Genomic DNA, 131,741 nt, shown 5'->3' on the forward strand with positions numbered 1-131,741 from the left:
CACTGTCGCGGCCTCTCCCGTTGCGGAGCACAGGCTCCAGACGCGCAGGCTCAGTAATTGTGGTTCACGGGCCTAGTTGATCCGCAGCATGTGGGATCTTCCCAGACCAGGGCTTGAACCCGTGTCCCCTGCATTGGCAGGCAGATTCTCAACCACTGCGCCACCAGGGAAGCCCTACAAACCTTATTAATGCTGTGTGTTACCATCACATGATGAATGAGGAGTTATTACTAATGTGTATGGGTTTTCTTTTCGGGGTGATGAAAAAGTTCTGGTTCTAGACAGTAGTGAAGGTTGCACATCATTGTGAATGTACTTAACGCTGCTGAATTGTACACTTCACGTGGTTAAAATGGTAAATTTTATGTTATGTGTTTTTTGCCACAGTAAAAATTTTTTTAATAAAGAGTAACAAGTTATAGACTCTTAGCACTGCAGAGGACTTAACACATCATCAAGTCCAAACCTTTCACTGTTAATGTGACTGAGCCAAGTTCCAGGGAAGAGTAAGTAGCTACCTGAATCACAGAGCTAGTTAGTTTCAAGGCCAAGACTAGAACTTGGGGTCTGTGATTCCCAGGCCAACTTTCTTCTTGTTTCATCAATCATGACTATATTTGAATCATGTTTTCTCTGATTGCCAGGAGAATACATGATGACTGAGGAAAGAAGGGGGACAGTTCCTGAATAACACATAGGATGAAATAAAGGCTCATATAGGAACAAATCATGGAGACTGAAGGTCTTTCTGGGTACTAAACAATTCTGGTGGGATGAATTGATTTCAGTACTTTCAATTATTTATTATTACCTTTATTGATGACTTTGGTTGCAAGAGCCAAAAACCCTTCTCAATCAAGCTCAAGCAAAAATCAAATCAAACAAAACAAAACCCCCAAACCAGACCAACAAACATTTGCTATTTTTTTTTTTTTTTTGTGGTTGGGGGATTATTTTCTAGGAAAGCTGATAATTGAAAGAGCTGCAAGAACTAGGGTCTCAAGATAAAAACAAAACTCAATGGAGGGACTTCCCTGGTGGCGCAGAGGTTAAGAATCCGCCTGCCAATGCAGGGGACACGGGTTCGAGCCCTGGTCCAGGAAGATCCCACATGCCACAGAGCAACTAAGCCCGTGCGCCACAACTACTGAGCCTGTGCTCTAGAGCCTGTGAGCCACAACTACTGAAGCCCGCGCGCCTAGAGCCCGTGCTCCGCAACGAGAGAAGCCACCGCAGTGAGAAGACCGCGCACCGCAACGAAGAGCAGCCCCCGCTTCTGCAACTAGAGAAAGCCTGCACGCAGCAACGGACACCCAATGCAGCCAAAAAAAAAAAAAAAAGACAGTTACATAAGAATTGAATGTGGTGAAATGTACAGAGTTGTAGGTCTAAAATACATGTAATCATATGTCTGTCTAAAATGTTCAGAGTTCTCGTTCTCAAGGTATGGAAGTTAGGTCTTGTATTCCAAGCTATCAATGACTTCTGGCCCAGTTATTTAGCCTATATGTGTCTGCCTCCTTCTGTGGTTTTTTGTGTGAACTAAAACCACATATTCATTCATGATTCATTAAACAAAGAGCAATTGAGACAACAAAAACCAGGCCCTAGGCATAGTGTGTGTAACCAGAGTTGAAGAGCAGGTGTTTTGTTTGTTTGTTTTATTTTTTGGTCGCACCACGCAGCTTGCAGTATCTTAGTTCCCCCACCAGGGATTGTACCAGGGCCAATGGCAGTGAAAGCGCAGAGTCCTACTCACTGGACCGCCAGGGAACTCCCCTGAGCAGGTGGTATTTCTTTTAAGGGACATGTAGACTAGTACGGAAAGCAAATCATTATTAGTAGTAATTTAGACTGTACAGAAGTAAGTGTCCTGGGAAAGGTACAGAAGAATGGAAGGGAAGTTGTGAAAACTCAGATTAAAACTATTGTCTAGGGATTGAGTTTGAGGGCCATGAATGCCAGAATATAATATTAGGTAGGAAACAGAGATTCACCACACGGAGGTGACAATTATCTCCTATTACACGTAAGGATACATGGCCACTTGCAACCTGACCTGGCTGTCCGCAAATGGCGTTTGTGAAATACCGAGGAAAAATATGTTTATTCGCGCATTAAAAAAGAGCTAAATGAAACTTCCAAACTTTGAATTTAAAAATTAGCATAATGAATTAAATACAAATTTTAAAGGTGCAAGTTTAACTTCGTTGCTTTTTTGTTGTTGTTCTCAGTGGCAGACTTGCCATTACATTTATTTATTTACTTACGGCCGTGCCACGCGGCATGCGGGATCTTAGTTCCCCGAGCAGGAATGGAACCCGAGCCTCTGCAGTGGAAGTGCCGAGTTCTAACCATTGGACCACCAAAGAATTACTTAACTTCTTTGCTTTTAAACGCAATCATTTTTGAATTTAATTTTAATTATTTTTAAATTAAATGAACAAACTGGGCAGCCCTCCTGGCCGTTCAGACCTTGCCCGCAAGCTTCGACTCACTTTCACTCGGTGCCAGTCCACGTGGACCGGGAACCCGCTCTCCTTCCGCAAGAGTTTCTGTAGGGACTCAGTCTTTAGGTGCACCGCCTTTGCCCCACCGTTCACAGTACTTCTAGGCATTTTGATTGGCTGTACTGCTCCCTCGTGCTCTGGTCTGGTTGCTCTGATTGGCCGACGGCGTGCCGTCGGGAGGATGCCAGTTTCCTGGGATACGGCGCCGGCGGGCGGAGGCCTAGGGTGGGTGGTGGCGTTCTCTGAGTGGGAACCTGGCTGCGGTGCGCACCACGGCTCCTGGACTTAGTCCTGGGGCGCCATGGCCAGCGTCCACGAGAGCCTTTACTTCAACCCCATGATGACCAATGGGGTGGTGCACGCCAACGTGTTCGGTATCAAGGACTGGGTGACGCCGTATAAAATCGCGGTGCTGGTGCTGCTGAACGAGATGGGCCGCACTGGCGAGGGCGCCGTTAGCCTCATGGAGCGGCGGAGGCTCAACCAGCTGCTCCTGCCGCTGCTGCAGGTGAGGGGCTTCTGCTCATTCAGCAAACCCTTACTAAGCACCTGCTCTGTGCCGGACAGCTCCTTGGCTGGGGGCAAGGGGGTTCATCGGACACACTCTCTGCCGTGTAGGATCGCGAAAAATATAGTTAATACCACCAGCTAACACTTAGTGAGTACTTAACGATGGACCAGGCACTTTACATGCATTTTTTTGGGGGCAGTTTATATCTGGCTCCAGCATTTATTAGCTGAGTGACTGGGAGAAGAGTTATTTTCTCAGCTCTTCCGTCTTCTGTAGAATGAGGCTACATGTAGGCCTGATCGTTGGAGACACAGCTACAGGCTCTGTACCCTAGAGGACCGTAATAAGTGGTAACAATGACATAAAAGTAACAGCCAACATTGATTGAATACTTACTGTGTACTAAGCACTTTACATGTTTTATTTCATTTTGCAGACTGAGGTTGTAGCTCCACCACTTACCCGCTGTGCGACTTGGGCAAGTTCCATGACTTATTTGGGTCTTTGCTTTCTCTCTGTAAAATGAAAGCAATAATAGAAACTGTCATGTGGTGGCCGTATTAAGTTAGAAGATCCATGGGAATACTTTACAGTGTATGGCACATAGTAAATGCTCAGTCAATTTTAGCTATTTTCATTTTAATCTCATAGGGATAGGGCATGCACTTTCCCTTATATCAGTTGTGGTTTTTCCATTTATTTGTGTGATTATATGAGTGATGTCTCTCTCCCCTACTAGACTGTAACCTACATGAGGGCATTACTTTGTCCTACTTTTGTTCACCCTTGTATCCCCAAAGCCTAGTACTGTATAGTTTACAAAGGGCTTTTTTTAATCCATCACCTTTTTTGGGGCAGGGGGAGAAGGGGTACTGAGGACACAGGTTAAGTGGCTTGCCCAGTTAGTTAAGTAGAAGTAGTGGGGTGCCCATAACTTGCAGCTCCCAGTCCCATCTACATTACTATTATAAGTGCATTTCCCCATTATTCAAATAAAAGTCATAATACTAAAAAATTTGATAGAGAAAAGAAACAAAACAATAATTCTGGTGTCTTAACTTGTGTGTTTTTCTGCCTTTGTCCTTGCTGTTTTTTGTGTCTTGGATTCTCCTTCTGTTTTTTTTGCCTGGCTAACTATTGTGTAGTTTATTTTGTTTTGTTTTGTTTTGGCGGCAGGGGGCGGGAGGGCGGGGAGCTGCGCTGCACAGCTTACGGGATCTCAGCTCCCTGACCAGGGATGATTGAAGCCGGGCCACAGCAGTGAACACCCGGAATCCTAACCACTAGGCCACCAGGGAACTCCCTCTACTGTGTAGTTTTAATCAATGTGTATATAGAATTCGTCTAGCAAAATTCCAGCCTTTACTTATTTGCTTATTGTTTGGCTTTAAAAATTAGCTAATTTTTAACTACTCAACTAATACACGAAGATTCATTGTAAAAACTTTAAATGATGCTAAAATTGATGGAGTGAAAGGTTATGGTTTAATGCAGGCCCTCTAATCCTGTTCCCTCTTAGAGATTATCACGGTTAATGTTCCTTCATTCAACTATTTATTTGTTTATAAAATTTACTTATTTATTAATTTATTTATTTTTGGCTGCATTGGGTCTTCATTGCTGCCTGTGGGCTTTCTCTAGTTGTGGCGAGCGGGGGCTACTCTTTGTTGCAGTGCGTGGGCTTCTCATTGTGGTGGCTTCTCTTGTTGCGGAGCGCGGGCTCTAGGAGCACGGGCTTCAGTAGTTGTGGCATGTGGGCTTAGTAGTTGTGGCGCATGGGCTTAGTTGCTCTGTGGCATGTGGTATCTTCCCGGACCAGGGCTCGAACCCGTGTCTCCCTCATTAGCAGGCGGATTCTTAACCACCGCGCCACCAGGGAAGCCCCATTCAACTATTTATTGAGTAACAGTTCAGAATGGATCTTTCTAGACCTTTTGCTGTGTGTATCTGTATATAGATAGGTAGATGCATATGGTTATAAGTATATATACATATATCCTTTTAATTTAATTTCCCTTTTTTTTTTTTTACATGAATGCTACTTCTATTCTACAGCTTATTCCTTTCACTTAACAAGTCTTGGAGATCTTTTCTTGTCAGCATATTTGAGTAGATCTACTTCATTCTTTTCAACGACTGCATTGTTTTCCAAAGTAAGAAAAGAAACATAATTTAACTCATGCTTTTAATTAATATTAAAATTTGTAAATTAAAAATGAACTCTTTATTCATGGACCTATAGGTTCTTTTTAGTTTTTCTTCATTTCAAACAATGCACATGGAACATATTTGCCCCAGAAGTGGGATTGCTGGGTTATCCACATCTAAAATTGACCTACTGAACTTACTGTTCCCCAGATAGTCAGTGTTTAGTTTTAAGCCTCAGCTAGGTTGTAACCATCTTGTTAGCTGAGGTTGCATACTTTCTGTCTCTAATGGTACCTTTTATGGACTTGGGCACATAGTATGACTGCCGACCTTACAGTGTTTTGGGGAGGATCAAATGAGATTATGTTTATGGAAAATAGGACCCCTGTGTTTGTATAATGTTCTCCAGGTTACGAAACAATTTGAATTATTTTACTTAATCTTTGCCACAACAAGGGAGGTTATTATTATCTCCATCTCACTGATGAAGTAAACTAGGGCTCAGGGAGGCTACAGCTTTGCCATGATTGCAACACTGAGAAGGAAGGAACCTCAGACTACAGATTCTACGCTTTTTTTTGCATTTAAGTCATTCCTCCAACTAAAAGAGAATGCTATGCAAATGTGAAGTATTACTTTAGCGTTTTATGCAGATAGGTTTTTTTCTCTTCCTGATTTGAGATTTCATATTTGGAATGATCGTAAAGCAGAGAGGTTGATAAATGAATTCATGTTTGTAGATGTTTATCAATCTCCAGCTCTTTAAAATTTTTCTGTAACCTTTCTATCTCTCCTTTACCCAGGGCCCAGATATTACGCTGTCTAAACTTTACAAGTTAATTGAAGAATCTTGTCCTCAGCTGGCAAATTCAGTACAGATCAGGTAAGCTTCATTTTCTTCTGTATATATGAAAAGATGTCAAAGTAGATAAAAATTAGAAGAGGGCACATGGTGATTAATTCCTTAAAAAAAAAAACTTTATTATTCTAGGTTGTTTTCTTAAGTACATGTATTTAGTTTTTTTTGAAAAATGGATAGCATTAAACATACTGCTTCAAAATTTATTATTCTGTACAGATCTACGTTGCTCCTTTTAGTTGTTGCAGAGAATTTCATTTTTACTGGATGATATGTAACTTTGAGAAATTTTATAATCAAGAAAACATCAGCAATGATACTTTCCAGAATATGGGAGTGACGTTTTGGATTATCAAATTTGTTTTGTGTGCCACCATTTTATATGAATCTCTGAATTGTTTTTAAAATAGATTTATTTTAGGTGATTGTGGAATATGAAATGTGGGAAGATGTTCAAAGGGCCTTCCTAAAATACACACCTCATTTTTCTTGTTCAGAATCAAACTGATGGCTGAAGGCGAATTGAAGGATATGGAACAATTTTTTGATGACCTTTCAGATTCTTTTTCTGGAACTGAACCAGAGGTTCACAAAACGAGTGTAGTAGGTATGAAGTTCTTCTAAGGAGAGCAGAGAATATTTTCACTGAAGTGAGCTGCTCTCTAAATCACATCTGTCGTTACTCTGCTGTATCTGAGCACACACAGTGGGGATGCTGGACATGTTATAGTTTGTATTCATTGCCTTGCCATTTTGACCTGTGTTTAAATAATTGTCTTGTGGAAAAGCATCTTCTGTTTTGTCTACTGTCGTCAGAGTGTTAGCCTGGTCGTGGAGCCTTTTAGGCTTCCTCAGCTCTTTCTCACAGGCCTCTGCTCACTTGTCCACATTGTACGACTGAGTCAGGGTCACCAACTAAACTTCATGAAGAGAGGTAAGTAAGAGTAGATTACTGATATAGTTTATAAGGCAAGGGTATATATGAAGTTTCTTGACACTTTTCTGTTAGCGGTATAGCCGTGCTCCATCCATCTGGCATTTTTTTCCTGGTAGTCTTTATGTTATTTACCATCAGTTATTTATTGATCTTCCATGTGCCAGGCTCTGGACTTTAAGAGAGACTGGAAACTTCCTCTTATGGAGATTGCTTTCTTGTGGTTGTGGGCAGAGGAGCAGGCAGACAGTAGAAAGTAAACAAATAGGATCACTTCAGATGTTTTAACAGTCACGGAAGGATATGTTGGCTGGATAAAGAGTGGAGTGCGGGTGGGAGGACTGAGCCTTTAATATAAAGAGAAAATCAGCTTCGTAAAAGGTGGTGAAAGAAGATTCTATGTGGAGGGGAACAGCAACTGCAAGTGTCTTTTTTTGTGTGTGATTATTTTGGAGGAAGAACCGCAACAAATAGTCATCAACTTTTTGTAGCCTGGATTTCAAGTTAATGCCTTCACCGCCTCTCTGTCTTGTTTCATAGGTTTATTCCTGCGTCACATGATCTTGGCCTACAGTAAGCTTTCTTTCAGTCAAGTGTTTAAGCTGTACACTGCCCTTCAGCAGTACTTCCAGAACGGTGAGAAAAAGACGGTGGAGGATGCTGATATGGAACTGGCCAGCAGAGAGGAGAGCGAAAGAAAAATGGAAAAAGAGGAACTTGATGTATCTATAAGGTAACTTGGGTTTTTCTGGCGGGAATCCCTTTCCTGTGAAATAGCATCATTACGGGAGCAGTAAATCCTCATTCATCCAGAGTTCATGTGCTGGCTGTCATCTTTTTGTCCCTCCAGATCCAGGAAGTTCACCCTTACGGGCTGCATCAGTAAGCTCCTTGCCCTCTAACTTCTGATTGAGAGGCACTGGTGGGAAATCCAGAGGGTCAAGGAGAGTGAGGTCAAGGTGTTGATTCACTGGCTCCCTTCCTTCGGGGTCACAGTGGGCTGGCTGTAGGGTCACAGCCTCTGTCAGGTGGCCTGCTCTGCATACCTCAGGGGCCTAGTAACTGGGAAGTTTTCCCAGGCCCGGTGCAGAAGGTGCCCCTCTATTACCAGCCCTGGGGACTCTGTTACCCGCTATGGCTTATCCATCCCCTGCCCCTATTTTTGTAACTGGCCCTTTATTAAACTCTTCTCAAATTACCCCGTTTGAATATGCCATTTGTTTTCTGCTGGGGCCCTGAGCGGTAGTGTTCATTATATCAGAGTGAATTAACAATTGATTAATTCAGTGAAAATGTATTGAATGCCTCCTAAAGTTTAAGCCTGGGGATGTAGTGCCGCTGCTCACCTAGTTGTTTAAGCTCAAAGCCTAGGCGTGTCCCTGCGTCCTGCCCCTCCTTCACCCCTGCAGCCAGTCCTTCCGCAGATGCAGCCGATCCTTCCTTCTCAGTGTGTTTGGAATTAGTTCACTTCTCTCCATCGCCACTGCTTCCCCTGTGGTCTAAGCACCGAATCTCTTTCCTGGATGACTGCTCTAGCCTCCTGACTGCTTTCCTTGCCTCCACTCTTGTCTCCTTACTATCAGTTTTTCCTGCAGCATCCAAGGGAACCATTATCATGTAAATCACACCACGTGTTCTTATGCCCCAAACCCTCCTTGACTATACATGGAATTTAGACAGAAATCTGAGCTACTGTGGCCTCATTACCTGCATGATCTGGCCCCTGTCATCTTCCCTACCTCTTTCTCCTTACTTTCCCTTCACTGTCAGAGTCTGACTGCTCTGGCTCGCTTTCAGTTTCCTCAGCACCAAGCCCAGGTCTGCCTCAGGGTGCCTGGCAGGCCGTCCCTGGCTTCTCACCTGGCTCGCTCCCTTTCACCGTTCAGACCTCAGCTCCCGTGTCCTCACACGGGCCTTCCCTGACCACATGTCTGAAGTAACCTTCATCCTAAATACTTCCAGCTTCTTTATTTCCTCCATAGCTCTCCTCACTAAGTAACTTTTTGCATTTATTTACTTAGACTCATTTGTATTTGTCTTTGCACCCCTTCAAGAGCTAAGACCCTTCTCTGTCGTATTTCACCTCATTTTCCTCAGTGCTTGGCTTGTAATGTCTGTGAATATGTGTTGGATGAATGAATGCAGAGAATCAGAACACATCATTCATCGCCCACACTGGTAACTGGCCCCATAAAACACTTTGTATTGACTTCCTTCCCTGTCTCACGTCCCCTCTCCCCAGCTGTTACCTGGGATCACCTCCCAAATAGACTACTTATATTTGGAGGGAAAAACACATAAAGAGTGTGTGTGTGTGTGTGTGTGTGTGTGTGTGTGTGTGTGTGTGTGTGTTTTGTATTTCCTGATCTCAGGGAGCCCACAGTCTGGTGAGGAAGACTGGCACCCAAACAGATCACTACAAGTAACAATGTGTTCAGAACTCTGAGAGAAGTAAGCCCCACCTGCCCTATGTAGGCTGGCTAACCCCCTTGGGGGCTGGGGGTGGTCTGTGTATGTAGTCAGAGAATATTTCCCTGCAGTTCCTATGAGTGGCCTTTGTACACTTATGTGATTTGTTCAGCATACTCTGGGAGCAAGAAGATTGTAGTACCAGTAAGTACTTCCAAATACTCAAGAGTTGCTCACAGAGGCTTCTCATCTAGTGGAAAGGCAGTACCTTGTAGGGTTGAGTCTGGCCCTGGAGTCAGACCCCTGGATTTGAATTCTGGCTCCTCCACTTATTCCCTTAAGACCTTGGGCAAGTCACCCTCTCTGTACCTCAGTTTTCTCATCTGCAAAATGGGGCTCATGTCACCTCCTCAGAAGGTTATTTTGAGAATTAAATGATAAATCTATATGAAGTGTTTAGAACTGTGCCTTTAAACATTTGACAAATATTCACTATTCTTCTTCTTCTCTAATTTCTATTTTGTTTAATTCCCCTGAGGAAGGCTTCCAGGAAACAATGTAATCTTTGTCCTAGATACTTTATATGCTTAAAGTAGCAGAATGTCAATTCTTCAGAAATGTTAAAATTCAAACTTTTCTTATTTAGGTTTGACTTTCTCCTAAATTAATCTGATTTAATTAGGTCTAACTGCATCGTTTTGTTTTTATTCTAATCTAAGAATTCATTTGTGTGTAATAATAGTGTGTATACTGTTAAGGTGTATGGTTTCAGAAAATAGTGTGCATTTAGTAAACTGAATTTCATCACTGAAATAGAAGAAATGTATTATTTAAATATTATTCTACTTAAGTATTATAATTCTTTGTCCAAAAAGAAATGATTTTTACTTGTTATAGGATTTTTAAAATTTCATAATGTATATTTACATATATTTCTTGATTCTTTTAAAAAGGAAAATTTCATTTTTTTCTTTCTGTGTTCTTTTCTAGTGTTTTATTGCATTATGAGAGGCTTCTCACTTTAGCCCTTTCATTTTCTTCCTTCCTTTCTTCCTTTCTTTCTTCCCTCCCTCCCTCCCCTCCTTTCTTAGTTATTAGAATGTTTTTAGATCTTGCTTTCTTCAGGGAAATTATTTTTCTTGCCCTAGAAATTTGTATTAAAATTAGAAAGGCCAGAGTAACACTGACTAGCTTGCAACTCTCCCATCCTACAATGAAATTACTACTGTTTGAAAAAGGGGGACCCACCTATTAATTTAGAAGGGAGGGAATAAATATTCAGTGAACGAATGTTTATCAGGTGTTTTTAAAAAATCCAATTACAGAAGAAAGTACAGACTGACATTTAGCTTCAGCTTTTCATTTGCTCGTTGTTGCTACAGGGCAGCATTTGTTTCCTGCAATAAGAGAGGGGGGCTTACAGGGTTACACCTTGTGAGTTTGCAGCGGAGGCTACTAGTCTGCAAGCTGCTGGAACTACATCTTCTCTGTGCTTCTAAAAAGACCTAAGAAAAGTAGAAGTTCTCTGGCATTTCTTCACTTGCCAGTGATTTAATATAAATCTCCCAAATTCATTAATTTATTCAGCAAATACTTATTCAGTGCTTCTGGTGTGCCAAGCACTATGCTAGCTGCTGTGTTGTCAGCGCAGAGGAGAAAGTCCCTGTCCTCATGGAGTTATGTGGGGAGGATCAGGTAATCGAGAGGTAACTAAATTAATAAATAATGTAACTTCAGAGAGCGTCAGTGCAGGAAAGGAATGACTGGGACACAGGGATACAGAATAACTGTGGGGTGCTGTCAGGGAAGGGCCCTTTAAGACTGGGAGCTAGGTGACGAAGGAGCCAGCCCCGAGAAGAGTTGCCAGAGCACATGCAGACTCACAGCTCCCAAGACAGGACAAGCTGACATATTGGAGGGACAGACGGAGGACAGTGTGGCCTGAGCACACAAGTCGGGAGGAGGGGTTGGATCACCGCGCCGGTCACGCACCTCAGAAGGGATCAGGTCCTCATGGCCTCCTGGGTGTTTAGTAACTGTTCCCAATCTCAGTCCTTCCCCTCCCCTGCTTTTGTCTTGTCATCACCCTGCTCAGAAGTCTCCAGAGATTCACAAAGTCTCCCAGCCTGCTATTTGAGGCCTTCCACAGTTGACCTTTCTGACCTTAATTTCTGTTCCTCAACTTGGATCCTTTACGCCAGCCAGCCACGTGTGCTTGTATCCCTCTAACAGGCCAGGCATTTTCCCATTCTGCATCTTTTGGTTTCCTTTCCTGGAATGCCTTCTTCCTTCCTCGTCATTTCTTCACTCCTTGCCAACTTTCAGGGTCCCCACCACTTCAGCTGGAGTGATTTCTCCCTTTTCTAAGTGCAGAGATCATATTAATTCTTGGTATTTATTGTTTATTGCCATCTTTTCATGTGGGCTGGTCTTAACCTTGACCAAGACTGTAAGCCCATTAAGACATTTTCTTGGGGGACCTAGACTTGTGTTTTATGCATCGCAAGTGCATAAACACCCCAGTCTGTTGATTGTTTAATCCTATGTTATATTTTTAAAATTTCAGTTATAGTGGGTGATTTGAGCCCTTTAGAGGAGTTTCCAGAGTCCTTTTGAGAATCTGATGAATGCCATGTACTATCCCCACATTAAAAATGCATATTTTACATACAGTTTTACAAGGTTCATGGGCTCCTAAAGCCCATCCGTGGACCCAGGTTAAATGCCTTTGATGTATAGCACTTGTAAGTCTAAAATTCTGTCTCAACTGGTAATGGGATTCATAAACAAGGTATACTTGAGTCCTTTTCCTAAAGGAGTAACCCCCTTCCTAAATTGAATACATTTGTGGCTTTTTTTTTTTTTTAATTTATTTATTTGGCTGCGCTGGGTCTTAGTTGTGGCCCTCGGGATCTTCGTTGCCACGTACAGGACCTTTAGTTGTGGCATGCCAGGCTTTTAGTTGCGGCATGCGGGGTTTAGTTCCCTGACCAGGGATCGAACCTGGGCTCCCTGAATTGGGAGCATGGAGTCTTAGCCACTCGACTACCAGGGGAAGTCCCCCTTTGTGGCTTTTTTTTTTTTTTAATTTTATTTTTATTTATTTATTTATGGCTGTGTTGGGTCTTCGTTTCTGTGCGAGGGCTTCCTCCAATTGTGGCAAGCGGGGGCCACTCTTCATCGCGGTGCGCGGGCCTCTCACTATCGCGGCCTCTCTTGTTGCGGAGCACAGGCTCCAGAAGCGCAGGCTCAGTAATTGTGGCTCACGGGCCCAGTTGCTCCGCGGCATGTGGGATCTTCCCAGACCAGGGCTCGAACCCGTGTCCCCTGCATTGGCAGGCAGATTCTCAACCACTGCGCCACCAGGGAAGCCCTGTGGCTTTTTAAGAGTTACTTTCTCTGGCATGTGTTTGAGGCCCTGAGGAGGCAAAGAAGGAGTCAGTAAAAGGATGGTTTGGGCCATGGTATTTTTACTTGCTCTTCCCAAGCTTGTTCACGTCGGCCACTGTTGCCACCATGGAAGCCAGAGCCAATCTTGTTCTTCATTTATAGCAAATGTGTTTGCCTTCATTTGTAGCAATTTCGCTTTATGTGATTCTGGTTTTCTCTTTCTGTTTTATTAACCTTATTGTTCTTGTGTCCTGTGTTACAAGCTACCTCAAATCTTTTTGGGGGGAAGGGTTTAAGTAAATAAAGCATTTGGTAACAGTGAGCATCATGGACCTTAGAGGAGGGTGGGACTGGGAGTGGTGTGTCCCATTTCATTCAGATCCTTGTCTGTCTCTAGCCTTTTTGTGTATAGTCATATTTATTTCAAGCCTTGGGCTTACTTTCTTTGAAGGATATGTTAAGAGAAAAGGGCTTCTTATTGCCCAGACACTTAGCTGTTTTCCATTTGAGAACTTGGCCTGTGAATTTTCTTTCCATTTCCCTCTAGGTCACTGTTATTTCGCTGATCTTTGTTATGCTGGTCAGGGCTGGTCCTTGGCAGCTCCGATACCTGTAGAATCTGATATGCTTGCTGCCTTGTATCAAAAATGTAACCAAGAGAATATTAGAGCAGCTCTTGCCAAAGTGTTTTCTGTGGAACACTAGTGCTTCTTGAGAGATGTGAGGAAAGGATTCTTCATTCAAATGAGTTTGGTAAATGGTACATTAAACAAAAGTGAATAAAGTGTCTCTCTGTTGGATTTCTCTAATGTGTATCATGAATCTCCCAAGGAAGAGAGGGTGTACAGCTTTCTCCAAGTGATTTAACCTCAGCAGCATTTTTTTTTTCTTTTGGAATACCTGTTTACATATTGTTTGCATGAAACAGTTTGAGAACTGCTGTATTAGACACAGAGTGCTTATAAAAATATTATTGATGAGTAAATATTGATTTTTCTACTTATTGTAATCCTGTATAGAGAAGCCATTTATTCAGTCATGTGGCAAAAGGGTATTATTCATACTTTGCTGTCAAAAATAAGACTGTGCATGTATAGATTTCTCAAGTCTAGATTTATATAAGTATATTTCTTGTTTGTTGGTTCTGTGTGCTCTAAACTTCTAGGCAAATGGTTATTTCTTAGATAAGGCCTCTTTTTCTTGTTCTTGAATACAGCACCATCTTATATGTGTAGCGAGGAGTTAGAGACTTTTTATTCATTCATTTCCCAAACTCTGAGTGCCCACTGTGTGCCTGGGCACGGACTGGGTGTTCATATACAAATATAGGTATGAACAGCCAGTGTGGCAGTGCTAGATGCAGTGATCCCTATCTCTGGGAGACAGTGGGAGCTCAAATGAGAGAGGTCAGGATAGATTCTTGGAGGATATGACACTTGAGGTATTCTTGAATGACGGATGGTACAACAGTGCAACAGTGGATGGAAAATGGGCCCTACAGGTTGAGGAAGCAGGGGGGCATCTTGGCATGATAGGAGACTGTAAGGAGTTCATCAGGGCTGGGGTGTGGGTGAGAAAGAGAAGGCAGAGGAGAGAGGTAAGAGCACTCAGGAAGCATTGCACCTGCCCTGCTAAGCAGTGCAGACTTTATTCTGGAAGGTGATGAGATACCACAGGAGGGCTTTAAATCAGGGACGATAGACTTGCATTTCAGAAAGATCATGCTGGAGGCTATATACAGTTGAGATCTACATCTGTCCATAATTATATCATGTGAACTTCGGCAGGTCATTCAACATCACTTTTTAAGCATGTCTTTTCTATTCCTGAGAAGAGAGAATTAATTTTAAAAGTTTTTTAACTTTTCTGATGAAGAATCTATTTGACTTTGTAAAGCATTATCATTTTCACTATTGTGTAATTCTTTATTAGTTTTGATTTGTTTTTTTTCCAGAGAAGAGGAGGTATCTTGCAGTGGGCCTCTGTCCCAAAAACAAGCAGAATTTTTTCTTTCTCAACAGGTATGTTCTGTAATTGGTCATGAATTTTTTTTTTTTAATCCTGTGACATTATACGTCATGGCATATATTTGTTATGTGAGTAGGTTTATTAGTGAAACAGCATTATTCTTATTCTTGGTCAGTTTTTCTTTACTAACAATGCAGTTGTAGCTATGTGTCCCTTCCTATTTTCTGTGTGATTTTATTTCTCTGTTAGGGTCATAATGCATGTTCATTTAGTAATGGTGTGTGACTAACACAGCCCAAAAATGTGATTTAGAAGACTTACTTCCCTTTTCCCCAACACTTTATCATGGACATTTTCAAACAGAAATACAAATTGAAAAGCATTATATAGTGAATACCCATATACCCATCATCGAGATCCTACAATTAATATTTTGCTCTGTTTATCATATATCTACCCATATAGCCACCATTTCATCTTATTTTTTGATACATTTCAAGTTGCAAGCATCGGTACACTTTTACCCCAGACATTTCTTACTGGTGTTTTTGAGCCATACTTTTTCCTTTTTTTTGGTCATATAAGCTGAATGTTTTTCTCCCATGTTATTTTTCAGCATAGAATTTTGATTTTTGCTCTACTTTTCTAGTTTTCCCTATTTTTGTTATTAATTTTCTTTCTGCAGAAAGATGTAATGTTTAGATCTAGATGCAGGTGATAAAATCACCCCTGCAGATGAATTTTAAACAGATTAGAAAAACTCATCTAGACAATTGGTTAACTGTAGAGGAAAAAATAGACCTGGATCTTCACCTCATCTTTGCACCTCAGTACTTTACACGTGGATTAAAGGCTTAACTATAAACATTTAAGGTTATAATTAGACCAGGAGGAACTACATATTAACTTTTTTTTTTTGAATTTTATTTTATTTATTTTTTTATACAGCAGGTTCTTATTAGTCATCCATTTTATATACATCAGCGTATACATGTCAATCCCAATCGCCCAGTTCATCCCACCACCACCACCCCCCCACGGCTTTCCCCCCTTGGTGTCCATACGTTTGTCCTCTACATCTGTGTCTCAATTTTTGCCCTGCAAACTGGTTCATCTGTACCATTTTTCTAGGTTCCACATATATGCGTTAATATGCGATATTTGTTCTTCTCTTTCTGACTTACTTCACTCTGTATGACAGTCTCTAGATTCATCCATGTCTCTACAAATGACCCAATTTCGTTCCTTTTTATGGCTGAGTAATATTCCATTGTATATATGTAACACATCTTCTTTATCCACTCGTCTGTCCATGAGCATTTAGGTTGCTTCCATGACCTGGCTTTTGTAAATAGTGCTGCAATGAACATTGGGGTGCATGTGTCTTTTTGAATTATGGTTTTCTCTGGGTATATGCCCAGTAGTGGGATTGCTGGGTCATATGGTAATTCTACTTTTAGTTTTTTAAGGAACCTCCATACTGTTCTCCATAGTGGCTGTTATCAATTTACATTCCCACCAACAGTACAAGAGGGTTCCCTTTTCTCCACACCCTCTCCAGCATTTGTTGTTTGTAGATTTTCTGATGATGCCCATTCTAACTGGTGTGAGGTGATACCTCATTGTAGTTTTGATTTGCATTTCTCTAATAATTAGTGATGTTGAGCAGCTTTTCATGTGCTTCTTGGCCGTCTGTATGTCCTCTTTGGAGAAATGTCTATTTAGGTCTTCTGCCCATTTTTGGATTGGGTTGTTTGTTTTTTTAATGTTGAGCTGCATGAGCTGTTTATATATTTTGGAGATTAATCCTTTGTCCGTTGATTCGTTTGCAAATATGTTCTCCCATTCTGAGGGTTGTCTTTTTGTCTTGTTTGTAGTTTCCTTTGCTTTGCAAAAGCTTTGAAGTTTCATTAGGTCCCATTTGTTTATTTTTGTTTTTATTTCCAGTACTCTAGGAGGTGGATCAAAAAAGATCTTGCTGTGATTTATGTCAAAGAGTGTTCTTCCTATGTTTTCCTCTAAGAGTTTTATAGTGTCCGGTCTTACATTTAGGTCTCTAATCCATTTTGAGTTTATTTTTGTGTATGGTGTTAGGGAGTGTTCTAATTTCATTCTTTTACATGTAGCTGTCCAGTTTTCCCAGCACCACTTATTGAAGAGACTGTCTTTTCTGCATTGTGTATCTTTGCCTCCTTTGTCTTAAATTAGTTGACCATAGGTGTGTGGGTTTATCTCGGGGCTTTCTATCCTGTTCCATTGATCTATATTTCTGTTTTTGTGCCAGTACCATATTGTCTTGGTTACTGTAGCTTTGTAGTATAGTCTGAAGTCAGGGAGTCTGATTCCTCCAGCTCCATTTTTTTCCCTCAAGACTGCTTTGGCTATTCGGGGTCTTTTGTGTCTCCATACAAATTTTAAGATTTTTTGTTCTAGTTCTGTAAAAAATGCCATTGGTAATTTGATAGGGATTGCATTGAATCTGTAGATTGCTTTGGGTAGTATAGTCATTTTCACAATATTGATTCTTCCAATCCAAGAACATGGTATATCTCTCCATCTGTTGGTATCATCTTTCATTTCTTTCATCAGTGTCTTATAGTTTTCTGCATACAGGTCTTTTGTCTCCTAGGTAGGTTTATTCCTAGGTATTTTATTCTTTTTGTTGAAATGGTAGATGGGAGTGTCTCCTTAATTTCTCTTTCAGATTTTTCATCATTAGTGTATAGGAATGCAAGAGATTTCTGTGCATTCATTTTGTATCCTGCAACTTTACCAAATTCATTGATTAGCTCTAGTAGTTTTCTGGTGGCATCTTTAGGTTTCTCTATGTATAGTATCATGTCATCTGCAAACTGTGACAGTTTTACTTCTTCTTTTCCAATTTGTATTCCTTTTATTTCTTTTTCTTCTCTGATTGCCATGGCTAGGACTTCCAAAACTATGTTGAATAATAGTGGTGAGAGTGGACATCCTTGTCTTGTTCCTGATCTTAGAGGAAATGCTTTCAGTTTTCCACCATTGAGAATGATGTTTGCTGTGGGTTTGTCGTATATGGCCTTTATTATGTTGAAGTAGGTTCTCTCTATGCCCACTTTCTGGAGAGTTTTTATCATAAATGGGTGTTGAATTTTGTCAAAAGATTTTTCTGCATCTATTGAGATGATCATATGGTTTTTATTCTTCAATTTGTTAATATGGTGTATCACATGGATTGATTTGCATATATTGAAGAATCCTTGCATCCCTGGGATAAATTCCACTTGCTCATGGTGTATGATCCTTTTAATGTGTTGTTGGATTCTGTTTGCTAGTATTTTGTTGAGGATTTTTGCATCTATATTCATCAGTGATATTGGTCTGTAATTTTCTTTTTTTGTAGTACCTTTGTCTGGTTTTGTTATCAGGGTGATGGTGGCCTCACAGAATGTGTTTGGGAATGTTCCTTCCTCCACAATATTTTGGAAGAGTTTGAGAAGGATGGGTGTTAGCTCTTCTCTAAATGTTTGGTAGAATTCACCTGTGAAGCCATCTGGTCCTGGACTTTTGTTTGTTGGAAGATTTTTAATCACAGTTTCAATTTCATTACTTGTGATTGGTCTGTTCATATTTCTATTTCTTCCTGGTTCAGTCTTGGAAGGTTATCCCTTTCTAAGAATTTGTCCATTTCTTCCAGGTTGTCCATTTTATTGGCATAGAGTTGCTTGTAGTATTCTCTTAGTGTGCTTTGTATTTCTGCAGTGTCTGTTGTAACTTCTCCTTTTTCATTTCTAATTTTATTGATTTGAGTCCTCTCCCTCTTTTTCTTGATGAGTCTGGCTAATGGTTTATCAATTTTGTTTATCTTCTCAAAGAACCAGCTTTTAGTTTTATTGATCTTTGCTATTGTTTTCTTTGTTTCTATTTCATTTATTTCTGCTCTGATCTTTATGATTTCTTTCCTTCTGCTAACTTTGGGTTTTGTTTCTTCTTTCTCTACTTCCTTTAGGTGTAAGGTTAGATTGTTTATTTGAGATTTTTCTTGTATCTTGAGGTAGGCTTGTATAGCTATAAACTTCCCTCTTAGAACTGCTTTTGCTGCATCCCATAGGTTTTGGATGGTCGTGTTTTCATTATCATTTGTCTCTAGATGTTTTTTGATTTCTTCAGTGATCTCTTGGTTATTTAGTAACGTATTGTTTAGCCTCCATGTGTTTGTGTTTTTTACGTTTTTTCCCCTGTAATTGATTTCTAATCTCATAGCGTTGTGGTCAGAAAAGATGCTTGATATGATTTCAGTTTTCTTAAATTTACTGAGGCTTGATTTGTGACCCAAGATGTGATCTATCCTGGAGAATGTTCCGTGCTCACTTGAGAAGAAAGTGTAATCTGCTGTTTTTGGATGGAATGTCCTATAAATATCAACTAAATCTATCTGGTCTATTGTGTCATTTAAAGCTTGTGTTTCCTTATTCATTTTCTGTTTGGATGATCTGTCCATTGGTGTAAGTGAGGTGTTAAAGTCCCCCACTATTATTGTGTTACTGTCGATTTCCTCTTTTATAGCTGTTAGCAGTTGCCTTATGTATTGAGGTGCTCCTGTGTTGGGTGCATATATATTTATAATTGTTACATCTTCTTCTTAGATTGATCCCTTGATCATTATGTAGTGTCCTTCCTTGTCTCTTGTAACATTCTTTATTTTAAAGTCTATTTTATCTGATATGAGTATTGCTACTCCAGCTTTCTTTTGATTTCCATTTGCATGGAATATCTGTTTCCATCCCCTCACTTTCAGTCTGTATGTGTCCCTAGGTCTGAAGTGGATCTCTTTTAGACAGCATATATATGGGTCTTGTTTTTGTATCCATTCAGCAAGCCTGTGTCTTTTGGTTGGAGCATTTAATCCATTCACGTTTAAGGTAGTTATCGATATGTATGTTCCTATGACCATTTTCTTAATTGTTTTGGGTTTGTTTTTGTAGGTCCTTTTCTTCTCTTGTGTTTCCCACTTAGAGAAGTTCCTTTAGCATTTGTTGTAGAGCTGGTTTGGTGGTGCTGAATTCTCTTAGCTTTTGCTTATCTGTAAAGTTTTTGATTTCTCCATCGAATCTGAATGAGATCCTTGCTGGGTAATCTTGGTTGTAGGTTCTTCCCTTTCATCACTTTAAGTATGTCATGCCACTCCCTTCTGGCTTGTAGAGTTTCTGCTGAGAAATCAGCTGTTAACCTTATGGGAGTTCCCTTGTATGTTATTTGTCGTTTTTCCCTTGCTGCTTTCAATAATTTTTCTTTGTCTTTAATTTTTGCCAGTTTGATTACTATGTGTCTCGGCATGTTTCTCTTTGGGTTTATCCTGTATGGGAGTCTCTGCGCTTCCTGGACTTGGGTGGCTATTTCGTTTCCCATGTTAGGGATGTTTTCGACTATAATCTCTTCAGATATTTTCTCAGGTCCTTTCTCTCTCTCTTCTCCTTCTGGGACTCCTATAATGCGAATGTTGTTGTGTTTAATGTTGTCCCAGAGGTCTCTTAGGCTGTCTTCATTTCTTTTTTCTTTATTCTGTTTCGCAGCAGTGAATTCCACCATTCTGTCTTCCAGGTCATTTATCCGTTCTTCTGCCTCAGTTATTCTGCTACTGATTCCTTCTAGTGTATTTTTCATTTCAGTTATTGTGTTGTTCATCTCTGTTTGTTTGTTCTTTAATTCTTCTAGATCTTTGTTAAACATTTCTTGCGTCTTCTCAGTCTTTGCCTCCATTCTTTTTCCGAGGTCCTGGATCATCTTCACTATCATTATTTTGAATTCTTTTACTGGAAGGTTGCCTATGTCCACTTCATTTAGTTGTTTTTCTGGGGTTTTATCTTGTTCCTTCATCTGGTACATAGCCCTCTGCCTTTTCATCCTCTCCATCCCTCTGTGAATGTTACATATTAACTTTTAACTGATCTCTGGGTGGGGAAAGACTTTCTAAACATAAAAGCTGTGGAAGAAAACACGTAGGAGATCATTTGATTTTTCAGCATAAGAATGAAAAACATCTACATGTCAGTACATGTTCTAACAAAATTAAAACTCAAACAACAAAATGGGAAAAAGGATTTGCAATACCTATGACAAAGGGTTAATACTTTTGCTTAAAAAATTGTAGTTTCAAAGACCATTTGATGATGAGACAAATTTATAATATATTATTACATGAAAAAAGCAGGTAATAAAATGATATATTCTAACTTTGTTAAAAAAGTATCCATATATATATATGTATAAACACATACATATGTACACACACACACACACACACACACAGAAAAAAGACTGGAATGAGATACACTGACATAAAAATAGTGTTATTTCTGGGTGGAAGGATTACAGATGATTTTTGTTTTCTTCTGTATGCTTTTCCATATTTTTGGAATCTTCTATAATATAATGAATTCAAATATAATTAGAAATTATTATTACTCATAAAGAAAAATTTGTCTAGCTAAAATTGAAGAGTCCATAATGCAGTTAAGTACTAATCATTAATTTAGGAGTCATTTTCTACATTTTTATATAATCATTGCTGGTACCATCCATATGAAACAGATAACCAAGAGTAGGGCAAGTGTGTATCTCCCTTTGCCAGGCTGGAGATACATACTTCCTGCCTTGAAGGCACTTACAGTCTGGGGGTGGGTCAGCTGGTACTTTTCATATAATTTGATAAGTACTGCAGGAAGGGTTAGTGCAGGGAGCTTGTGGGAACATGTAGGTACTTATAGGACCTTATCTAGTTTAGAAGGTGATAGAAGCAGATGGCTGAAATCTAAATTGGGCCCTGAAGGCTGAGCAGGAGTTTGCATGGAAGACTATGTGGATGGGTGGTTGGGAAGCTTAGAATTCCAGGAAGAGGAAACAGTGTTCTGCATGGTCAAGAGGAGAGTGTAGGTGCGGAAAAAAAAGTAATCAGATGATGCTATTTAGTATACATGTCCATATGTTTATTGGCCATTTCTTTCTACTGAGTTGTCATTTTAAAATTTCAGGCTTCTTTGTTAAAGAATGATGAGACTAAAGCCCTCACTCCAGCTTCTTTGCAGAAAGAGTTGAACAACTTGTTGAAATTTAATCCTGATTTTGCTGAAGCGGTGAGTCTTTTCCAGAATTTGTTGCTAAGTTGGAAAGCAGGGACAAGACAACTCTTCCATTGAGTAGTTGTGCAAATGAGGATTGGCCGAATGACCCGGGTTCTTGGAAAGAAATCATGTTGTTGGCACGGAAACGACTCAGCCTAGGTTGCAAAGCTTTCCCTCCCACCTCCACCCCTACTGGCCCGGGGGGGATTTCTTTCTCTAGTTGTGGCGAGCGGGGGCTACTCTTCGTTGTGGTGCGTGGGCTTCTCATTGTGGTGGCTTCTCTTGTTGCAGAGCACGGGCTCTAGACGCATGGGCTTCATTAGTTGTGGCACGCAGGCTCAGCAGTTGTGGCTCATGGGCTCTAGAGCGCAGGCTCAGTAGTTGTGGCGCACAGGGTTAGTTGCTCTGCGACATGTGGGATCTTCCCGGACCAGGGCTCGAACCCGTGTCCCCTGCATTGGCAGGTGGATTCTTAACCACTGTGCCACCAGGGAAGCCCTGAATTCAAGTTTTAAGATCTTTAGTTTTGTACTCACACTATTCCTTAATACCTGCGCTAGGTGATTCCCCCTCCATCCTCACATATCACCCATGGATCCTAATATAACCAGTGGCATAGTGGATGAATATTTAGGATAAAACTCTGTCACAAATTCTAATGGAATTCCCTTTTTTCGTTTGCGTACACCTTCTGGGGGGAAAGGGTACCCAAACCAGCTAATGTATCTTAAGCCTATTTAATCCTGCCTGTGGGGAAAAGATTAAGCTAAACTATGACCATCTTGTTAAAATGGTAGGGGATACACAGGTGTTTGCAGCCAGTGGACCTCTCTGAATTAATATTACACAAGAGGAAGCAGAGCATTTAAAATATGTTAATTGTTTCTTGTTTTAGCACTACCTCAGCTACTTAAACAACCTCCGGGTCCAAGATGTTTTCAGTTCAACACACAGCCTCCTTCATTATTTTGACCGCCTGATTCTTACTGGAGCCGAAAGCAAAAGTAACGGGGAAGAGGGCTATGGCCGGAGCTTGAGATACGCTGCTCTGAACCTGGCCGCCCTGCACTGCCGCTTTGGTCACTAGTAAGTTTATAGACTTTTGTTCATGCGGAAATTGAAGAAATTATCTCTCAGATGTTAATTGAGATGTATTTTCTTTTTAATATGCTGTATTTAAAAAAAAAAAAGGAAAAGGAGAAAAGAAAGAGCCTGTTCAACCTGGACTTGTCAATAACTTCTAAAGAAGGAAGCTTTTTGCAGTGAACAGAAGTTACCAAAAACCTTCTGCCTAAAGAGTCTGCCCCCTGGTGTCACTATTTAGCATTACCATCCAAGTGCACGGCCTCTTTCTTTCTTTACTTCTAAGAATAACGGCCACTGAATTAAAAGGAAATTAGGTCATTAGGCCAGAGATTCCCAACAGGATTTTTCAGAGGTAATAATGGGGATGTAAAAGTTATTTTCGGTATTTCAAAAAGCCAAAAGGAAGTTGTGTCTTTACTGCATAAAAGACTGCGTGGCTTACCGAACGTCACGTTTGTGCTTTTGGTTAGAATTCAGGCAGCTCGGTGCGTGACACTGACTTATGCCATTGCTAAGATATGCCTGTGATTTTAATAAATAAAAATAGGAAATTGATCAGTTATTATTTAGTAAAGAGTTAAGGGGATAAAAACCTTCAAAATATGGAGGCTATTTTGGAAATAATGAAATAATGTGAATAATGGTGAAAAGGTAGGAAATTACTAATTGAAAGAGTCTCTCTGCCTCCTGTGTGGCTTTTTCCCATTTAAGAAAAATATGGTTTCTACCACAGGCATCTTTGAATAGAGACTAGAGTGTATTAATGGAAGTATAGTGTCCCAAGTTCAAGAATTGAGACTTCTACCCCTTGCTCTATGGCCCAGGCAACAACCAGGAAATTCCATTAACTTCTGGTTGTCACATTTTAAAAGGGGCATAGACAAGCTGGAGCTTGTGGGGGGGACAGTCTCACTGGAGGCATTCAAAGCCATGTCATTTAAATAGTGTGGGAAGGATGTGAGAATGTTTAGCCTGGAAAAGAAATGATTTAGCCAAGCATGTGTTTGACATCTTCCTGTAGTGAAGGTCATGTGAAAAGGGCTTAGACTGATCAAGGGTGTGACTACTAGAGAAGATTGGGAGCTGGTAAGTGCAAGTTAAAGGGCAAAACATTTTTTGCTCCTTATAAGGAGGAGGTTTCCTTGTATGGAACCTTCTGAGGAAGGTGTCAGCAGAGTGCTCATGTGTGCAGCAGGGGTGACATTAAGGGAATCCAAGTGTCAGATTGATACTTGAACCAAAAAATGTTTAAGGCTACTCTGAACTTCATGATTTTGTGAGATTCCATATTATCTTTTAAGAGTCAACTTCTTTTTTTCTGCCCAGCTTTAATAACCTCTTTGATCAGGGCCGTTCATGTTTTATGTACTCATAATAAATAGCAGCACCATTTGTAATATTTGCCAGTAACCTATCTCTGTGTTACACACACAGCTTGCCCTAGGGTTTGGAAATTTGTATGCAGTCTGCTAGATACAAGTAATTAATGTGTTGATGAATTTCTCTATATTTACAGTATTATCAGTGGATAGACAGCTAACTGTATGGAATTAATTACTAATTAATTTCTGATTTACTCAACTCCAGGCTTCTTTATTTTTAGTCCTGGAGCTATGGGCTTGTATAAATCTTTCTCACTTAGCTAATAGGATTGTGGAGATTTCTTGAAAATCTTTATAGTTGCTTATTGAGCATCTACTATGTACTAGGCACTGTTCTAGGTGCTGGGGATCAGGAGTGGAAAAAAAAAGGAAAAAAAATACCCCTGTTCTCATGGAGCTTACAGTGGGGGAAATAAATAATAAACAGCACTGAACATAATTATAATGTATCAGGTAGTGATAGGTCAGGATAAAGGATTAGAGAATGATGATGGGGGGTACTGTTGATTTCATAAGTAACACTCCTCTTCCAGATATACACACAAATCACTTATTCGTCAATTTGTAAATTTCTGTTTCAATAGTAAGGTAGCAACTCGGCCCTCCCTTACCTCTGTTAACTTAATATTTGAATAGAGATTTAAAGGAATTGAGGGAGTGAGTAATCTGTGCATTATCTGGAGAAAGTGTCCTTATTAGCTAGAACAACAAGTGCAAAGGCCCTGAGGCAGGATTTACTTGGCATGTTTGAGGAGGAGCAAGTAGTGTGGTTAGAGTGCTGTAGTAAGGGGGGAATAGAGGAGAACTAGGTTGTAGAGGTGGCAGGGGTCAGAGAGTTTAGGGTCCTGTAGGCCCAAGTAAGGACTTTGACTTTTACACTGAATGACATAGGAAGCTGTTGTTTAGAGGCTACAGATCTTTCTGCTCTGGCATTTTGCGAACCGTAGACAGCCAGTGCATTTCAGACATTACAACCAGTTTGCCTCTTGCTCTTTTACTGAAAATTTTTATCAGAGGCTTTTCTGATTAGCAGCAATGGAAAACCATAGGTTCTTTAAGGATTTGCCAGAAACTTTGAAGTTTCTGTGTTGGTAATCTACCTTTTCTTCCTACCTGAGAAAAATAGTCTTTCTTTAGTCCTGTTTTAGCATACTATCTATACAGTTCTCCCAAAAGCCTTTTTTCTAAATGTAACATTATTTATTTGGTCATCAGATGTTCAACAAAATTAAATCAACTGATATTTATTGAGGGCCTGTGTGTAAAGATATGCTTCCTGCCTTCAAATAGCTTATATTCTGGTGCCTCTCAGCATTAAAAGGGATTTAAAAGAAATGTAAAATGGGTAAAAATGTATCTGGTTTCTTTATTCAAACAGGTAGTTATTGAGGAAGAATTCAGCTCTTAATTGATTGTGTGAGGCTATTGCTCGTGTTGATAGAAAATTTGACGTAAATTTTTCCCTATGTAAGTGCTACCCATAGAATTTCTGATTCTTTTTTGAGATCCTCAGTGATCCAGCATTTATAGAACTTCTGTGCCCTCTGCAGGTTGAAGGAATAAAACTAACACAGATTACATAAATAGAGGGTGGTGCACAGTAGTATTTAATTAAGCACCGCAAGCTGGTAGCGTTTCTATGGGCTTTTTCAGAAGCGAAGGCCCAGTGGGGCCAAGAACAGTTGACTGAGTTTCCACAGAAGTTGCAAGGTTGGGGGACACATCCCGGAGGGAGGGGAACCACATGAGCAGAAAGAAGACATCTCAGAAGGGAAAATCCTCAAAATACTTTTAAAAACTAGGATTGAAAAAATTATAAAAGTATCAAATCCTATAGTTAAAAAAATTTTTCAAATGATGCAGAAGCGAAGGCATGAAAAGTAAAATCTTACATCCTCTCCTTGTCCCTCCCCTCAGCAGTAGACAACTAAAAAAATAATCTTAGGAGCTGGGATGAAGAAAAGCCGTTCCTTCATGTCCCTTTTAGTAGAAGTCCACCTTAGAAGGGACATGTTCTGTATCTCCACTGTTACTGTTTCTTGCCGCTGGGGGAGGGGAGTGCCTCCGAGGGAATAAGCCCATGGTTTCAACTTCCAACCCAGAGGCCTGCACGCTGGTGAATTACCGTACAGATGACTTCCTGTTACTGTTGCCTGTACATGTTTGTGGTTGTTAATGAGTTATTAATGTTCAGTCTGTCATTAGTCAACAGGCAGAGCTTGCCCTGCAGGAGGCGATTAGGATTGCCCAGGAGTCCAACGATCACGTGTGTCTCCAGCATTGCTTGGTGAGGCCACCTTCCTGTCTTGGAAGTTCTGCCCCTGGGTTGAGTTGGCCTTCAAAAGGTCCCATTTGAATTGGGTTGTTTTGCAGTTGGGAGGTCCTCAGCAGTGATGGGAAACTAGTTAGATGGTCAGGGAAATGCAGGAAAGGCAACCCATGTTTATTTATCTTTCTTAATTCTTGATGTCCATTTTACTTTGGAGACATTTCTTGTCTACAAGTTTTAATGCAGCTTGCCATGCAAAACTGCCGCACCAAGCATTGGCATTAACAAAGGTGTTTGCAGTACTGGTAACTGGATAAGACCTTGTCCTGTCAAAGCATCATCACCAAGCACAAGCAGAACACAGACTTCGGCAACCACCTGAGAATTTCACTTTCTCAGTTACAGGCCATACGGGGGCTTCATGCTTTTTTTCTGGAACATTTGCCACTCACTGCTCACAGAGGTGAAGAAGATAAATGGCTTGATTATTTCAGTCTGATGGTTTTAATGTGTTTGATGGGTTTCATTTAGGTTTATAATTTGTGAAAGTGTATTTTAGAGGATTTATCTTGTCTGTTGTTCATTTGTTCTTACAACCATGCTGATGCTTTCAGTAGAACATTAGCCATTATTATTGTTATGATACATTTTGATGACTTCTCTTGCCAGAGCTGGCTTTACGTGCTGGGACAGAAGAGATCTGATAGCTATGTTCTTCTAGAACATTCTGTGAAGAAAGCTGTACATTTTGGGTTACCGGTAAGGCTCATCTTTCTGTGCGATTGTTTAAACAAATGGTATGGTTTTATTCTTGGTAGTTTCATATGACCTTAATTATTAAACCACTAAATTCTCTTGATAGGTTTCTCTCTGCTCCCTTTATCCTAATAACATCTGTGAAAGTTCCATTTATCAACTTGATGACATCTTTGTTTAGTTTATTGATCAACACTAACTTACACATATTTATTTAGAAAATTTTTAGGGAAGGCTTATTTTTAAACCAGGGATTGGCAAACTCTACAGCCCATGGGCCAGATCTGGCTCACTGCCTGCTTATGTATGGCCCTCAAGCTAAGAATGGGTTTTACATTTTTAAATAGTTGGGGGAAAAAAAACAAAGAAGAATATGCGACATAGACCAAATGTGGCCTGCAAAACCTAAATTATTTACTGTCTGGCCCTTTACAGAACAAGTTTGCTGATCCTTGTTTGAAATAATAAACAAAGCCAGGAACCAGTAAACCTGACCAGCAGATTTGTCCTTTCTCATTTTGAGTAATAGGGAAGGACCTGAATTATATTCCTCAATGACAAATACTGAGGGTCATTGAAAGGGCATAGTCTCTACACATGAAATAGTAATGACTGTTAGAATCTAGATTACTATTGCTCAAAGAACCTTATTCTGTCTAAAAAAAATTAAAAAATAAATGATAGACTTCTTAAGCACAATGTTTGTTACGGATTTAAGTGGACTTTTTTTAGTTGAGCTTTCATCCTTGAAAATTATACCAGAAGTTAATGAAAAGATAATTATGCTCATAATAGGCATCCTTTCTTAATCTCTTAGCACATAATGTGCCCAGCACTGTTTGATATATACTATTTAATTTTAATCCTTAAAATAATTCTTTATGATGGGTGTGATGCCCATTTTACAGATGGGCTTGTCTAAGAAGCTAAGTGGCCCCAGGTCACACAGTAAGTGGCAGAGGCAGTGCTTAAGTCCAGATCCATTTAATTTCAAAGCCCTGGCTCTTCCCATTGTACTATTACCCTCTCTTCCATCCCCAGTTTTTCAGGAACATATCTCATATGGGTCAGGGTCAGGCTTACAGGTACTTTCTTTTTAAATAGTGCTGTCATTGTGCATGTGCTGAAATGTGAAATATGCCAAATTTCTGAAGAGCAAAACAAAATTTTGTCACGTAATCTCTATCATGAGTCGTGCGTATGTCTGTCCCCTTAGTACCTCGCCTCTCTGGGAATACAGTCCCTAGTTCAGCAGAGAGCTTTTGCTGGGAAGACAGCAAACAAACTTATGGATGCCCTAAAGGACTCCGACCTCCTGCACTGGAAACACAGCCTGTCAGAGCTCATTGACATCAGCATCGCACAGAAAACAGCCATCTGGAGACTCTACGGCCGCAGGTGGGTCTTCAAGGCTATGAGGGCACGAATCCTTTTATAGACGAGCAGAAGCCAGCAAACTGGTTCTGTGAAAGCCAAATGGATAGAGGTTGTTTGTACAGGGGATGAAAGAAAATGCTTTAGAATTTTAAAACATTTTCTACTTTGCACAGACTTTGCCAAGATTTTTCCTATGTGCATTTTTATTTACTCCTCCCAACTGCTCTGGGAGGTAACTGGGGGGTGATCTCCATTCCAGGATGCACAGGACAAGGTTCACACATCTGATCTGCCCCAGATCACAAACGAATTAACAAGTGACAGAGCCCAGACTCAAGCCCAGGTCCTCTGACTCCAAGCACCATGCCCCTGCACTCTGAGATGGGAACCTCTCTTCCTGTTCGCAGGAGACATGGGCCGCAGTCACTCAAGCCAAGCACCCCCTTAACCCCAAAGCTGTTATGTAAAGAAAGTTGCTTCCCTGTTACCCAGGATGTATTCTCTGGACTGTCTCCAGCTTCGTGTGTAATTCCCATTTAGCCTCCTGTAGCTTGGAAGTAAACTTCTGAACCAGATTTTTAATCCTGGAGCTACCTCACCTAGACAATCTGCTGTTTCTAGGAATTCAGTAATGAAAGGAAGTGCCTATTTTATCAGTCTTGTTCTTGTACTTGAAATAATTTTTGGCACGATGTGGTCTGAAACAGCTGCAGACACTAGCCACTGCTTCCACTGTCAGAGCAGCCGGTGCCAGGATGGCATCAGGTCTGAATTTACCCGTGAAAACTAATTAACATACTGTGACCACAGGGAAAATTAGAGGCAGTGGGGGGGTCTGGAGCTTGGAGCTCCCAACTGTGCCGTAACCACTACATGTTTTCTTTGGGGCTGCACATCCAGGATGCTTTTCTGCTCTCCTCGTCCCGAGGACAGGAGAACTGGCTTTGGGAGGCAGCTGCTCCCCCGAAGCCAGAGCCTGCGGAAGGGCTTAACCTCCTCCTGTTTCCACCCACGGTAACTGTAGGGTGTGGCTGAGGGCAGCCTGTGTCTCTTGACTGACGGGGCTTCTCCTGTGTCTCCTCCCCAGCACCATGGCCCTGCAGCAAGCCCAGCTGTTGCTGAGCATGAACAGCCTAGAGTCGGTGAACGCAGGCGTGCAGCAGAACAACACGGAGTCATTTGCTGTGGCGCTGTGCCACCTCGCTGAGCTGCACGCAGAGCAGGTGAGCAGGTGGGCAGGTGGCCGGACCCTGCGCTTCTGGAGCGATGTAGGCCCCGCCATTTCTGTCCTCTAGTGCTTGAGAAAAGCACTGGACGGGTCTGGTTGGATGCAAGTGGTTGGAAGGGTGAAATCCCACCAGTAGAAATGGACTGGGTGTGGAGTCTGCAAGGTTTGTTGAACTTGATCTCTTTCGGCACCAGGGAAGAGAATAAGAGGTCAGCTGTTTCTATGTAACAAATGGAATAAAAAGGAGTCTTTGAAATTTAGAGTAGTAGAGCTGTGTATGTTTTTGGGAAAGGGAAGAACATAATAAGAGTACAGCTAAAATGACAATAGCTAAGGTTTGCTGTACATTTGTCCTGTGCCGGGCCCTGTGCTTAGCGATTTACATGTATCATCTTCCTGATTCCTTACAGTAGCCTCATAAGGTCAGCTTTATCATCACCCCTATTTCACAGAAAAGAAACTGAGCTCCAGGGAGCTAAGTCCCATACCCACAGCCAGTAAATGTCAGTGCCAGATCTTCAACCCAAGTCTGATTGACTCCAAAGAAAGACAGTTGGAATAGGGCATAACCTTTACTTACAGCCCAAGTAATTTCACACGATTCTCTTTATAGGGGATTGATTAAAGGGTCTCTCATGATGCTCTAGGCTTTCTTTCCCCTTTGCTCAAAAGTATCTTCTTCCATGGGAAAAGGTCAGGGAAAGCTCTTATCTAAAGCCCTCTAACTAACTAACTGCTGCCTAGCTATAAGCACATTTCCTTGATCATATTATTTTCTCCACCTCTGCGGTGTGATCGTTAGGTTGCATCATAACACTCAATATTCCTTAATCTGCATCCTAGAGATCTCTGAGTGGTTTCCACCCCTTTCAGAAGTCTATAAATACTTCTCTCTACTAGACATACTTTAGCATTTTACAATCCTCTAAGTGGTTGTGTAAACAAAGGGCATGGATGGGCTCTGGCTGATGGCGTCTGCCTGCACCTCCATCAGCTGCTATCTTCCTGTATCTGGGAAGCAGCGCCCGAGCACTCTGACATTAAAACAGCAGACCAGCTGCTCTTGCTGTTTGCTTTCCTCCAGGAATGTTGCACATTAATCACTTTCTTGGTCTTCTGTCCCCCCTCGTAATGGTTCTGGGACCTCTTTAACGTTGATTCTTTTCCTCTGCTGGTGCCTTGGTTAAGTGGAGCATTTGTAATAAATGAGTCAGTGAACATTCAGTTAGGTATTTGGTATGAGCCTCACATTGACTTTTTTTCCCCAACAACTTTATTGAGATATAATTCACATGCCATACAATCCACCCATTTAAAGTGTCCCCTTGTGGCTTTTTCAAGTAGGATTCTCCCCACTGACCCCAAGCTTAAACAGTGGAATAACTTCCCTTTGGTTCTCTTTGAGTGAGGTAGGGTAGAAATTATTTCTTCATTTCCTGGAATGGAGAACCGCTTTACAAAAATCTGGTCTTGGCTCAATTCTTTAGCCTTAGCTTTCTCCAAGGTCAGTTGTTAATAGTTCTGTGATTTTTTCTGTGGGTAATACCATGCTCTTTGGATCTGTATTAATCTTTCCATCTCTGGGCTTATGTGAAAGACCTGCTGACTCCATTGTTGCCTGGCTCCAATGGATGTGCTAGGAGACCTCTGACTGTACAGCTAGAAGACAGTCAGTGGCCACTTTATTTCAGTTCAGTCTCTTTCCCCACCTCTTCTCAACCTGCCTTAGAAAGACTTTTCTAGTGTCAGAACATTGACCATGTAGATAAACCCACTGAGCTGATGACTGTCACATTTTCAATTACACAGGTTAGACTTACACCTATGAAATTAAGCTTGGCCAACTGCGGAGAAGGCAGTTTTATCATGAGTTTCTATTTGCTCTTTTATTTCCTTTGTGTTGTGCTTCCAGTTGTGTCCTGAAACTGATCTCTAGATACACTGGATGCTGCACTTTGCTATGGTAGTGACTGGGGCTTGGGTGAACCTATAAAGAAGTTATGGGGTCTGAACTGCTGTTTGCGAGCTTCCTCCTGCAGCCCAGAGGAAGTGCTAAGAGATCTGGCCCCCTTTACTCTTTCTGCGTAACTCTGGTTCATCGTGTCACATTCCTCTCCCAGCCTCAGGAAATGGCAGGTCACAATAGGAATGTTTTGGGGGAGTAATGCTGTGTGCACTGTTCTCTCTACTTGGCCTGAAGGTTTGACAGCCATCTAGATCCACATGCCCAACTCCGTATGGTAGTCATGAAAATAATTGGCAAGATTGGCCAGTTAAAATCACAAGAATAAAAAGATTAATGAACTTTTATTATAATTCAGTATACTTTCTACTTAATTCACTTCAAATAGAAGTTCACCTGTGGTCTAACTGAGCTTCTATATAGACTGAAGATGTACTACCTGATCAAAGGATAGGGACAAATTGAAAAGCTTTTGGGGGCTTAATAATATAGACATTCTAGCAATATAAGAGTGTAAAAAAGACATGAACATGTATTCACAGAAAAAACATAAATGATTATAAAACATGGAAAAATTTCAATCTAGTCATTAAAGAAATTCAAATTAACACAGTGAAATAACCAGTTTCATCAAACAAAAAGGCAAAGAAGCTTAAATATCAGGGGAGGAGAAAGGTGTAGAATGCTGGTATAAGAGTACTTGGTACATTTCTGTATGGTAATTTAGTAATATACCTATCAAAAAGCTTAAAAGTGCCTACCATTTAGCCCAGCAATTTTACTTCTAACGTGTTATCCTAAGGAAATAATTAGACAAGTATGCAAAGATGTATCCACCAAGATAAACATTCTAGCATTTTTAAAATGGAAAAAATTGGAAACAATCAAAATATCCCAAACAAGGAGATTATTTTGATTGGACTATAATTTATTTACCTAATAAAATACTGTGATGTATAGATTTGTATTTGTTGACACTGGAAAGATTCATTCATTCAAAAAATATTTATTGAGTACCTACCATGTGGTAAATAGGCAATTTACAAAAATGGTATGTATACCTATTTTTGGAATACTTATACGTTTTATATTCATGTGAATATGAGAAGTTCAGAAGGATATGCGCCGAGAAATTACTGTGATTATCTTTGGTGGGATTAAAAGTAATTTGCCTTTTTCTCGTTGTTCACATGTATTTCGTAAGTACTTTTCCTAGAGTGAACATGTATTACAGGTGTAGTTAAAAAAATTTTTTTTAAATGTACAAGTGAAATACATTAGAGCCTAAAAAAAATGGCCCCTTGATACTTGACAGTCTCTGCCTAGGGGCTGCTGCACCAAGAACAGGTGAGTCATACCGATGTCCTGTGAGTGGGATAGCAGGCGTGGTGTCAGCACAGGTGTGCTAAACAAATCGTGGCTTTCTATTTTAGGGCTGTTTCGCTGCAGCTTCAGAAGTGTTAAAGCACTTGAAGGAGCGATTCCCACCTAACAGTCAGCATGCCCAGGTAACCTGCCTTTTGTGTGTCATCGATTTATTTATTTATTTATTTATTTATTTATTTTAAATTTTTATTTATTTATTTATTTATTTATGGCTGTGTTGGGTCTTCGTTTCTGTGTGAGGGCTTTCTCCAGTTGCGGCGAGCGGGGGCCACTCTTCATCGCGGTGCGCGGGCCTCTCACTGTCGCGGCCTCTCTCGTTGCGGAGCACAGGCTCCAGACGCGCAGGCTCAGTAGTTGTGGCTCACGGGCCCAGCTGCTCCGCGGCATGTGGGATCCTCCCAGACCAGGGCTCGAACCCGTGTCCCCTGCATTGGCAGGCGGATTCTCAACCACTGTGCCACCAGGGAAGCCCCGATTTATTTGTGAAAATACCATTTTTACTGTATTATTTTCAAAATAGGGTATTTTCGAGTCTCCCCTCAGCCTCTTCGTGTCTTGGTTCCTTGAGGTCAACACAGGAGACTCTGTAAAATGCGTTCCAGAAGGCTGAGGAATAAACTCTGAGAAAAGATTAAAAGTAGGGTGCTTTTTTCACTCCTGTCTTCGTGGTTTTAAATTAGTATTCCTTATATCTCTAACTGTATGGGAATAGGCAAAGAAGTCGTCAGTGTCCTTTGATAGATCAAGAATTAGGTCTCCGTTTTGTTACTCTGTTTTCTCCTACTTGGCAGCTCTAACCTTTTCCTCCCAGAATTGAATAACCTTTTGGGAAGATGTTGTATGCAGAGGGAATGAACTTTATAAAGCAGTCCTAGGCACTCTGTTCCTTGTTGCACCAATTTCCATCTCTGATGGGGCCAAGAAAACTATTACGAGGGGCCTCTTTCTCTTCCTCCCCTTACCAAGTTTAATATTAACTAAATTAGGGAATTTGAAATCATAAGAGACCATGGCCTGGGAATCTCCTACTATTGGTCCCTGAGCCAAGGTTGGGGGGGGACTTCCGTTCACATGGGTTGCTGGCCCCACCTCATTAGATATGGTGTGAATGCCCATCTGCTTATGAGCTGTGCTGGGATCTCACTGCTGCTGGCTGTGATCTGAACTCAGAGTACCCAGATGGAAAGGTGGTAAGCAAACAAAATAGAAGCTAGCACCCAAGGATGCTGTGGGGAAAAAGAATTAAGCGTGGTTCTGTGGTAGTGCTAATGTGATGGAGCGGTTTCGGTTACAGTTCTAGGCCTTTTTTAAGAAGGTTCACAGTAAAAAAAAAAAAAAGACACAATTTAACTCACATTCTAGAAAAAACATGTATGGCTGATAAAGAGATGAAAAGATGCTCAGCCTGACTATTGATCAAGGGAAATACAAATGAAAAAATAATGAGGTATTTCATACCCATCAGACTGGCCAAAAGTAAAATATCTGACACCACCAGTTGTTGGTAAGCGTGTGGAGCAATGAGTCATGTCATACACCGCCGGTGGGGAGTGTGAACTGGTGTGACCCATTTGAAGAACAAATGGGCACTGTGTAAAGGAGAAGGTGCATATGTCCTACAGCCCAGCTCTTCCACGGCTTGCTGTGTACCCAAAATAACTGTTGCACAGGGGGTGATGTAGGGGAGTGTTTGCTGCAGCATTGTTCAGAAGAGTGAGAAATTGGAAGTACCTAAATACCCATCAACACGAGAATAGATAAGTTGTTGCATATTCATACAATTGAAAACTATTCATCAGTGAAAAGGAATGAACTAGAACTACTTGTATTAACATGTGTAAGCCTCCCCAAAATAATGTTGAGCTTAAAAGCAAGTTGTCAAAGGATGCATACAGTATGATACTATTTATTTATACAAAGTTTAAAAACATGTAAGATCATACTATATATTGTTTTTTTTTCATACTATATATTGTTTAAGGATAAGTAAATATTTTGTAAAAGTATAAAAACATGATTGGGGGAACTTCCCTGGTGGTCCAGTGGTTAAGACTTCTTGCTTTCAGTGCAAGGGGTGTGGGTTCAATCCCTGGTCGGGGAACTAAGATCCCATATGCTGTGCAGTAAATAAATGAATGAATGAATGAATAATCAATCATCATAGATCACTCTTTAAAAAAAATTCTTTAAAAAAAAATGATTGGGAATGATAAACAACAAATCAAATGCTTCCTTTGAAAACAGAAAGAGGAGAATGGAATTTGCAAAGTACCTCAATAATGTGCAATAGTATCCAAAGCAAGTAAAGCAAAATGTTGTGATTTGACAAAGTTGATGGTTGCTATACATGTTTTGTTATTTTATTCTTAGTGCTTTTTCACAGACTTGAAATATTTTAAAAAAATTTTTTAAATCTAAAAACAAAGTGTGTGAATTGTAAGGATATTTGTTAAGCAAGCAAAAGTACTTTTATATTTCTGTTGAATAATGAGGTGAACATCTGCCATTCTGTTCTTTTCTTTTTTTTTTTTTTTTTTTTTGGCTGCATTGGGTCTTTGTTGCTGCGCGTGGGCTTTCTCTAGTTGCGGGGAGTGGGGACTACTCTTCGTTGTGGTGCGCAGGCTTCTGCTTGTGGTGGGTGGCTTCTCTTGTTGCGGAGCACGGGCTCTAGGTGCGCGGGCTTCAGTAGTTGTGGCTCGCGGGCTCTAGAGCACAGGCTCAGTAGTTGTGGTGCATGGGCTTAGTTGCTCTGTGGCATGTGAGATCTTCCCGAACCAGGGCTCGACCCCATGTCCCCTGCATTGGCAGGCGGATTCGTAACCACTGAGCCACCAGGGAAGCCCCTGCCATTCTGTTCTTGTGTTCTTGTGTTTTTCTTTCTGTTCTAATTGCGGTTTTTTTCTTACTAGTTATGGATGCTGTGTGATCAAAAAATACAGTTTGACAGAGCAATGAATGATGGCAAATATCATTTGGCTGATTCAATTGTTACAGGAATCACAGCTCTTAATAGCATAGAGGGTGTGTACAGGTAAGAAATTTTGAAAACTCCAACCCCAGAATGAAGTAGTTCTCAAATGGCTTTATTCTTATTTGTTTTGTGTGTGACTTAATTGATTAGCTTACGAAAAAAACCTTTTTTTTCTATTTATTACCTATTTATTACAGACCATTAGAAAATACAAATAAACAAAATGGAGAAAGTAAGTATCACCCAGAGATAATCACTAACATGCTATCTATAATTCCAGACTTTTTTCTTGTGTGCATGTATGTGTGTGTGTGTACACACATGTGCTCACACACACACATACACACAATTTTTTTTTCTCTTTTAAGAAAAATTATATCAGACACAGTTATTCCCCTTGGGAGGTTACAATTACAGTCTAATTGAGGAAATAGAGATTCTAAACCTGAAAGTGACTCTACTTACAACCCTTGCAAAACATCAACATAACCATTTGTGTTTATTTTGTTTCTGTGTCAGAAAAGCAATTGTACTACAAGCTCAGAACCAAATGTCAGAGGCACACAAGCTTTTACAAAAATTGTTGATTCATTGTCAGAAAATCAGGAATACAGAAATGGTGATCAGGTAAGGGAGGGCTTTTGTGCATCTCACCTAGGTGGTACTTTGTGCTGGTTATTCTCATCCCATGTCTTCCTCTTTGTGGGCAGTGTCCTGCTGTCTGTGGCAGAGCTATACTGGCGATCTTCCTCCCCTACCATCGCGCTGCCTGTGCTCCTGCAGGCTCTGGCTCTCTCTAAGGAGTACCGGTTGCAGCATTTGGCCTCTGAAACAGTGCTGAACTTGGCTTTTGCCCAGGTAAGCTGATCTCTGTTTTTATAGCACATATTTGTGCTCAAGAACTGGTGAGTCTGTTACTACTCTTTGGTTTTGAAAAGGGTAATAATGAGCTTTTGCTTCTTAATATTGAAATCTGGGAAGGTAGTCTTATTGTGCAAGCCTTCCATGGAAGTCTGGAGTTGTGAACTTGGTGACAAGCTGACACCTCCCAGTGGTGCTGGCTTTACCGAGCTGTGTATTTACTAGGGAGGATGTGCCTCTTCGTTGAGGACACTTGCATCATATTAATGACTTAGCTGGCCCAGAGCTGGGCTTGATTTAACAAGAGAATGAATAAGGAAATGAGGAAGTCATGTGTTCATTGAAAGGTTTTGGAAGTTAAATTGTATTTTATGTTTGTCTTCTGTCTCCCCCTGTAGAATGTAAAGACCATGAGAGAAGGGACTGTTTTTTCCCTGCTATATCCTGTGGTACCTAATAGGATCCACATATAGTAGGTTTTTAATAAATATTTATTGAATGAATGAATTTTGAACTTACTGGAGGAATTTACTAACTAAAGCAGAGGTTCCCCAAGCCATGCATCAGCATTATTGGCGAGATTTTAAAAATATCTGCATATCTGGCCTTGCCTCAAACCTACAGAGTCAGAATCTCTAGGGGAGGAGCCTAGGAGTCTATTTTCCTTACCAGCTTCCCCAGTGATTTTTTTTTCTTAATTAAGATAAAATTCACGTAACATAAAATTTACCATTTAAAAGTATACAGTTCAGTGGTTTTTAGAATATTTACATTATTTTGCAAACATCACCACTGTCTAATTCCAGAATATTTTCATCACACCAAATAGAAACCCCAGACCCATTTTTTTTAAAGCAGTCACTCCTCATTTCCTCTTCCCTCCAGCCCCTGGCAACCACTAATCTATTTTCTGTCTCTATGGGTTTGCCTATTCTGGATATTTCATATAAATGGGATCATACAGTATGCAGCCTTTGTGTCTGGCTTCTTCACTTAGCATAATGTTTTCAGGATTCATTCATGTTGTGGCATGTGTCAGTCAGTTCTAGATTCCTTCTAATGGAATACTGTTCCATCGGATGGATACACTACATTTTGTTTATCCGTTCATAAGTTGATGGACATTTGGGTTGTTTTCACCTTTTGACTATTACAAATAGCTCTTAACATTGATGTACAAGTTTTTTTCTGGATATATGTTTTCATTTCTCTTGGGTATACTTAACAGTGGGATTGCTGGGTCATATAATTCTTTGTTTAACTTTTTGTGGAACCACCAAACTGTTTTCCACTGTGGCTATACCATCTCATATTCTCACCAGCAATGTATGAAAGTTCTACTTTCTCTGTATCTTTGCCAGCACTTGTTATTTTCCATTTTATTAGTGTGAAGTTATATCTCATTGTGGTTTTGATTTGCATTTCCCTAATAAGTAATAATATTGAGCATCTTTTCATGTGAGTACTGGCCATTTGTGTCTGTTCCTGGAGAAATGTCCAAGTCCTTTACCCGTTTTTAAATTGGGTTGTCTTTTTAGTGTTCAGTTGTAAGAGTTTTTATATATTCTGGTTGCTAGATGCTTATCAGATATATGATTTGCAAATATTTTGTCCCATTCTCTGGGTTGTCTTTTCACTTTCTTGATAGTGTCCTTTGATGCATGAAAGTTTTTTATTTTGATGAAGTCAAGTTTACCTTTTTTTAATCTTATTGTTTGTGCTTTTGGTATCCTACTTAAGAAACCAATGCCTAATCCAAGATCATGAAGATTTACACTTATGTTTCCTTCTAAGTTTTAGCCCTTACATTTAGGTCTTTGATCCATTTTGAGTTAATTTTTGTATATGGTGTGAGGTAGGAGTCCAACTTTACTCTTTCCCATATGGATATTCAGTTGTCCTAGCATCATTTATTGAAAAGACTATTCTTTTCCCATTGAATGGTCTTGGCTCCCTTGTTGAAAATCAGTTGATCATGGATGTATAGGTTTATTTCTGGACTCTCAATTCTATTCCATTGATCTATATATCTGTCCTTATGCTAGTACCACACTATTTTGATTACTGTAGCTTTGTAGTAAGTTTGAAATCAGGAAGTAAGAGTCCTCCAACTTTGTTCTTCTTTTTCAAGCTTGTTTTACCTATCAGTGTTCTCTTGCAATTCCATATGAATTTTAGAATCAGCTTGTCCTTTTCAGCAGACATGGTATTTGGAATTTTGATAGGGATTACGTTGAATCTGTAGACCAATTTGGAGAATATTGCCATCTTAACATTATTATTATTAACATTATTCCAATCCATTAACACAGGATGTCTTTTATTTAGGTCTTCTTTAATTTCTTTCAACCATGTGTTCTAGATTTCAGTGTACAGTTCCTGCAGTTTTTTAGTTAAATTTATTCCTAAGTAGTTTATTATTTTTGATGCTATTGTAAATAGAATCTTAAAAATTGATTTCATTTTTTGGATTGTTCATCGCTAATGTATATTGATCTATGTCCTGCAACTTTGCTGAACTTATTACCTGTTAGAGGTTTTTGAGGATTCTTTAGAGTTTTCTATATATAAGTTCATGTCATCTGCAAATAGAGTTTTACTTCTTCCATTCCAATTTGAATGCCCTTTATTTCTGTTTCTTGCCTAACTACCCTGTGCAGAATTTCCAGTACAGTGTTGAATAGAAGTGACAAGAGTTAACATCCTTGTTTTTGCTCCTTTTCTTAGGGGGAAGTTTTTTAGTCTTTCATCGTTAAATATGGTGTTAGCTGTGGGTTTTTCATAGATGCATCATTATTACTTCGAGGAAGTTCCCTTCTACTCATAGTTTGTTGAGAGTTTTTAGTATGACAGGATGTTGAATTTTTGTCAAAGGCTTTTTCTTTATCAATTGAGATGATCATATGGGTTTTTTCCTTCATTCTGTTAATATGGTATATTACATTGATTGATTTTTGTATGTTGAAGTACTGTTGCATTCCTGGGATAAATCCTACTTGGTTATAGTCTACAATCCTTTTAATATGCTGCTGGGTTTGGTTTGCCAGTATTTGTTGGGAATTTTTGCATCTATATTCATAAAGGATATTGGTCTATAGTTTTCTTGTGATATTCTTTGCTTTGGTATTAGGATAATAATGTGGTCTCACAGAGTGAGTTAGGAAATTTTATTAACTATTCTCTTCTATTTTTGGAAGGATCTGAGAGGAATTGGTGCTAATTCTTGTTTAAATGTTTGGTAGAATTCACCACTGAAGCCATTTGGTCCTGGGCTTTTCTGTATTGGAAGTGGTTTTGGTTACTGATTCATTCTCTTTACTTGGTCTATTCAAATTTTCTGTTTCTTCTTGAATCAGTCTTGATAATTTGTGTCTTCCTAGAAATTTGTTCACTCATCTAATTTGTTGGCATACAGTTGTTTACAGTATTCTCAGGTAATCCTCTTTATTTCTGTAAGGTTGATAGTTAAGTCCCCACCTTGACTCCTGACTTTTGTCATTTGAGTCTTTCTTTTTTTTCTCTTGGTCAGTCTAACAGTTTGTTAATTTTCTTGATCTTTTCAAAGAACTGCCTTTTAGTTTCAATGACTTGTTTGTCTATTCTCTATTTTGCTTATCTTTATTCTAACCTTTATTATTTCCTTACCTCTGTTAGCTTTGGGTTTAGTTTGCTCTTCTTTTTCTAGTTTCTTAAAGTGGAAGTTTAGTTTATTGATTTGAGAGTCTTTTATTTTTTAATGTTTGCTTTTACAGCTATAAATTTTCTCCTGAGCACTGTATCCTATAGGTTTTCACTGCATCCCCTAAATTTTGGTATGTTGTATTTTTGTTCATCTCAAAGTATTTTCTAATTTCCCTTGTGATTTCTTCTTTGACGCTTTGATTATTTATGAGTGTGTTGTTTAATTTCCACATATTTGTGAATTTTTCAGATTCCCTTCTATTACTGATTTCTAATTTCACTTCACGTGGTCAGAGAAGATATTTTGTATGATTTCAACCTTTTAAAATATGAGTGTTATTTTGTGGCATAACATATGGTCTATCCTGGGAGATGTTCCATGTACATTTGAGAAGAATATGTATTCTGCTGTTGTTGGGCTAGTTGGTTTATAGTCTTGCTCAAGTCTTCTATTTCCTTGCTGATCTTCTGTTTAGTTTTCTATCCATTATTGAAAATAGAGTATTGAACTCTGAAACTATTATTGTTGAACTATTTCTCCCTTCAGTTCTGTCAGTTTTTGCTTCATATATTTTGGGGTTCTGTTGTTTGGTGTATATATGTTTATATTTGTTGTATCTTCTTGATGAATTGGCCCTTTATCAGTATATAATGTCCTTTTTTGTCTCTTGTTACAGTTTTTGACTTAAAGTCTATTTTGTCTGATATTAGTATAATCAGTCCAGCTCTCTTTTGGTTACTGTTTGCATGGAATATCTTTTTTACTATCCTTTTACTTTCAGCCTATTTATGTCTTTTAATCTAAAGTGAGCCTCTTATAGATAACATATAGTTGTATCATGTTTGTAAAAATCTGTTCTGCCAATCTCTTCCTTTTAATTGAAGAGTTTAAGCCATTTACATTTAATTTAATTATGGATTTGAAAGGATTTACTTCTATTTTGCTATATTTTTCTATATGTCTTACATCTTTTCTTGTTCCTCCATTACTGTTTATTTTCTGTTAAATGGATGTTTCTAGTGTACCCTTGTTTATTTTACTATATATTTTTGAATTTTTTAAAAGTGGTTCCTTTTCTCCTAGTGATTCTTATACAGCTAGTTCAACCTTTTTGAATCATCAATGTAAAAGATTTTTGTAAAGACAGAAACCTTTCTATAATGTAAATAACTACTCCCTCCTTTATCTATTGTAGTCTGAAATCGATTGTCATACATTATGTTTTCTAAGAGTGTGGTGCACATTAAAGATAGTACATGTCAGGGAGAAAGTAAGCCAGACATTGCCATTCAGAAGAGAAGAGCCAGAAATGAAGCCCTTCCTGTAGTGGGCAGTGGGTGTGGGTGTGTATAGCGCCATGATGTTTCTTTTTCAGCTCATCCTTGGAATCCCAGAACAGGCCTTAAGTCTTCTCCACATGGCCATTGAGCCCATCTTGGCTGACGGGGCTGTCCTGGACAAAGGCCGTGCCATGTTCTTGGTGGCCAAGTGCCAAGTGGCTTCAGCAGCTTCCTATGAGCCACTGAAGAAAGCAGAAGGTAGGAAACCATACAAAGATTGTTAGGTAATACTATTACAGAAAACTTGTAAAATTTAGGACCCAGAAGAAGAGAAGACATTAAATTTGGGACAGTATTTAAGTTTTGAGTGTTCACAAATATATGTTATAATTTCCTGCAGCATTTAAAGTGCTTTCACTTGCATACTTGCATGAAGGTTGAGGGCAAGTGAATTGTTATTTTAACCCTACAGAACTAGGTGTGAGGCTGGAAATCAATACTAAAGACTTAGTGGTGTTTTTTTGTTTGTTTGCTTGTTTCTTCTCAAAGAGTAGAATGTAAAATTTTCTGGTACATGTTAAATCAATAAAAATAGATAGTAAGCTTTGAAAACTATATGTGAAGCATTGAGTTAAATATGTGTGGTATTTTCCCCATTTTCCATCAGTTCTTGAGGCCGCCATTGAGAACCTCAATGAAGCCAAGAACTATTTTGCAAAGGTCGACTGCAAAGAGCAGATCAGAGACGTCGTTTACTTCCAGGCCAGACTGTACCACACCCTGGGGAAGACCCAGGAGAGGAACCGGTGTGCGATGCTCTTCCGGCAGCTGCATCAGGACCTGCCCTTTCATGGGGTGCCCTTGATAAATCTTCTCTAGTGAGAACATCCCCACTGGACCACTGTGCAGAGTAGATGATTTTGGACTTGTTCATACTCCCTCCCTCCATATAAATGATGTATTTGATATCTGTCTTATCAATAAACTGCGTTCTGATTAGTCTTATTTTGTGGCTAAAATATACATATTTGTTTTTTGTTTTCCCTTTTCTTTCTTTTGACAGCAAAGGATACCGACTTTTTGTTAATAAGTGGCTGGTTTATTAATAACTTAGTGTAAGTGTTAAAGATTATGTTCTCTCTGGGCAAAGTTGCCAATATCTTATTAGCAGTTGCGCACACTCTCCACCAGTGTGTAAATTCATTTTGCACCTATGCTCAGACAAGAGCTCTTTCAGGTATTGGTAGATCTCTCGAGGGGGTTGGTGCAGGTTTTTCAGAGGCTTGGATTTTCCTTCGGAAGCTCCCCTGTTTTGTTCTGCTGGACTGGTGCTTGGGGTGGGTCTGTGTGTACTTGCAGGCACATGTCAGTCCCTGACTGGAGATTAAGACGGGAAAGATCTTTTTATGGTTTTTGGACCAATGACAAGAAGCACGTTTCAGTCACTTTCTGGGTGTTGGCTTTCTCATATCTTCTGCATGGGTATATTTTTTCTATACTTAATAAATCAGGGATGATGATAAGGAATTCATCATGAATAAGGTGATTATAAGTTGAGAAAGGGTCTGAAGCTCAGAGGTGTGTGGATGCTATCACTCAAATATACACTTATTTACATATCTCAACCCTGCAATTAAGCAGAAGCCAGTTATTGCTCTGTTTGTGTATTTATCTTACCCTTCAGTGTTCACAGAAAAACCCCCGTGTTTCAAATCCAAAACAGCAACAAGGAACCAACCAAATTTTGCAGCTTCTATCAGTGGCTCTTTCTTTGTTAAATTTAAACCTTCGGATGGGAAATAATTTATCCCCAGAGCTCTTCGAAACAGTGTGAAACAACTCCCACTCATTAGGGTGTGTTAGCTGGCCAAAGACAGCTGCTCTGAAAATAAGAGACTCAGTGTGGAGATAGAGACACTAGTTAATATGTTGATGTTTAAAAATCTTTCCTTAAATTTATTTGAAAGGTTATATATGTAGATGGTAAAAATTAAATATTGTTAAAGGCTGTATAGTAAGATGTAATTCTTCCTCCCAGGAAGTAACCATTATTAATCAGTTTCTTTCCATTCTTCCCATATATTCTCTAATATGATGTCATTTTTGGTCAATGTACTTAAGCTCCTTCCAATCTAAGAAGTGATCTTACTCTGCCTCAGTGTAAGAAAGTTCAAGAGATGGGGTGACATAAAAACTAGACATCATCACACCTGACCAGGACCAGCTACATAATTTGTGGGGTCCAGTGCAAAGTAAAAATACAAGGCATATATATATATATATATATATATATATATATATATATATATATATAAATTTTTAAAAATTAAATTAAATTTATTTATTTTTGGCTGTGTCAGGTCTTTGTTGCTGCATGTGGGCTTCCTCTAGCTGTGGGCGAGCGGAGTAGCGGGGGCTACTCTTCGTTGGGGTGCACGGGCTTCTCATTGCTGTGGCTTCTTTTGTGGCAGAGCACAGGCTCTAGGCGCGCGGGCTTCAGTAGTTGTGGCACGCAGGCTCAGTAGCTGTGGCTCGTGGACTGTAGAGCGCAGGCTCAGTATTTGTGGCGCACGGGCTTAGTTGCTCCGTGGCATGTGGGATCTTCCCGGACCAGGGATCGAACCTGTGTCCCCTGCATTGGCAGGCAGATTCTTAACCACTGCGCCACCAGGGAAGTCCCGAGGCCTATATTAAGTGGAGCGTTAAACCAGGTACGGGGCCCTTCTAAACACACAGCCCTGTTTGACTGCACAGTTGGCATGCCCGTGAAGTCTCCTGCCCGACCCTGCTCTCAGCTTGCTGCACATTCGCCCTGCCAGGCCTGCATCCAAAGCTAGTATAAAGAGTCTGAGGCTCCCTGCCATCTGTGACTTAGATTTGTTGGCTGGAGCCTGGCTTCTTCAGGAAGGAATAGTGGGTTAAATGGAAAGTTGGAAACATCAGAGTGACCCAAAAACTCATAACCGTCTGGATTACAGCTAATTACCTTTTTTCCTGGTGGAGCATTTGGTGGGAGAAGGAAGAATCAGACCAGTGTAATTATGAGTGGTTTAATGTAGGGGTATAAGAATCAATGATTTGGGCTTCCCTGCTGGTGCAGTGGTTGAGAATCTGCCTGCTAATGCAGGGGACACGGGTTCGAGCCCTGGTCTGGGAAGATCCCACATGCCGTGGAGCAACTAGGCCCGTGAGCCACAACTACTGAGCCTGCGTGTCTGGAGCCTGTGCTCCGCAACAAGATAGGCCATGATAGTGAGAGGCCCGCACACCGCGATGAAGAGTGGACCCCGCTTGCCGCAACTAGAGAAAGCCCTTGCACAGAAACGAAGACCCAACACAGCCAAAAATAAATAAATAAATTAATTAAAATATTTAAAAAAAAAGAAGAAAAAGAATCAATGATTTGGTTAAATGGAGAAGGGGTTTGGTGAGGAGAGAACTAAAAGTAAATAACCAATGGGCATTTGGGTCTATACCAGAGACCTGAGGATAGATCCTCAAAGGGGAAGAGAGGAGTGGGAAACTCTCCCCAGCAGGTTTGGTGTTGAGTGTTTCCAGTCCTGGGGCAGGTGGGAACAAACAGCTTAACACTTACAGAGTGTTAAATTATTTTCATTAAATATTAACACATTTAATCTTCATAACAGTCCTAAGAGGTAGGCAATAGCAATAATCCCATTTAACAGACAGAAACTGAGGCATAAGGAGGTTAAGTCACTCACAACCCAAGCTCACACTGTTAGTAGGTTGCAGGGCTGGAAATCCAACCTTGCTGGTGCATTACCCTAGAGCTGTCTGCTCACAGAGTTTTCAAAAGTACTTTACTGTTTGGGGGAACATTCTTTTCGTTTGTTGAATATATAATTGATAAAATCAGTTGTCATTTATCTAGTGCCCAGGATAGGCCAGACACTGTGCCAGGTACTTTCACACATATCAATACCATTTCTAATGCTTGTAAGCCAAATACCATTTTACAGTTGAGGAAACTTAGGCCCAGAGACGTGGCCTGACCCAGCCCCCTCAGCAGGATTCAGTGCAGGTGTGACAGTTTCCTCAACCTACACTCTTTCTTCATCACCAGGCTGCCTTTGTGTTCACCTATGTATCTTGAACCCTTCTAGTTGTTTAGAGTGTTTTAAATTTTGTCATTTTGGGGTGGTCACACTGATTTTTTTCTTCCTCATAATACAGCAAAGGCAAATGAAGAATTTCATCTGTGCTCCTGCTGACTTCTTTTATGGTGCTGTTTATGTTTGGGACTAACAAACATATTAATCTCACTGCCTGTTGAGGAGAAACAAGAAACTTCTCAGGGTCTTCTTTCTTTCTTTCTCCTTCCTTCCTTCCTTCCTTCCTTCCTTCCTTTCCTTCCCTCCCTCCCTCCCCCCTTTCTTTTTCTTTCTTTCCTCCCTCTCACCCTCCCTCCTTCCCTCCTTTCTTCCTTTCTTTCTTTTTTCTTTCTTTTTCTTTCTTTCTTTCTTTTTTCCTTTCTCTCTTTCTCTTTTTTTATCTCAGCATTTTTCTACTGTCCTGTTGAGTGGGAAAGAATTCAACAAATAAGTTACATTGGTGTGATTAATCCTGCTGTCTCTATCCGGGTGTTCAAGATTTGGGAGGTGGAACATTCCAGTGGACAACGTTAGTAGAACACAGAACAGTTCAGAAAGGAAAAGACAAAGTCTTGGCAGGAGTTTATGATGCCGTGCTAGTGGGCGAGATAATTTGAAAGTCTTGCTTTTCATCCCCCCCTTGTGCTATCCAAGTTTTCTTAAAAATAAGACTCAGATGCTTTGTTTACTTATTTTCTTGGCAATCTGTGTTGTCAAGAGAACAAGAGCTGTTTGCCTAGAATAGGTTTTTCTGGTGTTCTTGGAGGAGAAAAACTCAAAAAGCAAAGCCAATTCTTATTTTCATATCTCTAAGAAGAAAATGGTTCCCTTGAGTGGGACTACTCCTATCTTAAGAGGGGCTGAATGTCAGTGAAAGGCAATTGTGGTTTCTCTGCTTTGTTCCAATTCATTTTAATAAGAAAGGCACATAATTGATGGGATTTTTAGCTCTGTGCTAAGTATATTAATAGTTAGCACCTTTGAGTGCTTAAGTGCCAGCACTGAAGTATTATCTTTTTTTTTTGAGGTAAAATTATGTAACATTATATGTGTCAGGTGTACAGCATTATGATTTGACGTCTGTGTGCATCCCATGGTAATCATCACCAAAAGTCTAGTCACCGTTCATCACCATACACTTGGTCCCCTTTACTCATTTCCTCACCGGCAGTCCCCTTCCCCTCTGGTAACCACCAGTGTGTTCTCTGTGTCTATGAGTTTTGTTTTGTTTTTCTGTTTTTTAGATATATATGAGTGAAATCATATAGTTTCTGTCTTTCACCCTCTGATTTATTTCACTTAACATAATACCTTCATAATACCTTCCAACCACATTGTTGCAAATGCAAGACTTCATTCTTTTTATGGCCAACTAGTATTCCATTGTGTATAAATACATCTTCTTTATCCATTTATCCATCAATGGACCTACACACAATATTGTATTTAACCTCAAGCTGAGCCTGTGAGCTAGGTTTTTTATCCCCATTTGACAGCTGATGAACCCAAAGTCACTCATCCAAGGCTTACAGACCTGGTAACTAGCGAAGCTGGGATTTCAGTTAGGTCTGACTCCAAAGTCACTGCTTTCTACCGCAGTGTTGAAGGTAAACAAATGTTTCAGTGTGGTATCTATCTGTATTCCAGGAATGAATAACTCTATTGGCAAGTCAGAATACAGGAGTGAAAAGTAAAGACTAAAGAAGACACGGTGGCTGAGCATCAAATAAGTGGAAGAGTCCTTGCTGTAGGAGCTCAGAGCGGGGAGAGGTCAAGGAGGGCCTAGTCACAGCATTTCAGGAAATTCTTCCAGACAGAAGTGGGTCTTGGGCTTGAGTTTGGATTTGAATGGACACTTTCTTACCTTTCTCACATAACTGGCTTCTTACTTTACATAGCTGTATGTATCAATATATCTAAGTGTTTGCCTGTGTTAGCTACAGTGTTCTAATAAAACAGGCAATTTAGTAACAATGTAAACATATAGAATTGCACATTTTAATAAGCAACAGGAAAAGATCAGTATCTATTTTGGTTTCTTTAAAGCAGGGGTTGCCAGACTTTTGCCCAGGGGCTGAGTCTGGCATGCCACCTATTTTTATATGGCCCACTAGCTAACAATGGTTTATACATTTTTAAATGGTTGAAGAAAAATCAAAATAATAATATTTTGTGACATGTGAGAATTACATGAAATTCAACTTTCAGTGTCTGTAAATAAAGTTTTATTGGAACACAGCCATGCCCATTCACTTATTTTTGTCTATGGCTGCTAGAATGGCAGAGTTGAGTAGTTGCAACAGAGACTGTATGGCTTGCAAAGCCTAAAATTTTTACTATCTGGCCCTTTACAGAAAAAGTTAGCCGACCCCTGTCACAGAGTCAGACCTGTTCAAAATGCTCCCCATCAGCCCCAATAAATATATTTTTTGGAGAAAATAGAAAAACATAGAAAAAGACAGAACTATGCATCTGCCAGTCAGAATTGACTGTTGTTAATTAACCTTGTGTCATTTGCTTCAAATCCATTTACCAGTAAAAGGCATAAAACTTAACATTCCTTATGCTCCCCATCTCTATTCTTCCTTCTCTTTGTGGCAGGCTGTCATTTGCACTCATCCTCTTTGACTTTTAAAACCCTTGTATGTAAGCTTTGGTCTGTGAACAGTATAGACTGTATTCTGCAACTTGCTCTTTTACTCAGCATTTTGTTTGGGGCTCTCCCCATGTCTGTACAAACAGATATGATGCATTCACTTAAACTATTGCATCATATCCCATCAAATGGCTATAACACGTTTCATTGATCCATTCCCCTGATGAACATTTAAGACAGTTGTTCCCAGGTTTTTACTATTACCAACACATGCTTGCATGTTGAAAAACATCAGAAGGGGCGGTCATGTTAGCGGAACACTCTGAATTGCTTGTGAGCGCCCCTGCAGCATGAAAGGGACTTTGAACCTTTAATTAATTTGGCCCTTGACTCAGGACTGAGCTTTGCAACCATCCAAGGACTGCGGCGTTAGGCAGCCCTTGTGAGGTCTTCTTTCGCCCCTCCTCGGAGTGCTGTTACCCAGCTGGGACACTAAACACACTCTAAGGGCTCCAGCAAAGTAGGGCGGCAAAGGGGTAGAATGTTTGGGAAGAACATGATGTATGTCACAAAAAGCATCTAAGTAGTCTTCAGGAAAGCCAGAACTTCATTGGGTTTCCTGTAGTTTGGTACATCCGGGTGGAGGGGGGTGGGAAAGGAACACAGTTCCCAGCCTTTAGGGCGAGCCCCGAACAGAGGTCTATGGGGAGGCAGGTGCGGAAGGGGGTTTCCGCGAATGGGTGGTGACCCAAAATCCAGGCCGCATCCATCGCCGGGCGCCTGGTGCAAGGGCAGCAGCCGGGACACGGGAGCCGAGCCTCGAGGCGGGGCCCCGGGTGACTCGCAGGCTTGGGAGGGGCAGCAGCCGGGAGACGGGAGCCGGGCCTCGAGGCGGGGCTACGGGTGACTCGCAGGCTTGGGGAACTTCCCGCAGCTCAGACGCCGCCCTGCAGTCCCTGCATTTGACTAAACAAAGCGAGCGCAGCCGGCGCGTCCGGCCTGCCCGAGGGTGCCCCGGCCGCTGCGGGGAGAACCGGGGCAGGTGACGCCGCGGGCGGGGGCAAAGTTGCAGCGCAGCCTCCCGCGCTCCTGCGGCCCGGCAAGGTCTCTGTCCTCCTCGCGGGTCCGCGACCTCTTCCGACCCCCCTCCCGTTCCGGCCTCACTTCCCTCCCCTCCGCCTTCTCCTCCCCTTTCTTCTCCCTTCTCTCCGCCGCGCCGCTACTTTCGTCTCCGCCGCTCCCGCCTCCCTGCCCTCCCCAGCGCGAGGCCGAGCCCTCGGGGGCGCGCGGCGGGCGCGGGCGGCTCCGTGCCGGGGTTCCCAGCGGCCGCAGCCAATCTTTGCGCAGCCCGCGTCAGCGTCGCGCCCGAGCCCGGACCCCGCGGCTCCCCCCGCCCCCGCCCCCGCCCCCCGCGCGCCCGCCGGGGCCGCGGAGAGGAGCGCGCGGCCGCGCCGAGCCCAGCGGAGCCGAGCCGGGGGCGCAGAGCGCGGGAGGCGGCGGCGGCGGCGGCGTGGAGCCCAGGTGAGCTGGCGGGAGCTGGGCCGCGGGCGGGGGAAGCAGCCGCTGCAGCCCCGGCGCCCTCGCCCTCTCAGGGTGCGGAACCACGGCCAGGATTGCAGACAAAGCCCTGAGGCCGGCTCCAGGTTCCCAACACCTAGGGGACCCCACGTGCGCCGCCCCACGCCCTGCCACGTGGGGACGCGGCCCCCGGCGCCCCTTCCCCCGCGTCCTCGGGGCACCGGGGGCCTGGGGGTGGCCCCCTCGGCTGGGCCGCGCCCGGCCCGGGGTGGCAGGGGCGATCCCGGAGTTTGGAACCATTGTCACCGGGGGCCGGGGCAGTCAAGGATCTTGGAGGCGGCCTAGGCCCACCCCCTCGCGTTTGACAGGTGGGGAAAGCTAGGGCGCGCAGGCGAGGAGAGGGCCAACGGACTTTGCGCACCCCTGTCCCCGCTCCCCTCTTGTCTTGGGGGCACACCTGGGCCGTGGGGGGTTGGACACCTGGCGGCAGGACCCTAGACCAGCAGCTGTGGGACCGGGGTCCCTTAGCCTCGCCTCAGTCGGCCCTCTGCCCCCGCCCCCTTCTCTCAGCCGGAACCTCACAGGCTTGGTCCTTTTGACCTAAATTCACCTCGGGGCCGCTGCCTACTGTGAACGCGGAGAGCTGCCTTCACCGGCACCCTCCGCCTGACTCTTGGGCTCGCGGGGACGCTGGGCCCGGCCCCGCTCAGCGTTGGGTCTTGGTGCCTGGGGTGCCACCCGTTCCAGCCTTGAGCTTTTCCTGGCTTCCCCACCCCCTGCACTGACCAGTTTGGGAAGCGGGGTGTTTTCACAGCTCTGCCAGCGGCCCTGCTGCTCTCACTTGGCGCTGAAGAGGTTGCACCGAAGCCCCTCCTATCTCCCCGCGAAGGTTGGGGCAGAGGGATGGTGCCTGGTGGGCGGGGATCTCAGTGCCGTCAGTAAGAGGGGCACGCTGGCCTGGGGTGGGTCGTGCAGTGCCCACCTCCTTAGAGGCAGCTTTTACCTTCCTCAGTCTGGAAGTCCCACAGTCCTAGAGATAGAAACTTCTTGTGCCTTAGAGCTTTGCTGTCATTTACCACTCCCCCTCCCCTGGCTCTGCCCCCAGGAGAGAGAGTAAGACAGCTCTGTCCGGAAAGACTCCCTCGCTCCTAGGGGGAGGCAGGGGCAGCAACAAGAGTAGGCCTTTAGAGGAGATAGCCCCCCCCCCCCACAAACCACCTCACAAAAACATACACTTTAAGAATAAACAGTGTGCATGCTATGCAAAATGCAGCTTCATGGTGGGTCCTGTAACTTCTTTCCAGATTGCTGATCCGAAACTCTTCCTGTATAGAAAGCAGCCATTTGTAGGGAAAGCACACAATGTGTTTTTGTAATAAAAAGTAATAGCCATCATTTGATGGGCCCCTAACGGATAATAATAATAATGTTCATAACATTTATTGAGTTCTTACTGTGTGTTAGATATTGTGCTGTGTGTTGCAGGCATTATCCCATTTACTGCCTACCAAAATCCTGTGACACAGAGATTTTTATCTCCATCGGAGAAATGAGGAAATTGAGGCTAAAAACAATCCGGCCGTATTGCTAGGAGTTAGCCCATTTTATAGAAAGACTCAGAGAGGTTAAGTTACTTGTCCAGGGTCACACAGCCAACCCAGGCATGTCAGGTCTTAAAGCCTTTGCACTTTACCACCTGTTGTAGAGCAGAGGCCTTTGCAAGGCTGCCCTCAGGTTCTTGGGGAGCCCACAAATGTTTGCTAAAACAACCTAAGGAGCCATGGTGGTGCTGCTGATCGACTTGGGCTTGTGTTTGTTTCCAGGTTGTTAGTGGGCCGGTAGACAAATATATTCACTAATAACTATGCAGTAGTTCTCATCAGGGGTGGTTCCACCTTCCTGGTGAGCGTTTGGAGAAGTGTGGGGCGAATTTTGGTTGTCAAAATGATGCTGAGCACTCCTGACTTCTGGTAGGCAGGAGCTGGTGATGCCAGATATCCTGCAGGCAGGCCAGATTCACAGCAGGTGTGAAGAATTGCCCTGCCCTAAATGCCAGGAGTGCTCCTGTTGAGAAATACCAGGAGGAATAAGTGCTGTGGGAGTGAGGAAGCAAAGGGCAGTGGGGGTTCTGGAGAAATCCCTTCTGGCAGGTGTGAATCCTGGAGACTTCCTGAAGGAGGTATCGTTTGTACTGAATTTTGAAGGATGGGCTGAAAAGTGGAGATTGGCTGGGAGTAGGAGGGGAAAGAACTAGGACGGGATGACCTAGCAGAGGGAACTTTCTGGAGTGACCCGGAATGCCCTCCTTGAGAACTGCATCCAAGATGGGCTGGTGGGTGGGGAAGCACCTCTCTCAGGAGGAAGGGATGGGCTGGTGAGCCAGGCCAAGCCTGTTTTCAAGGCTTTTGGGCTCAGATTTTAACGTGGGCCGCAGAATCACCCTTACCCCATCATGAACCCATTTTATGGAAGGACTTGGAGAAACTAAATAGCTCATTCAGGATCACTTGTGACCTCCACAGCATGCCTTCTTCTGGTGGTTGTGGGAAGCATATGGTTCCCATTTCCTTTCCTGATCCCGGGGATTTTGGGCAAATGCTATTTCAGATTTTCCTTCTGGTCAGAGGGCCTTGTTTTGCTGTTTTTCGCAGATGTTTTGCTTTCCCAGTAGCTTCTCCTCTTTGGACTGGGTTAGAGAGCCCAGATGTGGGGTTCACTGGCTCCATGGTGCTGCAGTGGCCTTCAGCCTCACTTCTGTGCCTTCTTTCCTGGAAGACTGAGGAAATTGCATTTCCCTTTTGGAACTGACTTTTCTTCTTTCAGGCTGTGCTTGTTACAACTTTACTGACCTGTTAGTAATATGTGACCTTTTGTGTCTGGCTTTCATTGAGCATAATATTTTCAAGGTTCACCCATGTTGTAGAATATATCAGTGCTTCCTTTCTATGACTGAATAATATTCCCATGTATGGATACACCACATTTTGCTTATCCATTCATCTTTTGATGGACATTTGGGTTGTTTCTGCCATAAGAGCTTCTTAAGGCCACTTTGACCATTCCTTTGTCTCCACAGCCCCCAACTAATAAACCTCTGGGCACAAAACACTGTGTTGTCACTGAATTTGCAGGGAGAGGGTGATGGAAGGAAGGTTCTCCAAAATCAATTGGAGATGAGCTTCCTGGAACAAGGTTTTCGAGACTCCCTTAACGCCACTCCCACCTGCTCCTCCACGAGAATCCTAGCTTCCGTCTTAGCCCATCGCCTCTCAGGTCACCTCACAGGTATTACAAGTGTGATTTTCAGGGAGAGCCTGGATTTCATTCAGTTTCATTCTTTTTGGTCATGATTTGTTTAATGTAGGTCCCATGTGATTTTATTGGTATATGTTTTGTGAGACCTTTTTCCAGGTAAGTAAATCCATAAAGTAGAGAAGACCTCACCAGACAGTTGGTGCTTGAACCCTGTGGCCAGGCGTGGAGTCAACTCAGTCTCCTGATAGCCTTGCCAGGAACGCCCACCAAGGACGTGGAAATGGAGCAGCGTGAAAACTGAGCTAGGGGGAAGTTCAGAAAATTCCAGCCCCTCAACCCCTCCCATTTGACGGCTGGGAAAAGTGGAGGGCAGAGAGGAAGGGAGAACATGGTCTTTTTAGAGAGAGCGTCGCCTATGAGCCATGTTGTGTGCTGGGCACTTTTATAGAAGACTCTACAGCTGCCCTTTAAGTAGGTTGCTGCAGCTTCATTTTACAGCTGAGAAAATCAAGACCCAAGTCCCCTGAGATCTGTATAGTTTCCTGACATATCTTCTAATCCTGAGCTCTCATGTCTCCCTCGGCCTCCTTATGATGCCAAACGATGCCCATTTTCTCATGGAGTGGAATCCACATTCTCCAGGAGGTTATGGTGTGGAAATAATTTCCAAATGCTTGTGCTCTCAGGAAAATACGATTTTGAATGATTATTTTTTTTCTTTCTTCCCTGATTGGATCCCTTCCCTGATAAAACCAAAAAGAGGGGCATATTTAAAAGGAGGTGAGCGCTGTTAGACTTCATAGGGAAGACCTCTGGCTCTGGCATTCCCTGCTGGGGCATGCTGGTGACCAAAATGGTGAAGGAATTATTTTAGCTGCCAGTGTTTTCAGTTTCAGTCATGTGCGTAGTGTTGCTGCTGAATTTTCCCCCTCAATTATGAACCATTTTAAGGATAGAGAAAAAACCCAAAGTTTTGTTTTGTCTTGTTTTTGACTGGCTCATGGTTTTGGACGGCTGGAAGGAGAACCAGGAGGTGATGGAAACGGGACAGAGCAGGCCGCTGGCTCTGGAACCCTGATGATCTTTCACTGAACCCACACTTTTGGGAGGGGCTGGTGACAAGCCCTGCCCTGGGAACCGAGGAACACTGGAACTTGGTCCTTGTCCCTAAGGAGCTCCCAGGTGAGGGGTCTGGAACTGTTGGGGATCACTTTGGAAAAGATGAACAATTCTAGCATTTTTCCCTTTTGAAAAGGAGAGAAAGAAAATTGGAAGAGTTGTTGTGCCCTTACCCTCACCCCATCCTGAAAGCTGCTGAGCAACTATTTTTATGTTGTCCCTTTTTATCCCGTTGGCTTCTGTAAATAGTTGAGAGACGGTGGTTGCAGAGATAAAAATGCTAATTCCAACCTGGAGAGGAGCGACTGATGGTCCCCCAAGGAAATGGGGGGAGAGGCCAAGGTCTCGCCCCTCTGCTTGGGCATGAGGTAGGAAGTGAGTGGGAGTGGGTGGGGAAGGGACATTGTGGGAGGTGGCTGAGATAAGCCTCTGCTGGAGAAGTTTAAATGGGGAACCAGTGGTTTGGGTGGTGGGCAGGGTGTGGAGGAAAGGACACCTCCCTTATGGGTTTTTAAAGCTACTTTGGGATTTTGCCGTTAAGGCCTCTGGCAGAAAGAGATTTTATTTAGATTCTTCCCAGACAGTTCTCCTGCCCTCTGGGTACAGGTGTCGGGGACAGGGTTGGACCCCGAGAGCCAGCTCCCAGCCCCTCTTTGGCCCTGCCCAGGATTGCTTTGTGCTGGAGGCTGGGGAGGGAGGAGCTAGATTTAGCATCACCTCCAAACAGCAGGGAAGAAGGAGGAGAAGGGCTGTGAGTGGGCGAGGCCCGGATGCCTGTGGATTCCCAGTCGGCCCCCTCCCTCTCTGATTTGTCAAGCTACAGAATGTTGGAGTCAAAGTCTTTTTCTTTTCATTAAAAATTGAAATTTCAGTTGTTTCCCAGCCTCTTCCTTAGGTTCAGTGAAAGACTGGGAGGGATTCAGTAGGAGGAGAGGAAGGAAGTATGATGGTCCCCACCTCCCTTTTCTAAATACTCCCAACATCCACACCCACACTCACCCATTCACACTTACTGGCTCTTCAAGGCAGGGGCCTCCTTGGAGCCAGGTGCACACCTGGCTTTAGGTACCGGGTGTGTGATGGGGGCCGCTTCTCCATGATACTTCATTATTGACCCAAGAGTAGCTGCCTAGGAACTCTTAAGGCAGTGGAGCTTCTTGCTCCGCCAGCATCCAGGGCCGAAGGGGACACTGCAGGGGTCAGGGGTCATGCCCTGGCCTAGCCTAGAACCTGCTGGGCTGCCTGGGAGAGGTCATCTCACCTCCCTGGGTCTCAGGCACTCCTTCTGGAGCCCTAGTGCGTTGATTATGAAAGCTGTGAGAGTTCATGCAAAATTCTTGTGACACAAATAAGCAAGGATGCGAAATTATATGCACACTTTTCTTTTAATTTTGTAGAAAGTGATGCATATGGATAAGAATTAGAAGGGAAGATGAAAAGAGTTAAGTTGGCAGGTTGTGATTAGAAACAAAAATTTTATTTTAATATAAATTAAAACCAATTGAGGGGCTTGAACTTGATAGCCGTTGAAGTGCTTTCTTGGCAACAGCTTCTGTTTAGGGAGCATTTGCTGTGTGCAGGGGCCTGTGTGGTAGGTGAGGTAGGTATTGTTATCCTCAAGGTCACCAGCTAAGGAGAAGGGCTGTGCCCCTGATCACGATGTGCCCCCCTTTCTAGGAACCTTTGATTTCACACCTGTGCCCTCCCAAATTGCTGTGTGATTTGGGGCAAGTCACTCAGATTCTCTGTGCCTCAGTTTCCTCATTGGTGAGATCATGATAATAGTAACTAACTCATAAGTTTATTGTGGTTAAATGAGATGATACATGCAAGGTGCTTAGAATAGCACCTGGCACTTGGCCAGCAATAAAGAAGACTAGTCATCACTGTTACTGTATCTACAACTACTATGGCTGCCACTGTAGTGATGTGATTCTTGTGTTAAAAGTACTAGTCATTTTCTTTCCTTCATTTCATCCTATTCTTAAGCCCTTTCCTTCCCTGTTTTTGATTTTTTTTTTCCTTTAAAATTAAAAAAAAAGAAAGAAATTAAAAAGGAGTTTGGAAGTTCTTGTTTCTGCCAGACCATCAAGGTGAAGGCTGTCAGGGGAGTTGCAGCTGCCTGCCAGTTTGGCCTGGCTGGGAGCCTTAAGGTGTAGGGAACTTATCACCTGGCAGGGAGCTTAGTGGAAAAGCTTTTCTGTCAATCAGCTCTGTGTCATCTGTCCGTTAGGACCTTTGATTGTAAATGACAGAAAACCAACTGCAAACTAACTTAAGCAAAAATGGGAATTTATTGGCTCATGTAGTTTAAAAACTCCTGGGGTAGGTGGGCTTCAGGCATGGCTGGATCCAGGTGCCCATGCAATGTCTCCAGTTTTAGTTCTTTTCTATTTGTTGGCTCTCTTCTCTCTCTGTCAACTTCATTCTAAGGCAGGGTTCTCCCAAGCCCCTGGTAACTCTAGAAGTACATCTTCATTGCTCTGTGTTCCACAGAAAGAGACATTCTTAATACTTCCACAAAATCCTAGAATAAAACTTAGTAGACTGACTTGGGTCACACACCTACTCTTTTTTTTTTTAAATAAATTTATTTATTTTATTTTTGGCTGCGTTGGGTCTTCGTTGCTGCATGCGGGCTTTTATCTGGTTGTGTCGAGGGAGGGTTACTCTTTGTTGCCATGCGCAAGCTTCTCATTGCGGTGGCTTCTCTTGTTGCAGAGCACTGGCTCTAGGCATGTGGGCTTCAGTAGTTATGGTACACGGGCTCAGTAGTTGTGGCTCGCGGGCTCTAGAGTGTAGACTCAGTAGTTGTGGTGCACAGGCTTAGTTGCTCCGCGGCATGTAGGATCTTCCCAGGCCAGGGCTCGAACCCGTGTTCCCCGCACTGGCAGGCATATTCTTAACCACTGCGCCACCAGGGAAGCCCCACACATCTACTCTTGAAACAATCACTTGACCAGAGCAATCAATGCCCAGTTAACCAGACTTGAGTCGTAGTGGAACCCCTGAAGCTGATGGCACGGACAGCTCCATGGAGTCACCTTTCACACAGAAGGATGGGTTCCAGACATAAATCAGGCTGCTGTTATCAGACTGAAGGAACACAGAGTCTAGGCCAGCTAAAGAAAGCGTCTGACCTTCTGAGTGGCCTTGGGATGAATGAAATAAACAATGACCTCTAGCCAATATTTATTGAGTGCTGGCAGTGTTCTAGAAAGTTCTAGGTCCTGGAGTCCAGCAGTAAACAAAAAGGCAAAGGCACGGCTCTCACAAATTAAGTCAAATCGATGTCTCTGTGCCCATGCACGTCTTTCCTGAATGCTGTAAAACACTGAGCCTTCACACTCTCCCCTCTCACACAGGTTGGAGCCAGAGGAATGGGCTAGATATTCCCCTTTGTTAGAGATTTTGGCTCAGCCTGGACTTCATTCCGGATACAACATGTGGACATTGCAAGGCTGTACCTGTAATTTTTAGCACCTTTCTGAAAAACTCAGACCAATTTTAGCTCTACTTGGAACCACTGCATAACTTTGGACAAATTAGTAAACCTTCCTGAGCCTTCATTTTCCTGTTGGTGAAATGAAATTGTTGGGACAGGTGACCACTGATCTCATAGCACTAATATCCAGTGCATCTCAAAGTAGGGCCTGTAAGGGTGAGATAGGTCATGAGAGGTAGAAAAGGGAAGGACATGTAATAGGGCACTCAGCCTGTCCTTGGCGTTGGGGAGATGAGGGGAAGCAGTGAGGACTGTGGCACGCCGGCGAGCATATCTCCTGTCCAAAGCTTCAGGGAGTTGTTGCCAGGAGCGAATACAGGTCCAGTGCTATCAGTGTCCAGTTCTTCAAGAGACTCTGGAAATTTTGATTTTTATCTGAACTCTCCTGGCTCTAAAATGTTGGCATCTCATTCAAATAGTTTTAAATACAGTGTAGGCCAAACAAAATACATCGGTGGCCAGATGTCATGCGATAGGGACTTTTTGCTCCAGGGACTGTGGTGGGATGGGGTCTGTGCACACTAAAGCCAGCACTATCAGAGTTCCCTGGCTGTCCAGTGGTTAGGACTTGGCGCTTTCACTGCCGAGGGCCTGGGTTCAGTCCCTGGTTGGGGAACTAAGATCCTGCAAGCCTTGCGGTGTGGCATAGACAGACAGATAGATAGATAGATAAAATAAAGCCAGCACTATCCCTCGTGCCCTCTGCCAAGGAAGGGCCCTTGTCTCTGGGGAGACAGTCAGTTTCAGTGCCTCTAAACTAAAGAATATGCGAGGAAAGACAGTTGTAAGAGTCTGTGTCACTGAATCTGATACGACTGCTTGTTTGGGCCAAGGCCCCGAATCTGGAATATTCTAGCTGGTGTCAAGCCTCAGCGCTGCATCGGCTGTACAACTGAGCCTCCCAGGTCTCCCACTTAAGTATTGGGAAACACCCTCTGAATCCGTGGCCCCTGGGGCAGCAGGCTTCTGCAGTTGGGAGGGGAGCTGTGTTAGTTTGCTGGGATTGCCTTGACAAAGTACCGCTAACTGGGCAGCCTAAACCACAGAAATGTATTATCTCACAGTTCTGGAGGCCAGAAGTCTGAGACCAAGGTGTTGATAGGGTTGGTTCCTTCCAAGGGTCATGAAGGAGAATCTGGTCCATGTCTGTCTCCTGGCGTCTGATGGCTGCTGGCGATCTGGCGTTCCTTGGCTTGTAGGTGCAGGACCCCAACCTCTGCCTTCACGTTCTCATGGTGTTCTCCCTGTGTGCGGGTCTGTCCAGATTTCCCCCTTTTTATAAGGACACCAGTCATATTACATTAGGACTCCAGCATATCTTTTTGGGGGGTCACAATTCCACAACCCATGACAGGTGCCGAGTGGGGTCCCTATGGCTTTGCCTGGGACACCCCTCCTGCTCTCATCAGCTTCCTATAAAGCTCTTGTGCTCTGGCCCCTCCAGCATGCCCATCCACCCTCACCCGCTTCCCAACCTCATTCAATCCCAGGAGTCTTCTTTCTGTTCTGTCCGCTCTCCCACCTCTTTCCTGCTGCGAGGCCTTCTCAGAATGTGTTTCCTCCTCCTGGGGCAAGTTCCCGCCCCCTTAGCACCTACTCACCCTGTAGATCTCAGCCTAAATATAATTTCCCCAAGTGAGGCTTTCCTTGGCCTCCCATTCAGATCTCCCCTGGGTCCCTGTGTTGTTCTTTTTTATCTCATCCTGGTTTTCTCCTCCAGTTTGTGCTTTTAGAGTCACTTGTGCACCTACTTTTCAGAAATCACATCTGTTTTGTTTATCTGGCACGTAGTAGGTCCCCAGTAATTACTTGTGGAAGGAACAAATGGGTGAGTGAGTTTGCTTTAGGACCTCCCCGGGCCTCAGTTTCCCCAGGTGAGAGAAGATGCGGCTGGCCAAGCCTGTTATCCCAGGGAGGACATTGTCCCTGGCCTTGGCAGGATCCTCACAGCTATTTTGGGCCTCTTTGTTGTCCCGTGTTGCCTGGGACCTCAGGGGACCACGCGAAGGGTGTATCATGGGTCAGGGCATGTCACGGGCCCGCTCACTGGCTACTTGCTGTGCTGCAGCTCCCGTGGTGGTGGCTCGGCATTTGGTAAGCAGGCGCAGGTTGGAAAATGCCCCCAGGATATGGGAATGTGTTTCCTGGAGGCCACTCGCACTTGGCTTCCTGGCAGAGGAATGAGCGCTCCCTTCATCCTGGCCTGGAGCCGGGTTCATCTGCTCCAGGAAGGATCTGGTCCTCCATGGAGCTGCCTGTGAGAGGGGAGGGAGGGGAGCTCGGGGCTGCCAGCCAAGGGCGGTGGGGAGGCTTCAGGGCCTGGGGAAGGACCCATGGATAGGGGCAGGAGGCTCGGGGAGGGGGCTTTTGAAATTTTGTCAAAACTGAATGCTTAGCTGTCCCTCCCTCGCAGAGGGCCTGTGAGGATTAAATGACCCAGGCAGAGCTGTTTCAATGTTTGGTGAAGAAATGCTCAGTTGGATGTTAGCTGTTATAATGCAAACCATTGTCTTTTTGGATGATTTTTCTTCTCCTGGGAGTGTTGGTAGCTTTCAACAGATCCTTAAAAGGCGTGTGACCTCGTAGGATCTGTGACCTCAGAAACGGTCAGATTCTGGCTTGGACTCTGTGGGGTCAGTGGTGCTGAATGGCCAAGTCCTTGCCTGCCAGGCCTGCTGCAGACCAGTGAGGGGCCTCCAGGTGACCTCGAGGCACTGAGGTCTGTGTCCCTTGGGGCTCTTTCCTGAGACCTGAACATGCCTATCCCTCCAGCACAGGGGCCCGCACCTCTGCCCCAGCGCCAGACAGTGCATTTTTTCTCTCCTTTCTCCTCCAGGCCTCAAGGGCCAAGGCACGGGGCCAGACGCCAGCTCGTCAAGGAGACTGATTAAATGCAGCTTTGCCGGGGGTGGATGGCTTGGTGTCCTTGGCCTGGAGTGGTGATCGATAAGCAATTGTTTTTCTGTTGGCAAGAAGAAAAATTTTCCATTAACTGTCTCAGGTGCTGCCAGACTAGTTTTCTTTTCAGGAACTCTGCAGCCATGTCAGAGGTGGCTCTGGGAGGGAGGACGGGCCAGTGGAGGGGAGGCAGGCCCACGCTGCCAGGGCTACAGAACACACACAGGAGGAGGAACATTCTGGAGCATAGCCTGGCAGGTAGTAGGCATTCAGGAAGTATTTGTTGAAAGAAGAGCACTTAACCATGCACCAGACATGAATACTGGTTCTTAGTTCAGTTAGTCCTCATGACTCTCGGGTGAGTGCCCATTTTATAGAAGAGAAAACTGAGGCTGCGGCCCCAGGCAGTCGAATTTCAGGGACCCTGCTTTTCCCCTCCTGGGAAATAAGGATTATAAAAAGGATATGTAAAGGAACAGCAGCTGAGACCGTGGAGAACATTGAACTTGGGTTGTACTCTTTCACAGATGAGGAAGACAAGACAGGGACACATTTAATGATTTCTTTCTCAGATACAGTCAGAGTGGGATAAAGGATTAGGAGATAGAGCCAACTGCTCCCTCCCTGTGCCTCGTGCCCCAGAGGTAGCACTCGGGCCTGATCATCCAAACTCCTACTGTGGTTACAGTTGCTTTCTTTTAAAAATTCATTTCTGAATAGTTACTCTGCACACTTACTTTTACAAAAATAAAAGCAAATACAGTGAAAGTTAAGTCCCTCCCACCCTGCCCCCCCGCTTCTGCAAACCAGTTGTCTTCTCTTGAGGCCACTCTTATCATTTTCTTGTGTATCTTTCCAGAAATATGCTCTGCATATGATTATGTACGCGTGTATGGCCCTTTTCCCCCTATGCCAACAGCAGCATTCGAATGCCTTGGTTTTTTCCATGTAACAGTGTGTCTTGGAGCTAATTCACATTAGGATATACAGAGTCACCTCTTTTAAAATGAATGCATGATTTTCTCCTGGGCTGCATGTACCTCATTTTATTTACTCAGTCCCCCGTGGATAGTCATTTCAAACCACACTACCAAAATAATTTTGTACGTATATCATTTTTTAATGTGTGAGATTGTAAGGTAAATACTCCCAGGTGCAGAATTGCTAAGTCAAAGGTATGTGCATTTGGAATTTTGTTAGATATTGGTGAATTTCCCTTCATAAAGGTGATACTAATTCATACTGCCCATAGCCTCATCAAAATAGTGCTGTTATTATATTTTTTGTCTTTGCCAATCCGATAGTTGGAAAAAAGATATTTCATTGTAGCTTTATTATTATTTTCTTAATTTTGGTAAAATATATATAACATAAAATTTACCATTTTAACCACTTTTAGATGTACAATTCAATGGCACTATTTACATTCAGAATGTTGTGCAGCCATCACCACTATCCATTTCCAGAATTTTTTCATTACCCCAAATAGAAACTCTATACCCCTTAAGCAATGACTCCCTGCTCCCCTCTCCCCTGGTCTCTGGTAACCTCTATTCTAAACTTTCTGTCTCTATGAATTTGCCTATTCTGTAAGTGAAGTCATACAGTATTTGTCCTTTAATATTTGGCATGTTTCACTTAGCATGTTTTCAAGGCTCATCCATGTTGTAGCATGTGTCAGAACTTTATTCCTTTTTATAGCTGAATAGTGTTCTATTGTATAAATAGACCACATTCTGTTTATCTATTCTTCCATTGATGGAAACTTGGGACGTTTCTACCTTTTGGCTATTGTGAATAATGCTGCTGTGAACATGGGTGTATAAGTATCTGTTTGAATCCCTGCTTTCAATTCTTTTGGGGATATATATATATATATATATATACCCAGAAGAGGAATTGCGGAGTCAAATGATAAGTCTACATTTAACTTTTTGAGGATCCACCAAACCATTTCGTTGTAGTTTGAATTTGCACTTCTCTTACCATAACTGAGGCTGAGCATCTTGTCACATGATTGGGTACTTTGTTATTCCTTTACACTGTACTCTGTGTTCATAAATTGTGCCATGTCCGGACTGGCATGCTGTTGATAGTTCCTTAGTGCCTTTCCCATTGATCTTTCCCTGCTCCACAAGGAACCCCATCTGCCCACGTCATGGTCCAGATTGCATACATAGAAGCTATTCCATAAATACTTATTGCAGGACTGTCCCAAGAGGGCGGGTAGCATTTCTCTGCCCCTCAACCAAGCCCTCCAGGAAGCACTGGCTTTCTGCTCCCATCTTTACTTTCCTCTGTATCCCCCCACTGCCACCCAGTGTCTTAAAGAGATATCATTTTATTCATTCATAAAATCTCTCTAGTCAGCCCTCACTGTTTTCCTGGCACCTTTGTGACATGGGTGATCAGCACAGAGCTGCCACTGTCTGTATCTGTGGATATACTCCCTGGATTCCAGTGGTACCTGTGACATTTGTCCAGCAGAATTTGTCAAACATACGAACCAAAGGTTAATATTCTGTCCCAGAGACAGAAGGAATTGACAGTCTAAGGGAGTGTGTCAATCTTTTTTTTTTTAAATTCACATAACATAAAATTAACTATTTAAAAATGTACAACTCAGTGGCATTTAGTCCATTCACAGTGTTGTACAACCACCATCTCTATCTAGTTCCAGAATATTTTCATCACTCCAAAAGGAGACCCCATACCCATTGGCAGTCACTCCCCTTTTCCCCCAACACCTCCCCAGCCCTAGGCAACTAGTAATCTACTTTCTGTGTGTATGCATTTGCCTATTTAAAAAATTTCATACAGGGAAATTCCCTGGCTGTCCAGTGGTTAGGACTCTGCAGTTCCACTGCAGGGGGCACGGGTTTGATCCCTGGTTGGGGAACTGAGATCCTGCAAGCCACGTGGCATGGCCAAAAAAGAAAAAATTTCATATAAATAGGATTATACACATGTGACCTTTTGTATCTGGCATCTTTCACTTAGCATCATGTTTTTGAGGTTCATGCAGTTTGTAGCCTGTGTCGGTTCTTCATTCCTTTCTAGTCATATTCCGTTGTGTGGACAGACCACATTTTGCTTATCCATTCATCTGTCCATGGACACGTAGGTTGTTTCTTCCCTTTTGGCTGTTGTGAGTAGTGCTGTTTGGATATATACCTAGGAACGGAATTTCTCAGTCATATGGTAATTCTCTGTTTAATTTGTTGAGGAACCACCAAGCTATTTGATGTTAACCTTTTTTTATCTCATATTTGCCTTACATCTTGCAAGTACTAGCTGGGGGCTGAACTAGGGAAACATTAGATAATAGGTATGTCGAGCCTAGCTCCTCAGACGACACAAACTTCCCTGGCTCACACACTCTCTGCTGGTGTGACCCCTGACCCCCACTCCTCAGCTGAGAATCATCGGCCAGGCCACGACAGGGGACTGGACTCCTGTGCTCATGGTCTTTGCATTAGGAGACCTGGACAAACCCCTCTCCCTCTCTTGAGCCTCAGTTTCCCCATTTACAAAATGAGGGTATAATGGCAAACCAACAACCTAGGGTGCTTGTGAAATTATCCTGAGGTGTGGAAGATATTTTATAATCTGTAAAGGGCTGTCTGAATCATTGCTATTGTGAAGTGATGCAGCCTAGAGGTCACCATGTGGAAGTGTTTCATTTGGCCTGCCCAGCATTTTAAAATATTTAAAATAGTTGCTAATTTAAAAAAAAAAAATCAAGAGATCTCACCTAACATCCTGGCTTTAGGGCTTCTCTTGAAAAAAAAAAAAAAAAAAAAAAAAAGAGGGGTTGGGGAGATAACCAGACAATTCTAGGCCCCCATCCCTGTTTAACAACAATTGGCTTGAGCTGGAGGTAGCTGCCACCTTTGTAGGAGGCATGGGGGCTCTATTTTGGGGTTTTCTCATACTTGGTTTCTACAGGAATTGAATTTGGGATTCTTGTTTTGTGTGAGGAGGGGCTTTTAGGATGAGGAAATGTGAAACAACAAGGTCCTACTGTATAGCACAGGGAACTATATTCAATATCCTGTGATAAATCATAATGGAAAAGAATATAAAAAAAATGTATACATATGTATAACTGAATCACTTTGCTATACAGCAGAAACTAACACAGCGTTGTAAATCAACTATACATCAATTAAGAAAAAAGGATACAGTGAGGAAATGTGGAGTAAGCTCTTCTGTATAGACGCAAAAGATTTCAGATCACACTGTGTTTTGCAAGATATTTTTTTCAAGGACGGCGACTCAAAGCAGGAATGAGGCACCGGTCTGGCCCAGCAGGAGACACCCGGGTCCCTGCTCCTGCCGCACAGGATGGGGGCAGCTGACCCTTCCTCTCCCTGCAGGTGGCGCCGCTGCCGGATGGGAGTGCCCGGGCACGTGCGTGTCGCATGAGGTCGGCACACGCACCATGTCATCATGCGTCTCTAGCCAGCCCAGTAGCGACCGGGCCGCCCCCCAGGATGAGCTGGGGGGCGGGGGCGGAAGCAGCAACAGCAGCGAAGGCCAGAAGCCCTGTGAAGCCCTGCGGGGCCTCTCGTCCCTGAGCATCCATCTGGGCATGGAGTCCTTCATCGTGGTCACTGAGTGCGAGCCGGCCTGCGCTGTGGACGGCGGCCTGGCCCGGGACCGGCCCTTGGCCCCTGGCGGAGAGGTCCGCCTCGATGTCTCCGGGTCCCAGGCCCGGCCCCACCTCTCCAGTCGCAAGCTCTCTCTGCAAGAGCGGTCCCTGCTGGGTGCGAATGGGCGCTGCGTCTACCCGGCCCTGCCCCACTCGCCCGTGGGCTCTCCGCAGTCCTCGCCGCGGCTGCCGCGGAGGCCCACGGTGGAGTCGCACCGCGTCTCCATCACCGGGATGCAGGTATGTGAGCGGCGGCCCCTGGTGCCCTGCCCCGCGCCCGGAATGCCTCCGCGTTGGGTTGGGCTCCCCCAGAAGGATTCCAGCGCAACCAGTTGATTGGGGAGGTGACCCCAGGAAACCCAGGGAGACGTCAATAAAGGGTGCATGTTGGAGCCAGTTACCACTGTGGGCAACTGGGCCTCCACCTCTGGGCAGCCCTGGGAGACAGTGTAGCACGGGAGCCCCAGAGTTATTCCATCTGAGGGCCAGGGAGCTGGGCCTGTTACACCAACTGCTGGCAGTCCCTGAGTGTGGGCAGAGCATCTCTGGGACAGACAGAGCCTCTCACAAAGAGATGCACGTGCTGGCAGTTGGAAGTTGTGCTGGGGGCTCTGAAATGGGGATGGTGGGTCAGTGAGAGGCCCTGACCTTTTATACATCCATAAAACCACCCTGACAAACAGCACGGCCCCAGTTGCTGAGTGTTTGCCTTCCCAGGCACTGCCCTCAGCACTGTACCTGCACTTCTCACTTGATCTTTACCATAAACTTCTGGGAGGTGGGTTGGAACTCAGATCCCCAGCAGGGTTCACAGGGCCTGATCCGCCCCTGCCCCACCTCCTGCCCCATCTCCTACCTTTGTGCTGCCAACTCACAGAGCTCTGACCTTACCCACTTCTTTGTCTTCCTCATTCCCTCCGTTAGGCCTTTACCCTTGCTGTTCCCTCTGCTTGGAACCACACCGCCCCCTGCCATCTTTGCAAGGGCATCTCCATCTGGCTTCCAAGTCTCAACTCAAATATCACCTCCTCTGAAGGGCCTCTCATTCCACCCCCTCTAAACAGCCTTCCGTCCCTCTCTGTCCTTGTTGCCCTGTTGACTTTCCTTCTCAGCACTTGTCACCATCTGATTATCTGTGTGTTTGTTAAGTTGTTTATTGCCTGTTCCCCCCCACCGCCCCCGCCTCAGCTAGGATGTTAGGAACAGTCCTGTCCACCACAGGGCCCCCAGCACTGAGCACGCTGCCTGGCGCGTAGTCGCTCAAAAATATTTGTTGAAGGAAGGAATACATTTTGTTGGGGGACGTCTGGAAATCAGGAATGGCTTTCTAATTGGGCTGATATTTAACTACACACTGAGAGTTCACTGCAGGGGGTGAGCATGGCATGAGCAAGGGCCCCGAGGTAGAAGGCATGAGCCCATTTAAAAAAAATTGTTATTGTTGTTTCATCTCCTAGTTTATTAACTAGCCACAGGCCACCTAGGTGACAGAGGTAGTCTCATTCCTCTAATATTTTAGTTTTAAAAGTATGATTACCATAACCCAGCTAAGTACCAGCTATGTATGCCAACATATTCCTTTCCATAGAATTCAGGATAGGTCAGGGATTCAGTTAACTGGAGTGTGGGGCCCAAAATGGGGGGCACTGTGGAAGCAGGGCTGGAGAGTGAGCTCGAGTTTGTATCAGTTAGAAATGAGTCAGCTTAGAGAAACAGATATCTCCCAACAACAGTGGCTTTAACACAATAGGTTTTTTTTAACCATGTAAAAAAAATCTAGAGCTAGGCATTGGGGATTGGTGTGGTAGTTGTGTTGTTGCTTTTGCCCTTAAAACCTCATGATCTCAAGATGGCTGCTGTGGCTCTAGCCTTCACAGCTCCATTCCAGGCAGGAAGAAGGAGCAGGGAAGAAAGGCAAAAGATGTCTGCCTCCTAAGTCAGTCCTCTTTCCTGGAAGCTCTACCCAGCAACTTCTGCTTATCTCCCACTAGCCAGAACACATGGCCACTTTAGCTGTAAGAGAAGCTGGGAAATGCAGTTTTCTAGCCTGGAATGTTGCCACGCAGAGTTCCACTTATAAGGAAGAAAGGAGAGACTGGTGTTTGGTGGGCAACTAGACAACTCTGCCAAGGTCAGAGCTTTAGAGGGGTTGAAGGTCAGGCTGTGAAGTCAGGACTTGACTCTGGAAGCAGCAGCGAGCTGGGGCTGATGTGGTCAGAGTGTATTCTTGGAAGATGAACTCAGCAGCGTGTGGGGGCTAGATTATGAGACAATGAGACCCCTTAGGACAGCTCTGCAGGGCCCTACCTCTGCCTGTCATATCCCTTCAGGACTCAGGGGAATGAAAACAATACTGGAGAGAAGCACAAAACAAACTAAAAAGTCCACCAGTGAGGTGAGAGATCTGTGGGCCCGTTACACAGCAAGTCAAAGATGCAGGTCTGATGTGGAACTAACTCCAGTCAAAGGAAGTTGAGAACTGATTTAGTGTGACACCGTCTATGCCTCCCCAACCCATCCCAAAACAGTACTCTGTATTTTCTACAGATGCATGTATGTGTGCATTTACATAGAAAAAGGCCTAGAAATTTATACACCAAACTGATATCAAGGTTCAGGGAGAGGGATAGAATTGGGGCATGGGAGGGGTTTCAAGGGAAATGTTGGGCTTCTCTGTAACACTTGAAGTTTTGCTTTCTATCGTGTTTCTTTTCCCAGTTTTACTTCTTGTATCACTTAACATGTTCAGCCTAAATATACTGAGGTATAATTGAAGTGAAATAAACTGCACATATTTCAGATGTGCAGTATGATCAGTTGTGATGTATGTAAACATCCATAAAACCATCACCCCCATCAAGATTGCAGACATTTCCAGCACACCCAACAACACATCCCTCCCCCACCTCCCCTTTCCCAGGTAGTGGCTGACCTGCCTTTTTTCATCATAGATCAGCTTACAAGTTCTGGAATTTTATATGAGTGGAATCATTTAGTATGTACTCTTTTTTAGCTTAGCTTCTTTCATAGCATAATGATTTTGTGATTTATCCATATTTTTGTACATACTAGTAGTTCATTCCTTTTTATTGCTAAATAGTATTCCATTGTACAGATATACCATAGTTTGTTTATCCATTTACCTATTGATGGACATTTGGATTGTTTCCAGGTTTTTTTTTTAAATTTTATTTATTTATTTATGGCTGTGTTGGGTCTTTGTTTCTGTGCGAGGGCTTTCTCTAGTTGCGGCAAGTGGGGGCCGCTCTTCATCGTGGTGCGTGGGTCTCTCACTATCGCGGCCTCTCTTGCTGCGGAGCACAGGCTCCAGACGTGCAGGCTCAGTAATTGTGGCTCACGGGCCCAGTTGCTCCACGGCATGTGGGATCCCCCCAGACCAGGGCTCGAACCCGTGTCCCCTGCATTGGCAGGCAGACTCTCAACCACTGCGCCACCAGGGAGGCCCTCCAGTTTTTGACTATTACTAATAAAGCTGTTGTGAACATTTGTATACAAGTCTTTGCATGGACACGAGTTTTCATTTCTTTTGCGTAAACACCTAGGTGTAGAATGGCTGGGTCATATGGGAAGTGCTTGTTAAGAAACTGCCAAACTGTTTTCCAAAGAGGCTGCACCATTTTACATTCCCACCAGTAGCGTATGAGAGTTTCATTTGCCCTACATTCTGACAATGCTTGGTTTGGTCTGTCTTTTTGATTTTAGCCAATTTAGTGGGTGTGGCTTTAATTTGCATTTCCCTGATGAGTAATGATGTTGAGCATCTTTTCATGTGCTTATTGATCATTTGTGTACCTTCTTTGGAGAAATAGCTTATCAAATCTTTAGCCCATTTTTAATTGAGTTGTCTTTTTATTAATGAGTTGTAGAGTTCTTATTTATTTATTTATTTATTTATTTAAGTTTTTTTTTTTTTTTTGGTTTCGTTGGGTCTTTATTGCTGCGCTTGGGCTTTTCTCTAGTTGCGGCGAAGGGGGGATACTCTTCGTTGGCGGTGCGCAGGCTTCTCATTGCGGTGGCTTCTCTTGTTGCGAAGCACGGGCTCTAGGTGCGCAGGCTTAGCAGTTGTGTCTTGTGGGCTCTAGAGCGCAGGCTCAGTAGTTGTGGTGCACGGGCTTAGTTGCTCCGTGGCATGTGGGATCTTCCCTGACCAGGGCTCGAACCCGTGTCCCCTGCATTGGCAGGCGGATTCTTAACCACCACGCCACCAGCGAAGCCCAGGAGTTCTTTATATGTTCTGGATACCAGTCTTTTGTCCACTGTAAGTGTTGCAAATAGTTTCTCTCAGTCTGTGGCTTACCTTTTTTTTCTTAGTAGTGTTTCAAAGAGCAAAAGTTTTAATTTTGATTGAAATCCAATCATTTGTTTCCTTTTATATTTTGCACTTTTTTTTATACAAAAAAGAACTTTTGAGAAACTGTTAAGAAACTTTTGTTTACGCTAAGGACATTCAGATTTTCTCCTCTTGTATCACTTTACATTTTTTACAGGATAACACAGTCATGGATTATTGTTTAGTTTTAAATTAACTTTTAAAAAATAAATAAACTTTTTAAAAGTGGGAAGAACCTTTAAAATGGGTATTAAAAGAGTACATACCATATCATTACGCTCTTACAATGTGCAAAAGCTGTGCCGGTAGAGACTTCCCTGGCAATCCAGTGGTTAATACTCCAAGCTTCCACTGCAGGGGGCATGGGTTCAATCCCTGGTCTGGGAACTAAACTCCTACATGCTGCATGGCACAGCCAAAGGAAAAAAAAAAAACCAACAACAGCTGTGCTGGTAGAAGTCAGGATAGTGGTCACCCTGGACAGGGGCCAGTATATGGGAGATGCTTCTGGGGCGCTGGGAATGTTCCCTTTCTTGATTTGGGGCCTGGTTAAGGTTTGTTTGTTTTGGTTTGTTAAGTTTGTGAAAAATGTATCTAGCTGCAAACTTCAGTTTCTGAAAAATGTATCTAGCTGCAAACTTACAATTCATATTCTATGTGTTTCTACTTCTTTTCCAGGATTGTGTACAGCTGAATCAGTACACACTGAAGGATGAAATTGGAAAGGTAAATATCCCAGGAGCCAGGCTGGTTTTCCATACCTACCAAGGATGTCTTGGATACTGTGGAGGGAACCCCACTAGATTTGGGAGTGGGAGAGGAGTCCTTGGAGATGAGGCTGGGAGGCGGAGGGTTTTGTCATTTATGGTCCATCTGTTTTGTTTTATTTTGTTTTGTTTTTACATCGTACTGTGTTTCTACAAAAGCTCACAAAGCTTGCAGGGAAATTCCATATCACCAACATTGGTGTTGGCTTTTTTTCTCCTTAAGGTACTCTCACATCTGTTTTTGCTTTTATATCAGCCAATGGGCAGTATCATTGCAAGGGTCAAAAACTCAAATGCCAATAGAGAACAAGTGAATAATATAAATGAGGAAAACATGCTAGGTATAAGACAGTAGGGAGTGGTGAGGACTGTGGCAAACTGTTAACATATGGAAATGATTATGGCTCCATATCCATATCAGAATCTGGATTTTTATATCTGACCTGTTTTATAATGTTGGCCACCAATTCAAACTTTCTAAAAGCTGCAGATCCAGCAACATACAGGATGGATTTTGCCAATGGGCTGCCAGTTTGCAAGCTCTGTATTAGGGTCCTCATTTTGCATATCATAACTTCTGAATAGTATGTCACAGGCATCTCCCTTTATCCAGGGCTCCTATGGCGTGGTCAAACTGGCCTACAATGAAAATGACAATACCTACTACGTGAGTATCCACATCCCCCTCCCTCCCCATCCTTGTCCAAAGAAAAAGACTCCTTTCCAGCACTTGCCTTCCTGGAAGGTTTTCTTAGCTGTTGTCTCATTTTATTCTTAGGTCATGTTTATTCTGTGCATTAGGAAGGAAGTGGGGAAATGGGGAGGTGAAGTGATTGGCTCAGGAAGATTGAGTGAATAAATTAAGCAAACGTCTCATATCCTTACTCCGGGCTACCCTTTCTACATCCTCCATAGCACTAAGAACTGGGTGGTAGTGAGACATACTGCCCTGTGGCTGAGACTTTGAAATCAGTCCAATATGGGTTCAAATCCTTGCTCTCCCATGTGCCAGTTATGTGTCCTTGGACAAGTGACATAAATGCTGAACCTCAGTTTCCCCACGTGTAAAATGTCCCTTGCCCATCACTCCAGCTCACTTGTGTCTTGATTCAGTGGTAACAAATCCCAAGGTTTGTGGCCTCCCAGCTGGGAGAGCTGACCTGGAACCTTGGAAGTACCCTCTGGCCTGGAGGGACCCCAGGACTCCAGCTTCCACACAACCCATGGAGTTGACCCATTCCAGTGACAAGGTGCTCACTACATTGTCCTGCGGCTGCTGGGGCACTGACAGCTTGGGCAGGCCTAGGAGTGGAAGGAACTCTCCTTCCACCCTCCTCCCCGTTTTAACCAGGACATGGGGTCTTTCCTCCCACAGGCAATGAAGGTGCTGTCCAAAAAGAAACTGATCCGACAGGCGGGCTTTCCACGTGAGTTTGTTGGGCCAGGGCCTTTGTTCTTAGGTGCAGGGGCTGGGGCAATACAGAGAAGACCCACTGAATGGTGTCCCCTGCAGAGGTGTCCTGGGTGGATTCCCCTAAGACAGCGTTGGGCCTCCTGCTGACGTTTTAAATTCATTTTCTTTTAAAAATATTTATTGAAGTAATATAGGTATCAAGTAAAAAAAATCCCTCAGAGGAAAACAGTTTGACTGTTCCTCAAAAAGTTAAACATGCTGTCACCGTATGACCCAGCAATTCTGCTCCTAGGCATATATACCCAAGAGAATTGAACACACATGTTCACACATGCTCGTTCATGAAGGCTCATAGTAGCACTCTTCATAATAGCCAAAATGTAGAAACAACCCCAAATGTCTGTCAATGGATGAATGAATAAACAAAAGGTGGTCTGTCTAGTCAATGGAATATTATTCAGCCATAAAAAGAAATGAAATTCTGATACATGCTGCAACGCAGATGACCTTGAAAACATGATGGTAAATGAAAGAAGCCAGACAAAAAAGGCCACATATTGTATGATTCCACTTATATGAAATGTCCGGAATAGGTAAATCCACAGAGACAGCAGATTAGTGATTTCCAGGGGCTAGGGTTAAAAGGGAGTGGGGACTGACTGCTAATAGGTATGGGTTTTTTTGTGGGGGGGTTGAAAATGTTCAAGACTTAATGGTGAGGGACTTCCCTGGTGGCACAGTGGTTAAGAATCCGCCTGCCAATGCAGGGGACACGGGTTCGATCCCTGCTCCGGGAAGATCCCACATGCCACAGAGCAACTAAGCCCGTGCGCCACAACTACTGAGCCTGTGCTCTAGAGCCCATGAGCCACAACTACTGAAGCCCGTGCACCTAGAGCCTGTGTGCCTCAACTACTGAGCCCACACGCCTCAGCTACTGAAGCCTGTGCACTGTAGGGCCCGCGTGCCGCAACTACTGAGCCTGCGTGCTGCAACTACTGAAGCCCGTGCGCCTAGAGCCCGTGCTCCACAAGAGAAGCCACTGCAGTGAGAAGCCCGCGTGCTGCAACGAAGGGTAGCCCCTGCTCGCCACAACTAGAGAGAAAGCCTGCGTGCAGCAAGACCCAATGCAGCCAAAAATTAAAAAAATTAAAAAAAAAAAAAAAGACCTAGTGGTGATGGTTTCACAACCTTGTGAATGTACTAAAAACCATTAAATTATATATTTTAAAATGATGAATTGAAAAAATTGAAATACCAGAAGGTATTTCAATTATATCTACAAAAATGCAAAAGAACAGAAGGGTGTATAATGGAGATCAACAGTTTCTTGCTGTACTCCTCCCTCTCCCTGTAGGCAGCCCCCACTTTTAGCTCTTTGAGCAGCTGGTAGTTACTGCACGTGATCAGGTGTAGGTGAACATATGCTGCTCCAGCATGAGCTCCCTGCCAGCAGTGCTGAGCAGAACGTTGGCTTGAGCTGAAAAGAGAAAGTAGAGAAGAAGAAACATAAATCCCAAAACCCTGTCCTATCACCAGGACCCTGGTTTATCCTTCTTATCTGAACTCTGAGCCAGATGATATCCTTGTGCCATTATTTCTTGATGTATTAGTTTTTGACATTTACTTCTGACTTGCTCTGAGGATGACTTAAACCACTCCCTTCCTCCCTTTCCCTAACCAGGCAATGAGGTGATACCACAATGTTCAGCTCCTTTGTTGTTACTACCCTTGTCACTTTCTCCCTTGTTACAGCAGATGCAGCAAGTATCTTTCCTTTGACCTTGCCTTGCCTCTGTTCACATCCCACTCTGACACCTGCACCTCTGCTTTTACTTTTCCAAGGCTGACACATCCACATTCTGTTCTGTTAGTCACACTTAGATCCTTACTTACATATAACATGCAGTGCAAGTGTTTTGACTGTGGACCTTTCCATCACTGTGACCTTTTGACTATCAGTCACTGCAGGGCCAAGCAAGTCCTTTGTTTTTTCTCTCATCAGCTCTTACTTCTTTTCCTATCCTGGACTTTATTTTATATCTCTGCTACTTCCATGAGTTATGGAGGTGAAGGATAATGTTTTTGTCCATCTTATGGAGTGGGAAAACCGAGCCCCAGAGAGGGGAATATTGAGATTGCTGAACTAGACCTCAGACTTCTTTTCCTTGTACCTCAGTGAACTCTTGATTCTCACTGTGGCCTGGGGAATGGGACAGGAAGGAGAGAATTAACAGAAGGCTGGGCAAGGGGAATGGGTCTCCAGCGTCACTAGTTTCCAGCAGCAGAGGAGTCAGATGAAGAGAAGGCTGTTTAAAGCCCCTGGTGGGGCTTTTAGAGCCCCAGTGATTAAGAATCTGCCTGCCAGTGCAGGGGACACAGGTTCGATCTCTGCTCCGGGAAGATCCCACAACTACTGAGCCAGTGCCCTACATCTACTGAAGCCCACATGCACTAGGGCCTGCGTGCCGCAACTACTGGGTCCACGTGCTGCAACTGCTGAAGCCTGTGCGCCTAGAGCCCATGCTCTGCAACAAGAGAAGCCACTGCAGTGAGAAGCCTGTGCACCACAAAGAAGAGTAGCTCCCGCTCGCTGCAACTAGAGAAAGCCCGCGTGCAGCATCGAAGAACCAACGCAGCCAAAATAAATAAATAAGTAAATAAAGCCCCCTGTGGCATCAGCCATTCCAGCCCTTCTGAGAGCCCCCCACTTCATTTGTCCTGCCTACAGTCCCCCTCTGCAGAGGAAAGTCCTTTGCCCTGACTCTGGGATGGTTCATGTCTCCTCCAGGTCGCCCCCCTCCTCGAGGGACCCGGCCAGCCCCCAGGGGCTGCATCCAGCCCAGGGGCCCCATTGAGCAGGTGTACCAGGAAATTGCCATCCTCAAGAAGCTGGACCACCCCAACGTGGTGAAGCTGGTGGAGGTGAGGTGGGGAGACACGGAGGAGAGAGGGAGGAATGGTGATGGTCCAGCCCTGTCTCTGTTATTATCAAAATGCCATACCACTGGTTTCCAGGGAGAGCCACATCACATCAAACAGCCTGTTGCAGGGCTGAGTGGTAGTTATTTCTCCAGGCTCCTTCACCCTGTTATTTTGTGTAATCCTCACCCGTCGCTTAGACTATTACTTCCATTTTATAGACGAAGGAATTGAGGCTCAGAGGGATACTGAGGCTTGCCCTTCACCTGTTTCTCTCTTTTTGGAGCTGGTTCTCCTTGTGCTATACATATGTGTAGTTGTAGCACAAAAGCAGCCATTTGCAGGTAAACAAATGGACCTGGCTGTGTTTCGATAAAACTTTACTTACAGAAACGGGAGGGCCAGATTTGGCCTGTACGCTGTAATTTGCCAACCCCTGCTCTAGATCAGCAGTTCTCACACTTTTTGGTCTCAAGACCCTTTTACGCTCTTAAAAATAATTGAAGAATGCAGAAAACTTTTGCTTACGGGGGTTATGTTTATTAATATTTATCACATTAGAATTTAAAACTGAGAAGCTAAACAATTTTTTAATTCATTTAAAAACAACAATAATCCTACACATTAACGTAAGTGATTTTTTCAAAGAAAAATAACAGAACTCTAGGTAGGCCAGTGCCTGGGTCTGACTTTTCCTCGAAGGGCAGGGCTTAGGGTTCCAGGTTGGCTGTCCCAGGCCTCTGCCTAGGATGCATCCCTTTCTCAGGGCTCTTGTCCTGTGGCTCTTGGATGACTAGGCAAGGTGAGTGTGGTATGGGAAGAGGTGGGAGGACCAATCTAGCCAAGGAGTCTGTCTTTGTTTCTTCCCAAAAGAAGAGAGATGGTGGCTGCAGGCTATCTCCACCTGTCACACCGAGTTTCACAATTTTAACTCTCTGATGCTTGAGTTGGCCATCTTAGAGGAAGCCCGAGGGCACTTGGTTAGCGCATGTGTCTAGGTCCTGGCAGGATCTCCCTTCTCCCTTGTGCCCTGTGGTGTGTGGGCTCCCCACCCAACAAGACTCTTTGCCAGCTTGCCTGTTCATTCATTCATCAGACATTTCCTGAGCACCTACTAGGTGCCTAGTCCTGTTACAGGGCACCAAGGAGGCAACCAAGGTGCATACAATATGGTGCCTGCCCTTTGGAGAGAGGAAGATAGAAATAGTGATAAAATGAAAGCAGGAAGGCTGTAAAAGAGAGAAAGAAAGTGCTGTGGCAGTTCCAGGCAGGGAGACATCATTTCCTGCCAGGGCAGAGGGAATGGGGACAGGATTTGAATTTTCACCCTGATGACCAGTCCATCGTCTCCTAGGAGACAGGTGGGATTCTTATTCAAGCTGAGACATTTTCCAGGGGAGGCATCTGCCCCCTCCTTTTCATAACCTCCTTTCTGGGTATTTAGGACCCTTGAGGATTTGGCTAGAACAGGCATATTTTCCAGATGGCCATTTGGATCACGCACTCTGGGTTTTTTCCTGTGCCCTTCATCTTAACTAGGAAAAACAGTGGAAAGCGCAGCCCTCCCATTGGCAAATGCAGTCATGTGGAGATGCTTCCTCCCTGCTCATACCTTTTCTCCCTCTTCCTCTCTCCTGCTCCTCATCTCCGGCCTGTTCCATGTGGCTATGCCAACAGGTCCTGGACGACCCCAATGAGGACCATCTGTACATGGGTAAGAGAGCCCTTGCTTCCTGCCACCCTTGCTCAGGCAGCTGCCCCTGCCAAAGCCCAGGGGTGCTCTCCAGGCATCCCCTGCCCCTGGCATCTCCCACCCTTTCCTGCTCCAACTGGGTCCCACACAGAAGGCTGCACCCCTGGTTCAAAGCAGGAGGTGTAAAGGAGTTCTTGCTGGGAATTTATCTGGGTGTCCTATTCATCCATTTGCAGATATTTATTGAGTACCTACTGTGTGTTGGACACCATTCTAGGCACGAAGGATGCAGGGATGAGTACGAAAGATGAGGCCCTTGCTCTTATGAAGCTGGTATTCTAGTCAGGGAAGACAGATAGTCAACAACTACAGTCGGCCCTCCGTGTCCACAGGTTCTGCATCTGCAGATTCAACCAAATGTGGATTGAAAATATTAAAAAGAAAAAATTTCAGAATGTTCCAAAAAGTAAAACTTGAATTTGCAAAAAGTAAAATTGCACTGGCAACTATTTACATAGCATTTATATTGTATTCGATATTATAAGTAATCTAGAGATGATTTAAAGTATAGGGGAGGATGTGCATGGGTTATATGCAAATACTACACCATTTCATATAAGGAACTTGAGCATCTGTGGATTTTGGTACCCATGGGGGTTCCTGGAACCAATTCCCCATGGATCGGGAGGGATGACTGTAAATAAAGCAGATAATCAACTTCAGATAGATACTCTGAAGAAGATTAAACAGGGTGATGTGAGAGAGAGATGGAGGGGCCATGGCAGAAAAGAGGTGACCATTTAGCACCTGAATATCAAGGACACAGCCCTGTTGCATCTGAGGAAGAGCATTCCAGGCAGAGGAAACAGCAGGTACAGAGGTCCCAAGGCTGGTGAGAGCTTAGTGTGTTTGAGAAAAATGTGGCTGCAGCAGAGAAAACCAGGGAGAGGGGGTGGGGATGAAGATGGAGGGCCTGGGAGGCCATGATGGGGCATTTGGAGCCTTGAGGGGCCATTGAAGGGTCTGGGTCCTGCACACTGAAATGGAAGGACTCAGGTATGTCCTCAGAGACCTCATTTTTAAAAAGTGATGAGGACATGGGTCAGTTCTCAGTCAGTTCCCAGCATAAGCGCTGATGAGGGAAGGAAGTGCAGGACTAATTCAAAGCTGGACAGCAGACTCTCAGGCCCAGGAAGGCGTGATCAACAGGTCACGTGTCCCACTGTTGTCTGGCTTGGGTAGGCGTTCAGACTAGTGTATGCATTTCGCGCGGGTACAGATGACAGCCGGGAGGGGTATTAAGGAGATGAGTGGTATGGGCAGGGCCAAGCCCAGCCTGTCTCCTGGATGAGCACAGGGTGATCCTTTGCTGCACAGGGAGTGGTTAATCATAAATAATGGGTCTGGTTTGGAACTAGAGCTCAGAGCTCAATTTCCCCTAAAGTAGTTGCCATGGTTCAATTCCAAGGATGCTGTTGTTGCTTAGGACATTTTATTTTTCATCACCTCCCCCACCCAGGTTTTTATTATGAAAAATGTTAAAGTTGAAAGAAGAGTACGATGAGTACCTGTTTACCTACCGCCCAGATTCAACAGTTAGTAATTTTTGTCATATTTGCTTTGTCAGTCTAGCCACCCACCCATCCATTTCTCTGTATTTTTTTGCTGAACCACCCAAGAGTAAAGTAACAGACATCTTGACACTTCAGCCCCTAAACATTTTGGCCTGCATCTCCTACATGATCACAATAATCCTCCCGTTATTGCACCTGGAAAAGTTAATGCCAGTTCCTTAAGAGCATCTAGTGTGCAGGCCATATTCCAATTTTAGAACTTTAAAAACTTTCCTTTAGAAACATTTTAGAGGGTACACAGTAAACAACATCAGATATGATAACTTTAAAAAATTGTGAAACATTCATATAATAAAAATATGAACATCACAGAGTCATAATTTCTCAAAATGTGGTACCAACACCACTTTAAATATATGAGACGATTTTAGGTGTTATATGGACCAACATTTAAAAAATTTTTTAGATTTATCATTGCATAGGAAAAACTATAACCAGCACACTAAACTCATGATTTCCTGGATATTATTACCTGGGATAAGGCTAAAAGTTTTAACACTAAGTCAATTTAAAGAAAAGTGTGAAATAAACAGTAGTTTACATGGTATATAGATATGGCCAGATTATAAACATGGTAGGCAAACGAGTGAAGTTTGGGGAAATATAGAAGAAATCATAAAATGTAAAAGATAATTTTTGGCCCAGAATGGCATCCCCAGCATAATTTGCTCACTTGGGGCCCCAGACCTGACACCGAATGGCTTTGGGCCGTTTCTGAGGAGATGGGTTGTTCTTTCAACAAACATTACAGTTTGTCAGGCCCTGTTCTAGGTTCTTCAAGGAACGAAACTCAACCCCCTACTCCCCCACCCCCGCTCCCTCAGGGCACTTTATTGCTCTGGTGAGGATGGACAGACACACTCAGACCTAAGTATTAGGCACAGGCTTCCAAGGTGACAATATCATGGGAAAAAGCTAACCTGAGCAGGGTCACGGGAGTCAGGAGTTCCAGGTTGGGGAATTGCGAAACAGAGTGGCTCCTTGAGATGCCTCACTGAGGTGACATTTGTGCAGGACAGTGGAGACCAGATGGCAGAGGACATTTCACACCATTGTAAAACTTTGCCTTTCACTCTGAGCGAGAAGGGAGCCCCTTGAGGGTTTTGAGCCGAGGAGTCGAATGAGTGTGTAAAGAACGTGACCCAAGCCTCAAAGAAGAGTTTCCTAAGCCATTTGGACCAGGCAGCTTCATGGACAGAGTTTTTTACTTCTTGAGGTGGCAGTGTGGGAAGGAGCCATGCGATTTTGGTATGTGATTCCAGCGGTTTTGAAAAAATCCCGACACTGTTATTTTTTAGTTTCCAGCCACAGCTGTGTGTGGTGAGTACAGACAGGGCAGTGTGTGAAGCCAGGTTGCAGGTATCAGCAAGGGTTCTGCAACTGCAGGCCTGACCCTCAAAGGGTAGAGAATACGACTGGTATTTCTTGGGATTAAAAACTTTCCACCACTGCTCAGCTCCAGGAGCGGTTAAACTGTAAGTGACTGAAAATAGACCTGTTTCAACAGGCCAGCTTCCCTCATGCCAACCGAGTTATAGTGCTTGGGAGGAAGCACAGAAATTCATGAAGCAGCTCTTGAAAGTTAAGTTTACATAACCAAGGTGGGAAAGCGAGAGCTGAGGGCACCAGCGCTCCTGTCGGTGGAAGCCTTACCTTCAGCGCCATTACTTTTGCTTCTAACCACAGCCTGAAGCCACAGCAGATTTCCCCTAACTAGGGTTTGGCCAACACTGGTTGATGAACGTGAAAACAGGGTGGGGCCCTGGGGGAGTTAAGTTCCTTTTCAGGTCAGAACCTTTAAGCCCTCTTTTTGTCTGAGGAGCCGGCTCTTTCTCCTTGGCCGCCTCAGCCCTTGGACAAGCTTTGAAACAACCCTTCTTCCATAAGAAGCTCCAATGTGGGTAGATGCTTCCAGAAAACAGACAATTCCAAAGTCATTCTCCACTGGATTTTGAAATCCACTGTGCTGTTTTTTTTCATTTCCTAAGGTACAGCTTCATATTCCCACTTATATTTGTACAACCAGAACAAAATTAAAATAACTACACCACATGACCCAGCAATTCCACTCCTAAGTATATACCCCAAAGAACTGAAAACAGATAGCCACACAAATACTTAACATGAATGTTCATAGCAGCATTATTCATAATAGCCAAAATGTGGAAATAACCTAAATGTCCATCAGTTGATGAATGGATAAACAAAATGTGGCATATCCACACCATGGAATATTATACAGCCACAAAAAGGAACAAAGTACTGATACATGCTACAACATGGATGAACCTTGAAAACATGCTAAGTGAAAAAGCCAGTTACCAAAGGTTGCATATTGTATGAGTCCGTGTATATGAAATGTACAGAATAGGCAAATCTATGGAAACAGAAAGCGGGTTATTGGTTGCCAGGGCTAGGGGGAGGCACAGAATTTCTTTTTAGGGGCTGAAAATGTTCTGGAACTAGATAGAGGGGATGCTTTCACTGGAGGCAGTGGAATACTAAATGCCACTGAATCATGCATTTTAAAATAGTTTAATCTTCTGAAAATTTCACCTCAACTTTTAGAAATGCAAAAAATAACCCACCTCCCCAACAACAAAAAAACTGTGCATTCCCTGAATATGATTTATGTAATACTTGATGGTTGGGGGGGCGGTCCCCACATACACAGGGCTGGGAAGAAGCTGGCAGGGAGTGAGGCATTTGTGTGTCGCACATGATTGTGAGTCAAGAAGGGCCCGTTTAGGAGGAATAGGATGAGTTGGCCTTTGAGGTGGTGGGGAGATCTCCATCCCCCACCTCTAGCTCCAAGTCTTGGTTTGGATTGAGAGTCACAGGAAAGGGTTTGTGGGCCAGCTGACCACAGAGTGCTGAAGAGTTGGAACAATGTTATCCTTTTTATTTATTTATTTTTGGCTGCGTTGGGTCTTTGTTGTGGTGCGCGGGCTTCTCATTGTGGTGGCTTCTCTTGTTGCAGAGCACGGGCTCTAGGCACGCGGACATCAGTAGTTGCAGCACGCGGGCTCAGTAGTTGTGGCACACGGGCTTAGTTGCTCTGTGGCATATGAGATCTTCCCGGACCAGGGATCGAACCCGTGTCCCCTGCGTTGGCAGGCGGATTCTTAACCACTGCGCCACCAGGGAAGTCCTATCCAACAATTCTTGATGTAGCCTGGCAGCTTGGAAAATGTGAGAGGGGTCATCGATACCTGTTCTTGCTGTTTCTTGAATTGAAACTTTGCTAGAGTTCAGAAGTCCCCTAGGGCTACTTCTTTGTGCCTAAGTAAATTGACGTTTGGGTTGTGTCCCCTTAGACCTGTTCTTTGGCATAAGGTGGCTCAGGACCTGGGTGTGAGTGAGAGGACACAGTTCAGCATCAGTTAGATCCCTGGGAGTCGCCCCCACCCCCCAGGTATGAGAGGAAGATGAAAGGAGTCCAGGAGCCGCCCCCACCTGTCTCGGATCTTCCTGCTTTGTTTTCTCTGGTAGAGGGTCCTCAACTGTTTGAGGACTAGAAGTTCAGCCAGGCTGGGGTCCCAGGGATACCAGAAATCTCTGACCCCTAGCCTCCTCATGGGAACTTAGAAAAGCAGAACCTTCCATGGTTTTGGTTCAGTGGACTGTTCCTCGCCCCAGCCCCAATGTTAGTTTCAGTGCTTCTTGGTGTTTCTAGGGGTGGTTGGGAATTGGGGAAGAGGGGGAGGAAGATGGATTTCCAAATTCCCAGTGTAACCATTCACCCCCTTCTCTATCCTACAGTGTTTGAACTGGTCAACCAAGGGTGAGTGTCCCCATTCCCAGCAGGTGTGATGCTCGAAGCTTCTTGAGTTGCAAAGCTGAGTGAGGTGGTGAGAGAGGGCAAAGGCCAGCGTGTCTGGTTTGCTTTTCATGCATGTATCGACTTTTCAGGCCTGTGATGGAAGTACCCACCCTCAAACCGCTCTCGGAAGACCAGGCCCGTTTCTATTTCCAGGATCTGATCAAAGGCATCGAGTACTGTAAGTGGGGCCTGTGGGAGGACTCTCACCCAGGGGGTGCTTAGCATTCCCAGGTAGTGGATGGAAAGTGGAGGGTTTCTTATTTCCCTCCTGGAGCACAGGGAGGTGTGCGGGAAAAAGAACTGTCTGAGCTGCAGAGAGACCTGCTGGGGCCATGCCCCCCGCGAGCAGAAACCCTTCTTCCTGCCACACAGAAAAATTAAGAGCAATAGTGTTAGTGACTGTTTATCCAGCACTTTCTATGTGTCCCAGGCACTGTTAAGTGCCTTGCATCTTCCCTTATTCCCAACAACCTTGGGATCCTGTTAATCTCCTGGAACCTTAGTTCCTCATCTGTAAAATAGGAATAAAATATCTCTCGCCAGGTCTGAAATCAGCCAGGACATCAGCAGTATTGACTGGCAGGGTGTCCTTTCTGCTTCTGGTTGTTAAACATGTTGACTCATACCCTTTGCCTATTACATAGGATTGTTGTGAGATTGAAATGGGGTGAATGGGAAGCACTTAACACAGGGCAAGGCCTCAGACTGGGCATTCAGCAAAGTCAGCTGCTGCTCTTATTACCAATATCATCATTTCATCATCACCATCATCATCATCATCTTCATCATCATCATCACCCCAGAAATGCAGTTGGGTCTTCCAAACTATAGGACTGTCCTGTCCCATGAGCTGACATCCAGGCAGGAGCAGTTAGCCAAGTCCTCAGTCCTGTTGTGCTTCACACTTCAAATTGACCTGCTCCAGTCATTGTTGGTTTGGTGTTCAGGTTGAGTGGTGGCATTCGTAAATGAAAAGATGTTTGTCACAAGTCTTGAGGCTTCTAGCTGGGAGCCAAGCTCAACAAAAACTCTTCATGCACTCATGACTTAAGACTGTAGCAGGCAGTTACCAACTGCTGTTGGCAGTCAGTGTTTCTCTCCTCAATTTGGAGGATGGGACAACTTCCTTAGAGACACTCCCCTTATCTTTCAGAGCTGTGGGTGTTCAGCAGGTTTGAGAGGGGAAGGCTGGGAAGGGCCTGGGACCCTGGGAGAACAGAGAGGCTCCTGCCTGTGTCTCTGGGCTGTGTGGGCCACATGGAGCTCCTCACGTGGTTTTCCTGCCCCCCTCTCTCCCATCCCGCCCCCAGTACACTACCAGAAGATCATCCACCGGGACATCAAACCTTCCAATCTGCTGGTTGGAGAAGATGGGCACGTCAAGATTGCGGACTTCGGCGTGAGCAACGAGTTCAAGGGCAGCGACGCCCTCCTCTCTAACACCGTGGGCACTCCCGCCTTCATGGCGCCCGAGTCGCTCTCGGAGACCCGGAAGATCTTCTCTGGGAAGGTAGGTTTGGCCCTGCCTGCAATGAGGAGTTCTGCGTGTGTTATGGTCCTTTCAGCTGTAAGTGACAAAAACCCAACTCACTGGCTTAAACAGTGAATCCATTGGACCATGTGAATGAGGAGCGGGGTGTGTTTGTTTTCAGGCTTGGCTAGATACAGGGATTCAAAGATGAATCATCTCTCCATCTCTTAGCTCTGTTTTCCTTTTTTTAAAAAAAATTTTGTCTGCACCACGTGGCATGCGGGATCTTACTTCCCTGGCCAGGGATGAAACTGTGCCCCCTGCAGTGGAAGCGTGGAGTCTTAACCACTGGACCGCCAGGGAAGTCCCCTCAGCTCTGTTTTCCTGAATTAGTTTCCTCCCCGGGTGGATGGTCATCAGCAGCTCCAGACTACTTTCTACCAGTTTACCAGCCTCAATAGAAAGAGCTTCTTTTTTTTATGAAGAGCTCCAGTGAAAATCCTGGGATTGGCTCTGATTGGCCCAGTGTGGGTCATGTGCCCATCCTTGAACCAATCACTGTGCCTGGGGGAAGTGTTGCTCTCATTCATTGGCCAGGCCTGGGTCATGTGCCCACCCAGAGGCATGGGGTTTGGGGAGCAGGAATAGCCCCACCTAAACTCCCATGGACTGAGCAGTCAAGAAGAGGTGGTTCCCCAAAGAAAAGCTGGAGGATTGGATGCTGGACAGGTGAAAGCATCAGATGCCCTTTACTGCCCCTTGGCCCCTCACACGGAGCTCTTTGTCTTGCAGGCACTGGATGTTTGGGCCATGGGTGTGACGCTGTACTGCTTTGTGTTTGGCCAGGTAACAGGGTGGGGTGTCCTGTATCCTGGGTGTTGTGGGTTGCCCCCTTGGATTAATAATTATCTCTCCTTGTAGGGAGATAGAACTTATTCACTTAAAAAGTTATTTCATTTTATTTCCACAATTAGATCTGAATATGAAAAAAGATGCCTTCCCAAATATACATAGTTGTATATGATAGCCATATGTGTGAAAAAACGAGCTGTTAAAACAGAAGGATTGGCAGAGGCTCTAGAGGTTGTAAATACAGTAGTTGATGAATTTAGGGCAAGGACAGCAAATATGCCACCTCTACCCTCTCCTAAACTGGAGATAGGCATCACTAATCAATAACTGCACTCTTTCTTCCTGAGCCTGGTACTGCTTTGATGTTCTTCTCAACAGTGTTCCTAGAAGCTGTTGTTGGAGGAGTAGAATTGGAGTGGAAGTTAAAACCCGTTTGGCATTATTGATTTAGGGAGTGCTGTTTTGTCTTCTTTCTGTTGTTGTTCTTTTGTTGTTTTTATATAACTGACATTTAGGGGCTTCTATTTTAAACTCTGAAGTTCCGATTGATTATGTGAGCAATAAAAGTGAGGATTATTCCTTTTCATGAGCTTGTACTCCTATTGAGGAAAGCTTAAGAAACTAGTCCCATGAGGAAGTAAAGGAGTTTATAATCTCCTCCCCCCACCCAACATTTGATGAGAAAATTTTCAATCATATAGCCAAGTTGTTAAGAATTGTACCTCCTTACATATGCTTCAGAGTGCAGTCATTAGCTAGAGCTCACTATTGGTGGTTTTCATTTTTTTCTTTTGGGGTAAAATTTACATATCATGGAACATGCAGATCTTAAGTGTACTATTTAATGAGCTCTGTCAAATTGATACACCTGCACAATCCAAACTCTTATCTCGTTACTGCTCTTAATGAAATCATTTTCCTTGGACAGGAGTGGACCAGGTCACTTTCTGTGACCTCTTCCAACGTTCTGAGCACCCCACATAAAGGTTTCTTTTTCCAGCACTATGCCTGAGCTCCTCCTGGGTCAGGCCCTCCACCAAGCGAAAGCGTCAACTTGTCACCCAGGAGGTGATGCATGAATGGGCTTCAGAGTCAGCCCACTCTAGGCTTTGTGCTTCCCAGGACACGGCACCTCTCTGAGCTTGTTTTTTTCTCGTCTGTAAAATGAGAATAATACTTATTACTTTTTATGGCTTCTGAGAGGATCAACAGAAATAATTCAAGCATTCATTAATTCAGCAGGTATTTATTGAGCCCCTACTTCGTGCCAGGGATGTTCCTGGGCACTGGGTGTCAGCAGTGAGCAAGATAGACAAAAATCTCTGTCCTCTTGGAGCTGATGTTCCAGTGCAGGAGTTAAACAGTGAATAAATACTTTTTTTTTTTTTGACATCTTTATTGGAGTATAATTGCTTTACAATGGCGTGTTAGTTTCTGCTTTATAACAAAGTGAATCAGCTATACATATACATATATCCCCATATCTCTTTCTTCTTGCGTCTCCCTCCCTCCTACCCTCTCTTTTTTTGTTTTTTTTGGCCGCACCATGTGATATGCGGATCTTAGTTCCCCAACCAGGGATTGAACCTGTGTCCCGTGCAGTGGAAGCGTGGAATCCTAACCACTGGACCGCCAGGGAAGTCCCCAAATACATATGTAATATAATGTCAGGGGGAGGTGCTATGATGAGAAATCACATGGAGGTGGAGGGGGTGTCTGTTTTAGACAGGAGCTCCGGAAGGCCCCCCTGAGCGGGTGAGCTTTGATCAGACACCTGAAGGATGGGAGAAAACAAGCCACGCAGATGTTGGTGGGAAGAACATTCCGGGCAGAGGTAACAGCCAAATGAAATGTTGGTGCTGAGAAACCTCAGTACAGGGCCTGGTCCAGGCTAAGCCCTCACAAATCACAGCTGCTGCTGCTTTGTCTTTTGTATTGTTCTTTGTATTATTATTATTGTTCAACTGGCAGGTGGGTGAAAAGAGTGTTTGCTTGTGTATAAGTTGGTAAGTTAAAGCACAGCTACAGAGGAAAGCCAGTGTGGTTAGGAAGGCTCTAGCCCTTCTGGAAAGACAGTCCTGGTCCTTTTAGATCTTTGGGGAATGGGATCTGCTTTGTCCCTGGATTGGGCCACTGGGCTGTTTCTTTCTCTGCTGCAACCCATGTGGAATGCTGCCTGCCCTTGCAGGACAGATGTGCCAGCCATTGACGGCCACCCTGTCCCTGACCTGTCTTCGCAGTGCCCATTCATGGATGAGCGGATCATGTGTTTACACAGTAAGATCAAGAGTCAGGCCCTGGAATTTCCAGATCAGTGAGTATTGTCCATCTACCCCAAGTCACCTTCCTCTCCGAGCCCTTGGTGACGTCCTCCACCCCTGATGTATCTCCCATCCCCAGGCCTGACATAGCCGAGGACTTGAAGGACCTGATCACCCGCATGTTGGACAAGAACCCCGAGTCGAGGATCGTGGTGCCTGAGATCAAGGTACCTGGGGGCCGCTGCTGCCCCTTGGGGCGTGTGCTGGAGCCTCAGCCTGTGTCCTCTGCTTGGAATTGTCTGGCTCAACCCTGCCTCGGTCAGGCCCCACGCCCCTCTGTTTACAGCACTGCGTCCTTCTTGGCACCACTGCCCTCCCATGTCCTGGGGCCTCTGGGGTGCTGGGGGCTTGTGGGGGAGGATCTGGGACTCGTGTTCACTGTGATTGTGGAAGTGGGATCCACTGCCAGCCGAGGAGCTAGCACTCGCTCCAATCGGCTTGGGGTGATGGCATCCACCCTCCCTAGACCGGACCAGACCAGGTTTCTGTGTGCTCCACCGTGTGGCTGCTGAAATCCTGGGGTCTTTTCTTAGACCCTGCCTGTCCCTTTGAGAAAGTACAGTTGGGGTGGGAGGAAGTTAGTGAGCACTTTGACCCCCCATCTCTGATCCCGGCCTGCTGAATTCCACTCTGTTGCAGAAAGCACTGTTAGAAGAGATCCCTATCCACCCCCTACAACCCTGCCAATGGCACGTGCACACACATGGATCTTTAAGAAATCTAGAGATTTGCTTCGGGAACTCCTAGGCACCTCAGCTAACTAGCAGTTGAAGAGGGGGCAGCCCAGAAGGTTACAGATAAGGGCTTGGACCCCAGGGGCAGGTGGTTGCGGGGCAGACCTCTGCCTGGGTCCTCTCCTGGTCGTGTCCTTCTCCCTGTGCCACCCCATGCCTCTGTTTCCCGTTCTGTGAAATGGGTGCCTGCTCCGAGCTGAGCCTTCCAGGCATCAGGGAGAGTTGCTGAGGAGTGATGGGTGCTCCTCAGACAACCGTGCAACGCAGATGGCGAATTCCAGGCGCTTCTGCCGAGACCTGGGGCCAGATGGAGAATCCAGCCCGGCTCACGTTCTGGCCTCGTCGCTCCCTCCCATTCTCTGTCCTTTGTCTGTTTCACATTTCCTCCCACCTCGCTCACCCCCCAGCCTCTGCCTGGCTTGCCTGCTCTCTTGCACGCCTGACCTCAGGCCACTGCCTCTCCCCTCCCGCGTCCCCTCCCTGGCTCCGCTCATAGGCAGGGTTCCTGGGAGCCAGTTGTGCCCGCCCCTCACCCCTCCTGTCATTCGTTGAAGCTGCACCCCTGGGTCACGAGGCACGGGGCGGAGCCGCTGCCATCGGAGGATGAGAACTGCACGCTGGTCGAGGTGACAGAAGAGGAGGTGGAGAATTCGGTCAAACACATACCCAGCCTGGCAACCGTGGTAAGGTGGGGCAAACCACTGCCTGAGAGCAGGGACAGAGAGCCCGCGGCAGGCCAGCGAGGATGAGCTGGGACGTGGGCGGGCGACTAAGAGGTAGACGTTGGGCCTGAACGTCAGGGGATGGCCGGGTCTGCCCCTCACCTACAGCGACCAGCCTCTGGGCCTTGGTCACACATCAGGCCAGGTGGCCCCTGCATCTTCTAGTGTGAGCTCTGTCTACAGCCAGGTCCGAGGTTACTGTAGACAGGGATAGCCCCTCTCTAAGGATTGTACTGCCCCTTCTGGAATTCCTGCTTTCAGAGCGTGTCAGGGGAACAGGAGGAGGGGAAGGGCCAGGGCAGGTGCCCAGGATGGCAGCTGGAGCCAAGGTCTCCAAGACGGGCTCCCCATTGGCTGGGTCTTCAGTCCCCAGAGCAGATGACTGAGCTCGTCTCATCTCTGCCCTGTGGGCAGCTGCCAGGGCTAGAGGCAGGGCCCCCACTTCCCATGCCTCAGAAAGCTCTTCCTGACTTCTGAGGGTGGGCGTTTGCTCAGGAGCCACTGGGACCCCTTTTATGGCCTTACATTTGGGTCCTGACCCAGGAAGAAGGAGCTAGAATTGGAGTCCCCAGGCCTAGCCTCGAAGACTCAGGGAATCACCCACTTGCCAAGCCTCTGCCCAGAGGGTGTGTGGCTCCAAGAGGGAGACCAGGACCCTCAGGGCCCTGGGGCCCAGGCTGCAGTCCTAGGGGCAGAATCCGGTGGGCTGCCCCACCATGGCCACCTCGGGAGTCCCGGGTGTGTTTGGCCAGCACCAGCCCCAGCAGGCAGGCAGCGCCCTGGGCTCTGGGAGGGGAGGCTCTGCCGTGTCCAGCCTCGAGTGACCACCCCCTTAGGAGCCCCCAGTGCTGGCTCCTTCGCTCCCAGCTTTGCACCTCATCCTCTGCTTCCCCACGTACTTTCTCTCTCCCTCCAAAACCTGAGCCCCCGGGTGGGGCATCCATTCACGTCTTCCTCCTCCTCCCCGACCAGGGGCCTCTGCATGGTCTTCGCTGTTGAACACTCACCCACACACACCCCCTCCTTCTCATCCACCCGCTGCACCCACATCCTGAGCCTGCCGTGGGGAAGGCAGCTGACCTCGGGCTCCCAGCGTCCACCCTGGGTTATTCTGTTCCTGGTTGTGGATATTCTGGGGAGAAGGCGTCTGACCCTAGAGGTCTGAAATAGGCATTGATTATTCAGGAAACACTTCTTGAACACTGAGTGGTTTCCCCAGGCCTGTGTTGGGAGCAGGGGATACAGAGATGAATACAACCAACACGGCGCCTGCAGACGCTGGGCAAAGAACCAACAAATAAATTATGCAAGTAACAGAGGGGCTGCGAGGGGTATGCCTAAGAGGGGAATGCAGCCCAGGTGATGGGTTAGAGGAGGCCTCCTGGAAGATGCACGCTGAGAGGATGGCGGGGTGTTAATCAGGCCAAGAGAGGGTAAAGGGCAAGGGCATTCCTGGAAAAGGGAACAGCGAACGCAGTGATCCTCTGGTGGGATCATGTCCGTGAGAAACCTCAAGAAAGCCAGGGTGGCTGAAGCAGGGCAAAGAAGGGAGGGTGGCATGAGGCTGGATGGGAGGTGGGGCCAGACCACACAAGTCCTGAGGCCACAGCAGAGGTTTAAATCTTGGTCCCAAGAGGTTTGATTCAGGAGAGTGGCATGATCAGTATTGGCCTTGGGAAGGCCCACGTGGAGAATGGACTGTGGGGGGCAGGGAGGAAGTGAGGGCTTCAGCAGCTGTCTGAGAAGGAGGAGCTGGAGCGGGGAGGTCCAGGCCCCCTCCTGGCACCCAGGGTGTGCCGGGCACGGGCTTACAGAGGTGAGCAAGGGACAGTGCCAGCTCTCATGGGGCTCCCGGCCTCATAAGGAAGATGGATCTGGAAAGAAAGAATCACCCTCTTGTGCCGTCACACGGTGACAGGCCAGCGGGGAGAGGAGCTGGAGTGGGAGGCCCCACAGGGTAGGAGCCCCTCTCGCTGGGTCCTGAGGACTGGGAAGGCCAGTCTCACCGGGAGGAATGGTGCCTGCAAAGGCTCAGAGGAAACAGGCCCGTGTGTTCCAGGAACCACAGAGCTCGGGCCTTGGCAAGGGAGGGACCTTGAGTGCTTGCCAAGGGGCACGGCCTTCATTCTCTAGCTCAACGTTTCTCTTTTCTTTCTTTTTTTTTTTTTAAATTGAGGTAGAATTTATGTAACATAAAATTAACCACTTAAAGTGAACAATACAGTGGCATTTAGTACATTTACAATATTGTGCAACCATCACCTCTGTAGTTCTGAAACATTTTCATCATCCCAAAAGAAACCCCGTCCCCGGTAATGCTCACTCTCTGTTCTCCCCTCCCCCCAGCCCCTGGCATCCATTAGTCTGTTTTCTGTCTCTATAGATTTGCCTATTCTGGACATTTCATATAAATGGAATCATACAGAATGTGATTTTTTTGTGTTTGGTTTCTTTCACTCAGCATCATGTTTTCAAGGTTCATCCACATTGTAGCCAGTCATTCCTTTTTAGGGCTGAAAAGTATTCCATTGTATGGCTAGAGCACATTTTGTTTATCCATTCATCAGTTGATGGACATTTGGGTGTTTCCACCTTTTAGTGGTTTTTTTTTTTTTTTTCCTAGTGGTTTTTTAAACACTTTTTTTTTTCCTTTTTAGCAGCAAACCCTTAAAAAAAAAAAATCCCCAAGCCCAGTCAGTACATGAAACAGCTTGAAGAGGTGTCATGCTCTGCTTGGAAGGAGGCCAGAGCCTTACAGGGTGTTGAGGCCACTTCCTTGAAAATTCCTTCATGAAATACAGCAGCCAAAAGCATCACCGTGAACCTTCCATGACTCCCTGGCTGGTAACAGGATAAGTTCCAAACTCCTATGGGTGAGAGATACCAAGTCAGGGAGGAAGGGAATCAGATCTGGGTTTCAGAAAGGATGGGCTGAAGGGAAGACTGGAAGACGGAGGAGGGAAGCTGAGCAGTGGCTGAGGGACGTGATGGAGGGATGTTACCTTTTCCCCCAAGATCCCCTCCTCTGGCAGGTGTTTCCCAGCCAAGCTGTGGACCCAGCCTGTCTTAGGGTGGACGGGGTGGGGGACACCAAAGCGTTCCCACTCACGACAGTGGACATGCCAGCTCCCAGTGCCTCTCAGACTTAAAAGGACTTTCGGGACCTCTGACCTCTCTTGCCATCACACCACACCAGCCTGCGGACTGGCCACCCTCAGTGTCCTGGGATGTTTCCTCAGCTCCTTAGACTGCGACAGATGTTCATCATCCTCAGCTAAAATGCAGCCCCCTGAGAAACTGGTACTGTTTTGTATTGCTAGTGGGACTGTATGTAAAAAACCGTGTAGCCACTGTAGAAAACAGTCTGGCAGCTCCTAAAAACGTTAAACTTAGAGTTACCAAATGATCCAAGAATTCTACTCCTAGGTGTACACCCAAGAGAAACGAAAACATTTTGTGTGGAAAGTGTCCACACAAAAACTTGTACACAGATTGTTCATAGCAGCATTAGTCACAATAGCCCCGAAGTGGAAACAGTCCAAAGGATGAATGCATAAACAAAATGTGGCATATACACACAAAGGATTATTACCAGGCCATAAAAAGGAATAAAGCAATGATTCGTGCTGCAGCGTGGATGGACCTTGAAAACATTATGCTGAGTGAAAGAAGCCAGACCCCAAAGGCCACGTACTGAATGATTCCATTTATATGAAATGAGAATAGACAAACCATAGAGACAGAAAGTGGATTGGTGGTTGCCAGGGGCTGGTGGGGAGGAGGAATGGGGACTGACTGCTAATGGGTAGTACTGGGTTTCTTTTCGGGATGATGTAAATGTTCTGAAATTAGACAGTGGTGATGTGAATATGCTAAAAACCGTTGAATTGTACACTTTAAAATGGAGAATTTTATGCCGCGTGAATTACATTTCAGTTAAAAGTGCAGTGACTCCCATCCCCCTCCCAGGATTATACCTGGAAGCAATAGTTGGTTACTTGTTGGGTTGGTTGTAGATGGCATTCACCAAAAATAAAGGACTGGCCTTGAAGATGAGACAGGTTGATGGGCCAGGAGGGCATGTCCAGTGATGGCTCAGGTGAGACAGATGGTACCAGGGGTACTGGACAGAGAGTACAGGCCAGCTCTCCTGGAGTACAGGGTCCCCTGGCAGCTGAGTAGGCCAAGACTAGCTTATGCCAGGCCTTGAATGTCAGACTGAGGAGTTCTGACCTTATCTTGTTGGCAGCCAGGGAGCCGTGGAGATTTGAGGAGCAGGCCAGTGAGACTTGGTGATGGCTTTGGCTGCTGTATCCCTGGTGGGCGTCTCTCAAAGGCCTGCCATCAGCCACAAGCCCTGGGAGCTGGCAGGCGGCAGGGGGTGGGGTGTGGGGAGAAAGGAAGAGGTAGACGGGACTCGTGGAGTGGCACGAGGGAGGATGTTGCCTGGAATCTCCCCCAGGTGGCTGAGCCTCCTCTTCTTTCCTCCAGATCCTGGTGAAGACCATGATACGAAAACGCTCCTTCGGGAACCCGTTTGAGGGCAGCCGGCGGGAGGAGCGCTCGCTGTCAGCTCCTGGAAACCTGCTCACGTGAGTGTCCACCTGCCTTCCTCTCGGGTGGGGAGCTGGAGGCTGAACGCAGGGCAGCCCCGCCCAGCCGACTCTGTGTGGGCCCAGCCCTGCAGCGGCCGTGTCCAGGAAGACTCAGACCAGCCCCACTGGGCACACTGGGGAGACCCGAGCAGCCGCTGGCTCTGGTTTTGCCCCACCCTGGACTCAGCCCGCCTCCTTTGCTGACAGCTAATCCACAGGGAAGTTTGACCTTTCTCAGGGGGACTTGCACTTTAACGAGGGTGGGGGAGTGGTTGACAATCAGAAAGGCTGTTTGACCCCAAAGCATGCATGCTTGACGGTGGGATTTTGTCCCTGTGATGGGTGAGCAAGGCCAGTCTCGCTCATGCGACCCCACGTCTCACGGCGGAGATGTGTCCTGCTCCTGATTGCCCTGGCAACAGCTCCGTGAAGCTGGTGTTCGGGCTCTGAGTGTCTCTGGGGTGGGGGACAGGAATCCCGTGGATCCCAAGTGTCCCTTCTCACTTCCCTTTTCCCTCCCCTCTGGCGATTCCAGCAAAAAAACAACCAGGGAGTGTGAGCCCCTGTCTGAGCCCAAGGTAACGCCTGCCTGCCTGTGCCTTAGCCTCTGCCAGGGCCTGGGGGCGGGGGCAGCTGCAGAGCACGGGGCATCCCCACCCAGGCGGACGTTCCTTCCAGCCCAGGCTGCTGTGCCCAGGCTCACCTTGGGCCTCCGGACCCAGGAAGAAAACGAGGGGCATCCAGGGGCTTGGACCCGACAGCGGGTTGTGCATGCGGGCTGGGGCTGCGGGTGCATGGCGCTCCACCTGGAATGCCTGTGAACTCACCCAGGTCTTAGACCTAGTCGGGCACCCACGTATGCTCAGTGCACGTCAATGGCATTGAAGCTGTGTCACAGCCGAGGCAGCCCCTGCTCTGGTTCAGCGGTCAGAGCCTAGATCGGGCATGCTGCGCTCGGGGGCTCCCCCTTGGGGCTCTCCGGCATCCACCCTTTCTTCTCTGATGGGTTAAGACCTAGAAAATAAGTCCCCTTCCGGCCTGTTGCAAATGACTGTGAGAGTCCCCTGCCTCTGGGGAGGATCCAGACCTTCTCACCAGTCAGCCAGCCTCCTCCAAACACATATCCAGCTCAGTAGTCCCAGCACCTCCCAGGACAGATGAGAATTTTTGTCCCCGTAAGACTGAGGTGACAAATACTTGCACCCCTGCTGCCACGTGCCCCCCACCCCGTGCCTGTGGCAGGACAGCAGTCCCAGTACTCTGCCCTCTGAGCCCAGCTCGCCACCTCATTATCAGCTGGGAGCTCCAGGCAGCCGTTTCTAAGTTTTAAAAGCAGCTTTACTGAGCTATAAATCACATACCCATTTAGAGTGTATAATTCAATAGTTTTTAATATATTCACAAAGTTGTGCGACCATCACCACAATCAGTTTTAGAACATTTCCATTAGCCCAAGAAGAAACCCTGTACCCTTACTTCTCACCACCCAACTCCCCCGTTCCCCAGCCAGCACGAATCTACTATCAGTTTCTATAGATTTGCATATACTGGACATTTCATATAAATGGAATCATATAGTATATGGCCTTTGTGTCTGGCTTCTTTCACTCAGCGTAATGTTTTCAAGGTTCATCTCTGATGTAGCATGTGTCAGAACTTCATTCCTTTTTTTCTTTTTTAATTATTATTTTTTATACAGCAGGTTCTTATTAGTCATCAATTTTATACACATCAGTGTATACATGTCAATCCCAATCGCCCAATTCAGCACACCACCATCCCCACCCCCCCCGGGGTTTTCCCCCCTTGGTGTCCATACGTTTGTTCTCTACATCTGTGTCTCAACTTCTGCCCTGCAAACCGGTTCATCTGTACCATTTTTCTAGGTTCCACATACATGCGTTAATATACGATATTTGTTTTTCTCTTTCTGACTTCACTCTGTATGACAGTCTCTAGATCCATCCACGTCTCAACAAATCACTCAATTTCATTCCTTTTTATGGCTGAGTAATATTCCATTGTATATATGTACCACGACTTCTTTATCCATTCGTCTGTCGATGGGCATTTAGGTTGCTTCCATGACCTGGCTTTTGTAAATAGTGCTGCAATGAACATTGGGGTGCATGTGTCTTTTTGAATTATGGTTTTCTTTGGGTATATGCCCAGTAGTGGGATTGCTGGCTCATATGGTACTTCTATTTTTAGTTTTTTAAGGAACCTCCATACTGTTCTCCATAGTGGCTGTATCAATTTACATTTCCACCAACAGTGCAAGAGGGTTCCCTTTTCTCCACACCCTCTCCAGCATTTGTTGTTTGTAGATTTTCTGATGATGCCCATTCTAACTGGTGTGAGGTGATACCTCATTGTACTTTTGATTTGCATTTCTCTAATAATGAGTGATGTTGAGCAGCTTTTCATGTACTTCTTGGCCATCTGTATGTCTTCTTTGGAGAAATGTCTATTTAGGTCTTCTGCCCATTTTTGGATTGAGTTGTTTGTTTCTGTAATATTGAGCTGCATGAGCTGTTTATATATTTTGGAGATTAATCCTTTGTCCGTTGATTCGTTTGCAAATATTTTCTCCCATTCTGAGGGTTGTCTTTTCGTCTTGTTTATGGTTTCCTTTGCTGTGCAAAAGCTTTGAAGTTTCATTAGGTCCCATTTGTTTATTTTTGTTTTTATTTCCAGTACTCTAGGAGGTGGATCAAAAAAGATCTTGCTGTGATTTATGTCAAAGAGTGTTCTTCCTATGTTTTCCTCTAAGAGTTTTATAGTGTCCGGTCTTACATTTAGGTCTCGAATTCATTTTGAGTTTATTTTTGTGTATGGTGTTAGGGAGTGTTCTAATTTCATTCTTTTACATGTAGCTGTGCAGTTTTCCCAGCACCACTTATTGAAGAGACTGTCTTTTCTCCATTGTATATCTTTGCCTCCTTTGGCATAGATTAGTTGACCATAGGTGCGTGGGTTTATCTCTGGGCTTTCTATCTTGTTCCATTGATCTATATTTCCGTTTTTGTGCCAGTACCATATTGTCTTGATTACTGTAGCTTTGTAGTATAGTCTGAAGTCAGGGAGTCTGATTCCTCCAGCTCCATTTTTTTCCCTCAAGACTGCTTTGGCTATTCGGGGTCTTTTTTGTCTCCATACAAATTTTAAGATGATTTGTTCTAGTTCCATAAAAAATGCCATTGGTAATTTGATAGGGATTGCATTGAATCTGTAGATTGCTTTGGGTAGTATAGTCACTTTCACAATATTGATTCTTCCAATCCAAGAACATGGTATATCTCTCCATCTGTTGGTATCATCTTTCATTTCTTTCATCAGTGTCTTATCTTATAGTTTTCTGCATACAGGTCTTTTGTCTCCCTAGGTTTATTCCAAGGTATTTTATTCTTTTTGTTGCAATGGTAAATGGGAGTGTTTCCATAATTTCTCTTTCAGATTTTTCATCATTAGTGTATAGGAATGCAAGAGATTTCTGTGCATTCATTTTGTATCCTGCAACTTTACCAAATTCATTGATTAGCTCTAGTAGTTTTCTGGTGGCATTTTTAGGATTCTCTATGTATAGTATCATGTCATCTGCAAACTGTGACAGCTTTACTTCTTCTTTTCCAATTTGTATTCCTTTTATTTCTTTTTCTTCTCTGATTGCCGTGGCTAGGACTTCCAAGACTATGTTGAATAATAGTGGTGAGAGTGGACATCCTTGTCTTGTTCCTGATCTTAGAGAAAATGCTTTCAGTTTTCCACCATTGAGAATGATGTTTGCTGTGGGTGTGTCGTATATGGCCTTTATTATGTTGAGGCAGGTTCCCTCTATGCCCACTTTCTGGAGAGTTTTTATCATAAATGGGTGTTGAATTTTGTCAAAAGCTTTTTCTGCATCTATTGAGATGATCATATGGTTTTTATTCTTCAATTTGTTAATATGGTGTATCACATGGATTGATTTGCGTATATTGAAGAATCCTTGCATCCCTGGGATAAATCCCACTTGATCGTGGTGTATGATCCTTTTAATGTGTTGTTGGATTCTGTTTGCTAGGATTTTGTTGAGGATTTTTGCATCTACATTCATCAGTGATATTGGTCTGTAATTTTCTCTTTTTGTAGTATCTTTGTCTGGTTTTGGTATCAGGGTGATGGTGGCCTCATAGAATGACTTTGGGAGTTTTCCTTCCTCTGCAATTTTTTGGAAGAGTTTGAGAAGGATGGGTGTTAGCTCTTCTCTAAATGTTTGATAGAATTCACCTGTGAAGCCATCTGGTCCTGGACTTTAGTTTGTTGGAAGATTTTTAATCACAGTTTCAATTTCATTACTTGTGACTAGTCTGTTCATATTTTCTATTTCTTCCTGGCTCAGTCTTGGAAGGTTATACCTTTCTAAGAATTTGTTCATTTCTTCCAGGTTGTCCATTTTATTGGCATAGAGTTGCTTGTAGTAGTCTCTTAGGATGCTTTGTATTTCTGTGGTGTCTGTTGTAACTTCTCCCTTTTCATTTCTAATTTTATTGATTTGAGTCCTCTCCCTCTTTTTCTTGATGAGTCTGGCTAATGGTTTATCAATTTTGTTTATCTTCTGAAAGAACCAGCTTTTAGTTTTATTGATCTTTGCTATTGTTTTCTTTGTTTCTATTTCATTTATTTCTGCTCTGATCTTTATGATTTCTTTCCTTCTGCTAACTTTGGATTTTGTTTGCTCTTCTTTCTCTAGTTCCTTTAGGTGTAACGTTAGATTTTTTATTTGAGATATTTCTTGTTTCTTGAGGTAGGCTTGTATAGCTATAAACTTCCCTCTTAGAACTGCTTTTGCTGCATCCCATAGGTTTTGGATCGTCGTGTTTTCATTGTCATTTGTCTCTAGGTATTTTTTGATTTCCTCTTTGATTTCTTCAGTGATCTCTTGGTTATTTAGTAACGTATTGTTTAGCCTCCATGTGTTTGTGTTTTTTACTTCTTTTCCCCTGTAATTCATTTCTAATCTCATAGCGTTGTGGTCAGAAAAGATGCTTGATATGATTTCAGTTTTCTTAAATTTACTGAGGCTTGATTTGTGACCCAAGATGTGATCTATCCTGGAGAATGTTCCGTGCTCACTTGAGAAGAAAGTGTAATCTGCTGTTTTTGGATGGAATGTCCTATAAATATCAATTAAATCTATCTGGTCTATTGTGTCATTTAAAGCTTGTGTTTCCTTATTCATTTTCTGTTTGGATGATCTGTCCATTGGTGTAAGTGAGGTGTTAAAGTCCCCCACTATTATTGTGTTACTGTCAATTTCCTCTTTTATAGCTGTTAGCAGTTGCCTTGTGTATTGAGGTGCTTCTATGTTGGGTGCATATATATTTATAATTGTTATATCTTCTTCTTGGATTGAGCCCTTGATCATTATGTAGTGTCCTTCCTTGTCTCTTGTAACTTTCTTTATTTTAAAGTCTATTTTATCTGATATGAGGATTGCTACCTCAGCTTTCTTTTGATTTGCATTTGCATGGAATATCTTTTCCCATCCCCTCACTTTCAGTCTGTATGTGTCCCTAGGTCTGAAGTGGATCTCTTGTAGATAGCATATATATGGGTCTTGTTTTTGTATCCATTCAGCAAGCCTGTGTCTTTTGGTTGGAGCATTTAATCCATTCATGTTTAAGGTAGTTATTGATGTGTATGTTCTTTTTTTTTTTTTAATATAAATTTATTTATTTATTTATTTATGGCTGTGTTGGGTCTTCATTGCTGAGCGCGGGCCTTCTCTAGGTGTGGCGAGTGGAGGCTTCTCATTGTCATGGCTTCTCTTGTTGCGGAGCACAGGCTCTAGGCACGCAGGCTTCAGTAGTTGTGGCACATGGGCTCAGTAGTTGTGGCTTGCGGGCTCCAGAGCTCAGGCTCAGTAATTGTGGCTCACGGGCCTAGTTGCTCTAGCGGCATGTGGGATCTTCCCAGACCAGGGCTCGAACCCGTGTCCCCTGCATTGGCAGGCAGACTCTTAACCACTGCGCCACCAGGGAAGCCCCAGTATGTATGTTCTTATTACCATTTTCTTAATTGTCTTGGGTTTGTTTTTGTAGGTCCTTTTCTTCTCTTGTGTTTCCCACTTAGAGAAGTTCCTTTAGCATTTGTTGTAGAGCTGGTTTGGTGGTGCTGAATTCTCTTAGCTTTTGCTTGTCTGTAAAGCTTTTGATGTCTCCATCGAATCTGAATGAGATCCTTGCTGGGTAGAGTAATCTTGGTTGTAGGTTCTTCCCTTTCATCACTTTATGTATATCATGCCACTCCCTTCTGGCTTGTAGAGTTTCTGCTGAGAAATCACCTGTTAACCTTATGGGAGTTCCCTTGTATGTTATTTGTCATTTTTCCCTTGCTGCTTTCAATAATTTTTCTTTGTCTTTAATTTTCGCCAATTTGATTACTATGTGTCTCAGCGTGTTTCTCCTTGGGTTCATCCTGTATGGGACTCTCTGTGCTTTCTGGACTTGGGTGGCTATTTCCTTTCCCATGTAAGGGAACTTTTCGACTATAATCTCTTCAAATATTTTCTCTGGTCCTTTCTCTCTTTCTTCTCCTTCTGGGACCCCTATAATGCAAATGTTGTTGCATTTAATGTCCCAGAGGTCTCTTAGGCTGTCTTCATTTCTTTTCATTCTTTTTTCTTTATTCTGTTCCACAGCAGTGAATTCCACCATTCTGTCTTCCAGGTCACTTATCCGTTCTTATGCCTCAGTTATTCTGCTATTGATTCCTTCTAGTGTAGTTTTCATTTTGGTTATTGTATTGTTCATCTCTGTTTGTTTGTTCTTTAATTCTTCTAGGTCTTTGTTAAACATTTCTTGCATCTTCTCGATCTTTGCCTCCATTCTTTTTCTGAGGTCCTGGATCATCTTCACTATCATTATTCTGAATTCTTTTTCTGGAAGGTTGCCTATGTCCACTTCATTTAGTTGTTTTTCTGGGGTTTTATCTTGTTCCTTCATCTGGTACATAGTCCTCTACCTTTTCACTTTGTCTATCTTTCTGTGAATGTGGTTTTCGTTCCACAGGCTGCAGGATTGTAGTTCTTCTTGCTTCTGCTTTCTGCCCTCTGGTGGCTGAGGCTATCTAAGAGGCTTGTGGAAGTTTCCTAATGGGAGGGACTGGTGGTGGGTAGAGCTGACTGTTGCTCTGGTGGGCAGAGCTCAGTAAAACTTTAATCTGCTTTACTGTTGATGGGTAGGGCTGGGTTCCCTCCCTGTTGGTTGTTTGGCCTGAGGCAACCCAACACTGGAGCCTACCTGGGCTCTTTGGTGGGGCTAATGGCAGACTCTGGGAGGGCTCACACCAAGGAGTACTTCCCAGAACTTCTGCTGCCAGTGTCCTTGTCCCCACGGTGAGCCACAGCCACCCCCACCTCTGCAGGAGACCCTCCAACACTAGCAGGTAGGTCTGGTTCAGTCTCCCCTGGGGTCACTGCTCCTTCCCCTGGGTCCTGATGTGCACACTCTTTGTGTGTGCCCTCCAAGAGTGGAGTCTCTGTTTCCCCCAGTCCTGTCGAAGTCCTGCTAATCAATTCCCACTAGGCTTCAAAGTCTGATTCTCTAGGAATTCCTCCTCCCGTTGCCGGACCCCCAGGTTGGGAAGCCTGACGTGGGGCTCAGAACCTTCACTCCAGTGGGTGGACTTCTGTGGTATAAGTGTTCTCCAGTCTGTGAGTCACCCACCCAGCAGTTAAGGGATTTGATTTTACTGTGATTGCACCCCTCCTACCGTCTCATTGTGGCTTCTCCTTTGCCTTTGGATGTAGAGTATCTTTTTGTTTTGTTTTGTTTTTTAAAATTGTTTACCCATTTGTTAAAAAAATTATTTATTTATTTATTTATTTATTTATTTATTTATGGCTGTGTTGGGTCTTAGTTTCTGTGCAAGGGCTTTCTCCAGTTGCGGCAAGCGGGGGCCACTCTTCATCACGGTGCGCGGGCCTCTCACTATCACGGCCTCTCTTGTTGCGGAGCACAGGCTCCAGACACGCAGGCTCAGTAATTGTGGCTCACGGGCCCAGCTGCTCCGCGGCATGTGGGATCTTCCCAGACCAGGGCTCGAACCCGTGTCCCCTGCATTGGCAGGCAGACTCTCAACCACTGCGCCACCAGGGAAGCCCCCACCTTTTATTTTTAATGAGGTCAAAGTTGCAAGACACCAAAGACTGATATAGGCCCAGAGGACTTTACTGCCTCTTTATTCCCTCACCTCAGTCCCAGCAGCACCTGGGGATTACCTGCCCTTGCCCTCAGCGCACAGGTGGGATGCTTTGGTTGTCCCAATGGTCCAGCACTCTGGAGCTCTTAGGGCTCAGTCAGTCGTTAGAGGCCTTGGGCCCATGGCCCACTAGCCGTCTGCAGGGAGACCAGCTGGTGTGAGCAGGCAGCTGTAGGGCCTCATTGGTTATCCAGTTACAACTCTCCTCCCAGGAGACTTGACCCCCTGTTCTTTGGCAGAAACGTAAAAGCCAGTGAGTGTGAGTTTTAAACAAGGAGGAGTTTCTTCCTAGGAATGTACAGACACCATGCTTGCCCTTCCCTCGTGCAAGGGCAGTTGCCCTTCGGGCCTAGGGCACACAATAGACATGAGTCCTGCCTGGCAAGCCCAACGGCTCCCCTTAGGAGGGGCACTGTTTGCTTGATGATGGCAAAGGGTTTGGGCCTCTCTTTAGGGACTTTCCCTCACATTTCCCATCGCACTGCCCATGTCTGTCACCCCAGGCAGCTCTAGCTGGGGACACCAGGACACTTCTTCCCACCAACTTGGTCTCCTGCTCTGATCACACATTGCCGAGTTGAGGGCCCTTCTCTTCGTCGGAGGTGTCTCTTGGGCCCGTGTGCGGAGGGCAGTTCTGTTGACGACCATTTCCTGAAGGCTGGCTATGTGCCAGGCCAAGTCAGGCGTGCTGCTTGTTGCCCCCAGGAAACGCACCTGGGGGCTGAAGACAAGTGTCACGGTTTCTGCCCTGCAAGAGCTTAGAGCCTAAAGCCCTCGGTGAACAGGCCCCAATGTGGAGCCCACACATGACTTGTGACATGTGCCATGATTTTAGGTGTTAGGCCCCTAGATTCACAGCTATTTTTATAGTTCCTTTCTATTTTTGCACATGATGCTGATTTTCCATTTACGGAGGGGATACAAAGTCTCCTTTGAAACTTTCATGTGAGCAAGCAAAACAGGGGAGAGAATCTAAAAGAAGTTAAGTAAATAACGTCCGTCCCAGGTGGTGTGGGGCCGCGGGAAACCTTGGTTCAGGGCCGTGCCAGCATTGTGCTGGGTCTTAACACAGGTTTTCTGTTTGGTGAGCAGGAAGCAAGGCAGCGAAGACAGCCTCCGGGGCCCCAACCCGCCTCCCGTGGGGGAGGAGGAAGCGCTCTTGTGAAAGGCGGCCCAGGCATGGAGAGTTGGGGGGCCCTGGCCCCCGGCTCCAGCAAGCGGACGCGTCCTCCGCGGCCGGACGAGGCGATGGAGTAGCTGCCGGACCTCGACCTCGCATGCACGTCTCACCTCTGGGGGCTGCGCCCTGCGTTTCCATAGCAGCATGTCCTACGGAAACCGAGCACGTGTGTAGAGCCTTGACCATCATCTCTGGTTATTGTTGTTGTTGTTGTTTTTCCCATTTGTTTGTTTGATTTCTTTATTGTTTTAAAGGAGACAAAAAAAAAAAAAAAAAAAAAAAAGACGACTCCATGACATCGACCTTGGCCGCTGGCTGGCTGAATGGGAGGGTGTGAGGAGTTGCAGACCCAAAGCCACGTACATTTGGGGACAATTGCTTTTTAAAATGTTTTTATGCCAAAAATCCTTCCTTGTGAACTCAGAATCATGTCAGATATACCAAGTGAATGTGTGTGGAGTTTGAAAATCGGGGAAAACTGGCAGGAAACTCTGGTGGTGTGGTCTGAGACCACACTCGCTGCATTTGAAAGGGAGGGGAAGAGCGGGTGTGACTTCGCGCAAAACCCCAAGCCCTGAACCGTGGCACCTTCTAGAACTGTGGACTCAAGGAGTCAGGACAGGGCTAGCCCTCAGTAGCTGCAGGGAGCTTCGATGCAACTTATTCCTAAGAAGGACTTAAAATTTTTTTTTATGAGTAGAGCTGTAGTCAGGAAAACGGAAAGGGCTTGACACTTAACAGCTTCACAGGGGGGATTTTCCAGCCTCAGAGGGGCATTCAGTGGTTGTGGTGGGACATCTCCCCTAAAGGACTGAACGAGTGTGTTTCTTTATGACAGCCGCTCAAGGCTGAAACTTTTCTTCCATAGTTGAGGGCGCTCTGGTAAATCTCTTGTTAAATTACAAAAACTTCAGGGTGAAATCCTACACTTCCATGTACATTACATGGCTTAAGAGTAAACAACAACAAAAAATACTTTCAATTTTCTAACCAGTCTGAACTCTAGAGCAGTTCAGAGATCATTTCGAGCTTCCAGGATCTCTCCCATGGCTTCAGGGATGTGATCGGAGTTAGAGCCAATGAAATCTGTGCCTGTGTATTAGCAGCTCACCTTGTTTATAACCTGTGTATTCTAGAGGCTGCTAAGGTTCTGTTTTCTTCTTAAATACTAGCTGATTGTTGTAGTCAATGAAACACTTATCCAGTTTCTGGAGGGCCAGTTAAGAAATACTTTCATTCAACTGAGACACAAATGATCATCCTTACCGGCAAAGCTCTGTTTGGATCTACACAATAACTTTAGGGCACCCTTTAAGAGAAGATTACTGAAACCTAGAGCAGTCCTCAGGTCCAAGGGAACCAGGGCTTGGTACAGGGAGTTCCTTTTTGTAGCCAGAAGTCCAGAAAGAAAAAATTTACCTTTTTGACTTCCAACTAACCTTGGGAAGTTTGGTTGCAGTTCAAGTGGACTTCTTCCAGAGCCACATGTAGGTGAGTGTGAAGTTCAAGAGGGAGGAAAATTGGAAGGACTTTGTCTTCCTTCCTTCTTTGGAATTCCCAGTGCTCTGTGGAATCTGGCTTGGGGGAAATAGTGTCAGTAATTGGGCTCAGAAGGACGTGCTTTCCTGTAGTTTCTGGCTGATCAGTGTTGGTATGAGGACTTTTTGCGGAGAGACAGAGAAGCAGGCCTTGTTCCCCCGTCCAGCGCGTTCGCAGAGCCCGGGTGTTCTTGGCTTCCATCAGTCTTCATAAGCTCTTGACTGTCGTTTAGCCAGACTTTTCTTGCTACCTTAAAAGCAGTACCGAGTTAGAGAATGCTGGTTTCCAAGAGCAAAGGACACCCATCTGCTGGAGGGTCCTCTGGCCTGCTTGCTTTCTTTCTGTAATCTGGTACTTCCTCTCACCTCCTGTGCTTGTTTAAATTTACAGGCTCCAGCCTTCCTGGGAGCAAACAGGGTCTGGTTAGTTTGCAGTAAGCACCTTGCAGTGGTTCAGGTCAACCGGTCCTTAGTCTTAGTCCTAGCCTGTCTGTTTGGACTCTGGCCTGGCCGAGTGGCTCGCCCAGGGAGGGCGGGCAGCATGCAGAGCCTCTGCAGAACTCCTCCTGTGTTTACACAACTGCATCGGGCGACGCCATTTCTTCCACCGCGAAACTCTCCGTCTAAGGGTTCACATGTGGAATGCCAGCGATCAGGCAGCACTGAGCTATGTAGGCGGGTGGGTTGGGGGAGGCCCACGTTCATTACTTTTTTTTTTTTTTTACACTAAGAAACACCAAAGAAAGCTGTGGAAAGGAACCGCCCCACTGAGAAAAGTATAAACAGAGAGGGCTGTAACATAAAGCATTAGAGCTACTTGGAGCGCCAACTCTTGGGGTTTGTCTCCACTCCTAAAGCACAAACACTGATTTTTTTTCAAAAGCCGGCTCTGTCAGGAAAGGGCAGAAGCTTTTCCAGGTGAGCAAAAAGGATGCCTATCCGTCTCTTCCATTACTGGCTCAGCTGTGGGACCAGTTTTGTGTAAGCAAGCGGTGGCCTGCACCTGTGGCTTTGAAGCAGCACATGTTCTCTACCCATCTTTCTTCTGTCCTGTTCCACTTCCCCATCTATTCCGCAGCCTGGCCAGTGGCTCCCATAAAGCCTTATCTAGCCCCTTGTTGGCACTTGGGGCCCGAGAGGCCATCTCCCCTCTGGCCTGGCCTTTTCCGTGAGTTAGGGCTCCCCTCCTCAAAGCCTTTCAGGACAAGGAGGGGAAAGCTGTGTATTTAGACACAGGCTCCACCTGTCGCTCTCACCCATCTTCCAAAGGGGAGCTTCACGTTGCCAGGGGAAAGAACCAAGACCTCCACTCACTTCCAAGGTGCTAGGGAAGGTTTCAAGGTCGTTGATTCCCATCTTCTCTCCAGCTTGACAGGCCGAGTTTCGTGGGACTGCTGACTTTTCTATCCTGTGATTGATTTCATGCCCGATGCTTCTGTTTTATTCCTGATCCCTTCTACTATGCATTTTCCTTTTATCAGGTGTACAAAGTTAAATACTGTGTATTTATCACTAAAAAGTACATGAACTTAAGAGAAAAATGAGCCTTCGGTGTTTTTCCACAAATGTTTAAGCTTCTCTGTAAACTTGAAATAAACAGACAGCAAAATGGTGCAAAGCCTGGGCCTCTTTGGGATGTTTTTGTTGGTCGTTTAATTCAGTCAGTGCTCTCGAGGTCATCTGTCCTTATGTCTGTTTTCCTTCCTTAAGCTGACAGCAAGATCAAATGCCCATCAGGGCTGATGTACTCAGCAAATCCCTAATTTAAGCATGTTCTAGTACCTCGCTACTCAGAGTGTGGTCCCCAGATCAGCCGTGTCAGCATCACCTGGGACTGGGTTAGAAATTCATATTCCCAGGCCCCAGTTAAACAAGATCCCCAGGTGACTCACCTGTATGCTGAAGCTTGCAAAGCACTGCTCTGCCACGCAGGTCACTGCCCAGATAGGTTCTTCTGATGGAGACCAAACAGGCAAGCAGCTATGGCAGCGGTTTTAATGACACATTGAATACGTCCTGTGGGTAGGCATGCAACGTGACACTGCACCCGTGAGGTTGGTATTAACCCCATTTAATGGATCATCATTTGTAAACCGAGGCTCAGAAAGTACGCTGAGTTTGTCAGCAGATTCAGTGTTCTGCAGAGCCTTGATGGTTGCCGGTTTTCACGGCCTCTGGAGACTATTTTAGAACGGTTGCTTTCTCCAGACTGCGGGCTGAGGGTTCCCTGTATTCTAAATGTGAACCTAGCCCACAGGATTGCTTTACTAGCTTTGAACTTCAGTTTTCTGTTATCAAGCGGCAGTAGATGAAATCTGAAAGATTCCTGTTCCATTACTGCAGAAATGCAACATTGAAATACTGGCCTTCCAGAGACAAGAGCAGGTGTTCCTATTCAAAGACCCCACTGAGAATCTGATGAAAGCGAGCAGAAATGCACACAGGTGCATCACTTTGCACGGTTTTAGGGGTTTCAGAATCTCCCAGAAGGTCATCCATGGATGCAAGGCTGAAGGAACCCTACTTAAGAGGCAGTGCCAAGGAGTGCCAACAAGTGGGGCTGTAGCAGAACGCAAGATGATTCTGGTGAGTTAAAGGGCAATGCCACCCCCAGCCCTCATCCCACCTGGCTGTTAGCATTCCATCTTAGAAAAGGGAGGCTGAAAGAAGTCTTCCTCACTCCAGTAACCATCACTCCTTAGCCTGCAAGATAATAAGCCTTTCCTAAAAATTCCAGCTCCATGTGACTGGTGTGTTCAAGCAGGCATTTTTCAGAAATGTAGCTTGAACCAGAACTTCCTCAAAGGGGTCTGTAAACTTCTTTCTTTTTTCCCCAGAGCAAGAAAAGCCCAGGTTGGCCATTTACCCTGCAGAAGCAGAGCACTTCTAGAATAAACGTTCCCTTCAGCAGTTGGAAATGAATTCATAACAAGGAGGAGGGGCAGGCTGCTTTCTTTAGGGAGATCCTGAACACCTGATGCAGAATGAAGTCGGTGCGAAGGCGAAGCTAGAAATAGCTTCATTAACATTTCAAATCGGTGGCAAGGTAGGTGTAGGGGGTGCTGCTTTTGGTTGGAGGTTTCTGGAAGGCAAATGAGGAGGAGGAGGATAAGCCACCTTCATGTCACCTAAAACTGTTCCCTGTAGTGTAGACCCACACTTTTATGTAAAATGTAAGCACCGGTAAGACAAATAGTACACCACAGAAAAAAAATCTTGTAAACTCTATAGGAACACAAGCTAACGAAGATCAAACTTCTTAGGCTTTAGGAGAAGGTTAAAGTAGAAAAAAAAACCAAAACCTAAGCTCCAGCAATAGACTGTTTCAGGAGCACAGTGAGCTGGGATAAGAAATGGATTTACTGGTCCAAGTAAAGGGGAAGGAAGGAAAGTTCTAGCTCACGCCGTGAAACCACACAGACAGAGATTAAGAAAATCATTTGTTTTAATATTTGGTCCTCAATCATCTCAATGTAGCTCTTCTCAAAGGAAAAACACTAGCTCCGCCTCATGACCTCGTGGTTGAAGCCTCTGGTCGGGGGAGAGGAACAGCAGCCCGCATGTGCCGAAGAGCTACAAGCACAGCCAGGTGTCCCGCCTTCCTTACACAGTGCTTGAGTGGAGCTGCCGGGCCTCGGAGGACTGGGACTGTCTCGAAGGGGGCTGGAGATGGGAGCTTCTGAGGAGACCCGGCCCTGGAGAAGGCCCTGGCCCTGTAGCCACAGCCACTTCACTGCCCTCGGGCCAGAGCTTGCCCCAGTGACCCCAAATAGAAGGAACAGCAGAGGTGACCCAGCCACAGACAGGAGGTGACCCAGCCACAGACAGAAGGTGACCAGTGTGCATAGTGGTTTACTACGCAAACCCTACACACAAGACATGGGAGCAGCTGGGCCACCCGGCAGGACTTGTGGAGACTGACTCAGAATCTGGAACTTCCTCTGGGGTGACATGGCAGGCCGCCTTTTCTCCCTCCTTGCTGTGCTCTGATGAGGGCCAAGGAAAGCCCAGGTGTGGGGTGGGCATCATTGGTCCGTCTCATTGCCAAGACCCTGCAAAGAACAATATGCTTATCGTCAGTTGATATGCTTATGGATACGTGTGCACCCGCCCTGTGCTGCCCGCAGGCAAGCCTGGACCATTTGGGGCAGGTGGGAATCGGGCACTTTCCCTGAGGACGTCTGGACAGCCCTTCACAGCTGAGCGTATTCAGGTAGGTCCTAGGGGTACCCAACCCCTCTTGCTCTGCAAGGCGAATTTAAGTAGAGTGTGGACAGAGGTTTTGTCATGACATCCGTTATCATAACTAACCTGAGACATCACTGATTAAAATGAAGGCTAGATTTTAAAGAGTGAGTCCATTTGAAGAAAAGTATGAAGTAAAGGCTAGTATAGATGGTCTAGAAATGGAGCAGATGACAAGAGTCGCATGTGACTGCCTGAGTGGACAACACACCTAAATGAACTAGGGGTTCTCACCGCTGGTACAAGAGGCAGGTGAGGTAGGGCGCTTGGACCTTCCTGCCTGCTGGGAGCTCAGGAGGTGGCCTACCTGCTCGTAGTCTTCCACATATTTATATTTCTTCTCCCGATAGTAGTATCTTTTCTTCATGCAGTAGAGAACTATGACATCACACAGCACTGTCGCCTGAATGTAGCACAGGGCAAGAAAGAATGAGGCAGGATGCTTTGGCCCCTATTATTCTGTGTGCGCCCCTTCCCACAAAGCCTGGGATCTTCCAAGGAAATGAAAGGCTCCTCCATCTCTCCGGGGGGAAAAGGTTAGGGCCCGAGGGGCGTGGTCTTGGAGAAGGGCAGGAGGAAGCAGGCGGGGATGGGGAAGGGAAATAAGCCTGGAGGGTCGAGCCTAGAAACAAGTCTGGGGTCAAGGGGAAGAACCAGGATGCCAGCAGAGGGTCTCAGCTTGCTGTGCTGGGGGGGGTCCCAGCCCCAGGCGGGTGGCCAGAGAGGTCTAAGTGAGCCACTCACCACCCCCAAGAGCGCCAAGCCGGAGCCAATGTTGATCATGGTGGGGATGATGTCAAATTTCCCAGCCTGCAAACGATGGGAGAAAAAGAAGAAGTTGTGATAGGGGTGGGGAGAGGGCCCCTTGCCCCTGGCCAGCCCAGAAGAGGACCAGTGGGCTCTGAACGAGGGGAGCCGGCGGCCAGGCTACCTTTCCAAACACGATGATGTCGAATCGGATGCCGTAGGCTTTGATGAGTGTGCGGCGCTCGGTGCCGGTCAGGTCGTTGTAGTACTTGGCAAACCTGGGAAAGGAGGCCGGGTTAGAGGGAAAAGGCACAGGGAGGCCTGAGACAGCCTCTGGGTCCTGCTGAGGGATGTCAGAGCGAACTCCCGAGGCCCTGGTGGAGTTGGCACTGGCTTAGGGCTCGCTCTGCCTGCTGAATGAACCACACTCGAGCACCTCGGGGCTTCTCCTGGCTAATGTGAGCCACGCAGAAGGAGGGCTGGCCTGTTGAGGAGGAGGGCGCTGGGGCCCGCAGGGCAGAGGGTCTGGAATGCTGGCACAAGGGCGCACGAAGAGATCCCTCCTCTGTCATCACCCTCAATTCCTACGACTTAAAACGGAACTTCCTCCTCTGAAAGTCCTTCCTGATACAGCTGAGCCCCGTCTCTCTCAAGGAGACCCTGGCCACTAACAGAAGGTGGCCAGCCAGCAGTGATGGCCAAGTCTGCTTTGTGGGTGGGGGGACCGAGCATCTCAGCACTGGACATTTTTTGTATTAAAGAACCATTGATCCATCAATTGGATGAGTGGATAAACAAAATGTGTTATATCCACACCATGGAATATTATTTAGCCATAAAGAGAAGTACTGATAAATGCCACAACATGGATGAACCTGGAAAAAAACCATGATGCTAGGTGAAAGAAGCCAGTCACACAAGGCCACATATTGTATGAGTCCATTCCTATGAAAGTCAAGAATCGGCAAATTAGGTAGATTAGTGGTTGCCAGGGGTTGATGTAGCTGAAGGGATAGAGGGATAGAGCTAAAGGGTCTGGGGTTTCTTTCTGAGGTGATGAAAATGTTCTGAAATTGACTGTGGTAACAGTTGCACAACTCTGTGAATATACTAAAAACAACTGAATTCTACACTTTAAATGGGTGAACTGTGTAGTATGTGAACTATATCTCAATAAAACCATTTAAAAAGGACACCAGGAGGGGGAATTCCCTGGCAGTCCAGTGGTTAGGACTCTGTGCTTCCACTGCAGGGGGCACAGGTTCAACCCCTGGTCGGGGAACTAAGATCCCACATGCAAAAATAGAACACGAAGGGGCATGCTGGGGGGAGAACCCCTGAGACCGATACCATTTGCTGCCCGTGTTATACAGGGGATCCACCAGGAGCCTAAGCTATGGCCTGAGATCTGTCTGGCCCACAACTTCCATGCCATGGTCCAGGCCTGGGGAACTCAGGTGGGGCCTGATGCTGGTGGAGGTCAGGGGGATGGATGTCCTTGTGAGGGTCCCGTTGGCTTCTCTGTTCTGGGGTTCCAACCCAAGCTTGAGGTTTTCCACAGTGGTTTCTACAAGAAACTGTGTAACCGTAGAGATAGAGCAATGCAAATCAGACTGCCTTACTAAGGAAGAATGCAAGGATCTGCCCTTCTATCAGTGAGCCAGACGGTTCAAGAGGACAGCAGATGCTCTGTGCATTTGATTCCACACATCACCACTAGAGGGAGACAAGAGCAGCAAAAGAGCACCACTGACCCTACTTGGAAATAGGGTCTTTGCAGATGTAATTAGTTAAGATGCAGTCATACTGGATTAGGGTGGACCTCAAATCCAATATGACTGGTGTCCGTAAAAGAAGAGAGACAAAGGACACAGAGACACAGGCACAGACGGGAGAAGGCCACGTGACGACAGAGGCAGAGATTGAGTAATGTATCTATGAATCAAGGACCACCAAGGATTGTCAGGAGCCACCAGAAACTGGAAGAGGCAAGGAAGGAGCCTGGCCTGCTGACACACTGATTTTGGGCTTCCAGCCTCCAGAACTGTGAGAGAACAGATTCCTGCTGTTTCAAGCCACCCAGTTTGTGGTCATTTGTTACGGCAGCCCCAGGAAACAAATACACAGCACTTCTAGCGGGGAAATACCAGCAAAGGCCTTTCCTGAGGCTAAAACTTGTATCCCCTGCACCTTGGAGATTCTGGGCGCCAGATCAACCGAGAAACCAATTCATGGATCAGGCCCCAGGGGCCTTTGGACTGGAGGACCACAGGCTCATCCACTCCTCCAAATTAGTGAGCAGAGGGACTTCCCTGGCGGTCCAGTGGTTAGGACTCCACACTTCCACTACAGGAGGCCTGGGTTCAATCCCTGTTCGGGGAACTAAGATCCCACAGGTGCACAGCCAAAAAAAAAAGAAAAAAAACTCAGCAGGGTCCTGGCTGAGGCTGGCCGGCCCAGGAAAGCTAAAGCAGACAGTCGTTCTGGAGGCAAGAAAAGGCGAGGAGGGCTCTCACAGGTCGGGATGCCACAGGGGCAAGGCCCTGCTTGGACCACTCTCCCTGGCACACGCCTCCCCACCGTCCCTTGGGGTGCCGCCTGAGTGCTGGTCTTGGGTGGGCGTGGAGGCCCCCACTGGGGAGTGATGCAACTACCATCACCCCCAGCACATGAGGAATGGGACCCAAGCTCACACCCACCTGAAATTGTAGCCTGGGGACACGTTGTGGTCCACGTCCCGGGTGTCCAGGCGGCGGAAGGAATACCTGGGCAAGCAGAGGGAGGCGGCTCTGTCCAGGTTGCAGTTCCATTTGATCTGGATGCCCATGATGCCTCCCTGTGGGTTGCGGACAGACAGAGCAAGCCTTCCTCAGAGCCCGTTCTAGAAGGAGATGTGTCGAAGACTGTGTTAGGAAAGCCACGACCTGCACCTACCTCGACAGCCATGTCCTGGAAGCTGTGCCCTGCGTTCTCCACTGTTTTGCCAAGTCGGAATATGGGGCAGAAGGGATCTGTTTTAGCGTCATAAATGCACGTTTTGAGGTAGGTAGTGGTGATGTTGGGAAGGATATTCCTCCTAAAGTTGGAAGGAAGCAGAAAATAGGAGCAAGGAAAACCTCAAAGAAGAGCCAGAAGTTTCTCCAAGACACTGGTGAATTCACACAGCTGGCCACCACTTACTTGCTGAAATTAAATTTGGGATACCAGATGTTGTTCTTAATCAAAAGAGTGAAGTTTTCTGCAGCCTTTAAAAAAGCAGGCCTGAAAAAAATTACAACATATTGTTAATAAAAGTACAAACGTATGTACACTCCTAATATACCTAGGTAATATTTTTAAGTCGCATACACATGTGTATCTTATAATGTCACTTTGCCAAGAAAAAAGTAAAACATATCTTGTCTTTTCTACTTTCCTCTGCATAAACACTAGGTCAAGAGAGGAGACTGCAAACCAAGGCTTCTGATTTCTTCCAGTCATGGAAGGGCAGGGCATCTTCCTCAAGGCAGCGGGAATTTAAGAACCTGAGGAATAGCTAACGAAGGGTGGGAGGGGTGGTGCCTCGTGGCCTCACTAGAAATCACTCATCCGGCAGGTGCTGGGTTTCAGGGCTTACCTCCCACAGGTATTCTCGGGAATGCTCAACAGATCTGGTTTGATACAGCCACTATGGAGAACAGTATGGAGGTTCCTTAAAATACTAAAAATAGAACTACCATACGACCCAGCAATCCCACTACTGGGCATATACCCTGAGAAAACCATAATTCAAAAAGAGTCATGTACCAAAATGTTCATTGCAGCTCTATTTACAATAGCCAGGACATGGAAGCAACCTAAGTGTCCATCGACAGATGAATGGATAAAGAAGACGTGGCACATATATACAATGGAATATTACTCAGCCATAAAAAGAAACGAAATGGAGGTATTTGTAGTGAGGTGGATGGAGTTAGAGTCTGTCATACAGAGTGAAGTAAGTCAGAAAGAGAAAAACAAATACAGTATGCTAACACATATATATGGAATCTAAGGAAAAAAAAAAAAAGGTCATGAAGAACCTAGTGGCAAGATGGGAATAAAGACACAGACCTACTAGAGAATGGACTTGAGGATATGGGGAGGGGGAGGGGTAAGATGTGACAGGGTGAGAGAGTGGCATGGACATATATACACTACCAAATGTAAAATAGATAGCTAGTGGGAAGCAGCCGCATAGCACAGGGAGATCAGCTCGGTGCTTTGTGACCACCTAGAGGGGTGGGATAGGGAGGGTGGGAGGGAGGGAGACGCAAGAGGGAAGAGATATGGGAACATATGTATATGTATAACTGATTCACTTTGTTATAAAGCAGAAACTAACACACCATTGTAAAGCAATTATTCTCCAATAACGATGTTAAAAAAAAAAAAAAAGAAGTGAAAGCAAAGGTGAATTCACCTACAGGCTGGACACAAAAAGTGCATGTCTGCTGCTGCACCGCCTCTTGGAAGTGCCACGTCAGCTCCTGCTGACAGTAGGAGTTGAATTCCCCAAGGGGACCCCACTGCTTTGGAGGGCTTCTACAGGAGGATCTGGCACTGTAGACTGACCCCTCAGTGGGGGGGACCCCCTGACCCAGGTGGAATCTTTTTGTTTGTTTGTTTGGCTGCACCACATGGCATGCAGGATCTTAGTTCCCCGACCAGGGATCAAACCCACGCCCCCTGCAGTGGAAGCGTGGAGTCTTAACCACTGGACCACCAGGGAAGCCCCCCAGGTGGAATCTTTGAAGCTATAAAAAACCTCAGCAGTCTTCCCCACCCTGAGAAAGGAGCAAGGCCAGTGACGAGGCCACACAATGTGGGGAGCTGAGCCTGTCGCTACTGCTGACAAAGACCTTGACCAAGGCACTTCTTTTGGGGCTTTGAATTCCCTCGTCCCTGTATCAAGGGGGTGGACTATATCAAGGTTTCTCAAACTTCTGTCACTCCCTATACCACTGTGTGCCTCATGTGCAATACTTGTCTTTGAGATTAACCCTCCTTTAAAAAAAAATTGAGGTGAAATTCAGAGAACATAAAATTAACCATTTTAAAGTATACAATTCAGTGGCATGAAGCACATTCACAGTGTTATACAACCATCACCTCTATCTAGTTCAAGAACATCTTTATCACCCCGAAATGAAACTGCTTGCCCATCAAGCAGCTACTATCCATTCTCCCCTCCCCTCAGCCTTCGGGAACCACCAATCTACTTTCTTTCTCTATGGATTTGTCTATTCTGGACATTTCATATGAATGGGATCAGACAGTATGTGACTTTTTTGTGTCTGGCTTCTTGCACTTAGCATGTTTTCGAGGTTCATCCCTGTGGTAGCCTGTGTCAGAGCTTTTTATTCATTCCTTTTTATGGCTCAATAACATTCCATTGTACGTGTTCACCACAATCTGTTGATGGACATTTGGGTTGTTTCCACCTTTAGGATAAACTCACTTTTTTTTTTTTAACTGACATTCATTTTGAAATAAAACTTTCCATCATGACCATAAAAAATATTGTTTGCCACAAGTTAGAGGTCATTGTTCAAATAAATATAACTAAGAACAATGTCATTACGAGCTGTGGTACATATTTTAGTCAGCCCAAGGTGCTGAGCCTGGGGCTTGTTCTCGGTGAGAAATGGAAATCAGTGAGGGACAGAGAGGTACTGAAGACACTCCAGACCAGGATCTCCTCCTTGATATCAGCTAGGGGCTGAATAAGAGCGGAGATGGGAAGGCCTTTCTCTCCATGTGACTCAAGTGCTGAAATTTCGTGTATCAGTGTACACTTAAAAATCATCCTACACTGGATTAGATCTATAACAGCGCTGATATAGGCATACATATAGCTGATTCACTTCATTGTACAGGAGAAAGTAACACAACATTGTAAAGCAATTATACTCCAATAAAAAAAAAAAGATCCATAACAGCACTGTCCGGTGAAAATATACTGTGAGGCACAAACCACACTGTAATTTAAAATTTCCTAGTAGCTACATTAAAAAGTAAAAAGGGAATTTTCTGGCGGTCCCGTGGTTAGGACTCTGCACTTCCACTGCAGGGGGCGCTGGTTCCATCCCTGGTCGGGGAACTAAGATCCCACATGCTTCGCGGCCAAAAATAAAGTAAAAAGAAACATGTGAAATGAACTTTTCTGTAATAAGCCAATATATCTATAATGTTACTCTAACATGTAAACAACACAGAATGTTATTAATGAGATACTACATATTCTTTTTTTTTTTTTTTTTTTTTTTTTTTTAATAATAAGCCTTCAGAACCTGGAGTGTATTTTACCCTGAGAGCTCATTTTGGACCCAGCTGCATTTCAAGTGCTCAGTAGCCACACATGGCCACCGGCTCCATAAAATCCTTTCCGGCTCCAGAATGCTAGGATTCCTCGTCTTCTAGTACTTCCCTCCCTTGCCGGAGCTGCTGCCCTCAGCAATCTGCAGTCCTCAACATTTTCTTGTGTTGCGAAACACCCAGGATGAGGCTCACATGGTTACCTGCTCCCCTGGGCTTATCTAGGCCTCAGTCTGAACGCTGAGCAAGAAAGGCCCCAGGGTGCAAGCACTTCTGAGAGCATTACTTCTAACGCCACCCACTCACAGCACAGCTGATCACAGTTAGGAAGAATGTTATTCTAGACAACCTTGAACCTGCTCTAGTTTATAAAACACAGTTTTCCTGCCCAGCATCTGTACCCCTTTTTTCTGGTAACAGAACCCCACACTTCCTTTAAAAGCCACACCTCCCCCACTCTCAACCTGTGTCATTTGGGTGGGTCTGACTCCCCCCCCCTAGCTAGGAAGGCACATGACCCAGGCCTGAGCCATAAGCAAAATCCATCCCACAGCCACAGTGATGGGTTGGACGGGTTGACAGAGGTGGCTGAAGATGGATAGGTCTAGAATCTCTACGGACAGCTGGGCAGGGAGACTAGGGACTATGCCATGGGTCCTGCAAATGAAGCCACCACGGAGGGAAGCAGAGCCAAGAGGTGGCGACTCGGATGCTGTCCTTTGAGCCCCAGGTCTAGCCATGCTGGGATCTCTGTGGTTTAGCTGAACAACTAACACAGTTGTACACACCCGTTTAAGGCCCTGAGAACTGTTTCCTGTCAGTTACTTGCAACTGACAGAGACCTAATGTAGCAATACGTCATCTGCACTCTTATCATGAGTGACAAACACCGTGGCCCACTAGCTGCTGAGGGTTGCTGCCTTGTGGTTGAGAACCGCCAGCCCAGGGAAGCCCGACTCCACAGGCTGACACCACGAGCACAAAGCCACAGCTCCCCTGCCACCTCTCTCAGGCCCGAGACCCAGCGTTTAGGACACTTCTGTCCCTTTGGCAGGACTCACGTTGGCACTTGTGTGTCATCCTCCACCGGGCACCAGGCGGCCACCTCGCATGTGTTCATGGTCTCGTTGAACGGCACGCACCTTCCTGTCGCAACTCCTACAGGGGCGAGGGGCACCCAGGTCTATGGGGGTCTCCTACTTTCTACTTTGTGAGGCCGAGTAGAAACTCCACCATGCATCCTATGCAATCAATCTTGAGCTAGTCTAATTCTGGGATTTAGACAGCATCCAGAAATCCAAATTGGAGGAAAAGAGCTGTCTGAGTCCTAGCCACATCACTGCTTTGCCAATTGCAGGGCTGGGCTGATGCCGAGCCATAGGACAGGGCGAGATCTGGGATGGCTTCTGGGGTGCAGATGACAGAGACGAACGTCGAGAGGGTCCCAGGACCCCAGTCTGGACACCAGGCTCTCCCAGGCTCGTGTGGGGGATTTCTCCATCCCGGAGATTTCCCTCTGAGAGGGGGCCCACGGGGGAGGCAGTGTGGTCGGGGGCCGCCCTCCCCAGGCTAAGCGTCTGCTGTGGAGTCACAGCCACAGGTTTGTACCATTGCTGTGGGTGCCTGCAGAGCCAGCAGTACAGGTGGCATCAGATTCACACACAGTGGTCTTATCTGGAATCTGGAAAAAGAAGAACCAGTGAAAACAGGTTTCACATGGCCTGGTCCCACCCACAGTGGGACAGGCACAGAGAGGTGGGTATGAGAACCGAGGCTCTTCCCCAGGAAGCTGCCTACCTCAGGACAGAGGCCCTGGGTCTGGTTCATGGTGACGATCATGTTGGTCATGATGAAGAGGGAGTTTTCCTCCTGTGAAGCAGGCAGAGGGGAGACAGTGCTGCATATTACCTTCCGAGGAGCCAAGCAGAGCCACAGGGAAGGCCCTTTACTAGGACGGTGCCTTCACTTCCCCCCCCTGTGCCATGCAGAAAACAGTTAAAAACACTGATCTTATCGTCTCCCACTCTCACCGATGGGAGTTTATAAGCTAACTGAAAACAGGGACCCCGGTACTTGCACACACGTTCACAGCAGCATCATTCACAATAGCCTAAAGGTGGAAACAACTCAGTGTCTATCAACGGATGAATGGATAAACAAATTGTGGTCCATACCTGTAAGGGAATATGACTCAGCCATAAAAAGGAATGAAGCACAGACCTGGCTACAAAGTGGATGAACCTCAAAAACATGATGCTGAGTCCAAGAAGCCAGACACAAAAGGCCACGTAGTATATGATCCCATTGATATGAAATGTACAGAACAGGCAAATCCAGGAACAGAAAGTAGATTAGTGGTTGTGAGGGGGTGAGGGAGAAGGTGGAAAAGGGGATGATAGCTTAATGAGTGTGGGGTTTCCTTTTAGACTGATGAAAACGTTCTGGAACTAGACTGACGTGATGGTTACACGACATCGTGAATGTGCTAAATGCCACTGAATTTTTCATTTTGAACTGGTTAATATTGTGATACATGAATTTCACCTCAGATAAAAAAAACATGTCTATACCCTGAAATGGTTCCTTAATAAAGCTTGACTAGTTGAGGGAAAGAGTCAATAAGTGCTCAGAATATCCTCTGCCAACTGGATTACCTCACGGGCGCAAAAACACGAGACCTCAAAGGTCTCAAGTTTGGCTGGTTCTCTTTCCTAACAGGAACTAAAATAAATACATAAAACATTCTATACAGAAGACCCAATCAGGGCTCGCCATTGACACTTCTCCTTTTTTTTTTTTTTAAATTCATTTATTTTATTTATTTTATTTTTGGCTGTGTTGGGTCTTCGTTGCTGCGCACGGGCTTTCTCTAGTTGCGGAGAGCGGGGTCTACTCTTCATTGCAGTGCACGGGCTTCTCATTGTGGTGGCTTCTCTTGTTGCAGAGCACGGGCTCTAGGCACGCGGGCTTCAGTAGTTGTGGCTCGCAGGTTCTAGAGTGCAGACTCAGTAGCTGTGGCACACGGGCTTAGTTGCTCCACGGCATATGGGATCTTCCCAGATCAGGGCTCGAACCCATGTCCCCTGCATTGGCAGACAGATTCTTAACCACTGCACTACCAGGGAAGCCTGACACTTCTCCTTTTGAGAAAGTTCTGTTTTCTCCTCCTAAGTATGAATGTGCCAAATGGTTGATTTAAGTTTCTGGAGAGCAATTCACTTGGGGATGAGACTGAAGAATTGTTAACGGTGACCTCCCAGTGTAAGGAAAAAAAGACAAAGACCCTGCCAATTCTAGTTGGACCTCCTCCTTATTGGGCGCTGGTGCTCTAAAATGAAATTCTCTGAGCATTTCATACTCCTGAGAAGAGCAGTCAGTGCTGGGAGCCATCAGGGAAACTCAGGGACCAAAGGGTCTGTAGACATCTCCACTCCCAGGTCTGACAAGGTGGTGGACGCTCTGGGAATAGTTGGCATCTTTCAAAGACAGGCCTGGAACAAAGCATGTTGGGAAATGAGGAAATGGCCACAGGAGGGGGCGTGAGGATGTGGCAGGAGGCCCGGGTCAGGCGCCCTAGCCAGGCTCCCGTGTTCCATATGTAGACACACTGCTTGCTTGGTGTTTACAGAAGGCTGCTGCTGCGTCTCTCCTGAGTTAGACCTGAACAAGTCAGTGTGGTTTACTTTTTGTTTCCTATTTCTTATCTATTTTAAGTTTAGGGAAATTTCAGTCTGGAGATGAGCCGAGTAGATGCGGTGCAAATAGATGTTTGTGTTCCATCTTTGGAGGAGCAGAAGCATATCGTGAAAGCTCATGAAGAGAGCCCTGTGGAACTCACACGGCCCCCAGCTCCGATCCGAGATGGAAGGCGGAGTTGCTGTGTGCTCCTTTCCACTGAGGGGCAGAAGCAGGGGGCCGTACCCTTCTGAGGCTCCAGTAAACAGACGGAGTGTGATATTCCGAGCCTGCCAGGACGAGGCCGTGGCTTCGTAGGAAGCAGAGGTCCCTCTGTAGAGACAGGTGCGTGCCAACAGCACCAGCTTCCTCCAGCAAACTATGAATCCCCTGTTCCATTTGACCTTTATGGCTTATTAGCTCTGATTTCTCTCTGGGCACCCCACAAGAACCTTCTCTTGAGAAGGCAGAGGGAAAATGAACACACTTGAAGAAAGAGAGTTTCTGAAGTCCTTGCTCTGAGCCAAGAGTTGGCAGCTTATCTGCATGTGGCCACCCCAGTCACCCTAGCACGTGGGCCATCTGGAGGGATATGTGGGGTTTGACTGTGGATCAGAGCCATTATCATGGTTAAAGAGAGTCAATATTTAACTTGGAGCTTTGTGGATTAACAGACGGGAGACTAGGAGGCTGCATCAAACAGTTTCTTCCCTTCCCTGTGTTCCTGATGGAATCCTGTATGGGCACGGCTGTTTCCTTCTTCTTCGGCTTTGGGTCTCTAATGGCTGTTAAAGTTTTTACGCTGTCTGAAAAGATTTACCTTGTGGGTTTACAACAATAAAGCAAATCACAAAATGTGGAAAGGTAATAGTTCCACCTGCATTTTTCCCAGGATTTAAAACATATGCTTTTCCACTTTTCAAGTCCGGCGACAGACTCAGATGTCCACATGGAAAGCTTCCTCTGTTTAAGCCAGCCATGTTTTAGGGCTGAAGAAACGTAGCTGATTGAATATTACCTGTTAGACCCTAAGCCAAAAAGAGGTCTGTCTGCACTGCTTTCTTGGACTAAAACAATCAGTCTGGGCATTGGTGATGTTAGAACTCTGGGCATGCCAATCACTAATCAAGAGTGCAAAGGTGAAGGGAAAGCAGCTAACTAGAGGCTTGAGCTTTAGACAGCGACACAGTGGGAGGCTTACCTGAGCTGGAATCACGTAATCGGCCACATCCCAGATCCGGAATCCAAGTTTAGAAGTGTTGGTCGTGGTCACACCCTTGGCTTTGGCAGTAACGGAGCTGACCACAGAGTCCATTTCCTGGTAGCCCTTTTCCCACACAAACACCCAGCTACAAAATAAAACAGGTCTCTTAAATTGCCATTAGGATTGCATGAATTTGAATTAATGCTAGGGAGCCTCTGGTAGCCAGAGGCTGAAAGTATGATGTTTACTTGTTGTGACTTTGCAAAAGCTGCTTAACTTTGTAACTTAGCGCAGTGATCAGCACAAAGAAAATGCTCAGTGAATGCTGTCTTTATTACTAGGTATTTGAACACTTTCAATGCACTATGACCTGCAGAATTACCATGAGATAATAGAAATTATGATAATGATAGTTACCATTTGAATGTGTTTAGGTGCCAGGTACTCATCTAAGCTCTTTATGTGTATTAACTAATTTAATACTGACCACTTTATAAGGCAGGTGTCATTATTATTCTCCATTTTACAGAGGAGAAAACTGCAATTCAGAGAGGTTAAGTCACTTGCCCGAAGTCACACAGCTAGTGAATGGCAGAGTCAGCATCTGAACTCAAGCTTTTTGCTTTCGAAGTCTCCTTTCTTGCCCTCTATGCTATATATGCCCTCTAGAAAGGAGAATCGTATCTTTTAAGTAAATGTATAATAGCTTCTTACTTTTTCTCTAAGAATTCAGGTCACATGTATGTTTCTCTCCTCTGAAGTGGGGACTTCACTACCAGCCTGAATAATTAAAAATCTGAAGGCACTGGTGCATAGTGGTTAGGACACTGGAACAGACTGAAGCCAGCCTATCTCAGTCCATCACTCACTAGGCATAAATTTGGCCAAGCTGCTTAACCTCTCCGTGCCTGTTTTTCCCATCTATAAGATGGGAATGATAACAAGACTTCACAGGATTGTTGTGAGGTTACATGAGTTAATGCATGTCAAATGCTTGGAACAATGTTTGTGAGCCATTATCGGCGGGCTGAAATTGGCCACGATGGGAGCACTTACACCGTGGAAATCGGCCGGTACTACAAATCAGAACTCCTCCCCATCAGAGCTGTTGTTAAACATCAATAGTGACTACTATTGTTGTAATTTCTAGAATCAAGAAATGCTACTAGCATCCCTCTCCCCTCCTTATAAGCTCTAGGTGCTGAGACTTCAGAAATTTGCTTAGTTGGTTACTTATTGTCTGAGTAGTCTCCAAGTTCACTACCCATCTTAGAGATGGGCTTTTTCCCTAAGAAGTTCTCTTCTTCAGGGTTTCTAGGAATTCAGCTGCAGTATAAGCTTCCATTTAATTCTAGTCAGACACAGAGAAGCTTAGAGCAGGGTCACTATTATTTTACCACCAAGTATAGTCACCCCTTGGTATCCACAGGGGATTGGTTCCAGGACCCCTGAGGATACCAAAATCCACAGATGCTCAACACCCTTATATAAAATGGCATAGTATTTGCATGTAACCTATGCACATCCTCCCCTATACTTTAAATCATCTCTAGGTTACCTATAATACCTAATACAAAGTAAATGCCACGTAAATAGTTGTAAATACGATGTAAATGCTATGTAAAAATAGTTGCTGGCAAGTGGCAAATTCAAGTTTTGCTTTCTGGAACTTTCTGGAATTTTTTTAAAAAATATCTTCTATCTATGGTTGGTTGAATCTGTGGCTGCAGAACCTGAGGATACGGAGGGCTGACTAGACAGTGAGTTGCTAAGTCAGAGACACATGGTTTCACCCCAATCACTATGTAAATAACTATTACCTCATCCTGTGACTGATAATACAATTAGATAACTGAGAAGTGTTCAGTCTCTCTCTCTCTTTTTTTTTTTTTTTGGCCATGCAGCACACAGGATCTTAGTTCCCCGACCAGGGATTGAACCCGTGCCCCCTGCATTGGAAGTGCAGAGTCTTAACCACTGGACTAGCAGGGAAGTCCTGTTCAGTCTCTTTTTGAGGAAGGATTACCTTTGGTCACTACTGGAAAAGAGACCACAATTTCACCAAGATGAATTGAATCAGAAAGTTAAGAGATGAGGTTTTTTAAAATTTTTCTTAAAAGCCCTAAATTCAGATCCTGAGTCAGATCTGATCACAGCAAGATGTATAAAAGCAAAGCATTTACTGCTTAAAAAATCCTCATGATAGAGGCAGACAACACTCCATAGGAATCCTGTAAAGCTGCACTGCCCAACAGAAATACAACGCGAGTTGTGTAATTTCAACATTTCTAGTAGCCATGTTAAAAAGTAAAAAGTAACAGATAAAATTAATTTTAATGATATGTTTTATGTAACTCAACATATCCAATATACGTTAATGCTATCAATATAAGATGTATTAATATGATATTTAATTGTTTTTTTGTACTATGTCCTCGAAATCTGGCGTGCATTTTACAGTGATAGCACATCTCAATTTGGAGTATGGATGTTTCAAATGCTCAACAGTTTCATGTGACTCCTGGCTACCATATTGTACAAGTGCAGATATACTGTATGCAGTCTAGAACTTTACAGATACAAAGTAGATGTAAACTGATTTTCCTATGAGCAGCAAAAGCCAAAAGGAAAAAGCTGCATGACAGCTCCTGATTCCAAATGCTTCAGGTCCAACCCAGCAATATGAGTTTAGTTAACCAGCTTGTAGCGGGTCTCAAAATTTAAGGGTGCATCACAATCACTGGGGGGCAAGGAGTTGGTTGTGATGGTACTTAATGTGACTTAGAGTCCAAACCTGGGGGTAGGCCAAGTGGTTCTGATGCAGAGTTCATACCTGGAAAGCCCTTTTACTGACTACTGTCAGTACCTACTGCTGCTGCGCTGATAGATGGTAGAAGCCAAACCTGCCAGATCATGCGGATTCCCTTGGGCAGTGTTAACAGATTCCAAGCCCCACCCCAGGGTCGGGGGGAGGGGGGGGGATGGTGTCCTGTTACCTTTAAACAATTCCTCAGATGAGTCCTTCATGTTCAGGTAGGTTTGGGAAACACTAGGACACTGGTTCCCAAAATTTGCTGCACATCAGAATCACCTGGGGAGTTGGTCATACTCTACAGCACTTGAATCAGAAACTCTGGGTCTGAGAGCCAGCAGTCAGTATTTTTTAAAGATTTGCAAATAGCTCTATGTGCAGTTTGGGGAACACTGTATTAGGCCTTTTAAGGAAAACAACCCCCCCCCCCCACGGTGCAGCAGGTTAACATCTGTCAGCTCAGCAGCTGTAGACACCGTAACACCCCAGGTGGACCTTGAAAGCGGGCCCAGTTGGTAAATTAATTTCCACCTCCTCTCGAGTTTTATTACATTGTAAGGGTGCATCAATTAAAATTAAGCACTAGGTGAGGACTGATGGTGGAGGGACATATAAGCAAAGAGGGCAGCATGGGGAACAAGGAGGCTAAGGCAGGTGCCTATACCAAAAACTCCAACAACCTCATAAAAGGAAGGAACTGAACTTTAAGTGATTTTTGAAAGCGTGACCTCTCTATTATCTTGGGTTACCATATGATGCTCAGAGGAAAGGACAGGAAGCCACAGACCCAAAAGGAACCAAGTGGAAAATCCCAAACCTTGGTTTCTGTCAGCAGATCATCAGCATGGGAAGTGCAGGGCAAAGAGTGAGTCATTTACGGCAAAGCCCTCCCACCCCCAGCCAAAGGACATCATGGAGCAAGTCCGAAGGGACAGGAAGCATGAATGGCGAGGATGAAGGTCTAGCTAGGCTTTGCCTTCAAGACACAACATCAAAGCAGCCTCTGGACCCGGAGCCGGCACAGAGCCCGTCCCCCTGGTGGCTAGGGTCGGGGGTGGAGGGCTGGGGGAGTAGGGATGTATCCCTGGCTTCGGGTCGCTGTCCCCTGGACCCCACCTGGAGGGCGCTCGCGGGGACCTAGGCCAAGATGAGCAGGTGCGTGGCCGGGACCCAGAAGGGGCAGTTCCCGGCCGTCGGGTCCCCCCCTGTCCCCGGGACCCCTCGGGGTCGTCGCCCGCGGCCGCGCTCACCCGATGACGTAGGCCAGGATGAGCAGCTGCACCGCCCGGTTCATGAGCCCCACTTTACGGCTGCGGATGAGCACGATGCGCGGCGTGTCGTACTCGAACAGGAAGGCCGCCAGCACCGCGCAGCAGCTCGCCATGGCTGGCGCCCCGCTGCCGCCGCGCCGCCCGGCTCCGTGCTCTGGACCCGGTAGCCGGACCCGCCGCCGCTTCCCCGCCCGGGAGCCCCGCCCGGCGCGGCCGTTCGTGGGGGAGGGCCCGGAAGGAGGCGGCGCTGACCCTCGGGGGACGGGGCCGGGCGAAAGGCGTGACCTCCCCCTCGGGTACGAGTGCCGCGCCGCCTCAGGAGGGCCGCGGGAGAGCGACCCTCTCGGGGGGAATGGGGCCTGGGGGAGGGGGTGACCTCCTCGTTGGGAACGAATGACCCCCTCTGGAGAGGGCCGGGGGAATAATGACCCTCCCCCCCAGAGGGCCTGGTGGAACGAGCGACCCCCCCTCAAGGGGGATGGGCTCCACGGGGACGGAGTGACCTCTCCTTCAGGAACGAATGACCCCCATGAGGAGGACCGGGGAGGACCGGTGACGCTCAGGGGAGATAGAGCCCTGAAGGAGAGAGTGACCTCCACCTTGGGAACGAGATACACCCACCCCCGAGGGGCGGGAGGGGTAATGAGCGGCCCCCGTGGGTGTCTAGGAGTGACCTGGGGGCGGGGTGGGGCGAGGCGAGGCGCTGCGGGCAGCTTAGGGGAAAGAGCAGTCTCTCTCCTGCAGGCTCCAGTGGGGGGCAGCGCTGCCTTCTCGCTGCAGGAGGGAAAGCCTAAATATCCGATACCCTAGGGACCTTTGGCTGGAGTCACACACGCTGCAAGATAGCCTTCTTAGAATTGAAGCCAGGCCACATACCTACTCCCATTCCGATGCTTCCTTAGTTGTAGGACGGGAGGAAGCAGCCTGAGCCTGGTGAGGGGTTTCTGTGACCATCCTTTGAACTGAGAAAGTTTTATCACAACTTTAGGGAGAATTGGAAAATAGAGGGAAAGTGGAGGAAACACCCACAGTTGCACCACCTGAACATAATTTTCCACCTGTGTTCATTCCCTTCAGGTATGTTATCATAGATATGTTTTATATTTAGTTTCATTAATTCATTCAACAAGTGTTAATAAACACCTTCCGTATCAGGCACTGTCTAGTGAACAGAACAAACCCAAACATTCTGCCTTCATGGAGTATAAATTCTAGCAGATAATTGTGTATACGTTTTTAATTTGTAAGCATAGTCAGTGATGGTGCTTTTCAATTCCTGATTCACACTACATGTTTTCCATGTTACGGCAGACTTGTCCTAACGATAAGTTTTAATCTATGGATTGGTTTCTTCAGTTAGGGATGATTTCCTTAACCGCTCTCATCTGATTGCTTCTAGTTTGTGGATCCTATGCATAATCTTTAACACACCATTTTAGGTCTTTTCCTGGAAGTGAGATTCCTAAGCCACACCACCTTGTTTTTACAAATATAAAAAGGTGAATAATAATAAAATTTGAGGAAGACAGTATCTGCCTCTGGAGATGGACTTGTCATGTTAACAGGAGGAATAGAGCTGCCACCTGCCTCAGTTCAAAATGGTCCCAGGAAAAGGTGGTGACAGTTTAAGTGGGATTTTATTCATTCTTTGACAGGTATTTACTGAGTGCTTGTTGTGTGCTTAACAGTGTTCTAGATGCTAGGCATATGAGGGTGAACAGACAGATAAAGTCTCTGCCAAAATGGAGCTTTGTGTAATTGGGGGGACTTAAATTCTGTGTAGAAAAGAAAACCCAGTCACTAAATTCTCACTGGAAAGAAACTTAAAAATACTTTTCCTTAAGAGTCAAAACACATTTACAGCTCTCATGAATACTTACCCCATAGTAATGAGATGGTCTTAGCCTTACAGATCTTGAATTTAAATGGTTTGTTTGTGTTTTTGAACAAAGTCAGTTAAGAGAAATGTACAAATAAAAGTTTTTGTAAGTAAGTGCCTAGTTGGTAGTGTAACCTTAGGCCCAACCAGAGAAGCTGATCCTGAAAAATGATTAGGAAAAAAAAAATTGTTTCATTTACACTCTTGCCCTGAGTTTATCTCTTTTTAAAAACAGCTCTCTTGAGGCATAATTGACATACAGTAAACTGCACGTATTTAAATTATACAATTTTATAAGTTTGACATATGTACACACCCATGAAACCATCAGCACAATTAAGATAGTGAATATATCCAGTGCACTAGCCAGAGTAATCTTAGTTTATAAAGTAAAAGTGACTGCTGATTACAGTCGGGATTTTTCACATAATCTTTTTTTTTTTTTTTGCAACACAAGTCAGTCTTTATTGAAAACTGCAGTATTAATACATAACAATTCTTGTTACAATAAACGTGCTTTTAAGAATTTTAAGTCTGAGCTCATCTACTCATCAGATTGCATAAAAAATTAAAATAGTATGAATTTACACATAATGTAACTGGCTCAGGATGGATGTTCCTTTGTATTGATTGACACCTGAAGTTCAGTGCAGAGGTGAGGGGTGCCTTTAACACTGGAAGACAATGCTGGCTTAAGTTTTAAAAAAGTACTATGAGAGGGCTTCCCTGGTGGCGCAGTGGTTGAGAATCTGCCTGCGAATGCAGGGGACACGGGTTCGAGCCCTGGTCTGGGAAGATCCCACATGCCGCGGAGCGACTGGGCCCGTGAGCCACAACTACTGAGCCTGCGCGTCTGGAGCCTGTGCTCCGCAACAAGAGAGGCCGCGATACTGAGAGGCCCGCGCACTGCGATGAAGAGTAGCCCCCGCTTGCCGCAACTAGAGAAAGCCCTAGCACAGAAACGAAGACCCAACATAGCAACCAATCAATCAATTAAATAAATAAATCTTTAAAAAAAAAAAAAAAAAAAAGTACTATGAGAATGGTCTAAAAAAAAAAAAAGCAGTATTCAAAAATCATTTAAAAAAAAAAAGGTCTATCAAACATTTAGAGAAGAGCTAACACCCATCCTTCTCAAACTCTTCCAAAAAATTGCAGAGGAAGGAACACTCCCAAACTCATTCTAGGAGGCCACCATCACCCTGGTACCAAAACCAGACAAAGATACTACAAAAAAAGAAAATTACAGACCAATATCACTGATGAATATAGATGCAAAAATCCTCAACAAAATCCTAGCAAACAGAATCCAACAACACATTAAAAGGATCATACACCACGATCAAGTGGGATTTATCCCAGGGATGCAAGGATTCTTCAATATATGCAAATCAATCCATGTGATACACCATATTAACAAATTGAAGAATAAAAACCATATGATCATCTCAATAGATGCAGAAAAAGCTTTTGACAAAATTCAACACCCATTTATGATAAAAACTCTCCAGAAAGTGGGCATAGAGGGAACCTGCCTCAACATAATAAAGGCCATATACGACAAACCCACAGCAAACATCATTCTCAACAGTGAAAAACTGAAAGCATTTCCTCTAAGATCAGGAACAAGACAAGGATGTCCACTCCCACCACTATTATCCAACATAGTCTTGGAAGTCCTAGCCACAGCAATCAGAGAAGAAAAAGAAATAAAAGGAATACAAATTGGAAAAGAAGAAGTAAAACTGTCACAGTTTGCAGATGACATGATACTATACATAGAGAATCCTAAAAATGCCACCAGAAAACTACTAGAGCTAATCAATGAATTTGGTAAAGTTGCAGGATACAAAATGAATGCACAGAAATCTCTTGCATTCCTATACACTAATGATGAAAAATCTGAAAGAGAAATTAAGGAAACACTCCCATTTACCATTGCAACAAAAAGAACAAAATACCTAGGAATAAACCTACCTAGGGAGACAAAAGACATGTATGCAGAAAACTATAAGACACTGATGAAAGAAATGAAAGATGATACCAACAGATGGAGAGATATACCATGTTCTTGGATTGGAAGAATCAATATTGTGAAAATGACTATACTACCCAAAGCAATCTACAGATTCAATGCAATCCCTATCAAATTACCAATGGCATTTTTTACGGAACTAGAACAAAAAATCTTAAAATTTGTATGGAGACACAAAAGACCCTGAATAGCCAAAGCAGTCTTGAGGGGAAAAAACGGAGCTGGAGGAATCAGACTCCCTGACTTCAGACTATACTACAAAGCTAAAGTAATCAAGACAATATGGTACTGGCACAAAAACAGAAACATAGATCAATGGAACAAGATAGAAAGCCCAGAGATAAACCCATGCACCTATGGTCAGCTAATCTATGACAAAGGAGGCAAAGATATACAATGGAGAAAAGACAGTCTCTTCAATAAGTGGTGCTGGGAAAGCTGGACAGCTACATGTAAAAGAATGAAATTAGAATACTTCCTAACACCATACACAAAAATAAACTCAAAATGGATTTGAGACCTAAATGTAAGACCGGACACTATAAAACTCTTAGAGGAAAACATAGGAAGAACACTCTTTGACATAAATCACAGCAAGATCTTTTTTGATCCACCTCCTAGAGTACTGGAAATAAAAACAAAAATAAACAAGTGGGACCTAATGAAACTTCAAAGCTTTTGCACAGCAAAGGAAACCATAAACAAGACGAAAAGACAACCCTCAGAATGGGAGAAAATATTTGCAAACGAATCAACGGACAAAGGATTAATCTCCAAAATATATAAACAGCTCATTCAGCTCAATATTAAAGAAATAAGCAACCCAATCCAAAAATGGGCAGAAGACCTAAATAGACATTTCTCCAAAGAAGACATACAGATGGCCAAGAAGCACATGAAAAGCTGCTCAACATCACTAATTATTAGAGAAATACAAATCAAAACTACAATGAGGTATCACCTCACACCAGTTAGAATGGGCATCATCAGAAAATCTACAAACAACAAATGCTGGAGAGGGTGTGGAGAAAAGGGAACCCTCTTGCACTGTTGGTGGGAATGTAAATTGATACAGCCACTATGGAGAACAGTATGGAGGTTCTTTAAAAAACTAAAAATAGAATTACCATATGACCCAGCAATCCCACTACTGGGCATATACCCAGAGAAAACCATAATTCAAAAAGACACATGCACCCCAATGTTCATTGCAGCACTATTTACAAAAGCCAGGTCATGGAAGCAACCTAAATGCCCATCGACAGACGACTGGATAAAGAAGTTGTGGTACATATATACAATGGAATATTACTCACCCATAAAAAGAAACAAAATTGAGTCATTTGTTGAGACGTGGATGGATCTTGAGACTGTCATACAGAGTGAAGTAAGTCAGAAAGAGAAAAACAAATATCGTATATTAACGCATGTATGTGGAACCTAGAAAAATGGTACAGATGAACCGGTTTGCAGGGCAGAAGTTGAGACACAGATGTAGAGAACAAACGTATGGACACCAAGGGGGGAAAACTGCGGTGGGGTGGGGATGGTGGTGTGCTGAATTGGGCGATTGGGATTAACATATATACACTGATGTGTATAAAATTGATGACTGATTAAAAAAAAAAAAGGAACCATTTCCTAGTCAGTAACAGTGGCTCCCTGGGGTCCCTCTTGAGTGGCCATCACAGTAACCCCACCAGGAACACATGAGAGCTGGCCTCAGGTCCAGCCCAATTATTCTACTGACTGCTGGTCTGCACGAGGACCTACAGGAGACTCAAACAGGGCTCAGGAGACCAAGATAAGACACTTGTCATCTCCAACACACCAGACCTGGGAGCACAGCATCCCCTGAAGCTCACTGCAGGCTCCCTGCACAGAGATGCCAGCCTTTCCTTGGTCTCCCTGTCCCAAGTGACTTGGCATTGGTCCTGGGGATTCAAATAAGATTACCTCAGAGGTTTTCTGTTCTTCAAGTGAATAGGGTGGGGAAAGAGGCAAATACTCTGAAACATGTAAGATCAACTCTGCAAGTTTCTACCTGAAAAGATCAGACCCTCCTCTGCAGCGTGTCCTCTGCAGGCTCCTTTCAGAAAGCTCAGGTTGAGCAATAAACAGCTCAGGAGAAAAAAAACACACCAACATTTGAAATGTACTAGAGAGGAGAGTCACGCAGTCCACCCTTCCCCTGTGCCAACCACTCCTCTCTAGAGACACACCCCGTCCTTAGCACCAAGAGAAGAACCAGAAGCTGTACCCCACCTCAAGCCCCACACCCTTAAGCCTGCCCTTGCACGGCCAGAGGGTGTCAGGCAGGCGTCCCATCTGGGCAGTGCCCAGGCTGGCAAGAACTGGGGCGTCCAGCTGTTAGCTGCCAGATAGGGAGAAGGTGGCCCAACTGGTCGGAGTAATACTGTTTCCAAATGTTTACAAAGGACAGGTGAAGAAGTCTGAGTTTCCTTAAAAAGTAGGCCCCAATACTGATGCGTCTGGTTCCTGCCATCCTTTCACCACCTGCTGCCAGGACAGCACTACCAGAGATTAGTATATCCCAAGCCCCAAGAATCTATTTCCTCTTGTTTGAAGTGCTGATGCCAGCAGATGGAGTGAGGCACTGCATGCACAGCTTGGGAAGGGCAGGGCGAGTACCGAGTACCGACCAGGTGTCCAGCCCACGGCTCAGGACCACTCTCAGCTCCTGTAAATACTACATTTGCATAGCACTCAAGAAACGGAGTCATATAATACAACTGGTAGGCCTAATAACTAAACCAACAAGAATGTTGAGAAAAGATCAAACACAAGAGACAAAAGATTCTGGAAGCGCTTCTGTGCTTGTCACAAATGGCCCTGGCCCTGATGCTGGCCTCAGTTCTCAGAGGCAGCAAGCTGATGGGACCATCACTCATCGTGAAACTTTCAGTCATCTGGCCCAGATCCAAACAGGGTTTCCCTAAGCAGAGAAACATACCTTCTAAACCTTAGGGGAAGGCTGTAGAACAAAAATTTTTTAAAATGTCCATGATGATATCTATGTTTATAGGAATTAGTTCCTTTATTTGCCTGTCTCAACTTCTAAAATAACTGTAATTTAGCTGAAAGACTCTCAAATTAGGAATGTCATATAAAAAATGCAAAATTTCTCTGAATGTTCTACTGTTGTGCTTAGGATATCAAATTATGCAACTTTATAACAGAAGCTGTATTCCTTAATTTTACTGGAACTAAATGCTGCTAAAATTACAACATATGATAGTTTTTGTTACTATTCATTATATCCAGATTCTTACCTGCTAGACAAGATCTACCTTTCACATTTGATAGCTGATGCCCTGATAGTTTCAAAATTGAAAAGATTTCCACACAGATGTATTCCATAATGCAAAAGTATTTGATGAAGTCTCCCAACTCAACTTCACAAAAGGGAAGCAAGATTTTTTTAGAAATTACAGGGGGGAAAGTGTTTATAAAGCTGATATAAATGGGGAGAAAACGCAACCCACTCTTTTCTTTCTCTTGAAAACACCATTTAATTCAGTGCTCGTGAAA

The 131,741-nt window shown here is 44.9% G+C and overlaps 3 protein-coding genes across 12 annotated transcripts; 2 read left to right on the forward strand and 1 right to left on the reverse strand.

Annotated features, from left to right (window-relative positions):
* Nucleotides 1-2,710: 2,710 nt before the first annotated feature.
* On the forward strand, nt 2,711-43,072 carry ANAPC5 (anaphase promoting complex subunit 5). 2 transcript variants are annotated; one of them, XM_059893661.1, is made up of 17 exons: nt 2,711-3,018; nt 5,973-6,052; nt 6,526-6,635; nt 7,503-7,695; nt 14,716-14,782; nt 21,737-21,838; nt 22,722-22,912; nt 26,500-26,581; nt 27,233-27,322; nt 28,536-28,717; nt 29,784-29,919; nt 33,321-33,395; nt 36,183-36,304; nt 36,764-36,871; nt 36,955-37,102; nt 42,163-42,325; nt 42,735-43,072. In XM_059893661.1, exons 1-17 carry the CDS (start codon nt 2,812-2,814, stop codon nt 42,944-42,946), a joined length of 2,268 nt encoding a protein of 755 aa, XP_059749644.1. In that variant the 5' UTR covers nt 2,711-2,811; the 3' UTR covers nt 42,947-43,072. The 2 variants fall into 2 exon arrangements, with proteins under 2 accessions (XP_059749644.1, XP_059749645.1); XM_059893662.1 differs by lacking the exons at nt 2,711-3,018; nt 5,973-6,052; nt 6,526-6,635 and adding an exon at nt 6,692-6,962.
* A 6,723-nt stretch (nt 43,073-49,795) lies between these two features.
* CAMKK2 (calcium/calmodulin dependent protein kinase kinase 2) lies at nt 49,796-102,735 on the forward strand. Of its 8 annotated transcripts, none has more exons than XM_059895714.1 (17): nt 49,796-49,817; nt 65,450-65,964; nt 70,754-70,801; nt 71,456-71,509; nt 72,218-72,269; nt 75,048-75,181; nt 76,856-76,892; nt 82,268-82,289; nt 82,418-82,506; nt 83,639-83,838; nt 84,592-84,645; nt 86,892-86,965; nt 87,052-87,139; nt 88,261-88,389; nt 92,920-93,020; nt 93,559-93,601; nt 102,360-102,735. In XM_059895714.1, exons 2-17 carry the CDS (start codon nt 65,515-65,517, stop codon nt 102,522-102,524), a joined length of 1,740 nt encoding a protein of 579 aa, XP_059751697.1. In that variant the 5' UTR covers nt 49,796-49,817; nt 65,450-65,514; the 3' UTR covers nt 102,525-102,735. The 8 variants fall into 8 exon arrangements, with proteins under 8 accessions (XP_059751697.1, XP_059751696.1, XP_059751694.1 ...); XM_059895713.1 differs by having other exon boundaries at nt 49,807-49,879; XM_059895711.1 differs by lacking the exon at nt 49,796-49,817 and adding an exon at nt 50,231-50,296.
* Nucleotides 102,736-107,412: 4,677 nt separating this feature from the next.
* Nucleotides 107,413-124,487, reverse strand: P2RX4 (purinergic receptor P2X 4). 2 transcript variants are annotated; one of them, XM_059895668.1, is made up of 12 exons: nt 124,255-124,486; nt 120,190-120,337; nt 117,111-117,182; nt 116,922-116,994; nt 116,375-116,471; nt 112,158-112,238; nt 111,912-112,053; nt 111,677-111,813; nt 109,162-109,255; nt 108,975-109,040; nt 108,538-108,633; nt 107,413-108,037 (listed from the first exon to the last, which is right to left on the reverse strand). In XM_059895668.1, the coding sequence occupies exons 1-12, from the start codon at nt 124,386-124,388 to the stop codon at nt 108,011-108,013; spliced, it is 1,167 nt and encodes a 388-aa protein (XP_059751651.1). In that variant the 5' UTR covers nt 124,389-124,486; the 3' UTR covers nt 107,413-108,010. The 2 variants fall into 2 exon arrangements, with proteins under 2 accessions (XP_059751651.1, XP_059751652.1); XM_059895669.1 differs by lacking the exon at nt 112,158-112,238 and having other exon boundaries at nt 124,255-124,487.
* Between the last annotated feature and the right edge of the window lie 7,254 nt (nt 124,488-131,741).

Source organism: Balaenoptera ricei, chromosome 14, assembly GCF_028023285.1.
Source record: "Balaenoptera ricei isolate mBalRic1 chromosome 14, mBalRic1.hap2, whole genome shotgun sequence".
Taxonomy (NCBI): Eukaryota; Metazoa; Chordata; class Mammalia; order Artiodactyla; family Balaenopteridae; genus Balaenoptera; species Balaenoptera ricei.

Bases quoted from the DNA above. Each gene is read 5' to 3' on its own strand.
- ANAPC5 (XM_059893661.1), top strand. From the start codon at position 2,812: ATGGCCAGCGTCCACGAGAGCCTTTACTTCAACCCCATGATGACCAAT. The intron at 36,872-36,954 runs GTAAGGGAGGGC...CTTTGTGGGCAG, and splicing joins AATACAGAAATGGTGATCAG to TGTCCTGCTGTCTGTGGCAG. The intron at 42,326-42,734 runs GTAGGAAACCAT...ATTTTCCATCAG, and splicing joins GCCACTGAAGAAAGCAGAAG to TTCTTGAGGCCGCCATTGAG.
- CAMKK2 (XM_059895714.1), top strand. From the start codon at position 65,515: ATGTCATCATGCGTCTCTAGCCAGCCCAGTAGCGACCGGGCCGCCCCC. The intron at 82,507-83,638 runs GTAAGTGGGGCC...TCCCGCCCCCAG, and splicing joins GATCAAAGGCATCGAGTACT to TACACTACCAGAAGATCATC. The intron at 83,839-84,591 runs GTAGGTTTGGCC...TTTGTCTTGCAG, and splicing joins GGAAGATCTTCTCTGGGAAG to GCACTGGATGTTTGGGCCAT.
- P2RX4 (XM_059895668.1), bottom strand. From the start codon at position 124,388: ATGGCGAGCTGCTGCGCGGTGCTGGCGGCCTTCCTGTTCGAGTACGAC. The intron at 117,183-120,189 runs GTAAGCCTCCCA...CCTGCTTCACAG, and splicing joins ATTACGTGATTCCAGCTCAG to GAGGAAAACTCCCTCTTCAT. The intron at 108,038-108,537 runs GTAGGCCACCTC...TGTTCTTTGCAG, and splicing joins ATGTGGAAGACTACGAGCAG to GGTCTTGGCAATGAGACGGA.